At 44.5% G+C, this 128,320-nt stretch overlaps 1 protein-coding gene and 1 long non-coding RNA gene across 3 annotated transcripts; both read right to left on the bottom strand.

Annotated features, from left to right (window-relative positions):
* Positions 1-24,764: 24,764 nt before the first annotated feature.
* LOC144277922 (cyclic AMP-dependent transcription factor ATF-7) lies at positions 24,765-118,212 on the bottom strand. Of its 2 annotated transcripts, none has more exons than XM_077838942.1 (12): positions 118,083-118,212; positions 88,769-88,837; positions 51,884-51,980; positions 48,094-48,212; positions 44,693-44,827; positions 43,252-43,409; positions 39,965-40,064; positions 38,596-38,709; positions 37,105-37,257; positions 35,142-35,339; positions 31,964-32,072; positions 24,765-25,847 (listed from the first exon to the last, which is right to left on the bottom strand). In XM_077838942.1, the coding sequence occupies exons 2-12, from the start codon at positions 88,814-88,816 to the stop codon at positions 25,630-25,632; spliced, it is 1,449 nt and encodes a 482-aa protein (XP_077695068.1). In that variant the 5' UTR covers positions 88,817-88,837; positions 118,083-118,212; the 3' UTR covers positions 24,765-25,629. The 2 variants fall into 2 exon arrangements, with proteins under 2 accessions (XP_077695068.1, XP_077695069.1); XM_077838943.1 differs by lacking the exon at positions 118,083-118,212 and adding an exon at positions 91,087-91,403.
* Positions 83,561-88,285, bottom strand: LOC144277923 (uncharacterized). The gene is made up of 2 exons (XR_013348493.1): positions 88,167-88,285; positions 83,561-84,502 (listed from the first exon to the last, which is right to left on the bottom strand). It is a non-coding gene; the product is annotated as an uncharacterized LOC144277923 (long non-coding RNA).
* Positions 118,213-128,320: the final 10,108 nt, after the last annotated feature.

The raw sequence follows: 128,320 nt of genomic DNA, 5'->3' as shown, positions 1-128,320 counted from the left end.
GATAAACACGGAACGGAGGGGGGGTCTAGCGCACCCAGGGGGCTTGGCCACAGGGCTGGGCCTAGCTCTGTCAAAGCCAACCCTTGGATCCAGATCCCCTTAAACGGGAGAATGTCAGAGCCTGGCCCAGGACAGCTCTGACACCCCCTCAATCCCAGACAGGGAGCCAGGATCCCACTGGGCCCTATCGCTCCTGGGCCCTGCCCCATCTGCAGCTCACACCCCTCGCCAGAGGAGCCAAGTGCTGGTGTGGGGGGAAGCTCCCACCAGGGTGGAGCCTGTCAGAGCCGGGGAAGGGAGGGGGGCACCAGGGAGATGGGACGCTGGGTCTGATCCTGCCTAGACCCAGCAGCTAGGGGCAGTCGTGGCCGTGATGGGCGAGCCGGCTGCAGCGTGGAAGCGGCTGGGACAGGCCCCCAGTGCCAAGATCTCAGAGCAGCCTGGGCGTGTTGCCCGCTGGGGCCGGCCCAGAGCAGTGACACGGACACCCAGCTACATGCCCATAGGTAAACGTGTGTGCACGTTGGCTTGCACACGCCCACCTGTGTGCCCAAGCTGATACCGACATGTGCTGTAAGCCAGACCCGGCACTTGTACATGGGCCATGCCCAGGCCAGCCCAGCCTCGCTTGCTGGCACAAACCTTTACACGGTCACAGGGGACGACACCAACAACCTCGGCTGGGGGTGGGTTCAGGCAAGGAGAGCCCCGGACAAATCCTCATGTGCGCCCCCTGGCACCCCACCCCTGTGCCCTGACCTTGCCCTGCCTTGGGGTGGCACCAGCCGGGCTCACCTCTCCAAGCGCTGTCCGCAGGGTGCCCCCCCAGCAGGCAGGCTGGGGTCTGTCCCAGAGGAGCCATGCTCCAGCCTCTATCCTCTTCCCGCAGCTCGGCCCCTGCCCCACCCCTTGAGCGCCCGACGGCACTAGCGAAGGCCACGCAGCCCCGTGATGGGTCTCGCTGCCACTCAGCTGCGCTGCCCGGAGGCTGAGGGGGTGGCAGGGCCTCGCTGGGACAGTCATGTTCAGCACCTGATTGATGCTCCCAATAATCGGCCTGTGCTCGGCCAGCCACGGCGCCAGGCTGCTGTTCCCAGCACCATCGGGAGACAGGTGCCGGCCATCTGCCCCGGTGCAATGCCCTGCCCGTCCCCCGACAGCCTGGCTGGGGGAGGTGGCGCCAGTGAATTAGCCTGGAGCTCTGTGACTCGACGGGCCCCTAACCGTGGGCCTCAGGATCCTCACGTAGCCCCTGTGTCGGGGTGGCCCCGGGCTTCTGAGCTGAGGGGACAGGGACAAGCCCACCTCAGAGCGGAGCGTGGCCAGCTGGGGAAGGCAGCCGGCAGGCTGAGGCTGGAGCTGCCAGTGCTGAGCTCAAAGAGTTTGGCGAGGGCAGTTTCAGTGGAGCGCGAGGGGCAGCACATGCAGGGAGGCAGCGTGGCCTAGTGGCGTTGAGCACAGGGTGGGTGCTCAGGACCCCTGGGTGCTAGTCCCAGCTGTGCCCTGGAGCTGCTGGGGGACCTTGGGAAAGTCACTTCCATTCAGAGGTGCCTAACTCTCACTGAAAATAAAGGGTCTGGGCCTTCCCTGTGCCTCAGTTTCCTCCTCTGTAAAATGGGGGTGTCACGGACTCACAGGTCGTGCCCACTCTTGGCCCCATACGGTCCCTGAGGGGAACCCCCTTCAGTGAGACAGCCCTTCACGGGGGTCCACTCGCTCGTGGGGGTTAAGCCCCTCCGCTTCCTGGCACCACACCTCTCTGAGCCTCAGCACACCTGTCTCTGCCGTGAGCCCCCTCAGGGAGTCCCCTCGCTCTGGACCTCAGGGGCCTCCACTCCCAGAGGGAATAATGCCCCCCCGATCTCTAGACCGGAGCGACTCTCAGCCGGGGTAAAAGAGGAGGGTTTATTGAGCGTTTGAACCCAGCACAGGAAACTCTCAGGGCCGCAGGCCTGGCCTCCCTCAGCACAGCACATCCAAGTCTCCCCTGCCTCCAGGTGGGCTCCGCCTGCTCCCTCCCTCCAGCCCCGAGCCCCCCTGCTTCCCAGCTGGGCATCTGATATCACCGTTCCCAAACCCCCCCTCTGTCCATTGTCTTCTCTCCAGGTAAACAGGGTCGCCTGGGCCTCCTCTCCCGTCTTCTGTCCTCTGGCCCCTCTGGCTGGAACCGGCTGGTTAGGCCACAGGGGTCCTCTCTTCGCAGCCCATTGTCCTCCCACTGGCCAGAACCCGCTGAGACTCCCGAGCTGGGCCTCCCAGTCACCAATCGCTGGGGTATCCGTTCTCCAGGCCATTGGCTGGGGTCCCAAGTTCCCTCACCGGTCCCCTGCAACAACAAACTCCCTCTCCAATCACCTTGTTAAACTAGCAACACCCAGGGAAACTGAGTCCCACCCCCTCTGCATGCAACCCATTGGAAAAACAAGGAAAAAACACGAAAATCCCTCACTTCGTCACAGGGGGCAGGAGGGAGTCACGGGGGTGACGGGAATAGCAGCACTGCTCAGCTGAGTATCTCAAAGCACTTTACAGGAATTGAGGGACGAACCCTGCTCTTCCCCCAAGTTGAGTATCCGTAATCCCATTACACTAACTGGGAAACTGAGGCACAGCACCGCAGCCTGGGCAGCTAAACCACCTTGGCTTCAGGCCAGCTCCTAACCAGGATGGGCTAGTGGAGTTTTGGGCCCTTGGGATCCAACAGGGCCAGAGGGGGGCATCCAGCAGCTCTGTGAACCCTTTGTTTGGTGTTAGCCTTTGGGAAAGTTCATTGCCCAGAGTCCTAGCCGGAAATGGAGCTGACAAAATAGCCCAAGAAAAGCTCTTTGCAGCTTCCTCTTAAGCCATCTGCAGTTAGCAGATGCATCCAAGATGGGACAAGAACCCAGGAGTCCTGACTCCCCATCTCCTGCTCTAACCACTAGGCCCCAATCCCTTCCCAGACCTGGGGTAGAACCCAGGAGTCCTGACTCCATGTCCCCTGCTCTAGCCCCTAGACACCACTCCCCTGCCAGAGGCAGAAATGGAACCCACGGGACAGAGTCCGTTCCCTCATCCAGTGGCCTACCCGAGCCACAAGTGGCCCAGAGCGGCCCAGAACTACCCTGCCTGCTGGGCGCGCCCAGGCTGAGGGTGCGGCTATGACTGGAAGGGAGCGGATCAGGACTGGCTCCGTAGCACATGGGGCCAGGGGAGCCTGGGGTGACTCAGAGCCCTCAAGAAGCCGCTGGAAGTTAGAGGAGCTGGGGGCTGCTCTCATTTATATGGGTTGGGGGGGATTTGGCTCCTGGGCCGCCCATTATAAAGCCACCCTTGTCCTACCCCTCTGGAGTCTCAGGACTGCCGAGGCTCCAGCCATCCGCCCAGCCCAGAGCCCTCCAGGCACTGCCATCGCCCACCTCACACCAAAGAGGGCAGCCAGCCCCACAGCCCCCTCGTTAAGCTTGAGCTGAGCTTCCAGACAAGGGTGGAGGAGGGCTAGTGAGGCAAATGTGGGGTCAAGGGGTTCCGGAGAGAGAGCCCCTCCCCTCCCAAACGACCTCATTTTAAAATCCGTCGCTCCTTCTACCCTCTGGGACTCCGCCCATGACGTGTGACCTACGACTAAATCCCCTGGAGAGATGCAGTGAAAGGTAGGTGGTCTTGCAACTTCTGCCAAGCAAGTAGGGCCTATTACCAATGAATCAAAGGCGACGGCACGTTGGCTGTCAAACCCAGAACAGGGAACCAAGGGCTTTATTCCAAATGCTCAGTCCAGTACGGCAGTCCCACGGGACCAGTAAAAACCCCACACTTCAGATCTCTAGAAGCAACGTTGTAAGGGCTGGTCTCCACTAGGTCGACCCAGCTACGTCGCTCAGGGGTGTGGAAAATCCACTCCCCTGAGCGACATGGTTAAGCCGACCTAAGTTGCCACGTGGGCCGCGCTGGGCTTTTTCCGCTGGCCTAACCATCGCCTCTCAGGGAGGGGGATTGCCTGCATCGATGGGAGAACCCCTCAGGCTCCAGAGTGAGGCACTGAGCCGCGGTAGCCTTTCATGTGTAGAGAACAAGCCCCCAGCGGAGCAGTTCATCCATCGCCAGCTGAGCAGCTTTCAGGGCACACGCCCGCATGGAATATTCATAAGAACATAAGAACAGCCAGACTGGGTCAGACCAAAGGTCCATCCAGCCCAGTATCCTGTCTGCTGACAGTGGGCAGTGCCAGGTGCCCCAGAGAGAATGAACAGAATAGGTCATCATCAAGTGATCCATCCTGTCACTCGTTCCCAGCTTCTGGCAAAAAGAGGCTAGGGACGCCATTCCTGCCCATCCTAGCTAATAGCCATTGATGGACCTATCCTCCATGAATTTATCTAGTGCTTTTTTGAACCCTGTTATGGTCTTGGCCTTCACAACATCCTCTGGCAAGGAGTTCCACAGGTTGGCTGTGCATTGTGTGAAGAAGAACTATGTAAGTTGCACTGATAGGAGGAATAATAAAGAGGTGCTAGAATAGATGGATAGAAGGGACAGAATAGAAAGAATGTGGACAAATTGGAGAGAGTCCAGCAGAGGGCAATGAAAATGATTAACGGTTCGGGGCACATGACTAACGAGGAGAGGCTGAGGGAACTGGGGTTATTTAGTCTGCAGAAGAGAAGAGTGAGGGGGGATTTAATAGCAGCCTTCAACTACCTGAAGGGGGGTTCCAAAGAGGACGGAGCTCGGCTGTTCTCAGTGGTGGCAGATGGCAGAACAAGGAGCAATGGTCTCAAGTTGCAGTGGGGGAGGTCTAGGTTGGATATGAGGAAACACTATTTCACTAAGAGGGTGGTGAAGCACTGGAATGGGTTACCTAGGGAGATGGTGGAATCTCCTTCCTTAGAGGTTTTTAAGGCCTGGCTTGACAAAGCCCTGGCTGGGATGATTTAGTTGGGATTGGTCCTGCTTTGAGCAGGGGGTTGGACTTGATGACCTCCTGAGGTCTCTTCCAACCCTAATCTTCTATGAATAGACACGCTACCAGGATCGGGAGGAAGAGATGGATCTTTTAAGACTGCCTGACAGAACCTTGCCTAAGCAAGCAGTTCTGTGTTGGCCCCAGGACAAGGGACAGAGAAGCCAGAGAGTCACGCACCCTAGCACAATAATGGCTGAAGTGGCATTATTACAGCTGAATATTAGAAGGCCCAGAAAAACAAGCCCAGGCTAGGGACGACTGCCACCTTTGAACTCCTGCCTCATGCAGCTGATGGTGTGGGACAGATGATGGTAAGAGTTGGGCATTGATTATTGTGTCATTGGAAGTGTCACAATGGCAGAGGCAAATCCTGGCCATGCTGGGGGCAGAGGTCGGTCAGCAGGAGCACAGGGTTGCTGAAGGCTCCCGTCCTGCAGACTCTTACTGTTCAAAGTTCAGCGCAAGGCCTCGGATCCTGAAAATGCTTCTGCTCTTGTGTGTGAGAAGCGACTCCTAGCAATGCGGGGCTGGACAGGAACTCGAGGCATCACCCCATCCAACCCCTGCACCGTAGCGGTGCCAAGCAAACCTAGACCAACCTGTTCTTAAAACCCTCCAGTGACGGGGATTCCACAACCTCCCTCGGAAGCCAGTTCCCGAGCTGAACTCCCCGCTTTTCCCAATAGCTAACCTCAATCGCCCTTGCTGCAGATTAAGCCCATCACTGCTTGTCCAACCTCCAGCGGACATGGAGCACAATCGAACACGGCCCTCTCTAGAACAGCCTGTAACATCCAGTGTAGGGACACCTGCCGACAGAATTTACTGCTGCAGCAGCCGTACTTGTGTATGAGGAAACATCTGATAAGCCACTCTTACTAACCTCTGTTTGCTGCCCTAAAAATCAACGGCCTGTCTCAGTTCTATCATAGCTTTCAGCAATTTCTCTTTCTGTGGTGGGTGGGCGAGGTTCTGTGGCCTGCGACGTGCAGGAGGTCGGACTGATGACCGTGACGGTTCCTACTGGCTTTAAAGTCTATAAAGACTTTTAGCGGCTTCCCCCATCTTCTCTTTTCAAGACTAAAAGCCCATTTTTTAAACCTTTCCTCATGGATCAGGTTTTCTAAACCTCTGGTCATTTTTGTTGCTCTCCTCTGGACTCTCTCCAGTTTGTCCACTGGACACCGGGCTCCAGCTGGGCCTCGCCAGTGCCCAAGAGAGCAGGACAATTCCAACACTCCTGTTAACACAGCCCGTGAGTGGTTTCAGTGAAGTCTGGGTTACGTTACATGCGTGCATGCAGTGGTTTGCCGAGATCAGGGGTTTAGGGTCTTAAATGAATTGCCCAGGTGCATTGTGGGTTGTGTTTCCTCTCCTCCCTCTGGCCCCCTTGAAAAATTAAAAAACAGGTTAAAGAAAATGCAGCCACTCTGGGTGGTGGTGGAACACAGCTGCCATCTAGTGGACACTGTGCTCAATCGCAAGCTCAGGTCTTAAAGTGATCGCGTCTGCCTTGAAATTCAGAGCACGCTGGGTTTGCACAATGGGAGTTGTTGTGCCCAAGCCCAAATACGGATGCTGGGTGCAGCTGATTTCCAAATGCTTAACAGCTCAGGGCCCAGACTTTAGAACTTAATTCCTCAACCCCTGGATCCTGGGACTTTTTAGGACAACCTACAAAGCCTGTTTCCCCATGCATTCCTGTAGGGCAGTGTTTCTCAGGGGTGGGATGGGTGCTGACAGGGGTGAGTGTGGGCCAAGGACTAGCCCGAGAGAGCAGACCAACTTCCCAATTGTCCCCCCTGCATCTCGGCTTTTATCTTTTTTTTTTTTAATCATTCTCTAGCTGTTGGAGTTGTAAAGAAATCTTTGAGGACATGATCCCAGTGTGACTGAGGCCAAGATGTTGGTCTGAGTTTGCAGAGAGCCTGAGACAATGGCTCTGAGATGGGGGAATTGTCCTGAGCAGTGTAACTAACACCCCACCCCCTGCCAGAGTTTGCAGAGAGTCTCAGAGGACAGCTCCATGTAGGTCACACCTTGGCTCATTTGAGTGGGTGTCGCCATTCACATCCCAGTTAGCTTTTTAAATGCAACATTGTGAAGTATTTCGCTGCTCATCAGAACATGGCACAAAGGAGAGGAAGGATCATGTTGAAGACTTCTGCTGGCACCTTCCAAAGTATGTGGGGTATGAAGGCTGAGGTTGGGGGAAGGGGTGGAAGAGGGCTCAGCTAAGATGTGTCAGCCCTGAGCAGCACATGGCCAGATTGCAGAAAGGTGAATACATGAGAGGTGCCCTCTGGGCCAGTGCCCCGGAGGTTAAACCAGACCCCTCCAGAACTAAGAGCTGGAGCTGAAGAGCAGAGCTGGGGGCTGTAACACCTGCTATGCTGTGCACATTGGTACCGCGGGGGACCTGTAACACACACACGGGACGGTTACCTTGGGCTTATTTTCCTGAAGCGGGGACTTGGGTTTTGGCCGTTTGAGGAAGATGGCTGTAAGGTGGGGGTGGAGTGGAAATAATTTTAGCACCTGTTCATTATTATTAGCCTAGGTGGCCCTAGCCCAGGGGTGGGCAAACTTTTTGGTCCAAGGGCCACATCGGGCTTGTGAAACTGTATGGAGGGCCTGGGGGGGGGGGAGGCTGTGCCTCCCCAAACTGCCTGGCCCCCGGTCCCATCTGCCCCCCCCCCCACTTCCCACACGTCTCAGAACATCCAACCCATCCAACGCCCCCTACTCCTTGTCCCCTGACTGCCACCTCCTGGGACCCCCAACCCCTATCCAAACCCCACCCCCCCCCGCTCCCTGTCCCCTGACTATCCCCTGGGACCCTCTGCCCCTTATCCAACTGCCCTGCTCCCCGCCCCCTTACCGTGCTGCTTAGAGCGGCAGGAGCTCACAGCTGCACGGCCCAGTTGGAGCAAGCCCTGCCGTCCAGATTGCAGGCAGCTTGCCGAGCTGAGGCTGCGGGGAAGGGGAGACAGCAGGGGAGGGGCCGGGGGCTAGCCTCCCTGGCTGGGGGCTCAAAGGCCAGGCAGGATGGTCCCGCGGGCCGTGGTTTGCCCACCTGTGCCCTAGTCTCTGTTTGCCAGAATCTGGGAATGGGCGACAGCGGATGGATCACTTGATGAGGATCTGCTCTGCTCATTCCCTCTGAAGCGCCGGGCATTGGGCACTGTCGGAAGACAGGACACAGGGCTGGATGGACCTTTGGGCTGACCCAGTCTGGCCATTCTGATGTTAATGGTGTTTATTACAGTGGCGGGCTAGAGCCCACCTGAAATCAGGGCCCCACTGTATTGGCACCGATTCCTTGTCCCCACGCAATTGCCAAGACAGGACCAGGTAGAGGAGCGGGACAAAGGACACACACAGGCTTCCTCGGGGTGTAGCTCCAATGGGAGTGTGGGTGGGAACTGAAACCTTGAACCTTCTCCAAACCCTCAACTGACTGGAGAGGGGCTGAGGCCGGCGCGCCCGGGGATCACACCGAGGAGACAGGGGCGTGTTGTCACTGCTCTGCAGCGGTACAGCCTCAGAGGCTGCTGCCTTTGCACCAACCCATCTCCCTTAGACCTCAGCTGGGTCTCTCCCCCGGCCTCCCCTCCCCCAGGCCCAGCAGGGCACCATCTGAACCCACAGCCCCCCTCCAGGAAGGCAGCGGGTGGGCTTGGTCTGCCCCTTGCCAGCATCCTTCGGGCTCCAAGGCCAAAGGCAGGAGCTGGTTGAGGGGTGAGATCAGGGGCCTGGAAGCCACGAGAGCTGGGGTACGACTGAATCAAACAGAAGACAGAGTGGCCTGTCCAGCACCCGCCACCTCTGGAGCAGAACAATCACTGCCCCAGCTGGGGCTCTCCCTCCGAGTCTGGGCGAGAGAACCCCGCTTACCGCAAGCCTCTGCCCCATGTGTCCAGGCACCCTGTCCCACAGGAGAAGGGAAACGGGAGTTAAGCCCTTGCATGCCAGGGGCCAGGCCGTGCCCATGCAGCTTGAGTAATCACTGCCAGCTCTTGCCTTCACCCCTGTCACATCGCTCCTTCCCAGCAGGTACCTTCATCTAGGGTAGCCCCAGGGGAGGGCTGCAGGGCTCAGAACGCTCCACCCCTTGAGATCTATGGGTCCAGGTGCAGAGAGAGCCTGAAGCCAGCTGCTGAGGAAGTGCGTGGGAGTTGTGTATGTGACTCACCCGCGAGGCCCACTGAGGCACAGCTCCTTAGGAATGGCAGAATTGCCAGACTGAAGTCCCCCCCATCCAGTGTCCTGTCTCTGACAGGAACCAGCAGGAAGGCGCTAAAGCTGCAATAGGCTGCTGCTGGGGGATAATCTACCTCCAGGGCAGTCTCTTCAACCCTCCTGACAGAGATCAGCTATATCAGCCTTCCACTATCAGCATTAGCTAGTCTAGCTCTGGCTACGTGCGGTTGGCCAGAGAAATGTCCAGTGCCTTTCTGGGTGATGCACAGCTCTTGGGCTCAGCAGTGTCCTGGGGCAGGGAGTTTCAGAGTCTACATCCCATTCTATAAGGAAATATTTCCTTTGATCAGTGTTTGTCATCTTTCCCTAAATGTCCCCTTGCTCTTGTCTCTTGAAACAAGGAGAACAGAAGCTCCCAACGCCCCTTCTCCCTCCCATTCACTGCATTGTGCACATCGATCCGGTCTGCTCTTATTCGCCTCCTCTCGATGGTAAACAATCCCACCGTCCCTACAAGAACTTTTCCAGGCCCCTGGTCATTCTCATCACCCTTCTTGGAACCCGCCTGGGCCTGCACTCTCCTTCCTTTTCATGGGCTGGCCAGTGCTGCACACCATAGCCAGATGAGGCTGCACCACTGATTCCTCTAATGCAACATCTTCTCAGGATTATTCACCATCCGTTCCTTCTGTGTTCTAACCCGGTTAGTTTTTCTCAACTGCAACAGCACATTGAGCAGAGGACTTCATGGAGCTAGCTCCCATGTCACCCCAGCCCCTTTCCGGATTCAAAACTCAGTAAGATTCAGGAAGTGTTCCAATTTTTTCTCCCTCGGACGTGCATTACTTTAACCATTAAATTCAATCTGCGCCTGTGTTCTCCACTCACTTACCTTGGTCAGGTCTGTCTCAAGTTCCTCACCATCTTCTCTGGACCTTCCTTCTCCCCTGCCACGCCCCCTCCCGAGAACCTCACAGCTCACCTGTCCTAGCACAGAACCGCAAAGTAGTGACAACCTTTGGCCGGGATGAAAACTGACCATTTATTCCTATTCTTAGTTTCCGGTCTCTTAGCCAGTTTCTGCGCCACTTTGCCTTACCACTGAACTTCTTTAGTAGCCTCTTATGAGGGAACTTTTTCAAAGTCTAAATTCAGAGATCCATAGATTTTACCACCACAAGGGACCATCAGATCATCTGGTCTGACCTCCTGAATGACACCAGCCAGAGAATTTCATCCAGTTATTCCTATACTGAGCCTCAGAACTGGTGTGTGATTAAAGCGTCTCTTCCGGTCTGGGTCTGAAGACCTCAAGAGATGGAGAATGCACCTCTTCCAGTGGTAGTTTGTTCCAGTGGTCAATCACCCTGTTACAAATTTGTGCCTTATTTCCAGTAGCAGCCCACTGGAGGACAGCGGTGTGCTGCTAATGTTGCAGAGATTCTGGGGTGTCAGGACGATTGGGTACAGGACAAGTTCCTGTTCGAAGGGGCCTGTTATTCCCATAGTGCTCTGCTTTCTACAGGAACGAGGAGATCTTGCTGAGCAACACACTTGGAGTATGGCTACACTGCCATTAGACAAGCAGCGGTCCAGCTGAGGTAAAGGGGCTGTTTAATTGTGGTGTAGATGTTGGGGCTCGGGCTGGAGCCTGGGCTCAAGCACCCTGCAAGGTGGGAGGATTCCAGATCTCGGGCTGCGGCCAGAGCCCGAATGTCTGCACTGCAACTGAACAGCCACTTAGCCCAAGCCAGCTGGCATGGACCAGGCCTGGGTGTCTAATGGCAGTGTAGACGTACCCTTATGGTGGTCTTCAGAGAGCCACAATTGCAGAGGAAATGGAGCCGCATCAGCAATCTAACCTAGGGCTTGCCCGGAGATGTACAGGTTGCCCAGAATCTGTAACAATCACATAGTATTGCACCTTGTATTACAACACAGCTGTGAACTTGGTCAGCCCGGCCCCTCTGCCGTTAAGAAGTCAGGGCTAAATCTGACCACTCAGCAATAAATCAACCAACCAAGCTTCTTCCCTTAGGGCATTAGCCCTCAGAGCACCAAAACTGAGTTCAGTCTGGTTCCTCTTATTTCTCCGTTAACCTCTTCCAGCTGCTGAGCACAGAATCATAGAAGATTAGGGTTGGAAGAGACCTCAGGATGTCATCTAGACCAACCCCAACTAAATCATTCCAGCCAAGCATGCCATGGGATACTCGGTGAGTGTCAATTCCCAGGAAGGAATGCCCCCTGTAGGGGCAGCAACACCACTCTGGGCAGCACTTGGGTGCGTTCAGATGGCCTCCCATCCAAGCACTGACCAGGCTGATACTGCCGAGCTAGTGGAATGTGTAAGGATCACAGCCCTCTCCGGGTCAGACACTCCTGGACAAGGCAGGGTGGAATAGATGCTGTGACCCTACACCAGGTGGCCTGCTATTCTGGGAGCAGCTGCCTCTGGTGTGGAAAGGGGTCATCTATGCAACCTTCTGCCTGTTCACAAACATCAGGCCTGTGATGACAACACACGGAAAAAAAGCAACGGATAGAAAACTAGAAGAGAGAGAAATGTCTGTACAGTGAAGATCCCTGCGGCGTATGCCTGTTGGGGTCTTCTTGTAATGGAATCACACAGCAGAGAGTTTATCCTTGTTAATATTTTAATGTTATATTTGCAGCATAAATAAAAGGCACATTATATGTTTGGTAAGAACAGTGGCTGAAGGAACAAATTGATAAGTGCCAGGATTTTGTTTTTAAACAGCAAAATACAACACAGGGCTGTGCCACGACTCTCCTCTGCCCCTGCGGACACAAAGGTCAACAGGAATCCATGGCACAGGCTAATGCGAAATTGTGAGGACCTGCTCACAGGAGCACTTAGGTGAAGAACATTTTTTATTTGCTAGTGTGACCTGCCTGCACCTCCTCTCGTTTTGTTGCGAAAGGCAGAGCAAGTCAAGAATTGTACAACAAACCTGTAGCAGGGAGGGAGGGTCAGGGAGTCCAGGTTTGGATACATCTAAAAACAATTTCATTGCATAAGGAATTGTGCATCCATTCAGGAAAGTTGATATATGTCGATATATTTCTATATATATTCATACATAGGTATTTTCTTTTATAGAGATACTACACTCTTGTGGTTAAGCTTTTCAGGGATTTATTTTTGTGGGTTTTTTTATTTTCTTCCATTATTGATCGTAAAAGCTCTCCATATAAAACAGCCAGCTATTGGTTGAAGGAAAGGTGTCAGGTGGATTCTTGCACTACTGCAGTCCCATGCAAACGAAGACTGTTGGGGTTTTGTTTTGTTTTTTGCTGTGGGAAGGCAAATCCCGGGACCTGGTTCCTTGGGCTGCTGCTGTGAGGTGTGGGACAGAGAGCAAGACCTTGTTCGACCTGGAGAGCCGTGTGTCAAAGAGCCGCCGTCCTGCTCCCAGAGAGCACCAGGGACAACTGGCAGGAGCCCGTGGACAAAGGTCACTCCTTTCATTATGCCTCTAGCCCAGTGACGGAAGGGAGAGGTCACCTGTCTTGCAGGCCCTGCATGCGACACCCGTCCTCCTGAATCCCCAGGGGTTGCTAATGAGAATCAAGGCTACTGGATGGGCTGCCCTTGCTTTGGAGGAGCCAAGAATAATCTGTTCTCTCTTCCAAGGCAAGGGAGCAGCTTTGGCTTCCATCTGCATTAGAAGAGAGAGGGGAGCAGAGGTCAGGGTGGCCTCATTTATGTGAAACTTTTTAAGACTGACTGAATTTTAGAGCAAAGCTAGTGGAGCAGATTTAAAGGTGAAATCGCTACCATGTTATTTCAGAGGCTGTAGGTCCCTCAGTTCGTTAAGCTCCAATGAAAACTCTGGCTCTGGGCAGTCTAGAACGCAGAGGGATCTGGGTTACCCTGATCTCCAGTGGGCCAAACCCACACCCCTCCAGGTTTCCATATCCATAAAACCTTGAGGCTGGGCCCCCATCTCTCAACAAGTTAAAAATTAACACCCCATTTTAACCCACAAGTGGATTTTCTCCACTCCGGCCAACCTCTGTCAACCGACTTAGCCCCTTAAAAACCAAACAACCAAACAGCAAAGGCTTCTTGTGACTGCCAAGTATCATGGAGTTGCTTCAGCAGCTCAGTACTGTGTGGCAAATGGCAAAAGCAGCAAGTGGTGGTCTCGTAATGTCCCACAGGAAGGGAGAGATTAACAGGTCCGGGAGCTTGAGGGGCAGGTGGACCTTTACTTCCCATTACTCATTAAGTGATTCCTTCCCCAATCCATTAGGACTGAAAGTTGCCAAGGGCAAGTCTACACTACAAAATTAAATCATCCTAAGGTACTTCAACTTACAGCAACCGCAGTAATTAAACTGCTTTTGCACATCCACACTACGCTGCTTGTGTCAGCAGTGTGCATCCTCACCAGGAGCGCTTGCACCGATTTAACAGTCAGCGTGGGGCGTCGTGGGAGGGCTTGTGCAAGGCAGCAACAGCCGATGGAAGCAACACAATGTCTACACTGACTCTGCATCGATCTAAGCGCTACGCTGCTCACAGAAGTGGAGTTATTAAGTCGTCATCAGGTCGATGTAAGCTGCCTTACATCAGCCGAACTCTGTAGTGTAGACCAGGGCTGAGTTTGGGGTCAGAGTGCGGCTCCCTGCCTGGCTGCATAAGAAACCTCAGTGCAACGAAAACCAGATCCACTATTGGCATCAGCCTGGAGTTCCAGAGAAAAGCTAACAAGCATCCAGCCCTTATCTTGGTCAGGTACCACTTGTAATAGACCATGCCAGGTGTGAGATAAATTCCCCTCCCCATGCCTTAGGTGGAAAATGGCTAAGACAACCTATGGCTACCTACAACATACCCTTCCCTTAACTCCTTTCTGCTATTGTAACAGTCTCCCTCAAGACAGAAGGTGCTGGCTTTGTGCAGCTGCGGCCGCTAATGGATCCAGGGTGTGCTGGGAAACTGCCCCATGCCGAAAGCATCCACAGCGCCTTCTCCCATGTCCCCTACCCCCTCCCCAAATAAAAGCAATACAGCACAACAAATGCAGAACGTATGGTGTTACAGAACTCTACAGCACTCCCGGTATGGGACTTTTTAACACGATGATAATGATTCAGTCCTTCAGTATACAGCACACAATGCTAAATAAGAGAAAAGGGCTAACGGGGGACAAACCCAGCTGAACAAAGGCAGCTTCTCATTACAGCACCATGGTTGAGTTTGTGCTAGATTCCATGGGGCACAGACAACAACATCTCTGGACCCTTCCAAGTCATTAGCACCTTTAAAAATCAGTGGAGAAGTATCTCAAAGATCAGATAAAAAAAGGGTGATGAGCATGGTATAAAATGCCCAGATGGAGACTGGCTTTAGGAGGAAGAGCGGATTTCATTCAAATAGGGCAATGACCTCTCTCTCCTTGTTGCTCTACAACATCCCACCTGGGTGCTTGAGGCAAGGGGGTGGGGGGAGAGAAATCAAGGTTTCTCGTATGCAAAGCCCTCCTATGTTTCAGAAATAGCACCAAAACTGGAAATCAAGACACCTGAACGAAGGTGCCTAAGCTCTGCTCCAAACCAGAAGTGCCCAGGGCATAGCCTTGACTAAGGAGACTAAAATCAAAGTGAAATTCATGTAACCAGCTGTCACTTGAAACTATATGGGGTCAGCTTTCCAAGGCCTCAGCCTGTACCGTGTGACAGCTTCCAGTAGAGGGCACCAAAGCAGCAGCCAGAAACAGTCTGGCAGCTACCACCAGGGCATCAAGGTCCCAACTGGAAATGTGGATTTAGAGCCACCAGAGCTCCAAACCTCAATGAAACTTCAGACTGACACCGCTGAATTGTGTATTCAGTCTGTCTCTGAAACAGAAGCACCGTATACCTCTACAGCTGGGGCTAGAAATTAACCAATCAGACACAATGCAAAATCAAGGACCTCTTCATTTGTGTTGCACATAACTGCGGCTGCAACCAAGGTGCACTAGGTAATGCTATAGGATTACGTTTCAAGGGGATTGTTGTCCAGCCTGCAGCCCAGTAAGCAAATCTCTCAGGTAAGTCCAATGCCAGGCCTGCTTAATCAAACCTTTGTATACAGTGTTGTTGTAGCTGGGTCGGTCCTAGGACATTAGAGAGGTAAGGTGGGTGAGGTAATGTCTTTTATTGGACCAACTTCTGTTGGTGAGAGATACCCCAGACCTGAAGAAGAGTTCTGTGTCACCTGAAAGCTTGTCTTTCTCACCAACAGATGTTGGTCCAATAAAAAAAATATTACCTCACTCCTGCTTTGTCAATATGGGCTGTAAAAGGAACACCCCCACCCCCACCTCTCAGGCTATCCTTTTATCCAGATGCCTGGGAATTGAGGGGATATAGATTCACGGGCTGTATGAATGGACAATGGTTTGAGCGGAGCAAAGGAGAACTTGTTCTGACAAATGCAGAACCTGCTCTAAAGCCACAGAATTCTAGATTCAGAACAGAGCCCAGAACGTTTGATGTTGAAGTTCCAGGTGGCTCTCGTTAATGTTTCTTATCTGAAGCTAGGCCAGACTGTCAGAAGGAGTCTGAGCCTTGTGTCTAATGTGTAAGAAACACACATGTGGGGTGGGGTGGGTTGGCTTAGAGAGTTCCTTACATTTCATTTGGGTAAACAATGGATTATGGGTGGAAAAAGGAAACGCTTCACATAACTACCCATGCTGCCTCAGGACTCTCCTATCCTGAGGTCTCCTGGTGCCGCTTCTCGTAAGTAGAAAATGTATGTTTAGTGCAGAAACGTTAATCCTAGGTCTCCTGCTGGAGAAAAGCTTAAAAGAAAAAAAGTATGTCGTGGTTCAGGTCATGGAGTGGGGGTGGCAGGGTGATTTAAGAACTCTGGATTGGGGGTGGATGACAGTAATTAGCTCAGAGCAGGAATCAAGCACCTGCTTAACGGGGTGGTTAACAGTACCCCCAGCAAAGTGGAAAGTCACACTGACTAGTGGTTACAGCATGGGACTAGAGGATTCAGGAGCATCCTGGGCTCACTGTGTCCTCTAACCAAGTCACAGGACTCCTGTGTACTTTATCTACCCCGTCTATTAAACTGGGTAAGAGGCCCACCTGGTTTTATAACACAAAAGCGAACTCCATTCTCCCCTCCTCTCCCAAGGAGACGGCGAATCTTTGAGAAAAATCAGTTACAAAATAGGCTCCTCCATGCGGACGGAGTTCCACAATCACAGAGATTAACCCACAAAACCCACAGCTCTCTCGCCATGCAGTTCTCTAGTCCGAGGATCTACACTAAATTGCCTCTTGGAATGAGACCGGCAAAGTGCTCCTGCTCCCAGGGAACTGTAGCACAATCTGGATGATATATTTCAATCAAAAGTACTAGGAAATTAGCTCTTTCACTAGCTTACTGTTGATAACTCGAGACCTCCCAGTTGTTGCCCTGAATTTGCTAATACAGGAGCAAAAGGAACTGAGCTGAAAAGTGGGGATTTTTGTTTGTACTTGGCTGCAGACCCACAGAGCATGGGACTTACTAAGTTTCATAACCCAGCCCTGCCTGGTCCTCCAACCCACCCCTCCTTCCAACAAACTTGCATCTGTTTTGGCCGGCAACCAAAAGAAATCTTAAAGCAAAGGCACCACAATTCTGTCAGATGATCTCTTAAAAGTGCTAGTCATTTCATGACCATTAATACTCAACCCTAATAGTAACAAGAGCTTTTGAGTACAAGACTACGACCCCTGGTATGTGTAGTGTAAAAATATAGCACGCCATGACAAAGATGAGAAAAAAGCTACAATGAGGGCAAGGAATTAGTGACAGCTGCTCTCACATCAAAGAGCTCCCTATCAGGAGCCCTGTTTTGTTGTTCACTTTTGATTTTTAATTTTTTAAATTTTTGTAACAATCAGGATGTTCTCAAGCCACAGTGACAAGGAAGAGACAACACTAATTCTTTGGTTGAGGTCCTACCCCACACCTAATTGTATCAAAAAGCAACAGTAGAATTTAAGAATATACAGAGGAATCTGATCTTTTTAGTCTTAATTGGATGGGCTTGGGAGAACAAAAGGAGAAAATTAGTTTCTCTCTGCTATGAGCCCCTGAGGGCCAGGCTAGATTCTTGCTGAGAATGTCATGGGGTTCGATATTCTGATGTTGTAGGGAAAGAAATGCAAGTCTATCCTAATTGCCTCTAATTTATTATTTAATTATTTGTTTTTATTATAACGAAGGTAAACACTAACTGATTAAAAAATACTGCTCTGAAAGAGTATGATCCTACAGCTAGTGCTTAGCCCTTGTTCAATAAGAACTTACACGTACCTTTTAAACACTGCAATATTTTTCCTGGCCTCGTGAAATAAGCCAGAAGAGGATCATTTTCCCACTGTGAAGTAGGCCACACATAAGGGCCAAAGATCACATGCAATCCAAAACATTCTGTGTCGTTCCCAGGAGGAGAAATTTTCATGAAGAGTAGGTGTGGGCAGTCAATTAACTGAAAATTGAAATTAGTCAGGGCCCCCTTTGGCCTAAGACAACTAATTGCTGACGCTCTTCTAAAGCCACAGGGATGGCCAGTGAAACTTGCTTTAGCTAACTCCAAGCCCTAAGATGATATTGGGAAGGCTGCCTGAAAAGCCCTGGGACTAGGAGGACAAAATAACTCCTATGTGCAGCAAGTCTGCGGACTACGTGGAGTTTGAGCCGTCTGTGGATATTTCCATCTATTCAGGAATCTAAGGTTTTGCTTTCTAAAAAAAGTTCTTCACTTTAGGCTGAAAAAGCAGCGGTCACCGAACAAGTCCATGAGATTGCGCAGCACTGATGTGGGTAGCTGAACCAGCACAGGAAAATGGGATAAAAAAGGGCACCCCCATCTATAGATCTGGAAGGAAATTCCCAACATGTACAACCCTCATTAGCGGCAAGGATGATCACAGAAAGCCATAAGCCACCATGTGCCAGCAATGCCCCTCTGCCATGTATATTGGCCAAACTGGACAGTCTCTACGCAAAAGAATAAATGGACACAAATCTGACATCAGGAATCATAACATTCAAAAACTGGTAAGAGAACACTTCAACCTCTCTGGCTACTCAGTAAAAGACTTAAGGGTAACAATTCTGCAACAGAAAAGCTTCAAAAACAGACTCCAACAAGAAACTGCTGAGCTTGAATTAATATGCAAACTAGATACCATTAACTTGGGTTTGAATAGAGACTGGGAGTGGCTGGGTCATTACACATATTGAATCTATTTCCACATGTTAAGTATCCTCGCACTTTCTTGTCAACTGTCTAAATGGGCCATCTTGATTATCACTACAAAAGTTTTTTTCTCCTGCTGATAATAGCTCATCTTAATTAATTAGCCTCTTACAGTTTGTATGGAAAATTCCACCTTCTCTGTATGTGTGTATTATATATAATCTTCTTACTATATGTTCCATTCAATGCATCCGATGAAGCGAGCTGTAGCCCACGAAAGCTCATGCTCTAATAAATTTGTTAATCTCTAAGGTGCCACAAGTACTCCTGGTTTTTTTTGCAGATACAGACTAACACGGCTGCTACTCTGAAACAAGAAGGTGGGATTTCCTTGACACTGATCAGTAATTTTACACACAGATTAATAGGAAATCATCTCTAGGAAAAGATGCAATTATGGAGAAGCTGGTGATTTAAAGGAATAACCTAGCAACTGGTTGCATAATTGTTCTAAACACACACTCAAGAGTCAGTGACTTATATTCCTCATGATATAAAGGCTCCTCAGGGGCTGTAAACGCTGCTTGGCTAAAGGACAGAACTTCACATGGGCCACATCTTTTCAGCAGGCCTCCTCTAATGATGTCGGCAGTATTTATTTGCTCAAGCACAGCCAGTCTATTTGCATGAGCAAATCCATGCAGTTGCGAATAAATGAGACCCTAGTGGAAAAACTGAGCCCCTAAAATTAAAATCTTAGCACCGAAGTAGTTGTCCATTGAAACCAACAAATCTGAAATCCCATAATGTCATCTGTTTTTTTTTTGTTTTTTTTTTTTTTTGGCATCTGTTGCAACTCTCCAGAGCCCATCCTCTCCCTAGGTTACTGCCCTGATAACTCCCATACAGGTGACTAATCTAGTTAAGAGCACAATTAATCCTTTGCTTGACAGACAACTCACAGATGGACATCCTTCCTATGCGGTAAGAGCGGATCAGGAAGTGCTATCTGCATGCAATGCACTGCAGCACTTCATCTTGGTAAGAAAACAGCAAAGGATTTTGCCACAGGTTACTGGAGCTAGCAGGGCTCTTTGGTAGCATCTCTCCCTTATGGGCCTCAATCCAGTGATGCTTCCTACAAGATATTTAGCAACCTTAGCTCTTCCTGGTTTCGATAGGAGAGGAGTGCTCTTGGCATCTCCAAGGATCAGGCCTTCTAGGTGAAGTGGAATAGATTCATAGATAGATTCAGGATGAGAACATTCTATATAGATGTATCTGCTTCAAAATGGATGGGAAGCAGCTCGCAGCCTATTTACATTTCAAGCTAGCTACCAGCAAGGGACTTGGGAAGGAAGGGAAGGGCTGATATTGAAATCAGGATTGGGGGCATAAAATGAAATACTTTCAAAAAAATCTTTAACCTGTTTAAAACATTTTGCACAGTCATGATTGCTTTTCACAAGGTAGCACCAGGCAGGTGTGTCCCCCATAATGAAGGGGACCTCCAACATTTACACGTCTGAAACTCCTGTTTACTTCTAGATTTGTCCTTTTTAATAAGGCCAGGCAAAGATCAGCTTGTCAGTGAAAGCTAAGCTGTCTTGTATGCTATTAAGCTAGCTACGTAGTTGTGGGGAGCCACCAAATCTGGAGCTGCTCTGTGATACTTTCATTCAGTGGCAAACCTTAGTTGAAATGGACACTGAGTAGGAACAGAGTATGTTTTATTCTGATCACTGATCCAGGAACCATGCTGAGGGAGACGGGGGGTGGAGTTTCTGGTCCTGACAGCATTTGTTCTGCTCCTGCCCATATTTCCAGAAGTAGCAGGTTATAAGATATTGGACCTAGAAATACAGGTATCATCAAAGCACTGAAGTTATTTGCAATATGTTTGCTATCCTGAGTTGGTTCTGCAGAACATCTCAAAAGGTGACACATTTAGAATTTTGTCTCCTCGCTGCAGTTCCTTCTCCCAGGAAGTCAGAGAGGACATCTGAGTGCTAAGCTCATTACCAAGGACCTCCCTAGGCCCCATGAAGGTAGTTGTCTATTTTAAACACAGAAAGAGAAACAGTTTGTCTTCAGCAGCCTGGGACTCAGACATGCTCAGACTCTGCTGGGAGACAGAAAACCAGCTGGAGATTAAACTCACTTCCACCTCTTCTGTGAAACTACTGAGTTTTCTTTTTAAATACATAAAAATATTTTAAACACTGAACATGGTTTTAGTATGTTCAGTGAAACACACTTCAAGGGGAAACAGCTTGAAATCTAGTTAATTACCATTAAAAGCAGTTTCTGGTCTACATGTCTCCTGAGCACTCCTGCCAACTTTTGCAGTTTTACAGGCACATTTTCCTATTTTTCCAAGACATTTCTCCCTTTAACACACTGACGACTCAAACGTACACGGGAACTGACTAAGTGACAGAGAAGAAATATTGAAACCTGACTAAGATATTGCTCAATATGCAGAGTAAATAAACAGGGGGAAAAAAGTTTAAGAATAATTATTTATCTCCAAGTGCTAGCAATCTTAGGCATCACCTATAACAAGAGGAGGTAAAAACTGTCAGACTGAAGTGTGATTTAACTTGACAGCGTACATTTAAAATCATGACATACAAATTATCATCTTGCTTTCCCCTCCTCTAAACTTCAATTCTGGCTGGATGTTTAGTAGCTGCTCATGAACCCCCATAAAGATTAATGCTTTACACGCCATCTGAAAGATGGAATTGCCTGCTGCTTCCAGATAGTAGAAAACATTACTTTATAGCTCTGTAAGTTCAGGAGAGCATATACACAAACCAGGTCAGAACTGAAGTGGGTGGGCCACAAGATGGTAATCAGAAGGACAAGATTTTAAGGTCTGTTTTCTGGTGATTTGTCAGGGCAGGAAATATGCCATGGATGCACTGTATGTTTCTAGCCCCCAGCAGGGCATGAGGTCTCAGCCCCCAACAGACATTGCTCTGTCTGACCAGCCGTAGTTTTCTGGCAGGACCTGGTAGCAACTCCCAGATCACAGACTTGTGTAGTTTTTGATCTCCAGTGGTTAAGTAAGGAGAGCAAAAGGCAGACAGATTTTACAATAATGCTGTACTGTCCCAGGGAGCAAGTTCACACACCTCTCAATCAGTTCCACATCATTTTGGTAACGAATATGATGGCTGCTGTACTTACAGCTGTAGTGACTAAAGACTATAGTACCTATAATCCTTCTGCTTTCTCCCGCTCATTCAAACCCCTTGAGTCAGGATGTACAGCAAAATCACCCATTACCATAGCTCCTTGAATGTGGCCAAATCCCTTGGTCTGCCTCCAGACCCCAGGGAGAAACAACCCCACAGTTCAGACTGTCAGAGACCGAGGAGTGTGAGAAACACCCTTGATTGGATTGTTCTGTGTCTGGATGACTGGCCGTTTTAAGAAGGAGCAAGAATGGGACCAGGGGCCTGACGGGTTTTTCCTTATTGGGGGATTTTCTATTGAAAAAAGGGCTGTTTTGCCATACAAAGCCTGTTTTGAACGTACAGGAAGCCCTAGGAAGGAGGAATTAAGATGGAGGATCTTACACCACCACCACTGACCACGAGAGGCCAGTAGTGAGCAGGGACCAGAGTCCATTACACTGACACTTGGTGAGTTTTTCCACTTCAAGTGTCTCCCTGCTTTCTGAACCTCGTAAGCCCCTCCCATTACAAAGACAGGTGCTGGGAAGAAAAGGATCAGTGATTTAGGGTCTGTCTACACAGCAAAAGCCGTGCATGGGCTAGTCTACCTGAGCTAGCTTTAAGCCAGCTAGCACAGGTAACTGCAGCGGTGAACACAGCATGGTACAAGCTGCAGCTCAGGGGAGCGCAAGCCCAGTATGGACCCTGGGTACATAACTGGTTTGCTAGCCAGCACTGAACCCCGCACAGTGCTGTCTTGAGTAGTTGGATTCAGCTAGCCCATGTGCAACTTCTACTGGGCAGACAGACCCTTAGTTGTGACTGTAGCAGAGTGAGCTATTTAGAACAGAATCTGTTTAAAAAAAAAACATTGTCCATTTTTGCTCAATGGACGGATTTTTACAAGTCCGTTTGCAATCTGAAGCTTTCAAACTCATTACACAAATCCACTCCAGTTACGGTGACCAGACAGCAAGTGTGAAAAATCAGGACAGGGGATGGGGGGTAATAGGAGCCTATATAAGAAAAAGACCCCAAAATCAGGACTGTCCCTATAAAAATCAGGACATCTGGTCACCCTAACTCCAGTTTATGCGGTGCTGGGAAGCTATTCTATTCTACTATGCCTTTGATTATTCCCTATCTGAAATGTGACTGGTCACCTAAGTCACATGGTATTGTTTCAATCCTGACTAAGAGTTCAAGGAGCAGGAAGAAGGAAATAAACGAGTCCAAGATAGCTGTGCAAACACATACGTGCACATGCGTGTTGCTTTCCTCGGACCAAAAAAATGGTCCCTTGTACAAGTATCCATGGAAATTAATAAGGTTTGCGAGCGCCAAAGCAAATTTACTTTCGGTTAAAGCCTTTTCACACTTGTCCAACTTGCACTGTATTTACCACCCCATCCCCTTCTGTACAGTCTATTGTGCAGCTGTATCCTTGAGCTGCCAGTCTCTTAACAATGGAAGGTATTTGAAGGCTGCTTTATGCATGTGTTAAGGCTATCAATAGGCAGTATTTACCCAGCGGTGCTGTCTCAACATGCACTGGTGCTGGTGTTAAAATGGGCTTCCCCTACCTCTTGCTAAACATCCACTAGCTTTCAGACACTAATGTTAGCCTGCAGGCTGGAAGTGGAGTATGATCAGTTATCATGTAGAAGCTGTTTGGGCCTCTAGAGCCACACATATGAATCCAGCTACTCTAATGAATCCGTCAGAGCTATGCAAGCTATTCCTTTACAAGACAGTGCGGTGTCTGCAAGAGACTAAACTAGTTATACTTACAAACAGATTCCCTGCTGTCGTATTAGACCTCTGACAACATGGCCACGATCCCTTTCTGTCTTGGATTCTTAGCCAAATAAAGGCCCTGTGTCTTGTCCAATCAGGCCATTAGACTTTATAAACCATTTCCGCGGTTGTTGCATTATCCTCACACGATCCTGAAAACCCTGCTGATGGTATAGCTCTTTGTCATCAAGGAAACAGACACCCTGTTGGGATAGTTATACTCAAAGCACTTTCCTATATGCAAATTCTCTATAGAAACAGCTTTAAGAAAAAACAAACAAACAAAAAAAATGAAGTGCCTGATCTGGAATGCCTCTTGCAGTAACTACACACAGGTTCTGAACAGAGATGCAAGAGCTACTAGCTCCAGTGTCTTTGAATATTAAGAGGGCAAAGAAACAGAGGGCAAAGGGACACAAAATCTCAGGAATAATTGTGTGTGAGACAGTGTGAGACAAACATACAATGGCAGTGTATTAAGAGACAACTAGAACCATGAAATACATTAGAGAATATGGCAGGGAGGCCTGAAGAAACATGAGGGAGAAAAGGGGGAGAAGAGACCCCCTAATTAGAAAAGCAATAAATGGAACTTCCCTGTATCTGGGGGGGTCAAATTCTACATGCTCAGATTTTGCTTTGGGTATTGCTGTCCCTGGCAAATATTCCAAGTCTAGATAAACCAAACTACTGACTCAGCCAAACTAACTTGGGTCAAAAGTGGCAAGTGCAATTTGAGGTGGTCTGGCAGCTCAGGGTGAAGATGTCAAAGAGCTCAACGGAAGGAAAAGTGTCTTTAAAGAAGGAAAGAAAGATGAAGTGCTGAGAGTTTCACAGACTGGTGGGTTTGCTGTAGCACAAATTCACACAGCATCCCTTTCCGGCTCCCAAAATACAAATTCAAAACCACAACTATTACCCAGCAAGCAAAAGGTCAATGACAACCTAAAGAAAGTACACACGCACACACACACGCACGCACACTCACTTTGGCAATAAGCAGACAATTCCAAGTGCCTTTAAAATGTCAAGGCTGGTTTTAAATCTACCCCGTGAACCTGGAAGCTCTAAAAGTACTACATTTACTCTTGAGGAAAAGCAATAGATATACCACTACTAGGAGCAGAAGAAAACCATTAAAGGAGGTAAAAGGCCGGGCGAGTGGGATATGCTTCCACCTCCCTTTGTTCAAGGCCACCACTTTATAAGATCATCAGGTTAAATGTATGGGAAACAATCCTTTGACATGTGTGGGGTTCGTTTGTCTAAATTCATGACTTATTGAGATGGGTAGTGGATTTCATAGCCGGTTAATTCTAGGACTTGCATTATATCCAATCTGCCCCAGCTCATCCTTTCATGCATCACACAGAACAGCTTTGCACGCAGTCCTGGCAGACAGCAGCTTGGTTCTGCTTTACTGTTGTACGGAAGATTTATAAGCAGGCCCTTTTCTGAAGAAGGTACCTGCATCATTAGCAGCTATGGTGTCAATTAAGAGAGAAGCACATGAAACGTCCACAGTTCCTACGGCTGCACCAGTGACTGCGAACACATACTTAAAAACCCCACAAGTTACAGCAGTTAATGATGGTTAATTGCAGGTGAATCAGAGGTGCCAGGCTTGCTTCGGAACCAAAAAGCTTTGGTATCAGGGAAGTTAAACCCATGGAGTTAGGAAGCCCATTATCCTAAGCCTTTTTAACCTCAATAGCCCAAGTGGAAAACTCGGACAATATTCTTGTGCCAAGGTGCAACGTTGCAGGTCAGCTAGAGAAGTGGTGGGGAAACAGATGATTGGAAGCAGCATGCTGTTAAAAATAAAGTGACAGCACCAGTAAATGTCACAGCCTCCCAACAGCTACTTTCCTTTGCTAACAGGTGAAACTTAAAATAGCGATAATGCCAAGAGAAACCACAAGCCAGGGGAGGTTTAGTGTTAACGTAACTGATACCTGAAAATGAACCTTTCAAGATGCATTCAAAATGAGGCTCTTTGTGATCTGATGATTCTGTAAGTTGACTGACCATCACTAAGGGATCAAGAAATCCCTCAATCGGAAGCCATCCTGTACGGACAGGTGATCACGTGACAAAGGTTTTGGGCCAGGCTCTGTATAGGATATGCAGTATAAAGAAGCTTCCATAGCTGCCCTTAACTCACTTTAAAAAAAAAAAATCTGTATCTGCCCCCATTAAGCAGGGACTTAGTTATGATCAGTCTCTCGGTCTGCAAGTTCTTATGGGTTAGTTCTCTGTCACGTGGTTTGTGACATCATCTGCCAGCAGACTGAGACTGTGGAGCCATAATGACGTGCCACTGTACGGGCATGCTCAGTTCTGTCCTTTGGCTTGCCATCTGAGTGAGGACTGAAGTGGCAACAGCTTCAGCTGCAGAGCGCACGTTGAGCTCGTTGGGGGATGCTGTCACGGAGCTGTGCTGGATGACAGGAGCAGGGGAACCGGTGGGCTCAGAGCTCTCCTTTGGGCTTTCTGTTTTCAAAAAGAAAAAAAGAAAAAATAATAATTGGAACGGAACCCATCATGATGTTACTGACATTAAGACTGGGCTGGGGAAAGTGAGACTAACTCTACCAAGCATCCCCGGATGATGAGAGAGTTAATCAGATACTATGCTTTACTTTTACATGGAGGCCTTTCAACCTGCCTGATCCCAAAGCACTTTTGAGAATGGATGCACAGATCCATATGCAGGAACCATTTAACCCAACATTGATATGCATCCACCTCTAAGAGGGGGTGCAGCAGCTGTTAACAGCATGCGCCAATTCTATATAATAATAATATACCTAGGACAGGAAGTAAAAAAGAATAAGAGCCACGTGAAAAGAGCAGGGACAATCTAAGGATTCAGAAAACAATGAACGAAACTAGGATCTGGCTAGACCACCCCATTTAAATACAAAAAGTGGGGGGAATTTTAAAGAACCTCGAGTTAGAAAGAGATCTTTAGCAAAAAGGTGCTAACATCAAAGCACGGACCATAGATCTAGCTTAACTTTTCTATAATACAGCTATGTCCTCATTATAATAAATGTACTTTCCTACATGTTGTTTCCTGGTATAGTACTTGATTCGAGGCCATTTAGCCCAGAGACTGAACAGTTCCTTCGGAGTCCTTACCATCTGTTGGGTGAACACACAGAGAGGTATGTAACAGAAACCCTTCCACAAGCTGATAGCATCCCGTTACAGCAGTGTTTCTGAATTTTATATAAATTATCTGGTTTACTCTTTATTGTTCTCTAGAACATTAAAATCAGTTAGACCTCATGAAAAACCACTTGCTCACTAAACTTTTCTGTAACTTGAAGCTGTGGACAATGAAGCAAGGACAAGACAAACAAAGCCAGCAAGCTTCTTCTGCAGTCATATAATGACCAACACAGATTGGTTTTCCAAACTTTGGATTCTCTCCCACTGTGTTTGGGCAGGGGAGCTAGACAAAAAGGATGATTTGTGACTGATCTCATGCTACAGTGAGGGTGATCAAACTTCATGCTTTGGGAGGGTATAAGCTCATTCATTATCTGCCTAAATCAAGAGGAAATTCCCTCCTGCACAGCTGGTTAGATGAATTATGGAGAGGATACGGTTATCATCCTCTGAAGCAGCCAGTACTGACCTCTGGCTGGATACACGGGATTCCTCTTACATACCAAAAGTGTAAATCCCACGTCACCAGAAACCAGAGAAGAAATTACAGCCTCATTGTGCACAGCTGGGTGTGTTTTAAGATTCAGATTGCCACTAGGTCCTTTCACATTGCTCTGTATCCCTTCCCCAAACTGGTTTCACCTCACCCTCGTAAGTGAGGTGCTGGCTAGGACACAGCTAACATATCGAAAGATACAGCTAGCACAGTAGATTTCAAAAGTTTGATTTGGGGGTGAGGAGGGAGGGTCGAGCAGAGAAACAGAAGAGTTTGGCATCCCAAAAAGGAGATTTACAAGGTATTACAAATAAAACAACCCAACTGTACATAAGGCAGCTGTAATTCCATCAAGGGAATCTGGCATTTTTGTTTAAGGACATGCTTAGTCATAAATCTTTATAATAAAAAAGGCAGCCAGGGAGAAGTGCGATAGGGAAGGGAGAGGTGTGAATTTCATTTTTATTATTCAGATGTGTGATGAATTCCTATTATTGGAGTAGACAGACTGAGGAATAAAAATAGGAACTGTAAACTCTGGAAGTTAACAGGAAAAATCATGTTGCATTATACACAAAGAACACCTGTCTGCAAAGGCTGGGGGATAGGGATGAATTTCACGACCACATTACTCAAGCTGTGAGTCACTGTAATGACTGAAAATAAACTGGCGATGCCAGAGACCTGCAAGGCAAATATATGTGTTCCATTTCATCAGAGGGGAATGCTTTGGAGATTCAGAATGGGGTGGGAGTCAGAAGTGAGACTACGGAGGCATGGCACCTTCTTACTTCTCCTATTTTCTCTGTGCACCCTCCATCTTATTTTACTGACCCAAACAAGTTTCCAACTCTCATAAGGCTGACACAAGCAGATGTAGCTAGGGGATAGCCAGGCAGAGCCCTTCTGTCTTCAGCATCATCAATAAGCCTTCAGACAAATTCCAAGAGTACAAAATCTTTGTTAGTGGGGAAAATGTAACAGGCAGAAAATCCAGTTAGCTTTTTAGATCCCAGGCTGATTACTGTGAAGCAAGCCGTGTTGTTGTAGCCATGTCGGTCCCAGAATATTAGAGAGACAAGATGGGTAAAGTAATATTTTTTATTGGACCAACTTCTGTTGGTGAGAGAGAGCAGCTTTCAAGCTTACGCAGAGCTCTTCTTCAGGTCTGGGAAACTTACTCAGGCCTGGTCTACTCCCAGAGACAACTGGGACTAGCTGATGCTGGGGGGTAGGGACGGGGGGGGGGGGACGGGGGACGACACTGGGAAGGTGGGACAGCCGCCCCACGTGTTGCCTCTGGGAGAAATCTTCCAGCCCCATCTCCGTGGGCCACAGCAGCCAATCTGCTGGCTCCTGAGGGGTTGGGGCCACAGAAGCGGGGAGCACATGCCTCTGGGCTGGGCAGGCCCTGGCCTAGGGAGAGTAACGGCACCACAGGGTCTCCCCAGAGCTCCCACGCCCTCATGGACACATCAGCAGGGGAGACATGGGATGCGGGAAATTATCCTAACTCAGGTTGAGCAGAGGGAGCCTACTCCTAGTGCCTTTCCCATCGCCCCCCACCTGCACCCGGCCTGGGGACGCTGCACTATCCTCACCAGAGATACCTGGAGGAGGGTGCGTTGTTCTTCTCCTCCTGTGCTTCCCCGTCAGCTTGCTCGGCCCCTCTCCCTGGCAGGCAGGCCCTTGGAAAGCGGAAGGGGTGGGATGGAGCTGCTTTTCATGCTGGCTGTGGGAAGCTTACATCAACCTGTAAGCGTCTACACTAAAATGTTGCTCCTGACGACGTAACTTGTCCACTACGTTGACCTAATAACTGCATCTCCGTGAGAGGCGTAGTACTTAGGTTGATGCAGTGAAAGCTTAGACGCTGCGTTACTTACCTCAACTTTAGTGGCATCCAGGAGGTGTCCCACAACGCCCCATTGTGACCGCTTTGGTCACTATTTTGAACTCCACCGTGAGACGGCCAGGTACGTAGGTACACGCTCCTCCTCTTTTAAAACCTCACAAATTTTAAATTCCATTTCCTCAGCATGGAGAGCTCACCTAGTAACTGCCAGCTGACCATGCCAGCTCCATGCAGTAAATGCACTCCTGCCTGGAGTACAGAGGAAGTGATGGAACTCCTGAGTCTGTGGAAACACAGTGCCAATCCAGCCATAGAAACACGGCTATCTACGAGCAGGTCACTCAGGGCATGGGGGAGAAGGGCTACAACAGGGACATGCAGCAACGCTGCGTGAAAATCAAGGAGCTGCAGCAGGCGTACCAGAGGGCAAGGGAGGCTAACAGTTGCTCTGGAGTTGAGCTGCAGACACACCGCTTCTACAAGGAGTTGCGTGCCATCCTTGGGGGAGACCCCACCACCACTGCCAAGAGCCCAGCGGATACTTTGGGGAAACTGGAATCAAAGGCCCCTGCAGTGCACAGTGAGGTTTTGGACAAGGAGGAGGAACATGGGGAACAGACGACTGGGGATCCAGTGGCGCGGCGAGCCAGGACCTCTTTCTGACCCCAGAGCAGTCGAGCGGGTCTCTACGGTCCAGCCCTGGAGAGCCTGATGCAGGGAAAGAACCTCTGGTAAGTATGCCGTTTGCTTTGATATTGCGGAGACACATCTATTCATTTACTATTTTTCAGTCAGGCTAGAAGAGGTAGTGAACCAACCAGTAGAGGCAGAGTTCCTATCTGCTTCTCATTCCCCTGTACAGCTAGGCAGAGGGGGCCCTGTGAACAGTTTGTTTACATGCACTGGGATGTCCTGTGAATCCTCCACAGAGAACTCGAGGAAACTTTCCTGGAGGGAGTCTGCAATCCTCAGCTGAAGGCTTCTGGGGAGGGCTGCCTTATTTCTTCTACCCCGGCAGGATGCTTTCCCATACCAGTAAGCAAATACTTCAGCAGGCACCATTGCAGCACATAGGCTAGCAGCAGACGCATGCAGGACCTCTTCCCTGACAGCCTCCGTTACGCTCAGGAGTGAGACAGCTAAAATTTCCCAACTCCAAATGATTCCCGACTGATCGGTAGCGATCTGGTGTGGCCAGCTTCCATACAGCGATCGCCACTTTCTTCTTCTCCAAGAGCATGGCTCTTATTTTAGTGGTGCTGTGCTGGAGGGCTGGGGACACAATTCCATGAATGTGGCCTTGAGCATCTGAAAGCTTTGCAGTCACTGCTTGTCATCCCAAATCAGTGCTTGTTTCTTGGGCCCAGAACCAGCGCTTCACCATCTGGCAACTGCTCGGTGAATGCCAACAACCTTGAATTGTTTCTTTCTTTGTCCATCAGCAAGGCAGCCTGCAAGGGACTGTCATATCCCTCGCAGCTCCTTTGGTGGCTCTGAAAATACTGAAGGACCAGGCGCATTGTGTTTATAATGGTCAGCACGATACTGAAGAGCAGTGAAGGATCCATGCCTCTCACAGAGATGGCAGATGTGCAGGTTTGTGAGGCTTTTGAAAAGAGGCGTGAAACATTGGGGGATGCAGATATCATGGGACGGAGAATATCATGTTACCAGTATCACAGGATGCAGATATCATGGGATGGTGAAACCATGTTACCAGTCATCCCTGCGCAAGTCGATTGCCCCATGAGGCTTTGCAAATCCTTTCCAAAACACCCTGCACCACATGGTGGTGAGCTGCACAGTGGGATAGCGACCCATGGTACACTGCTCTCAGCATCGATGCAAGTGCTGCTAGTGAGGACACACACACCCCAACACAAGGAGCATAGTGTGGACATGCAAAAGCGATTTAATTACTGCGGTGGCTGTACGTCAACGTAATTTTGGTCAATTTAATTTTGTAGTGTAGACAAGCCCTCAAGTTGGAACAGATGGTCCATTCAAGGTGAAGTGGTCCACTAACACCCTTCCAGTCATAGCGAGAATTAAGACTCCCTATGACTGGAGAGGTGGTAATGGGCCACTTCGCCTTGAATGGTCCCCTTGAAATGTGTATTAACTCCTTATGCTAAACTATCTGTTCCACCTTGTATTTAGCTGTGACACTGAGTATGTTTTTCAGATGTGAAGAAGAGCTCTGAGTAAGCTTGAAAGCTTGTCTTTCACATCAACAGAAGCTGGTCCAAGACAAGATGCTACCTCACCCATCATGTCTCTCTACTGGCAAGCAGTTTAAAATAAAGATGTCTTCTCACTTGTAAACTGAACCAGTTTGATGTGAATTGCAGAGAACATGAATATGGAACTCCATGATATCATTTATAGAGTCTGGACTTTTCGACTGCAACTGCACTTAAACAGCAGCATTAGTTTCCAACACTGAGCAGTATAATACAGTGGAGAAGGACACCTAGTGTTCGGGGCAACTCTGGACCAGATTCATGGGAGAAATGGGAGTTTGAGTGATGGATGCATGTAGAATATTTCATGCTTCAGGGAAACATACTGACAAAAGGACAAATACGTTATATTATCAAAGCTTTTACACTGTAGTCATCACCATGATATCTGATCGCCTGCTATACAAGGTCTTGGAGCAAAATTGGTAGTGACAGACTGTTACCACTGTTATTGTTCCTACACAAAGTGAGTTGTCTGTTCGAAGTTCAGTTTCTAATGGACAGGGGACCACATCACAAGAACCGCCACAACAACTGACACTAATTGGAGCTCTTGTTGGGAGCATCAGAGAAACCCAGGGCAGAACTCCCGTCACCACCTTGAGGTGGCTTGCTCCAGTGCAGGGATAAGGCACATTGGCCAGGTACAGCATGCGAGAAGCCTGCGCTGCCACTGCTTGTGCTTTACCTGGTCCTGTGGAGAGAGGACACCAGCCCACCGGGCTGTCAATCTAGCATCCTTCAGGAACACTAAGTTCACGTAAGTCTTGTATTCGGGTTTAATTCTACTCAGATGTACCCTAAGGTACAGTGCCGGCAAGGGCAAGTCACAACTCACCAAGATACCCCTGTGTTTTTTTCTGTAGTGCAGTGACTGGGCAGTCCTTGTGAGCCAACAGTAGCTGTTTAAGTTGAGCAACTTCATTCCTCAGTAGTGTAACTTCATTCTGAGGTAAAGAAAACAACATTTACAGGGATCATGAGTGTTCAGAATAATATCCCTTAGCTGTGGCAGAATACTAACATGTAGACTCTTCAAAGTTTACCTCCAAACTCTTGCGTCATTTGAGGTCTACAGACTCTGGTCATCACAAATTAACCCTTAATAAAAAGTTGTGTTTGTGAGTGAGTGTGTATTCAAAAGAAGCTTTGCAAGGTTGTCCTCTTACAGACCCGTACCTTACCAGGAAATCCCACGTTCCAGATGTAAAATTAGTCTGTATGCGCTTGCCACCACCACCAATGGAAGAAATGCTAACAATAAGAGTCAATGCAATATTTTGTTGACCTTGATGGAAAGCTAAAAATTCAAGTGGCATCTCTCTGAAGGCCAAAAAGTCTTTCTAAGAGGACCATTAATGAGGACTGACCATGAACAGCTATACAGAGTAAAACCGTATCAGGGACATCTGTTCTTTGATATATCAAGGGCCACACCCGCAACAAAATAGGACCCCAAGTCCCACCTCAGGTTGTTCAGAACATGACAGCCACTCTTACCTTTAATATGGAGAAGGAGTCTGTAGGTGTCAGCCTGTTATATACTTGAGTGGAGGCTGCTCAGACCTACATCTATCCATCTAAAGTACTTACTATGGCTCCCATTTAATAGGTGGTGAACTGAGACACAGAGAGCCTAAGTGACATGCCCAAGGTCACAAATTGACATGCCCAAGGTCACAAATTTGTTAGTCTCTAAGGTGCCACAAGTACTCCTTTTCTTTTAACAGAAAGTCTGCAGCAGAGAAGGAAATTGAATCCAGGTCCCAGGTTTGCACAGTAACCAATAGGCCATCCTTTCTTTCTGTCACCTCCCCACAAATAAGGTTGCAAGCAGCGATCCATTCTGAAGCCAGTTCCATACCTTTCTCATTCCTTTCAACACCAAACCAAAAAATGTTCATGCTTTCAAAAACTTTAGGTTAACTCTCAGCTATTAGTGGAAAATTTTCCCCCTGAGAATTTCAGAGAGCATGTTTGTAATTGAAATTTGAGATGTGCTTAACATCTGTCCCCTCTGTATCTGGAAAACCCAGTCAACTGCACTTTGAAATTGGCTAGGAAAACAATTTCTACAATTACCTTGTGACAAGTATGACGCTGGCAGACCAGGTCATGTCAGAGTGTATTCAGGCCAATTCACTTGTGCATTAGTATAGATCAAAGCAATTGTTAAATGTATATGTGCTTTGGGTGTTTAAACTTCATAAAACTAATGGGATGTTAAGTGCATTGTTTTCTCTCATCTGTATCCTGTTATGATGCGACATCAAACATTTACATTGTAAATACCGCTGTAACTAAATAACTCATCAGACATCAAAGAAGCCTTGTGGAATGCTAATGAAGGACTTTATCAGAAAAAGTGCTAATTACAAAGCAAATAGCCATTGTGTCTGATGACTGGAGGTCTGAGACTCAAAGTGCATTCCTCACTCACTGTCAAAGGAAAAGCCCAGGTGGGTAGAGAGACTGACAGCTTGCTTTCTGTGAGAAGAAGCTATAAGAAGGGATTGAAAAAAAGATCCTGCATCTTTGGACTCTGACAGGGAAGTGTACCAGATATAAAGCAGAAATCCCCAGAGACAATCTAGGTACCCTGGAAAGACTTTTGGGAAACTGGCAGTTTACTATGTTGCTGCCACCATTCGGAGTTACAAACTGTGATTCACCTGGACAGATATTTTAGCTGCTTTAATCTCTCAATAACTCTCGTTCTTTTTTCTTAGCTAATAAACCTTTAGTTAATTTACTATTGGTTGCCAGTGCCAGGGTTGTCTTTGGTGTAAGATTCAGAGTACCAGTTGATCTGGGGTAAGTGGCTGGTCTCTTGGGACTGGGAGCAACCTGATGTGGTGTGATTTTTGGTTCAAGTGACCATTATCACAAAGTTCTGTTTGGGTGGGTGGCCAAATAGTCTGGAGAGTCTAAGTTGGTCTGTGACTCCATGGTAAGACTGGTACAGTGATCCAGGAGTTCACGTTTGTTACTGGGTTGGTGAAATCTAATGATAGAACATACCACCAGCTTGGGGGATCTGCCCTGTTTCTGACAGTCTGCTTTGTGGCAGGCATTCACAGTTGTGAGCCACTCCAGACAGTGTGACAAAGAGGATGAAAATATCGTAATTAGTGCTATTGAAGCACACTGCATGAGTCACTGAAAGCCAGTGGGGGAAACAGCCCACACTGGACGTGAGTTCAGTCTTCAGAATCCTTTCTGTCCTTGGTCTGTCTGCTGAGAAGGGACTAATTGCAATGGGAAGGGAATTACGCATCGTTATGCTTGGCACAGCAGGAGAGAGGCTGCCAGGGAGCTAGTTATAGCTCCCCAATTTTCAAGGAGAATCTGAACTGCCCTGGGCTTCAGCTGCAGTTCCCTCTTTGCTGGCCTGTGGTTCCAGTCCCAAGCAGTGGAAAATAGAGCAGAAACCAGTTACACTGACTTTGTGCCAGTTGACAGCTCTTCCCAAGTTAGGGGAGTCTTCATTTAGGATACACCAGCTTCCTGGTGCCTTTGCACTGTTCCAGCACCTATCTTACGTTGCTGGAGCAGCTGAATGTTCCAGGGTGCAGTCTTGAGAGGATGAGTGGCAGGGCACAATGCTAAATTCTCCCTTACCCGCTTCATCCTTTTCAGGGCAAGACTGGGTGCGCAGTTCTTATTTATTGTGTGCGGCGGAGGGGGTTGGAAATGCTGATACAAAATTCCACTTGCTCCTTTTCTTTCACCTTTGGCTTATCCAGGACTTGATGATCCTTTATAAATACTGGTTTCCATTGCCAGAGGCACATACACAAGCTTTTGCGAATCACGCACAGAAAATATAAACATCTTACAAAAAAACCCTGCAACATTTCTAGCCACTTGTCCCTAGGGATTCTGGTTTCTCACAAACTAAAGACCACCACCAGAGCACACAGTGCCTCTGGCACCATGGTAAAAACGTCCTCCTTGGAGTGGAGGACGCAATGCAGCCAAGCAGATGGACTCTGACTCCATGGTTACATACTCACACTCAGCTGGATGTTCTGTGTCGTGAGCTCCTCTGCTTTCTTTTCCAGGGAAGATACCCACAGCTTGCGTTTCTGACGGCAACGAGAGGCTGCAGCGCGGTTCCGCTCCAGGAAACGTTGCCTGCGCTCATCCGGGTCTTCATCCATCGTGCGTCTCCGCCGGCCACCGGTGCTGGGCGTGGGCTGAGCAGGGGAAACCTGGAGTTAGGACAGAAGGAAGAGAATTACTGAAACAAACACACACTTGATTAAACCAGACAGTTATCCACGCTGATTGTACTGAGTCCAGAGCAAATTCCAATTGGCTTGGAGAGTCAGGATGTAGGATCCGTCAGATGCTGATTCTGAAACTAAAAAACACTCCATTTTTCCACAGCAGCTTCCAGTGTTCTCAAGGTACTTTACCGACATTAATGAATTAGGTCCAAACAGATTTGTTGAGACTTATTCTACAGACAGGGAAAGTGAGGGAGAGAGATTAAGTGACTCCCTTAGGGTCACGCTGGGAGTCTCTGATGGAGACCCAGGTTCCCTGATTCTCAGTCCTGCACCTTATCCAAAAGCCCATCCTTCCTCCCAAGCACTGAATCTTGTGACACGTGTTGATGGATGGGCAATATGTCCTAGATGCACAATGAAGTTTCAGTTCTGAGCGACTATCTCGGTGTCAGGATGATTTGAATATTTTAACATACAGTGGAGATCTCTAGACAAGTGGTGGATATTAGATTATTATGGGTTTAGGAGAGGAACCAGACAGTATTTCTTGTAGTGGATTAAATACGCTCACTTTTCTAGCGAGACTACAGTTTAAATCCCACCTCAGCTCATTAAGTGAAAAGAAGTTGATTTGCCTCAGACTGATCTTCAGTAGATATTTGTCCATATCACAAAGCCACCACCCCAATTTACAAGGACAAATGCCTCAAGAGTAGAACAGCAGGGAAGCTGGGAGGGTGAGGAGCGGAGTTAGTATCATGGATGGGCAGGAGGCAATGCTGCTGGTTGGAACCGTGGCCAGGGAGGAGTTGTGAGGGAGCAGCCTGCAGAACACGTCTGTTTTAATCCTTATTTCCACCAGCACTAGAATTCAGCCCCTAGCATCTGTCTCAGCCAAAAAAAAAGTTAAAGAAAAAAATAAGGACTATTCAGCTTCATATTGTTGGAACTTACCACAGGTTACAATGTGAGAGGGAAACAACTCAACAGAGCCATCTTTACAGATATACATGACACTATTGCAAGGGAATATGGGCTTTTGTGTAACACAGCCAATCTTCAGCTGTGCCCTAACATCATTGTACAAAGTCTGACAGGCATTTAAGAGTGGATTCTGTAACACTGCAATCTCCTGCTGTATTCTGAGGGAACAAAGGAAAAAACAACAAGGACAAATCACCCCAGACTCAGTCCTCCCAGCACTACTGCATAGGCTCTATAATTACACAGCCACAATGTGAGAGCACAGTTACACTTCACTACTCACTGTCAGACAGCATATGGATATTAAACTTTTGGAAGCCTTTCTAACTGATGGAGCAGGTGGCAGTTCTGATGGAAGGCTGGCATTTGGTTAGCTGGCAGGAGCAAGTGGGGTTGATTGCCTAAGAGGGGAGTGTTTAACCCTAGTAATTAAAAAGGAAAGAAGACAGCAAAACACTCTTTCTAAACTCTAGAACACATCAAGTAACTGTGCCTGTTGCCTAAGTCTAACTTGCACTGTTTGACAGTGATGGTAACAGAAACTACAAAAAGGAGTGTTTCACACACATTAAACCCCAACCCCCAACAACCCCACCCGCAAACCCCACAGCTCTGGATAGCATATAGGTCTGAGCAGAGAGTGACAGATTCATGAGGTTATTCCCCACTCCTTTCCTAGCAGACTAGAACTCCCAGTATCTTTGCTTCCTCCATCATCATCTTAAGCCATCATATCTTCAAAGATTAAGAAGGAGCAGACCTGTGGCTGAGCGGGAGAAGGTGCATCTGGGTGCTGGAGAAGTATCTGACCCTGCTCTGGACGTGAGGTCACCATCGTGCTTGCTGACCCCACAACCATGCTGCTGCCATTCAGTGAGGAAGAAACCTGGTGCGTCAGGCTGGCCTTCAGTCTCTGTAAAATGAGAGAACAAAACTATCAATGGGATTCAGTGCTTTTAACCAGCCTTCTCCATTCGCCTCGGAGACACAGGCCCTAACATAACTTATTCTTCACGCTTTTCAAAGGAGGATTCAAATCCAGCCAAGAGCTGTTATGTGGCAGGTGTTGGGTGGCCCACGTGAAGATAGATGGTGGTTCTCAATCCAGTTCAGAACAGACAGGTGTCTGCATCACAAAATCACTACAGCAATTAGCACTCAGCAGCTCCCCAGCTGGCAGTCTCTGCAGAAGGACAATGGACCAAATGGACTGTGGAGACTGAACAGCCTTCAGATGCTAAGAGGTGGGTCTGACACATGGGGAGGGACACAGAAGGGAGGTCTTCACTAACACAATCACTGACCCAGATGAAAGGAGACTGAAGCATGGGCATATTGTTACACACACATAACAGAGTTTAAGAATTCTTACCCTCCTATCCCCCACAATGGTTCTAGTTTCAGCTCAGTACATGAATGCAGAATGAATCTTTGCAAATGCCTAGCTAGTGTGGAATTGTAGTAGCTGTTACTGGAAGCACCAAGGTCACTGCAGCAATGGAGCACATAATAACGTGGAAGCCCTCACTGCAAACAAGTCCACTCTAATATTATTTCAGCAAGACAAACGTGGTTTCACCATCTTTGTATCCAAACTTACTTTTCCCTCCGCCTCATCCCTACTTTCCTTCTTCCTCCTGTGTGCACCGAGCACTTGTGCTCTAAGAGCCGGGGAGGCGGAGAAAGAAATTCCTTCATAAATCTACAGTTGGAAGAGCATCCCACTGAAAACCATTACTAGAGTACTCTGCCAGATCACTACACCACAGCCACTCCCCTCTTGGCTCTCTCCTCCCTGCCCCCATCTGTCATACTGGAACAGGAATCCACTGCTTTACAACGTGTCCCATATTTAAGATGGGATCAGGAATCTTTGCCTTCACAATAATATGTAAGGTCCATATGGCAGACGGGCGGTGCTGGGTGATTTAATGAAGAACAACTTAATACTCTTATATATTTATAACACCTGCTCTCAGTGTTCCTACAATGGTTTAAGATACTCTTACTGCTGCAAAGGATTTCAGTGGGAGCAGTCTAAGCTCACTAATTTGGGCTTATCTATTCAAGAGCTTTTGGTGTCTCTTTAGAAGGATGAGCGGGTCATGAGTATAGAGATTCTAAACACACTCTTTTCTGGAGGGTCTAACGGAGATAAGTGAAGAATTTTACGACAATTCTATGAATATATCCCCCAAAGCAATCTCCCCAGCACAGGTCAATAGGCTTCTCTCTATGTTCTGGAACTCACCATTTTAGCCTCAGAGTGCACTGGAAGGCCTGATGGTGAAATGGAACCACTGCTGTTGATGGGTGGACCAGGAATACCAGGAATGTTGGGCACCATGGACACTGGCCTAGCCAGCTACATGTAGAAAGAAGAGCACACACATTTTGAGAAGTTATGTCATTGCTACTGGAAGCGTCCCGCATGAAATGGCATCATAATAATCACTTGACAAAGCATCTTTAATGCAGAGAGCCTAGAACGTTTGACAAACTTTATAAACTACGGCCACGGGGATTGTTTCGTCAGTCACTCAAAGGTGGGCAGTCACCTCTGTGGTGGCCACAGCTGCTATTTAAGAGAACACAGCAATGGCAACCAATAGCTGAGGACAGAAAGCGAAAATACTTGGTGGCAAAATATCGTGAAAGGTCTCTCGTTTCCCTCACACCCAGAAAACCTGTATCCCAAAGGGTGCAATGCTGCCAGGTGGCCATTAGAGGAATGGGAAAACTGGGGCATCTGGGTTCTATGCCCAGTTCTAACATGGACTTGCAGCAACACCCTGGTTAAGTTTTAGCTTCCCCAACTGTAAAGCAGGCATATTTGCCTGGCTTACCTAAACAGGGGAAATGGAGCTTTAGTTCTGTTTTATAAGACACACTGAAATACTTTGATGAAAGGTGCTAGGAGCATGAGTTATACTTCAAGAAAATACGGAGATGTCCTACATGCCAAATTCTTAGCACACTGGCCATTCAGACGTGCATTCCCCTATCCCCACCAGTGGATTGCAACTTCAGCAGTCCTACTACCTGAGGAACTAGTATATTGGAATTACCCACTCAGTACACAAAATACCCGCCAAGCAGGAGACACGGGATTTGCACAGGCTGACTCACTCAACACACACAAGCCCACCAGAAGGTATATTTATTTGTGAATTTCATACCCTGAAAAATTCTCCTTAGGCTGAAGTAAAACCTGCAGTGTTAAATATAAATTACCGTTTCGCGCACTGCCCAGGCTGGGGCGGCTTTCCTGGCCTGCAAAGATTAACATGTTCTCTGTAAGCTCGAATGGTTTCAACTGAGGCATTCCGTTCCAAATGCAACCAACTAATCAGGAATCCTGCAGTTCCCTGTCCTCGATCAATGGTGTGAGCCATCTGCCCAGACCAGGCTTTATTTTTCAGCCTTATTGGCCTCTAGTGTGACTGGCATGTTATTATTACCTTGCTAGCATCAGCCCTTGCCCACTTCCACTTCAGGCTTATCTCACACAGAGGGGTAGATGTATTTTAATTTTGCAAATGAAAGCATCTGCATATGTTGGGCAGGAGAAAAACTGCCCCCTCCTTTACCACAGAGAATGTGCTAGAAGTTTTTCTTACCGATATAACAGAAGGCATCTGTACAGGAGGGCCAGGGAGGACAGGCATGGTCTGTCCATTCGCAAGGTGCATGACAAGTGGGAGGGAGCCTGTAGGAGACCTGGAGAAACACAATTCAAGCTCACCTATGTCAATTCAAGTTTATACTGTACAGACAAGACTAACTAGCCCCCACCCAACCCCACCAAGATACAGGCGATTTCTAGCCTTGTCTAGACTAGGATTTAAGGCATTATGTTAGCTAACACAGGCTACCTTACACGTTTTAAAAGTCTAGCATAGACAAAGTGCAGCGCCTTTAGCATGTGCTAAATTGATCAAATTAAAGCCTAGTTTAGCACGTGTTAAAGTATACATTGCCTTGTCTACCTGAGATTCTTAACATGTATTAACTGACGTGTGCTAACATCATATTTTGGGTATCCAGGCAAAGTTGTCTGACAACCATTTGTTGCTTGGTGCTGGCAGGACATGCTGATGGAAGAATTATGACTCTCCTTATTTAACTCCTCTATGTAAGCTTGCGGGCCTGCTTGCCAAAAAGCATAAGGCTGTTAAAGCACAAAGACCAGATGCCCCTAAGAAGGGATGTTGGACTTTAATAAGCTGGACACATTTGAACAGAGGGCGAGGATAACCAAATATTACACACTGAGCTCTCTGTTTTAGGAGGAGGAGGAATTAGTCCACCGTGAGTTCTCCCTGTGCCAGTGCAAACAGAAGCTCTGCTCCAAAACACACAGCAAAGCAAACAGAACCAATGCTGGGTTTCAGTCACAATTTTCAGGGGAGCGATGTAACACTCCGTGCTGGCACATGGGCTTACTCACCAGGACACGTAAAAGTGCCCTTGATGCTCTGCTGTAGCTGCTGGGCTATTCAGTGGAGTCCTGCTGCTGCTCTGGTGCCCTCTACTGGCATATCCACAGAAGCACGAGGCAGGCTGGGGTACTAGATCAACTGTTCCTACATACTGATAAATTTCTGGCTAGACAGATGCATTAATACAGCCCTCATGGCAGAATGAAGTTGTGCACTAATTTAACTTTCATTTAAAAACACTGCTAACCCTCAGAGAAAACATCCTAAACAGACAGCTCTGTTTGCAGAACGCCTGAGATAGTAGGTCTGAGAAACATGAAGAGCTCCATTCACTGCCAAGGGGTGTTTACGCTGAAGCCTAATAACGACAGGTAAAAATGCCAACCACCTTTCCCCCTGCTGATCATTTTGCAGAAACACCCGGCTAATGTGCTCACCCAGCTTCTGAATGCAGTGACAAATAAGGGATGGGGGCAGCCTGCCTCAATCGTAGAGTGCACTACTATTTAAGAAAAAAGAAAAGGAGTACTTGCGGCACTCGTGGCACCTTAGAGACTAAAGAATTTATTTGAGCATAAGCTTTCGTGAGCTACAGCTCACTTCATCGGGCAATGAAGTGAGCTGTAGCTCACGAAAGCTTATGCTCAAATAAATGTGTTAGTCTCTAAGGTGCCACAAGTCCTCCTTTTCTTTTTGCGGATACAGATTAACATGGCTGCTACTCTGAAACCTACTATTTAAAATGATGACTTGCAGTAATGTCCTCTCTCCCTCTGACTCCACCATGACTGGGCCCACCATTTGAAAAGTCCCTGTCCAAAGAGTGTGGGAGAGGGAAGAAAGAGTGGCTTCTGAACTGACATGGTCAGGACAGAGCGGAGACAAAAAAAACTGTTCTCCTTGCATTTTCCCCTATTTTTTATTATGGGAGATTTTCCTATTCCTCCCCTGCTCATGACAGCATAAGATAGAGGCAGAGAGAACAGCTAGGAGAGGAAGAGCAGGGCTGGTGCTAAGCAGGCATCTGGGGAATGGCGAGAAAATCCACTGCTACCATCCCTTCTTCCTAGCCCTGATGAGAGGGATGATGAGCCGCTGCTGGCTAAGCTAAGAACATTTACACTGTAGGTTCTGTGCTGAGGTAATGGCGAGATGGGATGGGAGTGAAAGTCACAGGGGTAAATTGGGCCAGATTCAAGTTCATACCTTTACCGACTAGGGGTGGGACTTTCAAAGCCATGTAGGGAATCTGGACATTCAATTCTCATAGAATCTGGTAATCCAGATCCTTCAGGCCACTTTGAAAATCCCAGTGTAAAAGTTTAGCTACAGAAAGTTCATACCCTGCCCTCATTCTCTGTCCCACTGACATCCCTGCGAGTTGCACTACAGGCCTAACTTTGTAGCTTCAATACATGGACTGTTCTCATTTTATTTCTCCAAGCAGGGCAATGCTCTGGTGCTTCAATTCCAGAAGACAGCATTACACCTGAGCTTGAGTCTAGTTTATGGAAAACAAACACAATACTCTTTCAAAACACAAAGACAATCATTTAACCCTTAGGGTGCCTGGAGACAGGATTTAGAACTTTCCGTCAGGAAGTCTGGACTGATGGTGCCAAGGGGTCAAAACAAACACACAAAAATATGAATTGGCAGCCAAAAAAATGGCCTTGTTAATGCAAAGACCCAGATCCAAAGAGGGTAATTAGAAAGAAGTAACAACCATGGCACAACAGAAGCATCCTGACACCAAAGAACAGAGCAAGGGCTAAATATACCTCTCCTGAAGGCCCATTGTAATGTATTTCCTGGATCATTTAGGCGCCTTCCTTTTATATATAAAGTTGAAACTACCCCACAATGCAATGCGCTCATAACCGCTTCACTGCATGCCCTTAAGCCTCGAGTCTAGATTATTCCAGCGGCAAGAAGAGCAGATCATTGGGTTATCTGAAAACAAATAGCTACAGAAGCAAAACCCGACTTTGAAGGAGGCCAAAAGGTTGTAGAGGTTTCACTTCAGAAGCAACAGCTGTATTGGAAAATCCCCAAAGCTATTAAAGATTCAACAACTTTGCAGTTTTATCTAAGTCTTATCCTTTTAATCAGGTAGCAAAGGCAACTCATGATCCTCTGGCAAAATGAATCTGTGAAAGTACGTTCTGAAGTCCTTAGCTGGGCAAACCTCCTATATTACAGGCAGTGAAGGCATTGCCAGTGGAAGGATATCAGGACTGGACTGTTTTTCTTTCCCTGGGGTTGCCGCATAAATGTTTAATTTATGTTATAACTAGTTCTCATGACAGCGTTTACAGTTATACATGGAACTGCAGTGGAAGTTGCACATAGCTCAGCGTTTTTGACAATCAGGTCACATTTCGGCACTTAAATACAGAATTAAAAGCCTGACTTTAGACACCAAATTTTTAAAATCTTGGTCCAAGTCTTAGCATCTTTCTTACCCAAGCTGTCTGTTGGAAGGTGGAGCCTGGGTGATGACAGAGGTAGGGGAGGGAAGAGTGGGTTGTAGCGGGTCATATCCCAAATGTAGTGGCAGTGACCCTGGACGCATGATGGTTGGAGTAGGAGTAGAAATTATAACAGGCTTTGAAGTGATCTCCTAAAGAGAATCAACAAACAAAAGTAAGGACAGATACTTTATCAGCCTCATCGTAATAACGTGCCCTTCTCTCACATCTTTCTTCTGAGAATCTGAGCGATTCAGAAACATTAAACCAACTTTCACAACACCCCAATAGGGAAACAGACACAGAGTGGGGAAGGGACTTACCCAAAGCCACAGTGATTCAGTGGCAGAGCCAGGAATAGAACCCCAAAGTCCCGACCCCTAGAATCCTGCAGAAATTGTTAGACACTCCTCCTCCTCCTCCTCTAAAAACTAGTGGCTCCAGCCCAAGCTGGAATACGTACAAAGCGTAATTATGCAACCAGCAGTTTTGCCACCTATATTATTCTACAAGTGCACGTTCTAGGCCACTACAACAATCACCAGGGCACAGTGGATCCATCCCTATAAAAATTACTTAACTTATTCAGTGATTCTTCTCATCTGAAGAAACCTGTGAGGGATCCCAGTCCTCAAACCTGGGCCCACAGGTAGCATTCAGGCCACAACTGCAACCCAGCAGCTCACCTGAGTAACTAGCGAAAGATCCAGAGAAGGACTAGCCTGCCCCCAAAGCTCCCCTCTATTGGCTAAGGAGTACAATATGAACCAGGACGTAAAAACAGGAAGTTGTCCGAGCAACTAGAGGAATCCTTAGCTAGCTGCCACCGCGGACCCCTTCTGCTTACCTGACTCCTGAGCCCTGCATTTCTGCCTACTCCCAGTTCCTGCTTCCCTGCCTGCTCCTGGTTCCTATCTTCCCATCCCAGACCTGTGTGCTCCCAGTTCCTGCTCCTCTGCCTTATCCCAACGCTGTTTCCGGCTCAGACCCTTGGCCTGGCACCTGACTGTCTCCGGCTCTGACCTTCGGCTTGGTAGCTGACGCGGTCTTTGGTTTTGACCCTCAGCTCTGACCATTAGGCATAGCTCCTGCTCCAACCACAAGGCTTGATCACCCATGCCCCAGTGACTGCAAAAACCCCACAGATTTACCCCCGTTAGTACGATGCCAGCCTCCCCAGGAACGTGACTTCTCAGGTTTTTTTTTTTTAAAAAAGGTAGCAGTTCATTTTTGGAATTTATGTGGAAACTTAAGGACGACAATCTGTCTTAATGTAAAATCAGTTCTTCACTCTCCTGCTTAAGGAGGGGAACAGAACCTTCAACTCAAGCCTTGACAGTTAAGTGAAGAAAGAGCTTATTCTATCGTAGTTAGAATCAGTTCTCCTGGTGAAAGAGGTAAATTACAGCCAGTGGGAATGGCCCAGGAAACCTACCTTCTCTGTGATCTGTGGGGATTGAGGACTGGATACAGGACTGTCTGGAGGGGAAGAATCCACCTCAACTGGCTCCTCCTCTTTTATTTTGATGTCTGGGGTTGAGGGCAGAGACATGTCCAGAGGTCCAGCATTCTAATGGGAAAAGATTAAATCATTAAATGAAGGTTACTTCATACCACTAGTGAAACACACAACTAGTTTCCAGGGCCACTGCTTAGCTGCACCTAGCAGCACTTACCAAAGGCTTTTTTAATTATTTGCATTACCATAGCACCCAGAAACCATAGTTCTGGACGAGGGCCCCATGGTGGTAGGTGCTGTACAAACAAAGAACAAAAACCAGACATCCCCTGGGCCAGAAGGCCAGTGCTTTGTGGTTCCTCAGTAACACATACACATGGAATTCTTATTACTAGTAAAAAGGCTCCACTAAGTAGAACAGGTAACAAAATCAAATGCCTGCAAGTTACAGAAGGCACTTTCATTCACAGAAGAGCTGTAAAGCATTGTATAAATCAGCCTCAATTATTTTATTGACCAATCATCAAAAGTAAACAAAGAGCCATGCAAGTTATTAAATACCTATGAGCACCCCATTAAAATAAAACCTAACCATATGCTTGAATTTGGCAACCCACCAGCACACCAGTTTACAAGGGTACTATATGCCCCATTTTAACTAGTTAGCAATGACTTCTTAGCTCCCCCAGACTCTGCCCAGAAGAAGGGTGAGGCAAACGCACTCATGACAGCATGAGGGAACTGCCTAGTTGGTGGCACATGCAGGCAAACAACAAAAACAGACCTGTCAAGGGACAGGGGCCTTTTTGTGTACAGTGCAGACTTCTAAATCAGGGGTGGTCAAACTATGGCCCAGGGGCCGCATCCAGCCCTTCAGACGTTTTAATCCAGCCCTCGAGCTCCTTCCGGGGAGCAGGGTCTCGGGCTTGTCCTGCTCCGACACTGCAACCAGGGAGCGGGGTTGGGGGCTTGCCCCACTCCGCGCATGCCGTGGCTCTGCTTGGCTCCCAGAAGCAGTGGCATGTCCCCACTCCAGCTCCTATGCAAAGGGGCAGCCAGGGGGCTCCACACCCTGTCGCCACCCCAGCAGCTCCTATTGGCCAGGAATTATGGCCAATGGGAGCTGCAGGGGCGGCACCTGTGGATGGGGCAGCGTGTAGGAGCCAGAGGGGGAACATGCCACTGCTTCTGGGAGCTGCTTGAGGTAAGTGCTGCCTGGAGCCTGAACCCCTTCCGCCCTCGAAACCCCTCGGTCCCAGCCCAGAGCACCCTCCTGCACCCCAACCCCCTCATCCCCAGCCCCACCGCAGAGCCCTCACCCCCTCCCACCCCCAATTTCATGAGTATTCATGGCCCGCCATACAATTTCCATACCCAGATGTGGCCCTTGGGCCAAAAAGTTTGCCCACCCCGTTCTAAAGGCAAGAGACACTTAGCCTGTGGCTCTAGAGTTGGATGTGGCTCCTTCAGTACCCTAGCTCTTATGGAGTTCATGGATCCCATAAAGGCCAGGGACATCAGAAGCAGCTCTTATGTGAGTCTGCAGGGGAGAGCTAAGTAGCCAAGCCTCTGCAGCAGGCATCAAGGCATAGGAGAAGAGAGAGAAGATGTGTCTGAGTGGCAAAAAGCCAAGTCACAGGGGGGACACTAACATGGTGGGACACTATATCATCGTGGGATGGGGAATTGAAATAGAGTCAAAATAGGCATCTATGGCTCTTCTCCCTGATGAGCCATCTCTCTAGTTGAATGGCATTGCCCTAGAGGGCCCCTGTTATAGCCGAGTTATGCAGCAGCCTTGCCTTCAATACATGAAGTAACCATTTACTTGCCCTCTTAAGCAGGGACGTTTCACTGTTAAATCACAGAAGAGAAGGGATTAAAATTCAGGAACGTTTCAAACCACTTAAAACGCCTCCACGGGAGCCCCCACTATGCCAATGTTTTTAATTAACATGCACATGCTGGTGTCCAGGCCACCCTTGGAACAGCAGGACAAAACAAAACAGCAGTAACTGGGCTCAACTTAGCAAAGTGTTCAAAGCATCTCACAAATGCATCTCTAGCCAGGCTCACTGAGCGACAAACCATCTGGGTCTGAGCTCTAGTGTGTGCAGGGCCCTTCTAGGAGGGATAATTCTTTCCCTACGCCTGAAGCCAGCCAAAGCTTTGAGTTGCTGCATTCTCCTGGCTGTTGCTGGAAATATCTTGACTGCAGTTTAAAAAAAAAAAAAAAAAAGGCAAAAAGCAAAACACCCAGAAGTCTCAGAATCCTAACTATAGCTATTAGGCAGCATAGGAGATGGGTGGTCTTACACATAAAATGACTGGCTAGACTGTGGGTTGCTCAACCATTTATACACAAAACCACAAAATCTAGCTACCCTCAAAGAATATTAAAGTTCTGGGCTGTAGCTAATGAAAGGCAGGGAACTCAGAGTTAAGCATGACACGCCACCGCACTGTGCCTCGGCCTGCAGCACATGCAGGATGCAAGATCAACAAATGTTTGAAAGACACCTGGTACTCAATGAGTGAGTGAATGACAAAATTTTCTACTTTAACTCTGAACTTGCTATATTTGAACAGATTTATGCAGCCGTGTTTCTGAACACAGCTGCCAATTGCGCGTGTATGTACAAATGTACATACATATACCAATTTCATAAACTTAAAAGCCAGTCTAAAAAATACCAATGCAGTTGTACAATATGCATCAGCTGCTATTCAGTAATGGAAGGGGTTGGAAAGAATCTCTTAAGTTGCTTGAGATCTTGCTGTCTTCTAGATCTATAAACTCTTACTCTGTCATGGAACCTCCACTCTATTTGTATGCAGCATGCAACTGTTCAGAACTCAATTAGTACACAACAAAAGCTTGGCCTCTTTCCTATCCTTTGGAGACAGGAGAGGCAGAACATGGTCAAAAAGGTTATTTCCACAACCATGCCTTTAAGACATAGCTTTGGGAACTGCTCTTCAATGATTCTGAAATCAATGAAGAGATGCCCAGTGGGCTTTGGATCAGAGCCTAAGTGGTTAACAAGGTACTTGTACTTCTCAGGCATTCCTTTGCCAGGACATGTGAGATCAGATATTGTGGGTACTGCTTTAAAAAAAAAAGGCGGGGGTTGGGGGGAAGCTGTAGTAACAAAAGGTTATTAAAATCAGATCTAACTGGGACTCAGACTGTAGCACAGCCAGAGTCACACAAGTTACTAAATAAATTATGTGATTGAGCGTATTAAATCTATGAGACAACAACACTTCGTTACCCTACAACATATGCCTTTCATCAGAACAGCATAATTCCCCCTTCAGCCCCTACAATCTGTGAATGTTTCAGTTTTATTGGAATGGTAGTTTCTGCCTCTTGCCTTTTTCTCATCATCCTCTGTGGCTTTCTTAAATTCGTGCTCAAAGGAACTGGCCAATTCATTGAAGAGCCCCACCTCCTCACAGTTCTTCAAAAAACGGGTTGGAGTTGGAGTCTGATCTGTTCAGATTGCAACAAAAAAAAAAACCAAAAGAATCAAAGTGAGGTCACAGGATTAATTTTAACCACTCTATTCATCTCACAGGACAAGACAGACCAGGAATATACACCTAACATTTAGATTCAGTTGTGTTATTTTAGGAAGCTTGGATTTTTTCATCTAGGATTTTTGTTTGTGTTCACAAAGCAAGCGACAATACTTTTCTGTTAATTTTGTCCTTTCAGCAAATATTGTGGCATTAACAAAAATAACGTATTTCAAATTGCACTGAGATCACTACAACTGAAAACAATGTATTGTTGCACCTTCCTTATTTAAAAACAGGGCTTACCCTGGCATCAGTGCAGGGTACTTGTTGCTGAATTGGTGCTGCAGGGAAGCAGAATGTTTTGTGCATGACCCTCAAGATGATAGATATAAAAAAAAAAAAATAATAATAATAATAGTCTGAAGAAGCAGAAATTCCTCATGGTACTGTGATTTTTAAAGTAACTGCCCTGGCACTGACTTGCTGTGTGAACTTGGGCAAGTCACTAACCCTCTCTGTGCGTTAGTGTCTCCATCTCTAAAATAGGGATGTTACTCAGCTCACAGGAATTGCTGAGGATTAATTAGCGTGCACAAAGTTACTCTGAAATCCTTGGAATGGAGGGCCATATAGAAGTGCAAATTACCTCCACCAGCACCTTAGTTCACTATAATCATCTCTCTGCAAGACTGAAATGGCCAGTTTGCTACAATATTAATATAGCTGGCCATGGAGCCACAATTCAGCTTGTAATTGAAGCTCAGTCTACACAGCAGAAAGTCTCCTGATTATCCAGAACACATCACCCAGTCAGTTTCATTTTTGCTTGTGATGTTAGTCAGTAGTCCAGTTATTAACAGGAGCCCATCACTAGCATATTATTCTGTTTGAATCGATCAAGCAGAAAGTTGTTTGCTTGTTGATGATGGAAGCTTAAGGAAAACAGCCCTTTTCTGCTTTACTTCAGAGTTGCTGAAACAGAAATAACTTGTACCTCCTGTCTTTCAGTGGAGGCCACCTTGTATCAACTACCCAGCACAAAAACAGGGGCTATCAATAAGAAAAGGAAGGGTCAACATTTCTGTAAATGGTGTTTGTCCTACGAAGGATTTATGAACACAGGAAATTATGCTTTGTCCTAGATCCAGCTGCTTATAACTAATGTGCTCTTCGGTATTCATAAAGACCTCCAATAGTTAGGGCCCTACCAAATTCATGGTCCATTTTGGTAAATTTCACAGTCATAGGATTTTTAAAATGGTAAATGTCATGATTTCAGATATTTAAATCTGAAATTTCACGGTGCTGTAACTGTAGGGGTCCTGACCCAAATGGGGCTGTGAGGGGGTTGCAAGGTTATTGTTCGAGGGTCACAATACTGCCACCCTTACTTTTGTGCTGCTGCCTTCAGAGCTGGGCCCTTGGCTAGCGGTTGCCGTTCTTTGGCCACCCAGCTCTGAAGGCAGTGCAGAAGTAAGGGTGGCAATACCACGACCCCCCTACAATGACCTTGTGACCCCCCCCACAGCCCCCTTTTGGGTCAGGACCCCCAGTTTGAGAAACGCTGGTCTACCCCGTGTAATCTGTTTTGTATAGAGTAAAAGTATACAAAAGACTAGAGTTCACGGTCTGTGATGTGTTTTTCAGGGCCATGAATTTGGGAGGGCCCTACCAACAGTCCTTTACTTACCACATAAATATCAAACAGAAAAGGTTTTTGGACCTGGTTGCAATGCAGTGGTATCCACACAGTGTTAAGACATGACTCAGTCTTTTCTGCATGTTTTAGGCCCAGTTTTCACGGCTAAAAAAAAGTGTGTGTGTGTGTTTTTTTTAAACCTTGGGGTAACTAATGAGTACAGGGCTGCGGTAAACACAGTGAAGACCAGCACTTCATTTTTACGGCAAAGTAAACAAGGTCAATCCCAAGGATGGGTATACTGCTTTTCTCACCTATTTTACCTCAAAGTAAAAATGAAAGTGCCCTGCCCTCACTGTGGTTTTATGTTGGGATATCTCAAACATTAGCTACTCCGAGGTTTACAAAAAAACCAACAGATACATCCTATTTAGAAGTGAAGAGAAGACTTACTTGTGTAGACAAGCAGTTCTACAGCCTAATCTTTTCAGACTGCAAGACAGAAAGAACCATGTGCCAATATGAATCTCAGTTAGAGTCAGGTGTGATGTAGCTGTGTAATGCTATTTTTCTTGTATTCTTGAATGGACAGAAAACCCTATTATTATTGCATTAGAAAAATGAGTCAAGACCTATGGTACAACATGGATGATTATAATAGACTTTCTGCTCACCCAGGAAACAAGATACATGCTAAATCATGACACCGCTAACAGAAACAGAATCCTGTATTTATACTTTTCTTTCTATAGTGTAGATAGGACCTTAGTCAGAGCTGAGAAAATCTAAAACGTAATTGATCATTATTAATTTGCAACCCCCAAATCACTGGTTGGCCAGTTTATACTTCAGAGTTATCAAATGAAAACTACAACCTGTCCTCCATATCCCTTTTGGGGAGGTAGGGCAATGGAGAAAGAACATTCTTTGCGCACCATGCAGTCTCCCTTAGCCTCCAACTTCACAGAATGAAAGGAATACTATCCAAGTATCTTCAATATTCATCCCAGCATTTCCTGGCCAGGGTTCTATACAATCTGATTTACAACTATTCCAACACTTCTCTATGGATACTACAATATGTCCCCCACTAGGAAGCATTTTCTGCCTTTACCACAAATTTCCCCAAAGTAGATAAACTCAATAAAGATCCACCCTATGTAGTGATTAATCGCATAGCCGTAAGAAGTGGATTGAGTTACAACTGCTTTCCTCAGCCCCAAATCTAGTGACAGTGTTTGTCCATTTAGTGAGCTCCCCTCTGCCCCCAGGAGAAATCAAACTGGGCTCTCACATGAAGTCTTTGAAATAAAATTAAAAAAGAAAAGAAAAAAGATTTCCTCCTCCCTTCACATTTTCAATATAAAAGCAGTTTCATTCAATGGGTGACACAATCCCTGCCCCCTTTTAAGAAACCAAAATGCAGGAGGATTGACAGGGTGGGAGAATATCCATAACTGGCAATGATCCGCTGCCAGACAGCCATGTACATTTTTTCTCAAATCTTACAGAGGCTGCATGGACTACGTAGAGTAATTCCAGAGCAACTCATTTGGGCTTCACAAATGCACTCTCGGCAGTAGCCAATGCACTAGATGGAGTTTTAATTTATTAACTGCCAGCCTAAAAGCTCAAGAAAATTGACACCTGGGCTGAGGAGAGGAAACTGAGTTTGTCGGCTTTTGTTCATCATCCTCAAAGTGCATGAAGAAATGTGAAAGACCTTTTGTCTGTAAATCTTCCAGAGTCTTGATAAAAAGGGTGAGTATAAAAAAAAAAAAAAAAATCCTACAAAACCTGATACCACCATAAAAAATGAAAAAAGTAGAAACTTGGAAGCAGCCTCTGGCTTTCCTTTCCCCCTGATTAAATGCAGATCACAAGAGCTTTTTATGGGCGGTAGAGACGTTTTTCAGTACATCTGGTCCCTGGTATTAATCTTACAGTCAGGCTATATTAATGTGCACCATTTTCAGAGCTGACCAGGATTGAGCAGCACATACCTGCTATGATGACTGAATCGGTTCTAGAAGGACCAAATTTCAATGTCATCTCATGCTTGTGTTTATGAACCGCCAGGTGGTCCTCGTTTGTAAACCTCTGAAATGAAACAATTTAAAAGAGTGAATAAATGCATTTTATGGTACTTCCTGCAGTGGAGGTGGGGTGGAGAAAGGGAGGGAAGAAAGCCACCTGAGAGAGGCTGTAACATAATCGCTACATAGCATTAAGCAAAAACAGAACAGGACAGATTGTTTGAGAAGCGGCATGTGAGCACATCGCTCTAAATGAAAAAGCCATTATGTTGGCTTCTGGTGAACAGGGAAAAATATTTTGAACGATCAAATTTTAAATATAAAAAAAAATGGTGGGGGCCATGCAGTCGCTTGTAACCAAAAGAGGAAATGCAAATTATTCTCACCGCAGTGCTCTGTGAAGTGTACCACTTTATTACTGCCTAACGGAGAGATAAATTATTCACTATTAGGGGGATCAGTTAACTTCTTGGATCATGTGTAATGGAACTGGCATCCGCAAGGCAATTCGGGCCCAGGTTTTATGGAGCAGGACAGAGCGAGACTGCCTGAGATCGATGCCCAATGGCTATTTCTAACGGCATGGAGGAGCACAGTTGCACAAATGCTGCTCCCACAGAACCAGGAGGACACATTTCAAGTGCAATAAAGATGCCATCTAAATTCCACCTGCAGCATAATTACAGAATAAAAGTGCATGCAAGGGCTTTTGGGTGCTGCTGCTGAACTTGGCTTTGCTTCAATAGCTCAAGAGGATAAGAGGAGTATTGGGGATACGGCAGTCTCATTTAAAACCAAACAAAGGGATTCACCCCCTTCTTGTTCCTGGAGGAGCGTTACGTGCAGACTCGTTTTTTAAATCATTGTCTCAATTTCTGCCTTTTTGAAATAAAAGGTACAAAAGGAGAGAAAGAGTTAAGCTAAATAATAATAAAGACCAGAGAATGGATTGCGCCTCTCCTAATAGACTGCGACAAACTGTTAGCTTCAGAGCATTTCATGGGGCCATACTGCAGGATTTTTATTCATCCAGTAGTTGTGCAGTATTGTTCTAACATTCTCTTGCTTTTAGACATAGCTGCTGCATCGCAGAGAATTTTATAAGGAAAGGGAAAAGGAAAAAAAAAGAAAAAGAACACCTGTTTCTGTGAACTAGCTAAAGCGCAAACCGGTAGTTTGATCTCTATATGCTCATTTGGGTCTAGATTCTTTTTCAAGTAGATGCATGTCCCTGAAAGCTACATGTTGACCCTGTAGCTTACCTTAATAAGCATTGCTGAGAGGAGGTTTATAATAGTGGGGGGAAAGAGAAACATAGGTATTAATGTTTACACAAAACAAAAAAGTTTATTTTTCCTTTATTATAATAGAAGATATTTTGTAGAACATCCCTCAAACAAACGGTGTCTCAAAAGTGTCTGTGAACGGTGGTCCATGGTCACAGCTTTAAAAAATTTGTTGGTCCTGAAAGCATTTTAGTAGTTCTATCAAAAGGGTTTCTACCTCTAGAAGTTTGTAAAATACCGGATTTAAGTATGAATGCCATCTTATTTACTCTCCACATTCCCCCTGTAATATTTCTCAATAGTTTAACAAATATATTTGTCCTCTTCCTGGGGTACCCTCTCTTCAAAGTTTGAGAAGCCACCTGAAACCTAATGATGTCCAAGCAGATCCTGTTTCAATGTTCAATTGAAGCTACATCTGCCGAATTAATTTACTGGACGGAGGAGAAAAATTAAAAGACTGAAAAAGGTTTTTACTGTTTACGATTTTCAGCCTGTGGAGGTGGGTTTGTTTTTTCAAGAGGGAAAGGGTTTTTTCCAGCATTTTTTTAAATCATGCCATAAAGCAGGGGTGGTCTTTTTGGCAGGCTGCTTTTGACCATTTACTGGTATGCTTCTAACATACTCAGCTGCCAGTCCTGCTCTTCCCCAGAGAGACAATGACAAGCAGTTGTATGAGGAAAATAAGTAGGTTAAGACAAGGAGAGAAAGAAAGAATACATGTGGGCAGGGGGAAAGGAGTTTCAAATCTGTATCTAGAAGCAAGACTGCCACTATTTCAGCAGTGGCTTTACGTGGTAAAAATGCAGTTACACCAAAAATGAAACCCCACAGGTCCAAGTCCTGTTTCTTTGACACTACAATCTGGTGCTAGGTAAAAAAGTGGAAAGATTTTTTTTTTTTTTTTTTTTTTTTTTTTTTTAAGTCTGACGAGACTGCAAGCAGCAGCAAGAAGACTAGAAGCCATTGGGAGTGGGAATCAAGGGTATTTATTTTCCATAAAGGATGGTTATGTGGCAATGAGTTTTAAAGAAAGTGTGGTAACATCACATTATAGCTCAGTGTGCTTCAGTAATGAGCTCTAAAAACTATGCCACACTCTGGAAGAGCCAGGCCTTTTAGTCAACTGTGATTTGGGTTCTGCAGCTTTGGTACTCTAGAATTTATTTTAATTGCCAGTTATCGTGTCTTGTTCCATCTTGGGAATTTTTAGGGCACTTTTCATGTTTTTGTTCTGCATTACAGCTCTATGTAACATCTTTATGTGGTCTTACAGGCTTTGGAGTGCTCTCGTCCTCTACACATAAATGCTCAGAGACACAATATATCTCTCTACGTATATTTCCAAACACCAAAACCTAGAGGCTGAAAGCTGGCACTTCAGTCCTAAATCATGTCATTTAACACAGAGGGAAAAGTAAGTGGAGGATAACAAAAAACAAACAATGAGTTACAGCCATAGCATCAGCTTTAATATTTAATTTGCTTCCATCAGCATCTGTCACATCCTCAGTGCTATTTCAGCCTGAAGTTGGCTGTTTCCCTCCTGTCCCCAAATTAAGATGATGTAGATTGGCAGCTCTTTGCGGCAAGGATCACGTGTTTAAATGTGTTTGTACAGAGGCTACGACATCAAGATCAAGGCCTTGTTAGGAGTTTCTGGGTTATTAGTGCGATATAAACATTAAATAGGCAGCAAGCAGAGGATAAAAAAAAACAGCTTATGACAGAAAACCCAAGAGACTAGGGGTACCCCACTATTTCAAATGTGGCCCTTGCAGGCCAAGCTGCAGTGCCATTACCTGATTGGTGTATAAATTTACATTTTAAAAATAAATGCACTCAGACATAAGTATTTGCATTTCTCTCTTCCTTGAAAGATGGCGGTTGAATTCACTAGATTACACAACTTCAGTGGAGAAGCTTCATCCTCCTGCAGTTCCAGGCTCATTTTTAGGAGTCTCCAGGCTGCATTTGGCCCCGCATGCTCTTACAAGAGACCCATAGTTCCCCTGGTACAATGTATTTAGTGTGTGCATGGTTATTTAGAGTTTGGGTAAACAAGTATCTGCATTTATTTACCCAAGAGACAGTAAAAGTTTTCCAGAGAAGACAGATTTGGGGCATATTAGGTTGGAAAGTTTGCATTCTTTATCCAACAGGCCGTGACAGCCCCACGGAATAAACATTTTGGTAATTTTAAATGCACTAATTTTAAAATGTTTATTTAAAAAGCTACAATAACTCCAGATGGGCTGAACATTTTAGTAATGTAATAAGGAGATAGAGAATAAGTACTCTGGGCCAAACCATAGGTCTTTACACAGGCAAAACTCCTGTCAACTCAATAAGAATGAGTAAGAAAAGAAAAGCAAGGACTTTGCCCTTAGCCTGCACTTACAAAGCCCACAAAAAACTGATACAGGCAATGGGAGACCTACACTGGCTGCTTGTTAGGACAACCTGCAAATCCCAGGATATAATGCAGCCAGGGCACAAACATCAAGGTGGAGCATGCTGGGACCAATAGTTTTTGGGGGACAAGCTCTGTAATGAAGAGGAAAATGGTAGCGGACTGCATTTGGCATGGAAGTAGTTCTCAAAGCGCCTTTAAATCTGTTGTGTCAAGCCCAACAGCTTAACATACACATCCAGAAATCTGTTGGCCTTAAAGACCTATTTTTCAAGTAAATTTAAGAAGAAAGGAACTCCAACTATGAAATGCATTAGCTCCTTGGGGGAAAAAAAAAAAAAAGAAAAAAAAAACATAATGGGTCTAAATTACAAGGCTGCAAACTGTGCCACAGAATACACTTGTAAAAGGAAATTTTAAGTGAAAGTGTGAGCAGACAGCACATTTTCATTGGAATGAAAAAAGACTGGGAGCCGAGATCTTTTGCACCAAGCTGCGGCCCACAATACGTTTTTACAGCTAAATTAATAAACCCTTGTTAATAGTGGGAAAATGAAATGTTGACCCAACCTAACTAACTACAGTGTCACAAATGATTTTGCAGCACTCAGATACCATGCTAATGGCATAGCAGGGGTATAAATATCTTGATGGACACCGTTCGCAGTGAATTAAAACAAGCCCTTTATTGCAGTAGTAAATTTACGGGCACTGCTTACACTAGATGCATCAGGCAGCATAGGGTGGATACAATGAGTCAGAAGTAGTTAACGTTCAAAGAAAGCCAAGCTCTATTCAGGAAGCTCACCTGCCCCTCCTCCCACCCTCGCTTTAATTCTTATAACGGAATGGCCTTTTAGTTGCTAATAATAAGAATGAGCTTGTGATTAAGGTTCTGGAGATTTGGGTTCCCGGATCTGCCATAGACTCCCTATGTGACCTTGGGCAAGTAACTTCATCTATTTCTTTTCTGTAAAATGATTAGAATAATTCTCTGTCTGACTGACGGGTTATGAGAATAAATTCACTAATGTTTGTAAGGTGTTCAGACGCTAGAGTGATTCATATATTCTAAGGCCAGACTGGACCATTGCAATTATCTAATGGGGACTCTAGTAGCACCCAGACAGACCTGTTTTCATTGTAGAGCAGGTGTTGGGGCAAACATAGCTGGTGTTGGAATGACTTGTTGAGTTCCATTATACCAATAGTATAGTGATTTGTATATTTTTACACTTATTTGTGGAGGTGCACAAAGTTGTGAGTTCAAGGAGAATCTTCTCAGAGATTGCCTGTGCCCCTGCACGCTGGCTCGTTCCCACTGTTACAACATAAAGGTTCACAGGCAGACAGACTATCACATGAAGAGTGATCTTCAGAAGTGGCCATCAGCTCTCATCGTGACACTTATGGGCACATTTTCAAAAGCACCCAATGTACCGCGCTATTTTGAAAACATGGCAAGTTGGTTTGGTGGCTAAACAGGAGCAGAGCTCTTTTGAGCAACTGGCCAGGCTGGTGTGAGTGTTGAGAGTGTGGTTCTACTTGTATGGGTCTTTCTGATGGAGTAGGTGACACCAAGTGTGTGAATTAAGTCAGAGAAAGCAGGGTGAAAAAAGGAAAGAATGGATGCTCACAAGTTATTGGGCTAGTTACTGAAGAGTTCCTAATGACAGATTTTCCTCTTTAAAGTACATGACACATACACCTTAATGTTCCTACCATGGGGATAAACAGACTGTTCTGAAGAGAGCTGAGAGCGACCTAATCCTAACCAAAAAGCAAAACAAAACCAGTGTGCAGAGTATGTGTTAGAGCACGGAAGGGGAATTTGGGCGTTTGGGTTCTATTCTCAGCATTTCCACTGACCTGCTGTGTGACCCGGAGCCAAGTTCATTTCACTGAGGGTATGTCTATGCTACCCACCGGATCGGGTCTAGACGTGATAAATCAACCCCCGAGCATTCTCCCGTCGACTCCTGTACTCCACCACTGCGAGAGGCGCAGGTGGAGTCGACGGGGGGAGCGACAGCAGTCCACTCACTGCGGTGAAGACACCACAGTAAGTCAATCTAAGTAAGTTGACTTCAGCTACATTATTCACGTAGCTGAAGTTGCGTAACTTAGATCGATTTCCCCCTCCTACCCCCCCCCCCCCGGTGTAGACCAGGGCAGCGTGACTTAGTTTCCCCTTCTACGTAATGGGGACAATTATGACTTACGCAGTAGTACTGAGAGCCGTAATTAATGCCTGTAAAGCCCTTCAATATACTTATGTGACAAAGGATTAAATCAGTAAATAATGAGAATGAGGGTAAGAAGCTGAAAGGACATTTTCTCATGATGTATCACTTAGGTGGTGATCATGCTACAATATTTTTCTAGCAGAATTATACGTTGACAGTCTAAACTGATCTAGTCAGAGTATACGTTTTAAGCCATTTTCTTTGTTGGTCTTTGAGCATGGACATTTCTGTCTTTAGTGTCCGCACCACCAAATGGTTGGGCATAAAGTGCCTTTCCCATTTTAAAGTCAGTAGCACAGCACAAGGCATTTTCCTCCCTGTTTATTAGCGTCCCATGAAAATCAGAAAATCCCTGGCTAGTATAGTCCTACCTGAAAACAGCATGTCTGATGCATTTCTGGGCACAACACACACACACACTCACTCACTCAGACTGCATCCAGATTAAGTCTTCAAATGTTATTTTTGGCTCAGGCAGCTCCAGAGACCCATGTGGCTATGTCTTTTACTTTAAAAATGTGCTTACATCCTGGACTATGATTAATTCACATTTCTTTCCTTGTTTAAAAAAAAATAATCAGAAACTTCAGGCTCTGTTCACAGGCAACATTTTATTTCTGTTATTAGGACACCAAGACTGCTAGCTGGCTCTTTTGATGTTCAATCGCTTTAGTTGGGGTTAACATGCAAAAAATTGGGACGTTTGCCACTCCTGGTATGACCAACCTACAAAATCTGCCATTTTCTTAAGCAGCTGTGCATCTCACTATGCCCATAAACTGTCAGAGATTTACATCAGACAACATGGCAGCTACAATCTGCACTCAAATGATTCTACGCAGTAAAACTTAGACATGAAAGGAGAGATAATCAGTGTAGTGGCTACTGCCACTTAGTAGACCCAGGTTTGTTCCCAGAAGCAGTTTCTTCTTCTGCCAGCTGGCACCGGTTGGAAGCACTGCAGAGGTGGCACACTTAGTCCCCAGGGGGACAGAGCATCTTAGATTACTCAAGGGCTGACTTTCCTGACTGTTACGCAACAGAGATAACAAGTTCTGGAGAAAGTCGCATCTAGCCCCTCCTTAGCCAGAAGGGTAGTGCCTTTGAATGTGAGCGGGTAAATAATTTACATTTCTATAGCTTCTTATCCCAAAGGGCTTCAGGTACACATGCAACTCCACTGAAATGTGGGTGGTAACCATCCGTGCACAGTTCACCAGAGGTTCTCAAACTGAGGGGCATGACCAGAGAGCAGGCACCGCTCTCCGCTCTGCCTTCAGACCTGGGTGGTCATATATGTACGGGGGGGGGGGGGGGGGGGCGCGGAGAAAGAGGGCAGGCCATAAACTACTACAGACACAAATAAAGGGAGGGGCACAATCAAATAAGTTAGAACCACTCAAGTACACTACGTAACAGTAGTGAGGACAGAACATTGTTGTCCAAGGCCGTAAGATACAAACCTCAAATCTTATTTAAAGTGCTACACAGTAAGAAGGTATCTACCTTGTCTGAAAGGCACCTACCACCTTGAATGTCCATCACAGCAGAGAGGATTGCAGCTTCTACAGGCTTGTATATATGAAGTTAGCACAGAATAGCTGTTGCAATTTAAATTCACACATTAGCTTATTCTGCGCTAACTCTACCTAGGAACAAGCATATATTGCCCTAAAAGTGGCTTTAAAGAGGATTAAGCTAAACTGTACAATGGCGCTGTTAGTGCAGAATAAGAACGTCCCACAGAGGGGACAGAACAGAATAGCTATTGTGCTTTCAATTTACACCTGAACTTATTCTGCACTAACTTCCTGCGTAGACAAGCCCATGTATCTTAAAGTGCCCGGAACTCAAGTTTGTCTAACTGGAAGGAGTTCCACTCCGTCACGATTTGAACCAGTGATTAATATGTGAAGCTTAGGTCACTAAGCCAACCCTTCAGCTAAAAAGGAATTTCCTGGAGTGCTGAGGATCTATCTGCTACCCTAGGTGAGGGTGGACAGAAAGATGAAATTTGAGATGCTGTATGGATGGTATAGAAGGAAAGCATCCAGTGACTTGCATCCTAGAATGGAATGGGTATTCTGACAGACCTTGGGCACCAAGGCTGCCCAATTTAAACAAAAAATAGGCAAAAGTTTTCAAGCATGGTTGACTGAATTTGGGCTCCTAAATCCACGGTTAGGCTACTAAATAAAAGCAGCCAGATTTTCAACGATAAACATCTGTTTCTCTCATGGATTCAAACCCAATTTGTGGGTGATGAGCACTAAGTCAGGCTACTTTTGTTCAGATGCCTAATTATGCATGTGGGTATTTAACTTTAGGCAACCATTTAAAATAAACCTTGGCCAATAATACTTCATACTTTTGATCTGTAGAATACAAAGCATCTACAAAAGGTGAGTCTGATTATTAACCCCCTTTCACAGTTGGGAAGACTGAAGTATGGGAAAGTTATGGTAACTTGGCCAGGTCAAAGAGCATTCATTGGAACAGCTGAAAGCAGAATCAGGTGTCCTGACTCCTAGTCTAGTGTCCCATCCATAGCACCATGCCGCTGCTTCTTTGTGCAATAGAACAGCTTTACATTATGTGACACTGGTAGCTAATTAAAAATTTATTCAATAACCTTCAATTTTATTGAAATAAATCTAAAAATGCACTACAATGAGGAAGTAAATAAGGATTATTACATTCTGCATTCTAATCCCAGCAGTACCAAGGTCTTCCTGTGTAACCTTGGGTAAATTATTGACTCTTTACATCCCTAGTACACAACATAAAATGAAGATAATGCTCCCAGCATCACTAAGGTGCTGTGAGGATAAATCCAATGGCATGACAGTGTGCTAAGATACTGGTCAGGAACACTATAGAAATTAAAAATGAAATGGAAATATACATTTGCCCCATTAAGGGGCCATTTAGAGAGTTAGTTTAAGATCTTAGCAGTTCCTGCACCGCTTGAAAGCTAGGGAGTGGGGACTAAATAAATGGGGCAGAATCAATGTCTTGGGTGGGGAACAGGGAGACACTGTCAGAGTGGACTCCCTAAGAGTTCAATCTTTGAGGGGGGCTATTTAGGGATCTGCAGCAAAAATTGGGGATTGGTCCTATTTTGAGCAGGGGGTTGGACTAGATGACCTCCTGAGGTCCCGTCCAACGCTGATCTTCTATGAGCTGCTCTACAGCAGCATTTCTCTCTAGTGCAGTTTAGGAAGTTGTGGCATCTAGGAGGAAAGGGGTGAATTATGCAGCCATCTCACAGCCATACAATCATGTTATGTATGGGGCCTTGCCCACATCCAATCAGGGGAAAAGAAAAAAAAAAAAAAATCAATCAGACCCGGTGGTGGTGGTGGTGAACAACCAAAAACAGACGGCAGATCTACCACAGAAATCTAATACTGGGTTTCTGCCTTCCACTGCAAGACTCTGCTGTTTACTAAGTGAGTCACACTTCCTGCTTTGAACTCGACAGCTCCTGAATGAATAATCTGGAACTGAAGAATCTTTCTCAGCAAACAAACAGCATCAGCAGCAAGCCCTGCACTATGAGAGAGAATTTATAGAGTGAAAAGAACAGGAAACTCCTTCCCAAAATACCCAAAGAAACAAGAATGTGTGTGTGTAAAAGTAATTAAATCAGAACTGGAGCTGATTAATTTGTCTACAGGGTTGAGGATTTGTGCTTTGGGAGGTTGTACTGGGATCTTAAAAAGTCTCTGGCATATGGCCCAGTCCATCAATAATGTACAGGCAAGAAAGGATTTTGGCAGCAGGTGCAGTTACAACTGCTCACTGGTGCAAGTCAGAATGACTTTCAAATTCCCTGCCAAACAGTACATTTAAGTTAAGTGCTCACACTTGTTCAATATGCAAACCTTAAATCGCTGGTAACAATGGAGGGTTTGTACCAAGCATGCTTCCACACCTGGTGGAGATGCTGCAACGCTTAGCAGAAAGTGAGCTCTGCAGTAAATAGCCAGAAGTCCTTCCTCAACGCCAGGAAGGCGATGAACTGAGTTCTTGAAGCAGGGTGGAGTAAAAAAATAGATGTTACTAAAGCAAAAATACTGTTTTGATTCAGGGAGTTGAGCAAGAACTTGGGCTTTAAGATCTTTTCCTTAGTGCCTAGAGATATCAACTGCACACATTTGGCATGCCTGGGCAAAAGACAATCATAAGATCCTTGATGAGTGGATGAAACAACTAACAGCAGTGTAAAGTCTTCATCTTCTCTCATTGCTAATAGTTAAGGGCTACTATACCCTGGATTCTGTCACATTAATTACCACCTGAAACAGTTTTCTATATCTCCCAGATTACTGGTGTACAGGCTAATTATGACTTGGCTTTCTTCACCCAGAATGGCTTTAGTTTTCTTCCTATCCAAACATACCGTGCACCACTTTACTAAGGTTTAGATGGATGGGCTACTGTTTCAAAACTTTGCCCCAAAGTTAATTTTAGAAGTTAGCTCTCCTTGACAAAACTCTAATGGGGCAATGGCAAAATGAGTATTTTTCCAGTTTGTTTCTTGTGTCACAACTTCACACATTGCTCAGCAGTATCCTTTTCACACCCTTGATTAGAAGTGGATGCAGTATTCCAAACAAAATTGTTATGCCCTGGAAGGCTGCATCCGATGAAGAGAGCTGTAGCTCACGAAAGCTTATGCTCAAATAAATTTGTTAGTCTCTAAGGTGCCACAAGTCCTCCTTTTCTTTTTTCTTGGATACATTCACGACATCTTGTACCTATATTCTACGTATCTGTCAGTCTATCCTTAGAGCCAAATATTATATAGATGCTTTTAATGCACTGGCCATGATCCCCCCGGCGCTCTGAGCAGGTCTACACTTGTTGCGTCGCTGTAGCGCTTCAGTGAAGACGATAATCCACCTCTACAAGAGGCAGTAGCTATGTTGACGAGAAAAGCCCTCCCATCGATTTTGCGCTGTCTACACTAGGGGTTAGGTCGGTATTACTTTGTTGCTCAAAGGTGTGGATTTTTCACACCCCCGAGTGATGAAGTTATACTGAAAATAAATTTATAGTGTAGACCTGCCCTTTCTAATGGTCTGTTGCTATTTCATGAAGTATCTTGTTACCAATAAGGCATTATTAAAGTGGAGAGAGTTTGTTGTTTTACTTCTCCAATTAGAGGGCAGAAGAGAATTAGTTGCATGGAAATACAGAACTATGGAAATAACTGGTAGCGGGCCAGGGATATGTGGACAGAATATGAGAGCGCATAATTATTGAAGGGTCTAAATGTCAAGGAGGGAGAGCAATTATTAAAGGCAGTATGGTACACAGGGATACAACTTGGAGCTATAGGGTGAGATAAAGGGAAAATTTAGGTTAGTAGCACTCTACCAAGAGACATAATAGATGCCCCATTGTTTGGGACGTTTAAAACTACAATGGACAAAACAGTACATAACATATTGTAGAGAACAGTCCTGCACTAGCTCCAGGAGGGAGCAGGAAGGGCTTGATGGCTTAATAATCATAGAAATTAAGAAATGGAAGAGATCTTTGGCTTAGGAAAAAGCTATTAGGCTCTCTTGAATTTCCACAGTTGTCCTAGTCTAAAATGAAATTAGAGACCAAAGACAACACAAGTGATTTATCAGCCCATATAATTAATCCATTCATACCACAGGACAATTTCCGCCCTTGGATTCCCCACCTGGCCACCCTTTCCATCCATCCAAGGGATGAAACTAGTTCTCAGGTTTTCACTGATTTAATAGACTATGGCCAAAAGAAACCAATATGATCAGCAAGTCTGACCTCTTACATAGTTAACTGGTAAAGAATCTCCCTCTGTAATCCCAGCAGTGGAAGGAATTCTTTTCTACTATAAACACAAGCCAAATAAATTATGGCTGAAATAGAGCATATCTATTAGAAAGGCATCCAACGTCATTTAAAGAGTGAAACTGATGATGAATTTACCACATCCCACGGCAAACAGTTCCAATGGTTAATTACTCACACGGTTAAGGAGTTACAACTGCACTCCAATTTAAACTTTTCTAATTTTACCTTCCCAGCTTGGATCCTGTTATGTCTATCAAATTGAAGGCACCACTCAAAATGTCAGATTTTTTTCTCCCTATGCAGGTGCTTTTAGACCATGATCAAATCACCTGTTTACATTCTTTCTGATAAACTAAATAGTGAGCTCCCAAGTCTCATAGTAACCATGTTTTTCAGACCTTTAATCATTTCTGTAGCTCTTCTCTGAACCCTCTCCAAGTTGTGCATCCTTTTTAAAACAGGGACAGCAGAACTAGACAACATTCCAGCAGTGGTCTCACCAACGCCATATACAGGAGTATTACCACCTCCCTACTCTTACTCAATATTCCTGTTTACATATCCTGAGATACAATGGGAGCTCAGGGTCAATTTATTATCCACAATGGTCCTTAATTCCTTTTCAGAGAGTCACTGATTTCCAGGATACAGACACCAGATTGGGGATTGTGGGGTTGTAAGTATAGCCTATATCAGGGATGCCCAAACTGTGGCTTGCGAGCCACATGTGGCTCTTTTACAGTTAAAGTGAAGCTCGGGGAGCCTTCCATGTCCCTCCCATTCCCCACCTACCAGACTGGGGTAGGGATGGAGCTCAGGACTCTGCCTTGCAGCACGGTGGTGGGGTAGAGGCTTCTGCCCAGCAGGGGTGGGGGTGAGAGGTGTCTCTCAGGGCTTCTGCCCTTAAACAGGAGCAGGGCTGAAGCCCCAAACCCCAGCAAGTGCCTCCCATGCGACTGAAGCCCCGAGCCCTGACAGGTACAGCCAGCTCTTGAACTTGTGAAGATTGTCGTACGCGGCTTGGAAGATCAGTAAGTTTGGCCACCCTTTGCCTATATCCTATGCTCCTAAATGAATTAACTTGCATCTGGCTGTACTAAAACGTTGGCGTTGGCTCGGTCGGTGCACCTTGGTTGCTGTGACCATCTCTCCTACTAAAGGTGTGTTAGAGTGGGGATTCTTCAGGATATCTTTCTTTTCTGTCCCCTCTCTCTCTGTTACCAGCAGGGTGTGCTACTGTTCACGTAGCAACATATACAAGATAAATGAGAGGCCCTAATGCTGTCCCTTTTGTCTCATCGTCCCATTCACTAATCATTTCCCATCTTCATAGATTCCAAGGCCAGAAGGGAACACTGACCTCCTAAATTACACAGATCACAGAACTTCCCCAAAAGAATTCCTAGAACAGACCTTTCAGAAAAACCAGCTACTCGATTTAAAAATGGTCAGTGTTGGAGAATCCAACACAACCCTTGATAAGTTATTCCAATGGCTAGTTACTCTTAAAAATGTATGCCTTATTTACACTCTGAATTTGTCTAGCTTCAACTTTCAGCCATTGGATTGTGTTATACCTTTCTCTGCCAGACTGAAGAGACCATTACATATTTCTTCCCCATGTAGGTACTTAAAGACTAATCAAGTCACCCCTCAAACTTCCTCACTGTTAAACTAAATAGATTAATGTCCCTGAGTCTATCACTATAAGGCCTGATTTTTAATCCTTTTATCATTCTTGTGGCTCTTCTCCTAACTCTCTCCAATTTATCAACATTCCTCTTGAATTATGGACACCAGCACTGGGACACAGTATTCACACCAGTGCCAAATACAAAGAAAAAATATCCTCTTTACTCCTACTTGAGATTCCCCTGTTTATGAATCCAAGAGAATTTCAAGTAGAGCTTGAGATACTTCCATTCACTGACTCCAAGTGAATTCTTAATCTTGATCAACAGTGATCTGTGAACCACTGATAGTGTATAAAGAACTGACTTGGTAAAATGGTGCTAGTTAATTTCCAGCTACTAAATTATACTGAGGGCCAGCTACAAATCTTAGACACTTTCCTAATATTTTCCCATGTAAGGAATTACTATAGTTGCTACAGGGGCATTATGTGATCACACATGGAAGGGGAAGTTGTTCTGGAGATCATGAATGACTGGACATTGGACAATCTTTCCATTAAAGGTTCACTAAAGAAAAATTCTCAGACCCTGAAGAGGTCTGAGAATCCCTGATCTCTCAACAGTTTCCATTCTGCATCTTAAGCTTTATGACTGTGCAAATCATTCTGCATAGTACTCTGGTCCCCCTCAAAGCCTCACCCGCTCCACCTTATAAATGAATTCAGTGAAATACCCAAAATTAGAATGTGCGAGTCAGTTTTCCATATCTTGATCCAGTCTGGCTGTCCCTTGCATTAGTCATCTATAATTGTTATGCAATCTGCTCTTTCAAAAGCTGCCAATTTCTTCACTACAAGTCAAGTCAGGTTTACATGTGTAAACTAGTGTTTCTTTGCTCCTCTCGTGTTCTTTTCTTAACTCCTTAGAATGTTTTCAGTTTTCATAAGTTCACAACTGGGAGATTTCAACTGCCTGCACAAAAGGATTAAGTTTGGGAAGTATATTAGCGAGCTCCCAATCCTCTGTATTATCTGTGTACTTAGAAGGCCGGTGAAATCCCACAAAAAGCCTCTTTCTGTTGTTCCAAAATCCCCAGATGCCATTCATCTGGGTCTGGTGCTTTACTAATGTGCAGTTCTAATTGCCTTCTTAGCTACTCCTGACTAATGGTAAAGCCTTTTAACATTTTACTTTCCAGCTGCAACCCCTGAATAAAAATTAAGTGGATAAACTGTAAGTGCTAGAGAAATTAGAATTGATAGAGCCCAGCACAATGCAAGAAGGCTTTGTATAAGCTTTTCTCCACATAGCTTTGCCAATTGCACTTTGGTTTTGATCTACAGCTTTCCTTCCCTTCCACGCTTATAATTCTAAACCCCACTTGAGCAGAGATTACACATCTGAGGTGCCACCTATGTACTGTTTTTGTGATGTAGAAAAATACAGGTCACCAGTTATTTTGCTGGTGTTCTCAGAAAACCTTGAACAGCTGTTTTTCTATTTTATCAGATGCAAGTTATGATAAAAATTCACTTGCTGTAAAAGGGGAGTGCCTCAATTTTATTGTAGGTTGTACAAATGTTTAAGATTTATAATAAAGATAATGCAACTCTCTTAAAAGATGGAGCCAATATAACACAGCACTCAATTTATTTTTAACTAATACCAAAACATGCAGTAAAATGTTTTCTCCTGACTGCCAAACTGAAAGATCATATTAATCCCCAATGTAAAAATTGCTAACAAATAAATGCAGAAGCAAAGAGTTAAGGTGTCAACAGAAGAGATTTCATAATGAAGAGACTGCACCTGTATCTTTGGGACTCAGAGTATCCAGTCACAGTATGTCTACACTGCAATGTAAACAAAGGATTCAAATGCAGACTCAAACCTAAGCCCCCTCCCCCTTTCTGTCTACACACAAATCACACTAACCCAGGGCTCAGACCCAGGTTCAGCAAACGCCACACACAATGAACAAAAACAAGACACCAAGACTTTAGCCTCCCTATTGCAATATGTGGTACCATGTTTTTAGATTACAATCAAGTTTGGACTGCTAAATCTCGGTCCCTTGCTGTTCCTTTATTACTATGAACCTGTTTGTTCCATACAGAGTCCTGCCTCTGTTGTACTGCGTCAAAAGCATGCTCTTTGACTGCCCAGAAAGTCTGAACTAAATCCTCTCAGCAAGTAAGTGGATAAAAGGCAACAGGTGATGTTCTGAATCCTAGTCAATTATACTAGCAACCATAAAACCTTCACCTGTCTACTCCCAAAAATAAACTTTGCTTATATGACCAAGATGAGTAAGTAGCACAACTACACAAGACAGATTTACCATTTATAAATAACTTGAAGAAGTTCAAAAGGCAGAAACTTTAACCATTTGAAAGACAGACTATTACATCTTGCACTAGCTTCACTTTATGAACTGTTCTAATTTAGCAAGCTTTACCACTGAGATTAATTTACAGCTTGTTTTGATCTGCTGCAGGATTCTTCCACTGTCATTCCTTATACACATACACACACACAAAATTCTTTATTGTCTAGATGTTTACTCAGGGGGAATTTTAGGACTTTATATGCTGGATTAAAACAGTAAAAACATTAAACAAACACTAAAAAGAAACAGCTGGTACAAGTGCTTGCAAAGTGGTGGTACAGTTTCTCAGCTTGCATCATTAAGCAGCTGTTAAATAAAGACAATGCCATGCTCCTCACAAAATTCACCCTCACTAGAGGTTCTCGGGGAATCTTTTCAGAACAGCATAAATGAGCCAACTGCATGGGCCCTTTGTATCCCTGTTGAAACTCCAATACCTCATTTATCCTATATTTTCATATCCCACCCTGTATGCCACCAAATTCTAGCAGAAAAAGAGTTTTCAAAGGTGACTTCTGGAGAATACTAAAATCTGGCTTTGTGCTCTTGTCTGCTTCTTTATGATGAAGAGGGCCTGAATGTTTTGTTTTTTTAAACTCCTGGGTGTGTCTACAACAGTACTTTCTGCATCCTTGTAGCTAGATACCAATGCAAACTCCCCTACATAGACGTACTGCAAGGGTATAACGCTGGGCTAGCCCAGGTGTGACACACCCTGATGTACATAAGCATTTAGGTTTGGGCTACACTACCAATTTATGTTGGTATAACTACATCGCTCAGGTGTGGGGAAAAGCGACAGAGTTATACCAACCTAACCCCCAGTGTAGACAGCGCTATGCCAACCAGAGGGCTTCTCCCTTCAACATAGCTATTGCATGTTCGGAATGTGGAGTCCCTACTCCTATAGGAGAAACTCTCCTGTGGACGTAAGCAGCATGTTCACCTGCCCCAGCGCAGCTGCAGCATTTTAAGTGTAGACAATCCCTTAGAAATCTCAGGACTGTTTTTAAGGAGACCCCTAGGAAGTAAGGGATGTTTATTGTGAGCTCTTAACACTTCAGTCGAAGGGATGAAGCTGCTGAACCTTTTACAAAGGTTTTCTTTAGCCATTGGTTAGATAGGTGCTACCAAAAGCACTCCAAAGTTTAAAGCAGTCCCTATAAATTCCTTCTCAGAATTGCTCTTTCATTTTTACGTTTTGTGATCTTATCAGATACATGAGCTCTCCCACCATCTAGACACTTCCAGCCTTGCCAGAACCTGAAATACTATTTAATAAATAAAAAAAAAAATGGGGAAAAAAAGGTGGAAAAAATACTTACATAAACACACTGAAAGTCTTTCAGGCCTTTTTTTAATTAAGCATAAAAGGACAAAAGACTTGTTTTTTCCTCCTCACTTGGAAGGTCACATTTGACAGTACTAAACAATCTGCAAACATGGATCAATCAATTGTTAAACATGCTACTTTAGAGATACCTAGTAATTGCTGGGCTGAAGAGAAAGTCAAACATGGAATCAAAACTTGAGTCTCCAACCTTGCACACTGCAAATCATCAGTCCAGAAAGATCAATTTAAATACTTCCCCAATACTTGTCAGGGATTTCCAGGATCAGTGTCTAGGAGGAACCCTTTCAGTGTGCCAGACCTGCTACGGGTCTCAGTCTTCCTTCGGGGTAAATCACACAGCTTCACCACCTCCTTAGACTGAGCCTCAGGGCCTTCAGCACTCCTGCTTCACACTGTGAGCTCCGTTCAGCAAGTCCAACGGAGACAGACTCTGATGGAGATTTCAGAGTAGCAGCTCTGTTAATCTGTATTCGCAAAAAGAAAAAGGAGTACTTGTGGAACCTTAGAGACTAACAAATATGTACAATCTTCAGGGATTAATGCACCTCACCAAGCATTTGCAGTGACACTCAAACAGCATTGTGAAAACAGCAGGGTTTATTCGTTAACTGGAACGCAGCACAGGAAATCTTTAGGTTAGCACAGAGAACTGACGGTTAAAGCATAGTCCATTCTGATAGCTCAGAGCCCAGCCAAGCTGTAGTGAACCCCTTGGTTCTAGCTCTGTCTCTATCAGACACCCTTTGTCAGACTCCAGGTGAGAGCCACGATTCCTTCCAGGGGCCAACTCCTGTCCCCCACCTCATCTCTCTTCAGTTCTTTGATCATGAGCAGGTGGGTTGTTGTTCAGCCTCCTTAAGTAGAGGCTGAGACGTACATATCCCTCTGTGTTGTTGGTTGCTAGGTGCCAATATCCTGGTGACTGGATTCACCATTGTCTTCTCAAATGCTCCACTGACATAGAGACTAAGGCCCAGAGAGTTAGGCAACATCCACACTTGTCTCTTTCCCTGCCTTGAGAGCAAACAGACCCCTTCCAGTCACTGGGTAACAATGCAGCACATAGGGGAAACTGAGGCACAAATAGGACTCAAAAATATTACAAAATATTCCCACTTCATCACATTATCCACCTCCCCTTGGGAGAGAGTCAATCTGGGAACAGAGATGGATTCAAACTGCATTTCTGTTTGCTAGGAACAGTTCTAAAGGGTCCTTCTCTGACCTTTACAATGTATTATGGGGCTAAGCAGCCAACTTAAAAGGGAAGCACGCAGACAGACATCCTCCTAAAAATACAGGCAGGGGCAGAACACCACTGTTAAAAAACCATTAACAGTCTTCTGGTAGACAGTGACAATTAGCATGGAGTCACTGGAGAGACCAACAGAAAAGATAAGATCAAAACTCTGAATCAGAAGAGAATGGAAGTTTTCGGGGCAGTAATGCGGGTCTCTTTGGTACTGTCTCTTTGGTAGAGAAAAAAGCAGTGTTAGGAGAAGCCTAGGGCCATCTCAATCAGCTACACTGAGATAAAATGACAATTTGTCCTGTCTACATATCCTAGCTATCACATAAAAATATACTTTTTCTCCCCAGGTAGGGATACCTTTTATGGGCTGAGAAGGCACTGACCAAACTGAGGGTGTATCCACACTAGGGGCTTGTCTACACTTACATTTTATAGAGCTCTAACTTGCTGGCTCAGGGGTGTGAAAATTCACCCCCCCCGAGCGCAGCAAGTCTGAGCGTTTTAAAGCGCTAGTGTAGACAGGCTTCCAGTGCTCAGAGCTAATCCCCTCATGGAGGTGGATTACCAAGAGCGCTGGGAGACCTCTCTCCTAGCGCTCGCGCGTGACCACACTCGTGCTTCAAAGCGCTACTGTGGGAGCGTTCCTGTGGCAGTGCTTTGAGGTAGACATACCCTAGGAAAAAAGGTGTCGGCTAACACAGTAAAACTGCATGAAAACAAGGGAGTTTGAAAACAATGTTAGCAGGTTGAGACTTCCTCACCTAACCTGTGCAAACTACGAACAGCCCTATCTTCACTAGCTAATGTGAGGAAGATTCCTAATGTGAAGATAAGGCCCAAGCTTCCTCAACTGTATATTAGCAGTAATTAAAGGCTGACAGACTGCCAAAATCTCAATATAGAAAGCAATTAGACCCCACTACAAACCTTCTCCCTTCTAAACCTCAGGAACTAGTGACATATTTTAGGACTGGCTCATAGTTTTTGGCTATCCCTCTATGCAAGAATGATGTCTGCCAAAGGGGTTCACTGGTGGGTTTTTAAGTGGCTGAGGAGCCCAATTCGTGCCCTGCAGATTTTCCCAAAGAAGTGACAGGTGTAATCTTGGAGGAGACAGTTGTTGGCTGGACTGTTGTACGCTTTCTTTCCTCCTTTGTTGCTTCTCTGTCTCATGAGCATGTCTGTTCTCCTCAAAGTGAGCTGTGGCTTGGTGTATGGGGTGGTGCCGCTATGTTCTATTTCGTGCTGAGTCCTCTCACTCTGTTGGGTGGATGCCTCCCTTTTTAAGGTGTACTTTCAGTATGTCTTTGAAGCACTTCCGCTGCCCTCCGCGAGCCCTTCTTCCCTGACTTAACTGAGAGAAAAGAGTACTTGCTTTGGGAGGCAAGTGTCAGGCACACATACACAGCGGGCAGCCCAGCAGAGTTGGTGTTTCACAACCTGCACTTCCATACTGCTGATGTTGGCTGCAGAGAGAACGCTGATGTTACTGCGTTGGTCTTCCCAGCTGATCCTGAGAATCCTCCTCAGGCAGCGTTGCTGGAACGACTCCAGGCATTTGAGATGTCTTCTGTAGGTCATAGTACAGGGGTCGGCAACCTTCGGCACGTGGCCCATCAAGGTAATCCACTGGCAGGCCATGAGACATTTTGTTTACGTTGACCGTCTGCAGGCACGGCCCCCCCACAGCTCCCAGTAGCCATGGTTCGCTGTTCCCAGGCAACAGGAGCTGCGGGAAGCCGCAGGGACTTGCTGGCGGCTACTTCGAGCTGCAGGGGGCTGTGCCTGCTGATGGCCAACATAAACAAAATGTCTCACGACCCACCAGCAGATTACTCTGATGGGCTGTGTGCTGAAAGTTGCCGACCCCTGTCGTAGTAGATCAAAATAGCAATGGTAGATCCATATAGGAAAGATCAAAAACAGGGGGGGATCACATGAGGTTAATGAACTTGCGAGCAGTGATCAATACTGATGTGTTAGCCACATGCAGTATTTTGAGTAGAGCTGTGAGAATGTGTACAAAAACCAGAAATCATGTGAAAACTGTCTGGTTTTGTCACAAACAAGAATCAGAGCATGTTTTTAGAGCAATTCAGTCAAGTTGTTAAGACAGACTTTGGCTCAATTTGTGGCTTCACAACGACAGCATATAAAGTTTGCAGGTCTGATACAGAACCAGAGGAAACTCTGTAGGGTTTTCACTGAGTTTGTTCACAGCAACCCACTCAAATCAGAACTGACAAAACATTACAAAGGCTTAGAAAGTGAAACTACTATGTTTTCCCTACAGCACTGATTCTGGTTCCGAAGAGAAAGGATGCTCAACTGTTGTGGATCAGGAATAACCAGAAACAGTAATCAGAACAAGGCAGGCGCTCATGATTATCTTGGTACACTCAGCAAAAACAAAAAATTTAAAATCATTAGAAATCTGGCACCACATGAGATATTCCTGACCTGGTTCTATTAGCTGTGCTGGCCTGCAAAACTCTGCTTGCAGCACAACCAACTGGCATTGCAGGTGTGAAATGCGTGCAGTGGGACCGCTCACAGTCAGTACCCCGTAAGAGGGAAGAATGTTAATACCCGCTTTTAAATATTAAGCCCTGAGTAAAGCACATATCAACTAATACTCCTGCTAAATCTGCATCCCAATGCATTGTGGAAAGCCCAGTTTCCAAGCAGGGGTACAATCTACTTGACCAGTATCCAAACTAATTACATTACTGCAGCAGGTTTTCATTCCCCACTCCCCTCTGAGATAGATATGGCATCAGAAACCGCAGAGAAAGCACAATTCTTAATGAGAACCTACTCTATAGCAGTTAACAGATAAAACAAACTCCAAAGCATTACTGTATATACAAAACCTACAACTTTCTCCTTCACAGCTGCCCAATGAGAAGTGAATGGCTTAACAGTCTACATGAACGCTTCCCTGGAAGCAGAGGTTCAAACTCCAGCAGCATTAGATTCTGTATACTTCTTTTGGACAGACAAAGGAATAAGTTCTAAGATGATCTTCTTTTGCAGATCTCTCTGTGCTCTGTAAAAACAAAGAGGTCAATAAAAAGCGCAATGGTGGGGTGTTGCCTTGGTGTAGATAGCCAAAAATATACCTCCCAACTACGCTGTCACGGAAAACGCTGCGGGGTCCCCTGGGTCTTTTAAAGTGCCCCCCGAGCCCTGCTGCCGGAGCCCCGGGGTAGCAGCAGCAGGGCTCCAGCAGTGATTTAAAGGGCCCGAAGCTCCGCTGCACTAGCAGCGGCCGGAGCCTGGGGCCCTTTAAATCGCCCCTGAGCCCTGGGGCTCCCAGCCGCCTCTGCAGCGGGTAGCTCTGGGGGTGTTTTAAAGGGCCCGGCCCGCCTCTTCCAGTCAAGACTCCGGGGTACTAGTAAGTCCTTTAAGTTACTTTCACCCCTGGTGTGGCCTTGTACTTGACGCCAGGTATCCGGGAGTTTGATTGCAGGACACATACCCGATGTGGCTTTAGAAAATGTCCCAACATATACATCATCTTTCTACATCAGTTCTGTTGGCAGGACTTAAATTTAAAGATGATCTCTCGATTTTAAAGCCTCAAGAGGTGGTCTACAACCTCAGCATAACATTTCCAATATTGCTGGTGCGTGTGAAGAAAATCCAAGCAATGGTTTGTTTGGAGCCAAAGTCAGTATTTTACTGATTTTAATTGCTAAGGCATCTTAAGCAACTAGTATGGCTGGAAAAACCTGATAAAGGATTACTTTGGAATAACAGTTTACCAGAATGGATAGCCATGTTATAAAGAGAATCATCATCATCATCATCAAAGGCTTTTAGTTCCCTCCTCACTCATCTCTGCAGTTACCTCCTCACTCATTGAAATTTGGTAGTAAGATCACATCCCAATACAACAGCACTGCAAACATATATCCCACTTATCCATTTCTAAGAATATTCCTTGAATTAATAGCTAGACAGGAATGCAATGTGATTTCTTTTAAACTACTTAACTCCTTGTGCGTCTATAAATATTTACTTCATGCCACCAGGAGGAGGAGGCTACAGAACTGACTTCTAGTTCAAAATGTAGCTGTTCTGATAGTGTTATAAAGTTAACACTCTCTACAGCTACATCAGTGATGTGTCTGCAGCAGTCTCCATGAGCCCCTTTGTTTGGGGCACCAAGATTTATGGTGCCATGTGTGTGACCACACAGACTGGGCAGACATGATGTCTTCAGTAACACAGTAGCTAAAGATATAAATAAAATTACATTTCTGAAGCACCTTTCAGGGAAAATCAACATGCTTTACGCGCACACACAGCGCAGATATGCTCAGAAAAGAAGACTCCATTCTTATAAAATCACAGCTCTCGACCTTCAAACCTGCCAATGTGACAAGCCATCAAAATGGGTGAGAAATGACTGAAGAGTAGAACACCTGGGATTTGTGTACATCATGCCTTAGTTGACAGACTAGAATGTTTCTTCACTATAAAACTTCTTTACAAGGATGTTTTTTGACTGTGTTAAAAAAGCCAGTTTTGCTGGACTGTGGTGTGCTTGGCACACCCATCAGCCTATTCCTATACTTTCAAAAGTGGCCTCTGGTCACTGGTGCTGCAGCCGCCCCTATAGTAGGCCTCTTCACTCAGCCCTTCATAAGTGGGTTGAGGAGGAAGTGATCCCTGCCCTGGGTCTCTGTAGGAAGGGGGGGGCGGGGCGGAGAGGCCCTTTCAGTGTCATCGAGTTCCATATATTTTACTATATTGTTATATTTAAGTTTCCATAGCAAATTAGCTCACAGACAAGTTCTCTTACTGCTAGAGCTGCAAATGCACTCTGAAATGTAGGGCAAAGGTCAAACGGCATTCTCTCTACCTCCATCATCATCAGTAACAAAAAGCTTCTCTCACAGTACATATTTGGCAGCAGTGGACCATGCCAAAGGCAGAATGGAATCCAGCTCAATCTTAACTTGTTTTTGTCAACAGGACAGCAGATAAGGGCTCAAGGACTCAAAAGTAGATCCAGTATGGTGTGTAAGAAGGTGATACAGAGATTCACTTTCCCATCTGTAACTGTACAGTAAGATCAGTACTACATTACAGAAATCTCAGGGTTCCACCTACTTTAATGCATCATTATTGCAATGGTGCAAAAATCCTTACAGAAAACACCGCAAAGTTGGGGAAGCCAATATCCTTTGTATACGGAACGGGGGAGTAATTTTACACAGTCAATCAGAGCTGGCTTTTGCCAACTTTAGGCAGGAATGTAGAAGGGGAAGAGATAGCAAATACTAGGGGTGTCAAAGTCACAGACCTTTTTAGGGATTTTGCAATATACAACCCGACCACCACCATCTTGCAAACAGTCTGGAGCACTTAACTCCCACTAATATCAATGAGAGTTCTGCATGTTATGAGCAGCAGGCTGGAGACCCATGATTTAAAAAAAATATTTTTTTTAAATACTGGTAGGCTTGCTATCTAATAAACAAATTATTCTGAAGTGCAGTTACTGCCCAAAATTCCTAGTAGCATGTCCTGATGAGAAGATGGCAGCCACCATATTAAAGTGCAGTCCCTGATTAAAACCTCAATAAGGAGAAGGGAAAGAGACTTGTTCTCCTAGCAAGAACATCCTATTTCTGGTTATTTTTTATAGTTTGTTTTTGTTATTAAAAGCTGACTTTTTCAGGCGGTGATTGACATTGAAGTTTCTTGACATGCCCACGGTAGAGTCCCATTAAGCACATTGGTATCTATATTCTCATTTAGAAAAGGGGAATTCAGGCAGCTTTTCAGACCCACTTCTATTTGACAGACAAGCATCTCTGCCAGTACAGCAGGCATGCTTTAAATGTAAAGCCAGAATAGTATTCTTAAAATTTGCAATGAATACTAACCATAGGAATGATTAAGTTTCACAAAATACAGGAAATGTTGCTATTAAATATTATTTAAGTCTTTAATTATACTTTAAAACAGGCATTTTATAAAAAGTAGTTCTATTATAGTGCTTTGTAGTTAAAGGTCTGTCAACATTTCCATTTTAAACCTTCATTTCTAGGGGGTTTATAATGTGGTCATAAAAATTCATTCTAGGTTGGAACTTGGCATACAGGGACTCAGCCTAGAAGCAATTTTTTTTTTTTTTATTATTATCCAATTTGGTTTAAATTGGTTTGGCTGTTAAGTTATAGGTGTGTAAAAATAAGTTTACTGGTTTCAGATGCCTTTTTCAGCTTATTATTCAAAATTTTAGCTTCCACCTGCCCACTTCCAAAAATAAATTTTCAGTGAAAGGTGTGACATGTTATTTCACTGCATTGACAATACAAGAGTTCCAATTCTAAAAAAAAAAAAAATCAATGCAATACTGAAAAACTAAAAGAACTACTGTAAGCAAGAACTACGCTTACTATGAGCTCTCAAGTCTCCAAGCGTTAACAGTATACAAATGTACCATCGACCACTTTGTGCTTGGTATGTAGGAACTGGAAGTAGTAGGGGTCTTAATCTGAAAGAAAATACTTCTGTAAACCTGCATTCCAGTAACATACTAGGAGGATTTTAACCAAGATGTTTCTCTGTAGAATTGTATTTCTTTAGTTTTATTCAGCTATGGCAGTTTCAAACAAGGATAAGTGAGGTGGGAGGAAGACTGAATTTATCCTGCTAGGAATCTCTCAAGGTATCCTCGGATGCTTCCTTGAAGAATTTGTTTTTTTAAATGCTAGCAATGAAATTACAATTTATGGTTCAGATCTTTGAGTCATTTAGGTGCAGCAGCAATACAAGAAGAGCTCATGATCAACTATACTATACATGCACTGGGCAACAAAACCCATGCAAAAGAACGAAAGCTTGAAAATGGAATGAAGTTTTGCCTCTAAACTGTCATATGTTTTATTCAATTTTGACCATTAATATCCAGAATTCTGACGAGGGGACTGTCAGCCAAATAAAGATTTTAGTTAGCGAACATCACTCCAACAGGCTTATTGACACTTAGGCCTTGTCTACATCACACAGTTTTGTCAACAAAAGTCAGCTTTTGTTGAAAAAACAGGGGAAGTCTGCACACTGCAATGCTTCTTCTGCGGACAAAACTCTCCTGCTTTGCTGACAAAATAAAACCACCTCCATGAGAGGCTTAGAGCTTTTTGCGGCAAAGTAATATTGACAAAGCGTCAGTGTAGACGCCGCACTTGGTTACGTCTCTATAATTGGCCTCCAGGAGGCATCCCACAACGCCCATCTTGACCACTCTGGTCAGCAGTTCGACCAGCACTCTGGTCAGCCCTGCACCCAAGTACACAGGCATCCATCCCTCCCCCTTTAAAGGCCTGAGGACCAAGTCATGGATAAATAGGTCGAGTTAGAGGACGATGTAATGCACACAGCAGGGTCGTCCAGTAGCATGGCAAATTGAGACCTCTTTTCCACTCGAGAAGGGTCTAGCCCAGGGATGTGCAAAATATGGCCCGTGGGCTGGATCCAGGCCATCTAACATTTGTGTCGGCCTGCCAGGCTCTTTGGCTGCCCCCTGGTGATCCCTGGCCCACTAAAAGTCCCACGGCACAGCAGGGCACTCAAGCAGGCTGCTTGCCTGCCATAGCCCCACACCGCTCCCGGCATGTCTCTGCGCGCCCCTGGCGGGGGGTGGCTCCATACACTGCCTCTACTCCCAGCACCATCTTCACAGTTTCCATTGGCCGGAAACTGGCCAATGGAAACTGCGGGGGCAATGCTTGCAGGTGTGTGTAGCGCACAGAGACCCACTGCCCCCCTCCTCCAAAGGGGCACGCAGAGATGTGCTGGCTGCAGCTGCTTCCGGAAGCGGCGTGGGGCTATGGCATACAGGCAGCCTGCCTGAGCCCTGCTACGCCACTGGCCGGGAACCGCCTGTGGTAATCACCTCCCGGCCAGAACCTGCACTTCACACCCCCTCCCGCGCCACAACCCCCTGCCCCAGGTCAGAACCCCCTCCTGCACCCAAACTCCCTCCCAGACCCACACCCTCTCCATTAATATAATAGAAATGTGCGGCCCGTGACAACATACCAAAATTCATAGAGTAGCCTCCCTGCAAAAATTATTGCTCACCCCTGGTCTAGCCAGTCCAAGCAGTCAGTTTCTGGTGTGCATGATATGGAAGATGAGAGCTCTGATAAGGGATCTTTTTTGAGCTGATGCTGTTCAGTTATATGAGGTAGAGCTGACCTTTGCTTTGTATATTCTAGAAGAGGGTGAAGGGGTAGAAATGTACAAGACTAGCTGTTTTCGCATGTCCTTCACATTCCTCTGTACAGCTAAACAGTGTTAATGCACACAGATTTCATGGGAATCCTCCAGAGAGTTCTCTAGGAAAAACTTTCCTGGAGGTACTTACCAATCCTCTGCCGAAGATTCCTTGGCAGTGCTGCTTTGTTCCTTTCCCCATTCTAGGAAATTTTCCCGTGCCAATCGGCAATCACTTGTGCAGGGTGTGTTGTTAACTGGTATTTAATAAAAACAAACTAACTGTCTGAAAGATAAGCAATCTTTATTTGTGTCTCCTACATGTGGTTGTTGCTGCTGGTAGTAATACACAGTGTCAATTTGATCATTTGCTGCCTGCAAATCCTGGTCAGGAATCACCACAATTTTCATGCAAGGCAGCAAGTTAACAAAGCATGGCAGAGTGCTGTATAGCAGTGGCTCCCAAACTTGTTCCGCCGCTTGTGCGGGGAAAGCCCCTGGCGGGCCAGGCCAGTTTGTTTACCTGCCGCATCCGCAGGTTCGGCTGATTGCGGCTCCCACTGGCTGCGGTTCGCTGCTCCAGGCCAATGGGAGCTGCTGGAAGCGGTGCGGGCCGAGGGACGTACTGGCTGCAGCTTCCAGCGGCTCCCACTGGCCTGGAGCAGCAATCGGCCGAACCTGCGGATGCAGCAGGTAAACAAACTGGCCCGGCCCGCCAGGGACTTTCCCTGCACAAGCGGCGGAACAAGTTTGGGAACCACTGCTGTATAGAAAAAACACATTACTGGGGCTCATTGTCAAAATGGTGCCTCAAGGCCTCCCTGATTCGAATAGCCCCCCATTGTGCCTCTTTAATAGCCCTGGTATCTGGCTGGTCAAATTCAGCAGCCAGACGATCCGCCTCCATGCTCCACCTGGGGGAAACTTTTCACCCTAAGCCTCACAAGTATGATGGAGTGTGCAGCAGGCTGCTATGACCACGGGAATATTTTCCTCTTTTAGGGCTAACCTACCATAAAAGCAACACCAGCGCGCTTTTAATCTGCCAAAGGCACATTTTACGGTGATTCTGCACCTGCTCAGCCTATGAAGCGCTCCTTGCTGCTGTCCAGATTTCTTGTGTCAGGCTTCCATGAGCCACTGGAGCAAGTGGTATGCTGGGTCTCCCAGGATCACTATGGGCATTTCAACATCCCCCCCACTGGAATCTTCTGGTCAGGTAAGAAAGTCCCTGGTAGGTACATTCTGTATAGGCCATGGTTTCTGAGGAGGCATGCATCATGCATCTTCCTGGACCACCCTGAATTGATGTCAATTAAATGCCGCTGGTGATCCACAAGCGCCTGCAATACCAGAGAGAAGTACCCCTTTCTCTTGATGTACTATGTCGCAAGATGGTCTGAGGCCAAAATTGGAATATGCATGCCATCTATCGCCAGTTAGGGAATCCCATTGCTACAAAGCCATCCAATATTTCACACACATTGCCAAGAGTCACAGTCCTTTGTAGCAGGATGCAATTAATGGCCCTGCACATTTGCATTACTGCAGCCCCCATGCTAGACTTCCTGACTCCAAACTGATTCACGACCGACTGGTAGCAGTCTGGAGTCGCCAGCTTCCAAACAGTGATCGCCACATGCTTCTCCACCGAGATGGCAGCTTTCATGTTGGTGTCCCTGCTCCGCAATGCTGGGGAGAGCTCCACACACCGTTCCAGGATCATGGCTTTCCACATCCTAAAGTTCTGCAGCCACTGCTCATCATCCCAGACCTGCATAATGATGTGATCCTACCACTCAGTGCTTGTTTCCCAAGCCCAAAAATGATGGTCCACTGTGTTCAGCTGCTCCGTGAATGCTAAAAGTAATCTGGTGGTGTTTCTTTCCATGGCACATAGCAGGTCAAGCAACTCTGATTCCTGTTCAGATTGGGTGCTCATGATATACTACATGACCACAACAGTAGAGAGCAGTGTGGAATCTATCCTTTCAGACAGAGATGGCAGGCACACAATAAAAACAGTGGCCATTGAAAAATGCCACAAAATGCAGTCAGAAATCCATGGAATGCTGGGATGGAAAGAACTTCACCGTGGAACATTGAGCCTGCAACCACGATGCACTGAGATCCACTCTGCCTTCCCACAACTCCTAGAGGCAGAAGGTGGCGAGTAGCACAGTGGGATAGCTACCCACAGTGCACTGCTCTCTGTCGATGCTAGAGCACTAATTGTGGACGCACTCTGCTGACAGAAGGAGCGTTGTGTGAACATGCACATGTAATTATACCAGTTTTTGACTGTCGGGTAAATTTATATCAACAAAACTCTGTAGTGCAGACAAAGCCTCAGTCTCCTCTCCACAAAAGCCACTCTCCTTGATCAGTGTATCTTTATTTTAACTCCAGTCCTGCTCTGTTATAGAGATGCATGGTAATGACTCCACAGTTAGGGCTGGGTTACAAATGGGAGTAAATTCCTGTTTTCAATAAAAGTAGGTGGACAACTGGAGTGAAGAGTCAGAGAGTTAGTTTTTATGTCCTTAGAATTTTCTTTGTAATTTCTGTTTGCCTTATCTTCATAAATTTTTATTGTTGATAGAGACCTCTTAAAATTGCCAATCTACACAAAATCTGGTAGAGAGGTGGACCCTGAGGAGAACCGGTATAATGGGAAGCTGTTTTTTAAAAAAATCTGGATTCTGGGATATTTTTAGTTATTAAAGTTACACAGATTGAACCTCTCTAGTCCGGCACTCTGGTCTGGCAACATCCGTGGCCCGGCATGATTTTAGTTAGCTGAATGTCCGCTTATCTTGGGTGGGGCCAAGTTTCCCACGGTCCGGCAAAGTTTGTTTACAGCTGCCAGTCCTGGCTCTCAGTGTTCTGTGCTGTTATTTAGCTCTAATTTACCCCTAAATATGTCTTCTAAGACACCAGTAAGCAGTGGAAGTGCTGGTAATGCTGCTAAGCATAAGCATGTGTCAATATCGATACAGCAAAAGGTAGAATTGTTGCAGAAATTGGAAAAGGGCACATCGGTACGTTGTTCTGTTTATTCACCTCAGCAAAATAAAAATAAAATGAAACCTGCTCGCTATAATACTTTATTGACCTCCCGTGGTTCGGCAAATTCTCAGGTTCAGCACCGGTCAGGTCCCGAGGGTGCCAGACAAGAGAAGTTCAGCCTGTAATTGAATGCTGCTATGTGCTGTGCACACATGCCTGATTAGTTGATTGGGGCCAGTTGCACAGAGGCCTTATTGATGAGCCCAGGCACATACAACCTTCACCATGAGGAGCATGTGTCTCATGTTTTATTCTATCCACAGTTGCTGATGGGTAAGGTATTCTCCTATTGTACTCTACTACCACAGGTCTGCCCCCCGCCTTCTCCAGTTAAACACTTCAAAAAACCCAAGGAAATTAATCTACAAAACACTTCATTGTTCAGGCTTGTCACTCACACACTCTATGCCTAACACAAACCCACACAAACACAGAACTGAAAAATTAAGACAAGTAGTAGTATTTACCCTCTCTTCCTCCACGTTGTTGTGTACAACTGCTTCACAATGGAGTTTCTTCTGTATAGTTAGTCTTAAGATTTCCCTACACTGGAGATTTCCAGCCATTGATGTATCTGCACCTGTACAAATCCTACTGTAGGCAGGCAAAGCCGTTCTTTGCATTGGTGCAGTTCGCCCCCTACTCAGAATTGGGATAAAATGTGCTGGTGCAGACCGTAGTTTACACTGTCTACAGTGATGGTTTACACCAGTGGCTGTCATGGTGGCTGGAAACAGCACATCTCCAGTGCAGGCAAGGTTTTAGCAAACTACATATTCTATGCCACTGGAAATGCTGAAGCATGGAGAGGACAGCCTGCCACTAGAAAGCCTCACAGAGAGAGAAGAGAACCTTTTTTCTCTTTAATATCAGAGCTCGTATAACAGGAATAATCTATATTCATTTGTATTATACAGGCGATAAAACACACCTTAGCTTCAGTTCCACATTTAGCCAATCACAGAAGCCATTTGTTGCCTCGTATATTACAAAGCAATAGAGATTTAAGGGATAATGGTCATAGTGGCAGAGTATACAAAGCAATAAACTGCTTTTGAGGTTGGTTAAATGCCAAGTGATGCTGTGGCTTCAATGCCATAAACATTATTTCTATTATATGACAAGATAAGAGGATACAACAAGCCACAAAGAAGAAAAATCATTTTTCTGCCCTCATGAAAGTTCTGGGCTTCTAGTTTCTTGGACTTTCCAGGGACATCACCCCAATGGCATGGGCTTAGAGGGGAATAAACCCACCCTTAATTTAAGAATTTAAGACCCAAACGATGGTTTGAGGAAATGGCTTGTATAAATGTGATGTGATGAGATTCTGTAAGCGGTGTGTCACTTAAAAATGAAACATTCTGTTTTTCGGGGTGGTAACAGACCAAAGTCCTCCTTCTTGTAGAATATATTCAACATTATCACACCTCCGCTAAAACAGCTCTCTAGTTTAGGCAACTGTTATGGATGAAGCATATTAATAATGATCTTCTTTCCGTTATAACCCTTCCTAAAAATCCAAAAACTGTGCAACCTTCACAGATATCATTATAAAGCAGGTGGAAGTAGAGGGAGGTACATTCCATTATCAAAACACACACACACCCTCCCCCCAACCATTCCAACACACACCATTTTGCACCATCAATGATTCAATTCCACTTTTAATCCTGAATCTTGGAAGTGCTTTTAATAGGTAGCTAAGTATTTTTACATATTTTTATAGAAGGTGAAAACAGGCACAGAAATTAAGTGACTTGTCTCAGGTCACACTAAATCAGTGGCAGAATTGTGAGCAGAATCCATGCCTTCCTCTCAGACCTTTGCCCTAGATGTCTAAGATGCTTAAACCTGCTAAAATCTTCCCTTTTATTAATGAGTCAGTGCTGTATCATTATACATTTTTAGTCAATACCTTTCCACTGTAACGACAACATTAAAGTTTATTGCTAACATTTAGTTCCAAAGGGTGTAGTTAATCACAGAGAGTGTATTTTAAATGGGGTTAGAAGACTATTTTAATAATCATTAGCTAGTGCATGACACCTTCCCCAACAGGACCTTCTGGATCCGTTTCACATTACACACAACAAAAGCCTTACTCAAGGCACAGCTTTGCATCTACTATAATCAATACAGAGACTAACATGCTGCTTTATTTTCTTCATTTCCTTCAGAGAATGTTGCAGCCAAGGGACACATTCTTGTTTGTTCAAGAGCTCCTCTTTCTGGCAATGAGGGAGAGGGTAACGGGGTGCGGGGGGGAGTGTCACCTGTCCTCTTAAACAAGAGAAACAAAAACAAAAAACAAACCAACCAGATAAACGACCTTGAGCAGAATCTTTTTTTTTAAAAGTATATGCAGCACATTTAGCACTCAGCTGGGTCACATCAAACTCACTGTTGGGAAGTAATCATGTACAGAATCCAAAAATAACAGCCATTAAAGACCTAGCAACCAAAACATGTTTACATACCCACTGCAAGCTCACAAGTTTTGATGATATGGTGAGTATAGTAAGATCTTCTAATCTATTTTAGGTATCCACTCCCTTCACCTGCCCTTACCACAGCATTTTTCGAATTTCTATACAGAAGCAGTGGAGGGGAAGGGAAAAGGAGCAAGAAAGGAAGTAAAGTGAGAGGCTAGTCACAACCACATAGGAAAAGAAGAGCCAACTGACAACTCATAAGGAAGTGATGGACTTCTCCCTTTAGCAAAAAAAATTTTGTGACTGGCTTCATAACAGTTGTTCCAAGTCTGCTTTTCAGAGCTATTTGTGTTGTTCTGCTTTCTCCTGCTCATATGCTCTTTAATGCAGTGTTTCCAAATGGTGGGTCACTGAAGATCATAAATGAGTTCTGAACTGCAAATAAGAACACGAGACATAGCTTGTGGCTGTCTGCCCAGGGTCATATTTGTGCACATGCATGGATAATGAAAGTTTTAACCTGTTTGGTCAGTATAGGTTGGCACCTTTCACCACCATTATATTTATGTTTGGTCTTTAAAATAGTATGTATATACTATTTTAAAGACCAAACATATAAATACAATGGTGGTGAAAGGTGCCAGCCTATTTGCTATTCATGAATGGTGAGCAGAGCCCACCTGCACCTAAGGGCCCATCCTAGGTTGACCAGATGTCCCAATATTAAGGGCTGTGTCTTATATATGTAACTATACCACCACTCCAGGGGCAAGGGGGGAATGTTCCAATTTTTCACACTTGCTATCTTGTCACCCTAACTCACCCCCTCAGTTGAGAAATGGGTCACAGGACGAAAGATCAACTGATTCCATGGGACAAAACAAAAACAAAAAAACAAACCACAGGAATGGGAGCATGATTCAAAGATTTAAAACAAGGGAAAAGACTGGGGCATGTGAACAGAGAACTCCAGGCAGCACCTACCGCTCTGCAAAGGAGTCAGAGGACGCTATCCAAAGGAACGACGACCAGCTATGCAAGATAGTCACATATAGGGACCCCACAGTCACAGAGGCTCCCTGTCAAGCTTCCCCCTTCTGGTATGACAGAGGGACAGTTTTGGACACTGTCCAGAGGGCGCTAATGAGGCAAACTCATGGCTTTTGGAGATCACAGACTGGGTGTGTGCATAAGAAAAGATGTGGGGGTAAAGTGCAGCTGGGGGCTCTGGAGGAGCCAGAAAGAGAGGCTGTAACCTGGCACACTGCAGGTAAGTGTACCAGGGTCTCTGACAGGTGCCTGATGTTTAGAAAGTATGAACTGCAGCAAGAAAAGCCTCATCTTCCAATGTCCCTCACCCCTGACCTGAAGGGACAGTCCTCCATAGTGGAGAGAAGAGCCCTCCCTCACATCCATCCATCCAATCGTTGGCCTCTGCTGCAACTGGCAATAAAGGGAGGATCGCTGTCATGCTGTGATGGTGACTTCTATAACCTTTCTGTTGGGAGCTGGACTGAGACTTATTTCATATAGGATATTGAATGTAGTTATTAGCTTCAATATTTTGAGTTGCAAGTTCTTTGGGGGCAGGAATTGTCTCTATTTCCTTGGAAAAGGACTAGTTAGTACAACACTGTAAGCAATATAATCATGTTATTAACAGAATCTTGGACCCATGTTTTCAAACTTAAAGTTGGGCATCGAAATAAAAAGAAGCCTGATTTTCAAAAGGTGCTTTCCCCCCCCCACAGCTCCCACTGATTATATCAGGAGTTGTAGGTGCTCAGGACCTTTGAAAGGTCATGCCACTTACCTAGCTGCCTACACAAAGATTTAGGTGTCTATCTTTAGCCAACCACATTTGGAAACAGTGGTCCCGATTCTTAGGCAACTTGGGGACAAATTCACCCATGGAATAAGTGAGTGCAATTATAATGGAAGCCACAGTTGAACTGACCCTCCATATTTGATTATATGTTTACCATATTTGATTATATGTTTACCTGTTTCCAAACCCTTTTGATAGAAGGAATCTAGGTAGCTGGTCAAAGGTCAGGGTCTGGTGCCAGAAATGGCAGCACATGCCCTCAGAATTTGACCACTGAAAACAGTCTGCCTAAAAGGATGGTCCCCCAATTTCTACTATAAAAATCAAGTTATTAAAAGCTACCAACCAATCTTATATACAGCCGGGGAAGCGGAAGACTGCTGGCCCTGTATTTCCTTGTTTGCATTGATTAAAAGGTTGTCTATGGAGAAGTGAACTTCAGCTGACATTATGGCCTCCCTAAATACATTCAAAGTTGGATATTCACCTCCACATCCAGTCCCAGACTGTTGAATAGCACAGAGAAACAGCAGACAACAGCTGCATTTCACTGCAGAGGTGGTTGCATTTTAGCGGTGAATGCCATGCTTATGGCTTGAAAACCTTCAGCGTGAAGTGCTCAACCGAAAAATGATTAAAGGATCGGAAAACATGCCTTACAGCAAAAGATTCATGAACTCGATCTATTTAGCTGAACACAAAGATGACTTGATCAGAGTCTATATCTATCTACATTGGGAACAGCAAGAATAATAAAGGGCTCTTTAATCTAGCTGAGAAATAGATCAACAAGATCCAATTGCCAGAAGTTGAAGTGGACAAGTTTAAACTAGACATAAGGTGCACATTTTTAATAATGAGGGTAATTAACCATTGGAACAATTTACTAAAGGCTATGGTGGATTTTTTATTACTGGAAAATTTTCAATCAAGACTGGATGTTTTTTTAAAAGATATGCTCTACTTCAAACAGAATTAAATTCAGGGAAGTCCTATGACTTGTGTTATACACATGGTCAGACTACATGACCACAGTGGTCCCTTCTAGCCTTATAGAGTATGCATCATTCTGTTGGGCACAGGCTGTCTACTACTGTGTTTGTACAGCAGCCAGCACAATGGGGCTGCATTCTTGATTGGCCCTTACGCACTGCCATAACAAAAATAATAATAATTGGTGTAAAGTTAACATTTCAACATTAAAAATCAAGAATTGACAGAATTACACACAAGGAGGAGGAGGAGGAGGATTCTCCTTGAGCAATGAAAGAGAAAAGCAGCCACCCTTATATCTCATTTGGGTAGGTTTTTTTAAATTATTTAAATAAGTTTTGGGTTGCCTCATTTGCTTATGAATCTGATTTTAGAGTTAAATAACTGAAGTCTTCATGTCAGTGCTCAGATACAGCAAGTACAGTTTATGATGACTTGCACAATTTCAGGAACAAAGGAGAGAGAAAACAGGCTACAAAATCAAGTCCACATAAGGGCAGAATAAAAAATGCATCAGATTAGACTGATACTAGAAATGTTCTTAAGCAAAAAAAGACTAAAACACAGCAACTGCATTTGTTTTTAGAAAAGGCAAAGTACTTTGTGTAGCGGAAGAATCTAATCCACTAACCAAGTAGCTGTATCAAAATATTATCATGTCTTAAAGCACATGCCTCAAGGGTACAGAATTATCCCTTTCAATGTTCATCATGAAAGACCCGAAGAGGCATTAAATTTTTTTTTTTTTTTAAAAAAAACCCTAAATTATGCTGTGGGGGTTCATCCAGGGAATTAGTTATGGCTCCCAAGTGTGTCAATCATAATAGTTTGGCAACCCATTTCCCTGACTGTGACCATTATGTAACAAAGTGGATATGAATCACTGAAGATCTGGTTAAAAGCCACAAACCATTTAGGGGCATGCCTGTTCACCCCTTCTGAAATTTTTGAACCATAACACATAGGCTTTTAATTCATTAGCCAACAGTAACTACGGTAAGGAATTTATGTAGGATTTTACCAAGTCCCCACTTGAATGGCTCAATAGTTCATATGTTTTGTTTTTTAAAGGAAAAGTGAGAGTTGCCCAGATGGTATGGGCAATGGGCGCTATAAAGGATCAGAAGGCACTAGTGTTTTAATGAAGGGAAAGTGACACTGTCTGTTCTTAGAGGTTTGTTTTGCATTAAGTCAGACTTCAAGGAAACACTAAGGGGTGGGGGAAGGAGACAGACTTGTCATGGACATTTACCAGCCCAGGCACAAAAGTCTACTCACCTGACCTTTATCACATGAAAAGAGGTATTTTACTCATTCATGAAAAACGAACAAACAAAAACACTCAACCCAGGTGAGTGAGCAAAAAGAGTTTTGCAAGGCTGCAACTAACACTAGCAGGTAACCTATGGAGGAAAAAAAAATTTTTTTTTTTAAAAGCTCAAAATAGAATCTAGCAGTTTGGGGTTCACATAGCAGCAGACCATCAACTGTCACATTCTCAGCTGCCTTACGGAATATGCTATCACAGCTAACTCATCCTGACAGAGAAGGAATATCTGTCCTTTGGCTAAATAGCCTTGAATGAATGTGTGTAACGCTATCAGAAAACGTTAACTGGAGATCAGCGTGTTGTTTCTGGGCTGCGTGGGTCTTATGAAAGACACCAGCAGAATAACAATATGGCACAAAGCAAGGCAGATTTCATTACTTTGTAGTGCCTGCACTTGCTCATAACTTGGATTTACACACTGCAAATCCTCCGATCTGATTACCTTCAGTGATCATGTAAAATGCTGGCTCTAAACTCTTTGCCTCAGTGATAAAAACAGACACTTTGATTCACAACAACACATTCACAATAAAGTATACTGTAAAAGTACCTGTCCACAGCCGGGGGCATTGCACACAAACGGCCTGTCGTCTCCCATATTTCATATAGCTGGGCAAAGCTGAGGAGAAAGGAAAGAGGGATGGAAATTGTTAAATAAGCTAAAAAAATTCAAAATATCAGGAGCAGAAGCTCTTTAAAGGAATATAATTAAGTAAGACTGCTGATATGGGGAAGAAGGGGCTTTCTATGCCCCCTAGATTACATGTACAGAAGAAGGAATTAATCCAGTCTCAGTTAAAGTCTTAATTAATGTGACCCAGTAATTTTTGCATTTGCAAAGAGGAAATTTTGTCTAATAGTTAAAGGAGGAGCCATGACAGCCTAGTCTACTGGTCAGAATAAGGGACATGTAGTCAGCACTCCGGGGTTCCATTCCTGGTTCTTTCATGGCCTGGCCTCAGCAAGAGACTTCCTGCTCTCTCCATTTCAGGGTATGTCTACACTGCAGCTGGGAGCATGCTTCCCAGCATGGGCAGGCAGACATGGTAGCTCTGCTCAGATAAGTACACTGAAGGTAGCAGAGTAGCCAGGGGCAGCACAGGCTGCCACTCGGGCTAGCCACCTGAGTACAAACCTACCTGGACCCCTGGCTATCTCAAGCTGCCTCCCTGTGCTAGTGCGTGTTTGTCTACCCGCACTGGGAAGAAACCTTCCCAACTGCAGTGTAAACATACCCTCAGTATTCACCCCAAACCCCCACCTGGAAATGGAGACAGTACCGACATGTCTCACAGTAGGACTGTAAGAAATAATAAACATTTGCAAAACACTCCTGTATCCTCAGATGGAAGGTACTAGAGAAAGCAAAGTATTAATCCAATTCTTTATTTTCTTCATTGATTTTTAATACAGTATACAAAGCACGCACGCGCACAACACACACACACAGTAACATTCTACAGAAAAATGTGTAACCCAGAAGCAGTCAGATAAATCGAGTCTGTTCTACATACAAGTTATATTTTCAATGGGAGAGAACTAAAATTTGTCATTTAATTAATTAAGGGATTATAGGAGTGGTGCCTCCATTTTACAAGGCAATAATCTGGCTCCCTAGTGGGTAAACTACATGGCTGATGGCAAGGGTAGTTTATCACAGATTATAGCCAAGGATAACAAAGCACTCTGTCCTATTACGCTACAAGTGAAGCTATTCTTATTAATAAAAAATAAGAGTAAATAAAGTAACCCCCACCACCTCAAATTCTAGAAATAATGGTTCCATCCACCCACTGATATTTTTATAGCTAGATTTTAAAAAGCTATAATAAAGAAAATGTTATCTCTTCAGGGGGTTTACTGTGTGAACGTGTCCTGACTGTTCATGTTGCTTCTAGCCTCTCTCTCTCAGTTACGCTCTTGGCTGTAGAAAGCCGACATGCATCACTGGAGCCAAGAACAGAAATGGAACCAGGATGCAGCCAAAATTAGTTCATAAAAAACAACACACACTTTTTTGTTTAGATTTTAAAATTTCTAACCATGTAAAAACACCTCAGTAGCACTGAGAGGGTGGAGAGAGTTATTTTTCGGAACTATATGGAAAGTACTCTAGTGGTGCAACAAAACAAGACGGGGTGGGGGGAGAGAGATGTGGTGGGTTGGGGGAGAAGTTTGCATTTTAATTGGAGCTAAAGATGGCTTAGGGGTGTAAAGTAATAGCATATCTGAAAGGACTGATGAGATGTGGTGCTTTTCTCTCCCTAGAGTGCTTGATCAAATCTGGCCCAAGTTGGTCCTGGCTAAAAACTGTTCCCATCAATAGCTGTTTAGCAGCCCGTGTGAAATGAGTGGATTGCAATTCTGATCTTTCTAAAGGGTATCTACAAAGTCTTCTATCACAATTTGGACCATGTTTAGATTTATTAAGCAAATGAACTCTAGGCCCTATATAAACATGAAAAAACAATGGGTAAATAGCCTCCAAACAAAAATATAATGGACTGACAACAAGGGTGCTTCATAATTTGCACATAAATAAGGCTAACCACAAATATTAGCCCCCACACACCTCCCAGAAAACTCAGAGAAAGTTAAATGGGCCTTGCAGAGTGCACTGAAGGTTAACAAGCTCCAAAGATCCTAGAAGAAGCAAACTGGCTTGGGATTTCGTTTGTGGTTGGGGAAGGAGAACAGTTCCAATGCAATGGCCCCTCACAGAAAATGCCCTGCTAGCAATCCCTCCCTCAGAAACCACAGGACTATCAGCTCAGAGGCATCTACTGATCAGAAAACCCCCACAAGAGACGCAGCTGGAACACAAACGCTTAGGACTTTATAAATCAACAGTAACATCTTAAATTGTACCTGTAAATTAATATAGATCCTGGAGCCCCATCACAGCATGAAGCAGGAGTTTTCTCATGGATCTGAAGATTATGGCCTAGAGAGCTCCTGACAGTGATCTAATCTCGACATGGCAAAGGCATGGTAGATAACAGCAAGAGGAGTATCTAAAATATGTCAAAAGCCTCAACAAGCGCAGACTGGGGGGGGAGAGAAGACGACAAACCAGTCTCGGCCACATCTGTCTAAGCTTCCAACTCAGACCTCAAATTGTTAACTTGAGAAACCAAAAGGCAAGTGAACTCCCTCAAATCAAGGGGGCTGATCTCCACCACTTCTTTGAGTTGCTAACCAAAGCGTAGAAACATCACCACAATCTTCTCCAGACTGATCTTCAACCATCTAGCCCTCGTTCTACGCCTAATCTCATTCAGGCATTGGGTAAAATCACTCATATGCATCAGATGACCCCACAAAACAGAGATATAGATATGGGTGTTATCAACAGCATATTGAAAGCAGGGTAAGTCCATGCTTCTTTAAGAACTAACGTGTATACGAAGTCTTCAAACAGGAGGAATGTCAAGGTCAGATGCTGCAGTAACATGCGTGTCTGCCCCATGCTCATTCACTCAAAACAATTCTCTGAAATCTAGAAAGAAAGGAGCAAAGTGACCAGACAAACTCCATCAGCCCCAGCTAAGGACCAGAACCATCACCCCAGAACCTTGCAGTCAGCTGTATCAAAGGAAGTAGATGGATCTAAAAGAGCCAACATTGTAAATTTATCTTTGATTTCTTCCTTTAGATGGGTAATGCAACGGATGCTGTTTCTGTACCATAACCAGATTGGAAATCTAACTGGAGTGAAGGAAAAGTTAAGACTCCCTCCAAATCTTGCTAGAATTGCTTTGTCACCACCTTTCCCAGAAGAGGGTAAAGTTTGGAACAGGATGGTAATTTGGCAGGACTATCAGTATCAAAAGATGGTATACTAAGACAAGACCTAACAATTGTCTATTCAAAGGAAGCGGATACCCTGTTCTCCCAAAAGGATGTAATGGTATCCACCAAGCATAGTCCCAGTATATCCAGCTGGTTTTTACAAACAGAAAGGACATTGGACTGCATGTTGGTCCTAAGACCCCTCAGTACCTCCAGACATTAGGTCAGTAACCATTTTAGTGTGGTCTATAAGACTCAACCCAAAACTGCATGTCAGGTATTCCAGATTTCTAATCCCTGGTTAGACAATGACTTGTGTGGTCTTTGACAAGTTGATTCCCATCTTCATGCCTCAATTTCTCCATTTGTAAAAGGAGATACACTCTGTGAAGAAAGGGTGGTTAACAATTAATGTTTAAAACAGCACTTTGAAGATGTAAACTGCTATGATTGCCAAATCTTCAAGCTGTCAATCTCAGTACCAAGGATTGTATGCCTATGGAGACTATGCTCCCCTCACATAGAGGGCTAGGGGTTAGGTACACTGGTGAGGCAGTGTACGAGGGGAGATTGCATTGTCAAGACAGCCACGGGGAATGAAGTCCTCTGTCAGTCCAGTGGTGAATTTCATCAGCAATTTTAAACAGCAGGTTTTGGAGCTATTAAACCATTGAAGAAAGAACAATCATGTTGTGATAACAGGTGAATGGCAGACAAGGAATGGATGAAAGGTGGCATTAGTTATCCTTTCAAGTTTTGCAAAAATCCGCCTTAAAAAATGGTGAAGCTACTGACTGGTGAAAGGGTGAAGATGGTTATAAAGTCAAAACTTTAACACAGTTTGGGGTTTTAAATGGAGCGGCATGGTGTACTTAGCTAGGAGGAGAAGTGATTTTATTTTTTCTAATAAATTCTATTATATTTGCAGGATAATAGGAAGGGCTGCTCTAATTTACAAGGCAAAAATCCTTACTTTTAATTAATGTAATGTCAAACATCTGTCACAAACAGCTTGTTTCCTCCACCAATACTTAAGATTTTGGTTCTCTCTTCATTTGGTATTTATGCTTCCAGTTCACGTAAAAGCTGTTTAAGACATTTTAAAAAATGGATCAGCAGACACTCTTGGGGCTTGATAAAACTAATCAAAACTGGGGGGGGAGGGGGGGCAAAAAATAACAAAACAAAAAAACAACATTTCAGGTTTCCCCCCCAGACACTTCTGACAGTGTAACAAGCAGCTCTGTTTAAAAATTTGAGACTTGTGCGCTATGAGAATTGCAGTTAACTGATCTTGCAAGATATTAGGAGGATTCATTTTGTCCCTCAAAAACTATTAACTGCTCACTCACTAAGAACAATAACCGGCATGTAAATACATGTACAGAGATTTATATCACACTTAGTCAGGATAAATTGCTTCAATAAACTCTATTCTTAAGAAAAAAGGCAGAACAATCAAATGATTGGATACTGGGAGAACAGCATTTTTATTTCTTTTCCCACAGCCCCAGGACCATATTTTGCTGTTTTGATTATTTTTAGCATGTTTGAAAATGCAACGTAAAGCAAAGAATTAGATTATTGAATCATTCTTTAAAATTCTGTCAGTGCACTTCTGAAGAGCATCTGCTACCTCATGGAAAGTTTGGGGGGGACCCCAACATTCTACTGAGAAAAAGCTTCTGCTTCCAGAGCCTGTATATTTTCCTATTCCCACCCCTCAGATCCTTAAGTAGTATATGAAAACAATGGCTTTGTTTCTGAGTTTTTCCTGTTCCTTAAAGGTGCTTATTCCCCCACTGACAGTCAACAACTTAAATATCATCATTTCTAGAGCAAGACCATTACAGTGTCACAAAAGGATTTATGAATCTTCACAAGAGGAGTTTCAGAGTAACAGCCGTGTTAGTCTGTATTCGCAAAAAGAAAAGGAGTACTTGTGGCACCTTAGAGACTAACCAATTTATTTGAGCATGAGCTTTCGTGAGCTACAGCTCACTTCATCGGATGCATCCGATGAAATAAATTGGTTAGTCTCTAAGGTGCCACAAGTACTCCTTTTCTTTTCACAAGAGGAGTGTAGACAACAGTATAATACCTCACCCTTCTCTAGAATGGTTCATCCAAAAAATTCAAAGTTTGCAAAAATCAATGCTGAATTGTGGGCATTTTTTCTGTGAAATATATGGCTCTCCATTCTTAGAGACTGTTTGTTATTTTTGATACAGAGATGAATGAGAAAAATAATTTAAAATGGTTTCTGAACATGCCAGAAGGCCATGTCATCCATTCAATATCAGGCTTACACAGAAGATGTGTGTTCCTGATAATATTGACGATGAGCCAGACACTTTCCAAACAGAAATAAGGCACAACCCTGACTCCAAGGAGCTTACAACTGGGGCCCAATTCCAAGCTCTGCCACTGACTTGCTCTGTGACCTTGGGCAAGTCACTTCCCCACCATGTTTCTCAGTTTCTCCAGCTGAGAAGTGGAATTGATGCTTACCCACCTTTGTAAACACTTTGAGAATTGTGCATGAGGAGTATTACCACTACATTAACTACTTTTTTACACTAGATAATAAAGTTATAAATTTGGCTACACAAGGAAATTTAACAAAGCAAAACCTTCCTAAATCAAAATAATGATTGAGAGACTCCTTGCACATTAACACAATACAGCAAAGATAACAAACACACAACTGCATCACAAAGTGCACTCCGCTCATGTATTTGATATGTGTAATATAAAAATACTTTACTGCTTGCCATATTGAAATATATTTTGTGAATAATGAAGGGTTATTAAATGAAGACCTCCCAAACATTCATATTATATTTTCAGGAATTTCAAGGTAGACCATTGGGATTTTTGGAAGAATTATTAGATTTGTGGATTAGTAGAGTGAGAATTAGAAAGATTCAACTATATTTAGATTTTCCAAAAATTCAGAGTCAGGAGTGTAAATGTTTTGGTACAGGTGTACCTATTTTGTCTGTCTGCCATACCGTGATTACTTAATACACTATAATTCAGTCACGAGGCCCAACCAAAATGTGCTTGAATAACTCATCTTGCCAAAAGTTTTTTAAAAATGTTAGGAACTAGAAAAAGTCAACCAAATCGAAGTATCAGATCGTGAATCACAATAGGACATACCTATACCACCACACAGACTTGCTTTGGAACTGGATCACTTCTGAAGCATTTGACATCCCACCCCTGAAAATCTACAGTAGGACAGACAGACACAGCAAATGCAGCACAAGAACCTGCGAGACAGCCTTGGAGGGAGGAAATTCCCTCACATAAGTGACATTAACAGTCCTAAAGGCTTTGATATAGCTTGACAGGAGCTAAACAAACTCTCATGCTTAGCACTTTTGTAGTACTGTAGGTTATATCTTCAAAGCACTTTAAAGAAATGTGTTAATCCTAGCAACACCCACGTGAGGAATGTGTTCTCCCATTTTAAGGAACATGTCTAAACTAGGATGCAAAGGTATATTTGTAAAAAAATGTTAGCTAAAACATTTTAACTAATGTGTTTGAAAACTTGTGTAGACAGGGCAAGCTGCATGTTAACATGTTACCTGGCTGTGACGAATCCTAGTGTAGACAAGCCTTTATTGGGGGAGGGGGAAAGGCGGAGAGGTTAAGAGTTTTGCCCAAGGAATTAGAATTCTACTCCGGGTCCCGTGCTCAGGTCCCCACTTTATCTCCCAATACTCATGAACAAGGGAAGAGGTAGGTCTTTTTAAAACACAGCTGCAGCTAGCCTTGGTTGGCTCTGGACAACTCTTCTCATTGTTCACCTTGTCTATATTTCAGGGCTGGTATACACTAATACTGTAAGTCGATCTAAGTTACGCTAGTTCAGTTACATAAATTACGTAACTGAAGTAGACATAACTTAGGTCGACTTACAGTGGTCGCTACAACATGCTATGTTGATGGGAGACACTCTTCCATCAACATAGCTTCTGCCTCTTTAGGAGGTGAAGTACAGAAGTCAACAGCAGAGCACTCTCCCATCGACTCAGTGTGTCCTCACCAGACCCACTAAATCAACATTACAGCAGTGCTCATTTAGCCAGTAGTGTAGACATGGCCACTGATTGCTACATCAATACAATTTTTAGGTGGGGGTTGAGTAAAGTTATATAGTTCTGAGAACATAGACTACACAGGTTTTTCAGATGTCTGCTTTGCTTCCTACTTTGCTTCAGAGGTTGTTGTGTTAATTGTTTTTGCCCCAAAGAAAAGAAATGTCTGTATGCCTCACAATGAAGGCAGACAGAAATGGGAAAGTGGGGAAATGGTAGGTTCTGTGAAGAGGGAATGGGGTTGAGTCACGATGCAAGGGAGTCAGAGGAATAAGGATTGGGTGCTCCCTATTCAAGGCCATAGCCTGTCTCCCCACACAGGATCCCCTGCACATAACTTGCCCCCGTCCCATGTACATCCCTGGCCTCCCACAATGCGATCAGTGAATTCCCCTGCCACCCTGCACATCCCTCTCACTTCCAAGTAGTTGAAAGCTGTTTCAGATAAAACCCCAGGTGCTGAGTTCCCTTAGTAGTTGTTTCAGTGGTTTTACAACCATGATTTTATCTAAAAAAATAATTCTTTACCATTTTGCTGTGAAACACTCACACAAAAATTTAGGAAACAGTGAAGCTAACTATATACAAACCATCATATGTGAAGTTAAAGAAAAAAGTACTTTTGTCCTTGTCTACATTGGTCAAAAAAGGTGTGTGTTTTTCAATTAAGTTAGCTTTAATGGATTAAGCACTCCTCCAATACCTGTGCAGACAGAATTTAACACCTTTAAAACTGAATAAGTCAATTTACATTGTTGCTAGACTCTGCTTAAGCTAGAGCACAATTAACCGAAACAATCTTGTCGAACATTGTTTACACCAGTAGTTCGTGTACCCCTGGGGGTACACAGGTCTTCCGGGGGTACATCAACTCATATAGATATTTGCCTAGTTTTACAACAGGCTACGTAAAAAGCACTAGCGAAGTCAGTACAAACTTAAATTTCATACAATTACTTGTTTATACTGCTCTCTATATATTATATACTGAAAAAAGTAAGTATAATACTTCCAATTGATTTATTTTATAATTACATGGTAAAAATGATACAGTAAGCAGTTTTTCAGTAATAGTGTGCTGTGACACTTTGATTTTGTAAGCAAGCAATTTAAGTGAGATACGCATGACAAAAGTCAGGCTTCTGAAAGGTTTCAGAGTAACAGCCGTGTTAGTCTGTATTCGCAAAAAGAAAAGGAGTACTTGTGGCACCTTAGAGACTAACCAATTTATTTGAGTATGAGCTTTCGTGAGCTACAGCTCACTTCATCGGATCCGATGAAGTGAGCTGTAGCTCACGAAAGCTCATGCTCAAATAAATTGGTTAGTCTCTAAGGTGCCACAAGTACTCCTTTTCTTTTTGCGAATACAGACTAACACGGCTGTTACTCTGAAACAGTTTTCAAGTACATTAAAAGGCTGTTACAAGGAGTAGGGAGAAAAATTATTCTCCTTAAGCTCAGAGGATAGGACAAGAAGCAATGGGCTTAAATTGCAGTAAGGACAGTTCAGGTTGGATTAGGAAAAACTTCCCGTCAGAGTGGTTAAGCACTGGAATAAATTGCCTAGGGAGGTTGTGAAATCTCCATCATTGGAGATTTCTAAGAGCAGGTTAGACAAACACCTGTCAGGGATAGTCTAGAGATAATACTTAGTTCTGCCACGAGTGCAGGAGACTGGACTAGATGACCTCTTGAGTTCCATTCCAGTCCTACAACTGTATGATTCTAGGTCTACAGGAAGTGCTGCTAATCAGTCATGAATTTGGACATTAGCACAACCAAGTGCTAAATTTCCCACTTTATTTCAGACCACAGACTGAAGTAGTCGCAAAATGTGTTCGCTAACTCATTAAAACACAAAAACAAAACATTTTATCCTATTCTAGACAGTCCCTTACGGGAAAAATTTAAACAGGGCTTCACAGGAAATTAGATGTATAGAACTTATTGACAACAGGAATGAAAGGCCAGTCTGCCACAAGGAAAATTCACCCCCTAAAAACATGCTGGCATCTCATGGAAACCATTTAAGAAGCTGTTCTATGTGGGAACAGTTTCTCATATATCATGGTTTCTGTATTTTTTTTATTTTTCTTGTAAGTGTGAAATAACTAAGCCTCTCCGAATATGGGATCTATAAAGTGCTTTCAATATATATCCAGGTTTTACAGATGGGAAAACCAAGGCAGGGAGTTTAAGTCATTTGCCCACAGTCACAGAGCGAGTCAGTGGTTTTTGCTGGCAACATCATAGTTGTTGTGAGGGGGACTACAATCTAATGCTTGGTGGATAGTTGTACAGAAGACAACTTTCTTTTCATATGTACAAATGCCACATACCCCCAACCCTGAAGCACTCCTCTGACTCCCCAATCTATAGGATTCTCAGCCCAGGGCTTGTGCATCTGACCCATGCCCTTCCTGGCTTGTGAAGGAGAATCATGAGCAACCGGAGCCACTCATGATCAAAATACCTAATGCGCCATTCAAGGAAGGAATCTTCCCTTTCTCCTTTAAGCACACAATAGCATGACCAACAATGAAGAAACCAATCTGGATACATTGATTCTGGCCAACGACCGCCCAGTATCAAATTCCATTCCTGAGCAAGCTCAGAGAAGCTACCCAAAGGCCAACTTCAAGCTCATTTAATTGAAGTTAAAATCCTAGACCAGAAAATCTGGATTCAGTCCAGGACCTGGAACTGGTGGCTTAACAGATGGTCTCCTGTTAACGGACAGAGGGCAGATGGTCATTCTCATCCTCCTGGACCTCTCTGCAGCTCTCAACACTGTCAACCATGAGAGGTGTGGCAGGGGTCCAGGATAATACGCTAAAATGGTTTGAATTCTTCCTGGAGGGAAGCACCCAACAAGTGATGATGGGAAACAGCAGTTCCACTACTAGACCCCTCACTTGTGGAGTCCCATAAGAATTAATTCTTTCTCTGGTCTTATTCAACATCTACATGCAGCCACTAGATGAACTGGTCAGAGGACTTGGACTACCTGTCATACCAAGAATAGGCAGATGACAGAACTCTACCTGTCATCACATATGACCACTCCATTACCGAGACCAGATAGCCCAGAGTTTGAACAAGATCAGCTCATGGATGAAGAACAGCTGGTTGAAACTGAACCTGAGGAAGACAGAGGTAATGCTGGTGGGCAGATGAAAACTTTTTGAAGAGTTTGCAGACACAATATTGTCTCCTTTCTGCTCTCTCTCGTTGTCTAGAAGACTCCATCTGGCTTCATTTAGTCACACCTTCATCACCTCTTGGCTGGACTACAGCTATACAATAGATCTGGGCATGAAGTCTTCAGTGCTACAGAACTCCAATGGTACAGAACGCTGAAGCACTCTCAGCAACACGGGATACTGCAAACACATCAACCCTGTCCTCCGCTGGCTTCCCAGTGAGTATCAAATCAAGTTCTCAGAGTATCACCTCAAATCAACAAAATAAGGTAATGTCTACGCTGTGTCCTTATTTTCAGTGGTCTGGGGTCAGGGTAGCGAAACGATAGCTGACAGCTCCATGTAGCTTTTTTATTGTATTTAAATTGAATTTAGTAATTTGTTAACTACCACCATGGGTTCAGCTTTTCTTGCTACAGTTTCAAGCTCAGAGAGATCACCACCTCTGGTGCTTTTTTCAAATTTGGAGACTCTAGGAACACACGAAGTCCAAGTATGTGTGGGGTCGCTATCCATGTACAATGACTTATCTGTACTACAAATTTTATTAAAAGCAATAAGTAAAGTTACAATTACCCATGCATGCATAAATCATAAAAATGCATGCAATGACTAAGGCCATGTCTATAACGTACAGTGCTATAGCTGTACAGATACAGCTGCACCACATCTGGTGAAGACGCTGTATGCGGAAGGGAGAGAACTCTCCCGTTGGCATAAAAACCCACCTCTGCGAGTGGCAGAAGCTATGTCGGCAGGAGAAGCTCTCCTGACAACACAGGAGCTGTGCACACGAGTGCTTATGTCGGTGTAACTTATGACACTCAGGGGGGTGGTTTATTCACATCCAAGTGACATAAATTATGCTGACATAGGCTATGTCTACACTACAGCCTAAGTCTGTTGACACAATGATAAATGGATGATAAAATGAACTAATTGGTTATATCTGTAATGAAGACTAGTCAACAACTTTGTTCTCTGGCACAATGGAACTTTCAACATTAAAGATAAAGCCTGAATTTGCAGGAGACAGAGCTTTCTTGGGAACCAGCTCTAGACTGTGGAATGAATTCTCACAGGAACTACCATCACAAACCTCACCACCTTCCACTCTAAATACCAGGCAGATCTTTGACCTTGCCTTCTCTAAGGAGGGTGGGTGGGTGTTTAAAACTTTCCAGAACAGAACACTCAACTGCACATACTTCTCCCGCCTGGGGAAAGGATAAGAGAACAAACATTTTAGTCACATTACTTAATCTACTACTGGAAGGCCCTCAGATACTATGGTGATGAGTACAATACAAGAACCTACACAGCTCCTGCCACTTAGAAAAGCTTCCTTGTATCTCTCCATCTCATCAAATCTTCGCTAAGAACATCCTTCTCCCTCTCATGCCTCAGTACCAGGATGGAAATGCTCTGGTCATGATTTAACGCTGTAGAATGTTGGGCAACACTGTTTGCATGAAAAATGAAATATCGCTATATTGTTGCACTGTACACTGCCAGTGACTACTGTTATTACAAGAATGCCTGGGGCCCACTAGTCTTAACAGCCTAGATCTCAACAAGTGCTTTTCTACACACAAAAATTTTGGGGTTTTAACTAGATCAGTACAATCCTTCCCAAGTGTGGACACAGTTATAGACACTGGTATAACTTATTCCTGTACATTTAGAGGATACATAAGGCACCTTTTACACCAGTACAAACATGTCTGTGCTGAACCAATTTAACTATGTCAGTAAAGCAACCATCACACACCCTTAACTGAAATTGTTATATCAATATAAAACTGCAGACCAGGCCTTAGAGACCTGCTTGCTGGAAGCTTTATCACCAGTTTAATGCCAGAAGGGATCACCAGATTATCTAGTCTGACTGCCTGTATGTCACAGGCTGCTAACCGCCACACAGCCACCCCCACACCAACTCCAACAATCAGAATTAGACCAAAGTAGTACAGCTCTCCGGAGATTCAACTATTGTGTGCCACGGGCAAAGAACAGGAAAGACCAAGCTGTACCAACGCCAGAGGCCCGCACAATGGCAGGGAACTGATTAGGTGAGATATATGCAGGTGATCCTACCATGTGATCTGCACCCCATGCTCTAGAGCAGGGGTGGCTAATGTGTGACTCCAGAGACACATGGGGCTCTTCAGAAGTTAATATGAGGCTCCTTGTATAGGCACCGACTCCGGGGCTGGAGCTATAGGCGCCAACTTTCCAGTGTGCTGGGGGGTGCTCACTGCTCAACCCCTGGCTCTGTCACAGGCCCTGCCCCCACTCCACCCCTTCCCCTGAGCCTGCCACGCCCTTGCTCCTCCCCCACCCCCGAGCCTCCTACACACCAGGAAGCAGCTGATCAGGAGGTGCGGGGAGGGAGGGGTAGGCGTTGATCAGCAGAGTTGCTGGTGTGTGGGAGGCGCTGGGAGCTGATGGGGGGCTGCTGACGTGTTACTGTGGCTTTTTGGCAAGGCACATTGATAAGTTCTGGCTCCTTCTCAGGCTCAGGTTGGCCACCCCTGCTCCAGAGGAAGGTGAAAAATTCCAAAGGGTCATGCCAGTCTGACCTGGGGGAAATCCAATCCCGAGTATGGAAATCACTTAAACCCTAAATGTGTGAGCAAGACCCAGTGGGATTTAATCAGTGGGGAAAAGCTGAAAGAAACAGAAGAATGAACTGTAAGATATACTTCTAACAACTTTCTTTTTCCTATGTGAATGTGGGAAGGAAGAATGTGCTAAGAGTGAAATCTGGCCATAAATTAAACTAAGCCCTTCAAATTAGGGCACGCTGCAGGTATGACTGGGTTGAGAGTTTGTTTTGAATGAATACAGGTACAATTATAAACTTCATTCCCTGTATATCATATTTATATGAGGCAGTTTTAGCAATGGTTTTTTTCTCAATAAAAAGTTGGTTTCATTTTTGTGAATCAATGATGCAAAACAGGTATTTTAATGTGAATTTATTATTCTAATTGCAGCATACAATTCTAGAAAGTTGGAGAACTGAGGGGAGTCAAGAACAAATGTAACTGCTTAAACACTGTATTTATGGAAGGGACAGTTTAGAAGGTTTAAGCACTGGCTTTGAGACACCTAACGAGGGACATTCAGGCCATGTCTACATTACAAGCGCTACAGTGGAACCGCTCAAGTGCTGCAGCTATGCTGCGGTAACACTGTACTATAGACACTGCCTACATTGATGGAAAAAACACTTCTGTCACTGTAGTTAATCCACCTCTCCAAGGGGCGGTAGCTAGGTCAATGAAAGAATTCCTCTATCAACCTACCTGCATCTACACCACGGGTTAGGTTGACCTAACCACAGTGTGAAATTTTTCACAGTCCTGAGTGACACAGCTAGGTTGATCTAATTTTTAGATTTAGACCAGGCCTAAGACTACAATTTTATATCTTAGGAGGGCTGGCTTAGCCCTTCACCCTTCCAAAGAACTGTATTTGAGGAGGAGACTAGAAACTCCAGTTGTGTGTCCTCAACAGGGACTTTAGAGATCCTTAGGCACTTTTTCTAGAAGTAGGGAGTTGCCCAGATGTCCTTGGTCAAAATTTCCCCTCCTCATACTCTTATCCAGGGGTGCTATGAACCAACTGGCTACTGGCCTCCCTCCCACAGAGGCTGTATATATCTATCACTTGTGTTGTGCATAAACAGCATCTGGGGAACCTTCATAAATGAAAGGCACTATGTGCAGACAAGATATTAAACATTTAATTAAATTTTAAGAAACAGGGATTAGGGAATGGCTGGGGAGGTGGAGGCAGAAAGAGACACACAGATACATACTGGGAGAACAACCAGAGGATTAGCGCTAGCAGCAAGCAAATACAGAGGAGACTTTAGCCTGAGGAAGCCCAAACTGTACAATGGGATTACTCTTTCCTGAATTACTGCAGGACATGTACTAGTATGAACAAAGGATTATGTTAAATAAAAAGTACTCTATAGAACGGAGCAGTTGCAGTCAAGGCTGAAATCCATTGTGGACATCAGACTTAGACAGGCAGGAACAGGCTCAGAGAAAAGGAGTACGCTTAGATCAAACAAAGAGCTTCATAGCAAGCAAATGAGAAAGTTACAGGTAAAAAAAAAAATCCTTACATTGATATGCAGTTCAGCAGAGAACCTGTTTGCAGCTGTCCCAAGCACTTTAAATAGGCAACTCTTTTCAAAGGGGTTTAAGGGTTTTCTTAAAAACCGCTTTTATAAAATATAGGAGCCTGACTTGAACTATTGCAAGAGCAGAGGCACAACAAAACTTGACTGTCAGGAAAGCTGAGCTAGAAATAGTGTTCTTACAATACTACCTACATAAAAGGGACAAGGTGGGTGAGGTAATTTTTTTTTTTATTGACCCAACTTCCCCCACCGTGTCTCTCTAAAATCCTGGGACTGACATGGCTACAACGCTGCCTACCTATATAAAAAACAGCCCACCCAAGGTACATTCATGTGATTTTTATAAGATGTAACATGGATACTATAACAAGTCTAAATTTCTATTTTATCTTTCTGATAAATCATGTTCTCAGAATATGGTGCTTTGGGCCTATGGCTCACTACTGTATTACTGCATGCCAGAAGCCTAAAAATGGAGATAGGAGTTAGTTAAATCTCATAAAAAGTTATATGGGATTGATTCTCACACTGAGTAGCAAGGCCATCCCAGTTATTTTGCTGGGACCTGGGAGTCATGCCAACAACATTAAAACCCATGATAAAAACAAGCCTATAGAAATGCTAATGATGTTTTTCTTAGGCCAATCCCTAAGAAAAGACAATACACTGGTACTGTGAAAAACAGATAAAACCACAAACAAACTGGATTGTTATAGATGGCTACACAGAATCTTTACTTCGGCACATATCTTACAATGGAATATACAAAAATGTAGGTAGACTGGTAGCAAATGCAGAACCCACGATCACCAACAGGAGCTAGAATGTGGAAAGTGTAGTACTTACTATAATTAAGGAGGAATTACTCTGTGATAAGTGAGACAAAAAAATAAAACAGACATTTCTACGTCGCTATCCAAAAAAGGAGGAAGTGTAAGATTGAAAGCTAGGGGAAGTGTCGAAAATAGTAAAAGATTTCCCACTACAACGCAAGGAAGGAAACCTGTTGCTTTGAGAGAGTTCCAGAAGTACTTTTTGTTTTTGTTTATTTAAATATACTGATTAGCAGATCTCTGCCTGAAGCTTTCTGACCAAAATGAACATTCAGTGCATAATGCACTGAATATGTTGGTGGCAGTTTGGGAGATTAGAATAGCAACATGCAAGGATCCACAAACAAAATATAGGATAAATAACCCTTCCTCGGGATTTGCCCATAGTTCAGTTCTCAGCCCTGTCTACATCACCACATTGCCGTGGGTTAATATTGTATTATTCTACAATAATACTCAAAAGCACTGTAGCTCATCACGATATAGGGTAAAATTTTCAAAGACACCTAAGTCTCATTTTCAAAAGTGATTTTGGCACTTAGGAGCCTAACTCTCACTGAAAGTTAATAGGACTTCGGCTCCTAAGTACTGAAGTCACTTTTTAAAATGAGACTTAGTTTTGAAGATTTCACCCATGATCTCTTCAGGCCAGATTTACCAAAAGGTATTTTAGGCACCTAAACATGCAGATTAGGTACTTTGTGGAATTAGGTGCCTGTGACAAACACAGGAATTTCCTGAAGTATTTTTATGACTCTGTACCTACCACCTTGGCATAGCTACACATTAGGGGGTTGGGGAGGGGGGGGGGCGGGGGGAGACAGAGAGACAGAGTTTCTTCTCTCCCTAGGACATGGGAGATCAGGCTAAGTATTTGAGACTAGAGACACTAGGCTTCGGGCCTGGAACAGAACACAACAAATGAAAGACAGACAATGGCCCAGCATACTAACAGGGTCCCACCCAAAGGACTGGTTACATGCTGGGCATGGACCAGACCCTCTGGATTGGAGACAGTGCCTAACCTGCTTAGGCGCTTTTGAAAATCTCATGAAGTATCTTTGGAAGTCTGACCATTCATCATTAAATGTTACACACCAAGAGACATCCTCATACAGTTTTTAAGTTTTTCTGGGAAAGAGTCTACTTCAGAACCTAAGGTAAATATGCATAGACTATTGCTAGCAGTATGCTTTGAATTTAAAGTTATTTTGGGGTGTGGGGGAAGGAGTGGGAATGTTTGCTTTGTAACAGAAAAGCTGCAAGAAAGCTTTAAATTGTCATCTGGGAAAGAAAACCAAAAGCTAATGCTATAAAATCTGCTTTAGAGGCACAACACTCTGACACTTTATAAACTTGATAAAGCAAACCCAACTGTATAAACTGGAATATTGGCAAGAAACTTACTTGAGGTAAATCTCCAACAGCCACATGGTATTTAACAAATTATTCCAAGTTACCCTATAATGCAGGGTGAAAGCAAAGTCCAACTACTTCCCATTAAATTATGCCTTTCTGTATGCATGCACAGAAATTGGTGCCCAGAAGCTCTGGCGTACAGTGCTAATGCCATCTCCTCCCCAGCATGGGCCTGAGGACCTTGAAAACCTTGCCCTTCTAAAATTTAGAAGAGGGGCTGGTGTTCACTCATGCTATACTAAAATCACTGCCATCGGGAGAAAGACCTTCCACGTCAGCAAAATAATTCACAGTTATAAAGTGGCTTAAAGGAAGCTTATAATGTAACAAATTAAATATCCAGAGCACAAACTGGGTCCTATTTAATGAGGGTTGAGGGGAAGTGAAATGTTAAAGTTTATCAACCCTCACATACACCTTTGTTAACTATGAGCTGCAAAGACATTCAACATATTTATGACAGGTTTCAGAGTAGCAGCCGTGTTAGTCTGTATTCGCAAAAAAAAAAAAAAAAAAAAAAGGAGTACTTGTGGCACCTTAGAGACTAACCAATTTATTTGAGCATAAGCTTTCGTGAGCTACAGCTCACTTCATCGGATACGATGTAGCTCACAAAAGCTTATGCTCAAATAAATTGGTTAGTCTCTAAGGTGCCACAAGTACTCCTTTTTCTTTTAACATATTTATGGCAGGATGATGAGAGAGAAGCATCAATAGCATATTTCAGCCAAGAACAAAACAAGCTCCAGTGAAAGGAATAATATGGCCTCCAGACCCAATGCACCAGTCACACGAGGCCTAGTTTACACTAGAAAAGCTTTGCCAGTAGCTCTACCAGCAAATCTTCCTAGCATAGACACAATTTAAACAGGCAAGAGTGCTTTTGCCTGTAGAACTTCTAACCAGTTCCCTGAATGAAATAAGTTATGCTGGCAAAAGCACTTCTTTGCCACTAAAGCTGCCTCTATCCTAGGACTTACCAAGATAAAAATGTCATAAGAAGAAATTACACCCCAACCACAAAAAGATTATAATGTGGACCTGAGTTGAAACTTCAATGCTAGAGACAGAGCAAGGCATTTGAAGCATTAGTGGAAGCCTTATGGGTGCACCTGGGCATCAACGTAAGATAAGGGATGATGAATCAGGTATATAATCAGCACAGAGTAAGGACACTGAAAGACATAGGATCTAAGTTTCTCTTTTTAAAAAGATTTAGTAATGAAAAAAATTGACAAAAAGATACAAAAGGAACAAGTGTCTGTAAAGCCATTGAGCATATGTGCAAGCTAGAATGATCTGGAACAACCACAGTCTCCAGGGGACATAAGTGCTAATCATATAGTCAATAAGGAACTCACCTGCAATGCAGGTACATGGCTAAACAGTTTGCAAGGTGTCCTACATGTACCTCATAAGTTCAATGTTTTAAAGCCAAAGGCATTCCAACCTGGTTTTATGTTGAAAGCATGGATCCCAACTGCAAAAATCCAGTAAGTTATAACAGTTACTGCTCTCCAAATGCCTACCAACCTAACTTGGGTTAGGTAAGGATTATTAATTGCCTAGTGTCATTTATTTATATTTCTGATAAACCAAAAAAATAAATAAAATAAAATAAAAAAAATCTAACCTAACCACAACAGCAAGTCATCAATTTCCCAAACCAGAAGAATTAGAAAGACCACCTCTAGTGCACTTATCAGTGGGGGACAATACTCAACTCCAAAATTCCTGCCTCCCTCCCCAAAAGCCTGGAAAAAGAGAAGGACTTTGCAGCATGCCTGGAGATCAACTGATTTGTGGTATTTCAGAGCAAGAGGCAAGACACGTGGGGGAAAAGTGTAAACTCCAAGTCTCCAAACAGTTCACAGAGAATGCCCTGCCAGCAGCATCTCTCTCTTCATTAAACTGAGGTGGGCTCCAGCTGTTTGCAGATATGCCAGGATGGCAGAAGTCAAGAGGGAGTCTTGCACATAGGTAGGCTCCAAGCTTTTTAGAACTTTATAGGTCAAACCAAGACTTTAGTAAACTCTACCCAGAAACCTACAGAAAGTACAATTCACAGAACACTGGTGTCAAGCACTCATAGAAGAAACCTCTATTGAAGAAGCAACCCACTAGCTCGTTTCCACATTGATTTAAGGAGTACCACTATGTAGCATGCCTTGCAGTAGTACAATCTCTATGTTACAGTGAACTCAAGTAACAGGTGAAGGACACAGGTCTGAAAAGTAGTTGCCCAAATGAACTCTGATTGAAGTCACAGCCAAGTCAAAACCACCTCATAATCAATGGTATCAAACAAGCTGATTAGATCTAACATTATGAGCATGGACCCCAGATCTTTATTATAACCAGACTGTGCTGAACTCTGGTCTGAATCCAGGCTGACAAAAGTCAAGGAGATCCAAGGCATCTAGCCATCCAACATCAAACCAAAATGACACTGCACAAGGCTTCACTAAAAATCTAAAGTTAGTGGCTTACCTGCTTCTCATATTACTGATTTTGATGTATTAAGACTAGACTGCAACTGTTCAGCATGCTGACCCACTGACTCCTTGTAACCCTTTGCAGAAGGTGCTCTATATAGAGGTCACAGAGTTAGAAACTTTGGCACTGCTTCCTGCAGACTAGACAAATACATTTTAAAAAAGGGTATTTCAAAATGAACTCATAACCACCTAAGCAACACCCTGGTCTTGAACAAATACAGGGGAAGGCTGAGATTATGTCATTAGCTGCGGCATGTCCTTATGTACACCAAAGTTCATCTATTGAAAGACATCTAGAATATTTGGGGCAGAAATGATTCACATGCAGTTATATTACAACTGCAAGAACAATGGAGAAAAATAACGTAAGAGACCCAGTGCTGCCTACTGATTATTACAGAGATAACTATGAGAAGTGCCTGAACGACTTAGGAGCCTGCATCCCACTTTCAAAAGTCATTTAGGCCATGTCTACACTTACAAGCTTACAGCTGTGCCGATACAGCAGTATCGCTGGAAGAGCGCTCATGTAGGCACGTTATGCCGATGGAAGAGAGCTCTCCCATCAACGTAATACCACCAGCTCAATGAGTGACGGTAACTACATCGGCGGGCAAGCATCTCCTGCAGACATAGTGCTGTGCACACAAGCGCTTATGCAGGCAAAACTTGAGTCACTTGTTGGGAGGGGCTGTGTCACAGACCCGAGCGACAAAAAAGTTTTGCTGACATAAGTGGTAGTGTAGACGTGGCCTCAGTCCTGTTGACTTACATTGAGACTTAGGTTCCTAAGTGCCTATATGTCTACACTACCACTTATGTCAGCAAAACTTATGTCGCTCAGAGGTGTGAAGAAAAACAAAAAACAACAAACCCACATCCCTGCACGACATAAGTTACGCCAGCACAAATGGTAGTGTGTACAGCACTATGTCAGCAGGAGAGCTTCTCCCGCCAACATAGCGATCGCTGCTCGTTGGGGGGGAGGAGGTGTTAATTATGTCGATGGGAGAGCTCTCTCCCTTTGGCATAGAGCAGCTACAGGAGTTCTTGCTGCATTGGTCCAAGCTCTCTAGTGTAAGCTTAGAGTGAGTCTCCTAAGCAACCTTTGAAAACAGGACTTTGATTCCTAAGTCACTTAAGGTATGTCTAGACAGTAACTAGACACCCTCAGTTAACCTATGCCAGTTGACTCAGGCTTGTAGGGTTCAGGCTGAGGGGCTGTTTCATTGCTATGTAGACTTCCATGGTTGGGCTGGAGAACCAGGCTCTAGGCCCCTCCCACTTCACATGGTCCTAAAGCCCAGGCTCCAGCCCAAGCCTAAAAGTCTACACAGCAATGAAACAGCCCCGCATCCCAAGCCACGCAAGACCAAGTTGGCTGGCATGGGCCAGTCACAGGCATCTAGTTGCTGTGCAGACATATCCTTAAAAGCTTTTGAAAGTGTTACCCCTGGACTCTGGCCTTTAGATTTAAATCACTATCTGTGCCTTAGACAACTGCTAAGAAGGGTAAAGGCAGGGTCTTGCTAAATAGTTGAGGCTCTCCCAAGTTGAAAATAGCATATTACCATAAGAACCAGTTTTAAGTGACCTGTGGACAAAACTACTGTTAAACGTTAGACCTGACTGCACAGTGTGAGAGTTGGAGTTAAGTGAAGCCATAAGGCAGTTGTATGCGTGTGAACATTAAGTGAAAATATGTCCCCACACCCACCTAAAACATTGCCTGTTTTTATTTATAACATATGTGGGCATTTATATGTATTCAGCTTCAAATTCTACAGTGTGGATTATTTGATGCATGGGGAGCTAAAGTGATGCTATAGTGCTCACAGAGGAGTGCAAGAGATGCTCCATTTATAAATAAGACAATGTCTAGAGACCAGGTTTGTTGCTGCATGTGTTAAACAACTGCTGCAGTTTACCTAAGAAGGAGCTACCTTTTAGCAGGGAGCAAAGTGATTACCTATAGAGGGGATCTGGAATCCTTACGGATGAAAGGCACTATGTAAGTTAGATAACAGCATCCTATGGATTATCAAAGTTTACATATTCCACAATTGTGTTATAAATGCAGAGATTCAAAACAAAGAAATAAAACAAAGATTATATGCATTTCTTCACCAAAGTACATTGTGCAGTGAACTTCTGGTTGAAGAGGACTGAATAAAGTTATCAACTGTCATGCTATTATTATGAAAAATATCCACACCTGTACTAAATAGCATATTGGGTTATTAGAACTACCTCAGATTATTAAAACTGATGGAATTTAAGTTTTAGTTTATGCTTCACTGTTTACTTTTTGAACATTGTTTAGTTTAAAACTAGACTGGTGAATCTAGTTCTGTTTAGATTTGCAATAGTGCATGGGAAAAACTTTACTGAAGCTTATGGAAGTGTAAAATACTTTTATTTTTATTTGGTTTGTGACACTCACCATGCCTGGATTTAAATACTAAATCCTGGACCTAAACTATCTGTGCACCCCCTATAAAGGAGTCAGATTTCACAAGTCAAGAATTTAAATTAGAATTTAAATTAGAATTTAAATTAAAGAGTTTAAATTAGTGAAACTTACATCTACCTAGATACTACCAGTGACGTACTTAGTACTATATTTGGACTTCACCTGCCTCTCTTCTCCTTCTAATTAAATTTATCACAATGTTGACAATTTTAAAACCACCATCTTTCTATATCTGATCTAGACTATAGATCCCAAATAGGAGATGTTGAGTAGACTTGACCTTCAGATTCCAGTGCAATAAGTAATGCAGCAAGGACAAACTTTTAAATTTATTAGAAGCAGATTAGTTACTCAAGTTTTTCCTGCCCAAATGTGTTATATTTCAACTTGAGGGCAGGGAAGGTGACAGTGAAACATTACCCCTGAAGAGAATCCCCAAAACAGTACCATTAAGTACTTCTACAGTGTAACCCTGATTATCTGACCCTCAAATACCCAAAACAGAATTATGTCTCATCAACTATAGTGGAAATTCTCCCAAATATTCAATGCCTCAGTTATCTGAAATTATTCAATATCCCCCAGTATAGTAAGATAATTAAGGTTGTACTGTGGTAGGTTTTTATTTTTTGCCACCATAAGTGAAAGCTTTTGCTATCAGACAAAAAGCTTATGTTCCACCTTAAATTATGTCTACACTACAGAGTCTATTCCACCATACTCTCTAGTACAGATGCTGCGTACACCAACAGGAGGAGTTTTTCTGCCAGTGTAGGAACACCATCACCCTAAATGATATTAGCTATGCCAACAGAAGTCCTCTTCTGTCAGCATAGCTGCGCCTACACTGGGGGTTTTGTCGGCTTAGCTCTGTCACCAGGGGTTGTGTTTTTATTCACATCCCTGATCAACATAGCCATGCCATTATAAGTTTGTTTATATAGTCTACACTGTGGCCATGCCATTATAAGTTTTAAGTGCAGACTAGGCCTTAAGCAGCTTTTAAAAAAAAAAGTAACAGTGGTATTCAGAACAGAATCATTTCCTCTCCTTACCCTTGCCAACACAGAGCTGAAAAATATTCTTTGTGAGCAATGGCAGGCTAGCAAAATCCGAGGAACTAACTTTCAATGACATAGCAAATCCTGGTTCTGTGGGAGCACACCCTCACAATGCACTGAAAGTGGGAGCCTCACAACAACACTCCTTGACGCTCCATTCATAACTGGCATTTCAGATAAAAGGAACCTAAAAACTTTTCTTCAGCACAGTTCAATACTATAATACCACTCTTGCCTCACAAAAAGTACACAGAAAATATCTGGAAGAGATGCACTGTAAGTTTATCATGAATAAGAAGGTAATACCAGTGGCTAATGTGGCCTGTAACTGGTAGAGAGACTTTGTTTACTCTCATGAATCAGCTTGTAATGGCTGGCAGCAGTACTTTGCCACCAGTTTATTCTTTCACATAAGGGTGGGACAGCAGAGAGTTACATTCCAGACTACTGCAGCGCTTTCCTAACAGAGCTGCATCTCCCTTTATGAAACATGAGATGAAGCACTACTTGCTATCTGCAATCCGTAATCATACCACGTTGCCTTCTTTAGGGAACTTCACTACATACTGGGGGTTCAATTCCGTGTTGCTCCTTCTCTAGCTTATGACAGCCCATTTGGGACTGCAGTGCAGACCAGTGTTCTGTCCAACAATGGACAGAATACATGCTTCAGAGAACAATGCAAGAAACTCCATGATGAACAGTTACGGAACAGGGAAAAATATGAACTTGTAGAAAGAATTAAGCTAAATTTCTCTCTCAAAAGAGCTAAAAACTAACTACAGCAAAAGCAAATTGTAACCTATTAACATTTAAGAACCATCCCATCTCCGTGCATTTAAAAATGAGGAGTCACCCTAGGGCATGAACTTTAATCCACTACTTTAGAGATGAGACTTTGATGCCAGAAGCTCTAATAGTTGTGAAGCTAGCACCTGTAAAACACATTGTCTTCTAGAGTGAATTATTTCCCCTCTGCAAAAATGCTGCTGCTAAGGGGTTGGCCCCACACACGTTTGCACCTCTTTTGTTAAACTGGCACAATCCTCTACATAGACATTTAGGCCTGGTCTATACCTAAAACTTTAATCCACCTAGCTACGTTGCTCAGGGGTGTGAAAACCTGTCTCTCATGTGCAGTCAACCTAATCCCCACTGCAGGCGCAGCTAGGTCAAAGGAATCATTCTTGCGTCGACTTAGCTAATACCTCTTGGAGAGGTGGGTTAACTACATCAGTGGGGAAAAAAAAAAACAAAAAAAACCAACCTCTTCCATGAATATAAGAAGCACCTATATTGCGGTGCTGCAGCAACACAGCAGCAGTTGTGCTGCCACAGTGTAGACTTAACCTTATTTCTGTTTAGTTCAACCTGTTCTGAAGCAATTTATGCTGTCCACACAGCCTTTGTACTGGTTTAACTAAATCTGTTAAAAAAAATAAAATAAATAAATAAAGAACGCCTTTATTAAACCAGAGCAATTCTGTGCATAGACTAGCCTTAATTATTTCAGACCTAGTTTGCTATATCAAGGGAAATGGGGAAGAGCAGAACAAAGGGGCCACTGATTCACTAGCAATTGTTTAACTGACATATCATGGGAAATATGTCAGCAAGACAAAAGTTCAACACAGATGTTATGATCTAACATTTCAGCAACAAACATAAAATGCTGGAAGTTGAGGTTAGCAATTAATTCAAAAGGAAATGAGACTATTAATTGAAGTTTAAAATGTTGAAAAATTAGTCGACTCACCGTATTAGGAGTTTCTTCAAAGCAAAAAAACAAGAAAAGGAATTGCTCTACGTTTAAAAAGTCAGTGAGAGCAGAAGGGACGCAACATCTTTGAAAAATTAGGTTCATGAGGCCAGACTGTCAAAAGAACTCACCACCCAGCAGCTCCCACTGGGAGTCACACTTGAAAATATGTCCATTTCATTTAAGTGCCTAAATGGGATAGGAGCAGTTCTGAAAATATGGCCTTAAGTGTCTTGCCCTGGAAAAGTTCAAGTGCTAAGTAGCACATAAAGCAAAATATCACATAGAAATACGATTCTACACATCATTCCAATATGGAATCCAAATACTGCAGTCCTCAGATGAACATGCTGCACATACCTGCCACACCAGGAGACCTGTAGAATGATACTCTCTAAGAAGTTTTATTGAGGAATTTTAAAACTTTTTACCATGAAGAGCCAACTACTGAATGTGAACAAGGAAATGTCCCAAATGGTAGCAAACTCCAATCACTGGAGAGTTCCATAAGAACTCTACTGTTGATTGCTCGTATCCCCTACCCCCATCACCCACAACAGGTAAGATTCATAACCTACCTTCTACATCCCAAAGGAGGTTGGGAACAGAGATCTAGTTTCCTTCACACAACTGTTCCCTGATATCCGTTAGCACTTCATCTCTTAAGTTGAGCAACAAGTAGGGGGAGAGTTAATAACTTCCCTATACATCAGTCTGAGAACCTCAGACTCTAGTCAACTCACTTTGCCCATTCTGGGGTTATCCTCCTCAGCCTTCCCAACCACCACTATGACCCTTATTAAGAAGAGATCTGAAAATAAAGAAATCCAATCAAAAAAGTTTGATTTTTAAATGAGATTGTTTTATTTTTCCTTTTAAAAACTTTTAAAAGCAACATTTCCAATGTCAAATCTGCACTTATTGCACCTTTCACCCGACAAAAGGCTCACAAGGCACTTTACAAAGATGAGTATTAGAACTAATTTACCTATGGAAAACTGAGGCACAGGGAGCTTAAGTGAATTGCCCAGTATCACATGGCTAGAGTGACAAAGCCAGTAAAGAGAACCCAGGAATCCCAACTGCTAAACACTCCCTCACATATCATGCTTACATTTTTGAATTTATAACCATGTGTCACAAGAACTAAGTTCACTGTAAACCACTATAATTAAATTGACAATACAAATCAGTTCAATATGTTGCTATCCAATACTTTGTGCACTGCATACCTTTGCAATCCCCATCACAGTAGGAGTCACGCCACATGGATTTTACAGCACTTCCAAATTAGCTTCATAAGAACATTGTCACACAGACTAACTGCAGTCCTTCAACCAGATTTTAAAAAGGTTAATGATAATTGCAATTTACCAAGCTGGATGCAGCACCAGGAAGAGCACTGCTGAGTCAAGATGAAGTTCATTTTCATTTGACATCTTTGTACACTATGTAGAATGTGGATGATGGGGCAAGAAGAGAAAAATCAGAGCATTAGAGAAATTCAGAGATACCTAAACTGGGAGGTGTTGCAAACACCAGGGAGAACTAAGAAACAGTAAGAAATCTAGAAACATTAGAAATAAGGGCATGCACAAAAAGAAATTCAACTTGAAATAAATGCATTTAATACTCTGGGAAATGTAAGCTAGATCATAGGTGGAGGGAAGAAGATACTTGAGGTGATAGTGGACAGTAAATTAGACAGGAGTTTGTAATGTGATAAGGAAGGGGGAAAAATGTGACCCAGAGCAAAAAGGTTATGTCCTCATCTCTAAAACTCTGATGTGAACTTTATTCAGCTCTAAGCAACCCAATATCAGCACTTACTACTGACAAACTGGAGGACATTGGGGGGAGGGGGGAGCAATAAAGTCACTTAAGGGACTGATTTATGAAGAAACATTAAAGTAGCTACATGTGTAATTTGGCTAATGACAACTAAGATGGACACAAACTGTCTACAATTATTTGAAGAGTGAATGCCAGTGAGGGAGAAGAAGCATTGTACAAGTATAACCAAGAATAATGGCATAAATTTAACGCAAAACTTGGCTAAGTACAAATAAAGTTGTCAAAAGTTAAATCTGTTAGATGCAGGAATAGTCTCCACAAAGAAACCCTCTTGCTTGAGACATTTACAACTGGATTGTCTCAAGAAAATATAGAATGGATTAATCCTGCACTGGCCAGTGAGATGGACCAGATATCCTGAAAGGTACTTTCCTGCTCTAACGCTATGATTAAACAACATACATTTTCTCGCTCTAAATTTATCACCTGAAATATAGAGAAAATTTGACATTTCCCAAATGTCTTTGCTTGAGTACAACTGTGAAAATGGAACAAATTTGTATAATTCAATGGCCCTTCAGGTTTTGTAAACTAGGATTCTGTGAACAAGATAGCTTCATCCAATACCTGTTTGTTCACAGTTCTGAAACAGAAAGACTGGTTTTCCACCTCTCTACTCCCAATCAGATTCTGGGATTAGAAATAATTGGTCCAAATGAAGAACCCTCCCTCTAAAGAGGCTACTGCAGATACAAGTACAGTTAACCATACTTCAACAAACTTTACATCTACATTTATGGCCTGTAACTTCCATCAGTTCAACCTTCTTTTTAGACACTAACAGTAAACAGGCTCTTCAGTGATGGTTAAACTACAGCCATGAAACTGATTATGGTTGGCCAGAATGATAAATGGTTAATATGTATTCATATGAAAGCAGCCAAATACAATTTTTTTTTTTTTAAAGAAGGGATGTTAACCCTGCTAATAACAAGATTCCAACTCGGGCAATTATATTCTACCCCCATAAAATCCCCTTTGTTCCAGTGAAGTTATTCTTAATTTGTGTCAAATAACTGTTTTATAGAATTTGTGATTCAGAATAGCTGCTGCATTCCACACCACAAGTGACTATATAAATATAATTATTGCCCGTTCACTGAAATATAGTTTGTAAAGCACCATACAATCCCTTTGCATAGTGCTATTGGTTATGGTTAACAATGTGCTTGATGCTGTACCAGACAAACTGAAAAAAGTCCCTACCCCACAAAACACAATGATGAAACAAGACATGCTGAAGAGCGAAGAGAAAGTATGCATATAATTTTATTAATTCATTCATAGAAAAATTTAGTATTTAGAAGGGACCTGAATATGGAGACAGTAACTACCTGCAGAACTGGGATAGAGATGGCATTCCATGCATAGAAAGCAGCATAGAAAAAGGTACAGATAGGAGAATGGAAAGAGGTTATGAAGGATTGCAGTGGAAGTGTGTAAATTACAGCAGAGTCTGGTCTTAAAAAATCAAGTTTATTTGATTAATCTATCCTGATTTTCTATGCATCAACAAGTATTTTTATTTTCATGTAATATTTCATGTAAGAAAAGTCTAACCTGTTGGTCTTTTTCTTTTAGGGTAAGGAAAGAAAATGGGGCCCAATTAATTTTAGCAATAAAGATGAAACGCTTTTGACAAATGAGCCAGTTTGTTTAATAGTTCTAATTTACTAGAAACTGTCCCCTAGTCTACCACAGTATGTAAGTGAAAGAGAAGCAATTGTGCAGTAATGGATTAAACACTCATTGCTTCAACAAGTTCTCATAGACTTTGGAAGCCCAAACTTTAACAGTGAGATACATACATACACACACACACACTCCCCCCCTCCTGGGAAGTGTACTGGAAGGGGTTGACTCCTTAAATTGCACAATATATATATTTTCTTAAATAACTGTAGTTATATACATACACACACACAAAGATTGTGCAATTTAAACATTAAGTTTTTACCCTACTGATATTTAGAGTAACTGATGTAACTTGCCTGGGGATGGGGGAAATCAACCCCTTCCAATACACTTCCCAGGAGGGGGGCTGTTAAAGGGTTGCTCCCCACTATATCTAGTCTCAGCATTATCCTAGGACCCCATCAAGTTGCTTTTCTGACACCCCCAATCTACCAATCCCATGAGCCCCCTCTACCCCCAAGCCTGCCATCTCCCTAACTCACTCATTTTCACTAGAGAGCCCCAACCCCTTACGCAGGCCAGGATCTCCCTACTGCACGAGGACCCGCCCCATAGCCACCTGCTGACCCAGAACAGCCCTGCTGCATAGGGACCCCCATAACCCCCAACGGCACAGCCCAGAACCCCTTCTCATCACGGGTCCCCTCATAACCCCCCAAACCAAAGCACTCAGAGCCCCGCACTAAGGAGCCCAGGACCCCTCACGAGCAGACATTTGCACGCCCCCAACCAGCTGTCCGTGGCCGGGCCCCCCCCCCGAACCAGCCACCGCCCGGGCCCCTCGGAGCCTCCAGCAACCCTGAGCCCCGCCCATCCCTAAAGGGGTGTGACCACACCATTCCCGGACGCTGTTGGTTGCGGCGCCCATCACTCCAAGATGCCCGGTGTACCGATTGGCCGACGAGGCTTGTCACTCACGGAAGGGGCCGGTACTCTCACGAAAACTCGGGGAGGTGAGGGGGGGCCCAGAGCCTACTCTGGTGGGACAGCGGGGGGCCTCGCTCACCTCGAGACCGGGGGGAACACTTGGGTTGCCTCAGGTCCGCACCTCTGCCTCGCGCTGGCCACGGAATCTCGCGCTGACTCCGTCCCTCTCGAGCTGTCCCTGGGTCTCGCGCTGGGTGCCCCCTCCCTCCCTACGCGCGAGATTCTCGCGAGACGTCCAGAAGGGCGGGGCATGGATCAGGGAGAACCAATCATCAGCCCGGGATGGGTGCCAAAGCGGAGGGGTGGGCGTTGCCCGCAAGAGGCAGTGGGTGGAGGGTGCACGCCCTGTCTGCCTTCCTCAGATGAGGGGGCGTTACTGGTCGGGGCCCTCTAGGTGGGATCCCCCACAGAAAAGGCAGCGACAGTCTCCCACTCCCATCACTGAGGGGACATTGACAGAGCCCCCCCGACACCTGCCCTCCAGAGGGGACATTGAGAGAGACCCCCACCACCCCCCACCACTGAGGGGACATTGACAGAGCCCCCACGACACCTGCCCTCCAGAGGGGACATTGACAGAGACCCCCACCACCCCCCACCACTGAGGGGACATTGACAGAGCCGCCCCGACACCTGCCCTCCAGAGGGGACATTGACAGAGACCCCCCACCCCCCCCCACCACTGAGGGGACATTGACAGAGCCGCCCCGACACCTGCCCTCCAGAGGGGACATTGACAGAGACCCCCACCACCGCCCACCACTGAGGGGACATTGACAGAGGCCCCCACCACTGAGGGGACAGTGACAGAGCCCCCGTGACACCTGCCCTCCAGAGGGGACATTGACAGAGATCCCCATCACCCCCCGCCACTGAGGGGACAGTGACAGAGCCCCCGTGACACCTGCCCTCCAGAGGGGACATTGACAGAGACCCCCATCACCCCCCGCCACTGAGGGGACAGTGACAGAGCCCCCGTGACACCTGCCCTCCAGAGGGGACATTGACAGAGACCCCCATCACCCCCCGCCACTGAGGGGACAGTGACAGAGCCCCCTGACACCTGCCCTCCAGAGGGGACATTGACAGAGACCCCCATCACCCCCCGCCACTGAGGGGACAGTGACAGAGCCCCCGTGACACCTGCCCTCCAGAGGGGACATTGACAGAGACCCCCATCACCCCCCGCCACTGAGGGGACAGTGACAGAGCCCCCCGACACCTGCCCTCCAGAGGGGACATTGACAGAGGATGACAGTGCTGTCACCCCCCACCACTGAGGGACAGTAAGAGACCCCCATCAACAACCCCCCACAAAGGGACAATGACATAGCCCCCCTCACTGCCACCCCATGGTGGGTGGGCGGCATGCACCTCTCTGTGGGATGGGAAAAGCCACTGACACCCCCCTTCCATACCCCATAGAGGGCAGATGATCATCCTGCCTCCCACAAAGGGGAACAACCAGTTCTCAAACCCTCCAAGGCCACATTCTTCTCATGGAGGCGACCTACCGACCCCCAACTCCCACAGCGGGATGGCAGGTGACCCCACTGCTCTCTCTCCCCCAGATTTCAAAGAGAGGACAGCAAACTCCCAGTACATGCACAGTGTGTGTCTTCACATCAGCACCCTTCACACACCCCACTTTGTAGATACTTTTAGAGATAATGACTACGTTTCCTTTGTCCAACTATAAAGAGCTAGCTAGCGTACATGTTTTTTTGAACTACCTCCACTCTCTACTAGCTGGAAATCAACCTGTTTAGCTGTGTGTCATCAGCCCTATACTGCTACTATTGATTCCCTCTTGGCAGAAGTGGTAGAGGCTTGTGTTTTTGGAGTATGAAGATCTGGATTCTGTTCCCCTTGCTACAGTGTCCATGGTGAGCACCAAACCTGATATCCATGAAGTCTTAGGTTTGTTACAATGCTTGCTTTGAGAAGATTTGTTCTTTGCCAATTACTGTAATTCCTCTTGGATACCAATAATAACAATACAGCACCATGTAACTTGCTGGTTATTCAAAGCAACCCCTCCTTGCAAAAGAGATATTTGAAAACTAAGCCACCCAAGATGCATAAATGTATGTTTGCCCCTGAGTAGTTACCACCATTTGGGATTTTGCCAGGTTGCTCCCATTAGGAGGACAAATGAATAAAGTGAGTCAGGTCTATTCTCTGTGTATATTCTTTGTAACTAAACAGGTTTGAACTAAGTCCTTCTTTGCTGAACAGAGTAGCAATAAATAACAGCAGGCAGTTTCCAAACTTGACTCTCCAGACAGTCCTGTGCCCCAAGGCTTTTTGCCTCACACACAGCTTGCCAGTTGCTCCTGGATATGTAACCAGGGAACTCCGGGCCCCCCACCAACCAGTAACTCAACTCTGTGACCCAGTGTCTTGGGCAGTAGCCTGGTATTGTTTCTAGATAGATATCACTACATAAAGGGACTTAATTGCTCCTTCCATTTAAACTGAATGAAGAGTGCTTTGCATACCCACTGGCTTTGACCAGGTCTGTGATTGTCTGTATATGAAGGACCCTCTTGATGGCAGCCATTAACACCTTCCACCATAAAACATGGAAAAGGCAATGATGTAGCAGATATGCATTTTGGGCCAGGGACAGTTTTATTGGTCTGTGTTTGTACAGTGCCGAGCACAATGGGATCCTGGTCCCTGACTGGGGCTCCTAGGCACTACTGCTATACAAATAAATAATAATCTCAGCATTTTAGGAACTTGCAGTGTGAAAGCTGAGCACTGGGACCTCTTGAGAAGCAGCATGATCCAGTGGATCAGGTATTAGACTGCGAATCAGGAGACATGGGTTCTTTTCTTGGTTCTGTCTCTGACCTGCTGGGTGACTTTGGTCAAATAACTTCCCCTCCATGTCTCTGTTTCCCCTCCCACCCTTTGTTTTGTCTAATTAGATTATGAACTCCCCTGAGCATCTGATAGTTAAACCAACGTAAGCACCAACGTAGGCCCAGCTAGGTCAGTGAAAGAATTGTTCTGTCAACCTAGCTGCTGCCACTCAGGGAGAGTATTACCTACATCGATGGAAAACCCCCTTCCATCAATGTTGGAAGCATTTACACTACAGAAACTTAGCTACACTTCTGTAGCTATGCCACTGTAATCCTCGTAGTGTAGACATGGCCCCAGTATCAGTTGCCAGTACAAGCTGCTTTAGAAGATTTACATGCAAGAAATCCCATGATGGACACTTGGGGAATAACCAGCACACAGGATGCACTTTCTTCTGAATTCCTCAGTTACAAATCTGTCCCATGCAGTGTATATGGCGGGGGTCCTGTGGAAAAAGATAGGTGATCGTGTAAAGAAAGACTGTCCTAATGCATATACCCAAGGGAGCAACATTATGCTGTGTGGGCAACTTCTCAATGTTTGATGTTGCAACTTTAACTAGGTTCTTTTAGTGTAGGTTTTGTTGTAAAGAACTAATATATTATTATTTGTATTGTAGAAGTGCCTGGGAGCCCCACTCATGGACTCAGACCCCATAGTGCTAGGTGCTGTACAAACACAGAAACAAGAAGACAGTCTCTACCCCCAAGAGCTGGCTGTCTCAGTGTAAGACGAGACAAACAGGCAGATACAGACCAATGCTAGTACAGAACCTTGTGGCACCCAGCTTTTAACTTTTTGCCACCTTGAAAGCTGTTTATTCCTTCTCTGTTTTCTGTCTCTTAGGCTATGTCTACACTAGCACTTTTGTTGGTAAAACTTTTGTCAGTCAGGGTGTGAAAAAAATACCCCCCTGACTGACATAAGTGCCGGTGTAGACAGTGCTATGTCAGAAGACACTCTCCTGCCAATATAGCTACTTCTGCTTGTTGGGGGTGGTTTCTTTATGTCAATGGGAGAGCTCTCTCCCACTGGCATAGAGCATCTGCATGGCAGACTTCTGTAGTGTAGACACAGCCTTAGACAGTTTCTGATCCATGATTGTAGTTTGCATCTCAAGATTCCTTAAAATAGCCTCTTGCGAGGGACTTTGTCAAAGGCCAAACAAAGATTGAGCAACCAGTTGCCTTTTATCTAATACGGTACTGACATGCTCAAACAATTCTAACAGATTACAGAGCCATGATTTTCCTTTGCAGAAGCCACACACTAGTTCCCAACATATCACATTGTCCTAGAGGTTTTATTATTCTACTTGTAATCCTTGGTTCAGCCAATTTTAACCTAGTACTGAAATTCCCAGGATCACCCCACTGCCTTTTAAAATTAAAAATATTAAAGATAGGTACAACAAAAGAGAAGACCACAAGTTTACCTTGACAAGAGCTAAATTCTGACCCAGGTAGGCCTAATTTGGACTGATCAATTAAACCACACATTTCTCAAACACACCAGTGAAACTCAGAGAGAGAAGATGGGTGAGGTAATATCTTTTATTGGAGCAACTTCTGTTGGTGAGAGAGACAAGCTTTCAAGCTTACACTGAGCTCTTCTTTAATATTGTGGTACCTATACGGCTACAACACTGCATACTGTGAAACTCAGTCATTTAATCAGGTGGTGCCTAACTTTATTATATTGGAGGGCCACATAAACCTAAGCACAACCTTGTGTGGGCCAAACAGATTCTATATTTTAATAAGATTTAAAGTCACCTGTATTGATTTATATTTTAAGTTCAGCTTGTTTTGTATGTATTTAGATAGGTTGTTTCTATGTACAGTATTGTCTATTTACACACTTGTGTAAACTAAAATGATGTAAACATGACGACAAAACGCTAATGAATTGCCTGTTAGTATATTGTGTTGAAGCAGGCTGTGGGCCTTATGAAATGCTTTGGTGGGCCACGCATGACCCGCAGGCCGTAGGTTGGGCACCCCTGAATGTAGATGGGATATCTTACTGCATGTCAGGAGCTACCAGAAATTGCTTATCTGAGACAAGGGAAAATCTTGTTCTAAGCAGAACCAGAAAATTAGGCCTGTCTTTGGGGCAGAATAAATCTGGGAATCCTAAGTAACCTCAGACAAGTCTACTTTAAAACTCCATTTATACAGGGAAGCATCAGAGGTGGAGCTAACAGTTTTGTCCCACCTAGAACACACCCACACCAGGAGAAAAGAGATAAATGGTTAGCTCCCAAGAGTGGGTTAATATTCTATTAGGGTCTGATTCACTGTTCTCCTGACTTAATACAAAATGGGGGTAAAATGCTAGCAGATCAGAGTGGTGATGTTTTCCACTGTTGTAAACAAGTGTACAAAATATAGAGCAATAAGGGATTATCAAGGTAATTGTGTGGCCCTCTCACTGTAACATCTGGGCAGCCATTAATGGCTTTGATCCTCACAGGAGCCCTGTCAGGGTAAGGAAGTATTATTCCCATTCTACAGCCAGGAAAACTGAAGCTTACAGTGGTTAAATGACTTACCTAAGGCCATGCAGGACATCTGTGACTAAATTGGGAATTTAACCCAGATCCAGTGTCTTTTTTACCAGAGCACCCTTCCTACCCTGTGTGCATTAGAGAAATATGCATCAATGTAACTACCGCAGTGCAAATTGCCAATGGAGAATTATGCAGAGTTTCTCTCACAGGGCTGGAAAATAGAAGGTTTGTAACCGTCAGAGGAGTGATGTTCTGGAACAGTTTCCCAGGAGGAGCAGGGGGAGCAAACCAGTTGACTAGTTTTAAGATGGAGCTTGATGAATGTCTGAATAGGATGATATGAAGGGGTTGCTTGCAATAGCAAGGGACTGCACTCTGTGATCCAGGAGGTCCCTTCCAGACTAGTCCTATGTTTTACACTGATTTGACTTAACCGAGCAGTTACTGGAGTAAACTAACAACCGAGGGAATATTTTGTTCAGATGAAAGGCAGGAGAGAATCCAGCAGGAAGGAACAATCCATGCTGACTATAAAACCCCTTATGAGTTAAACAAATTCCTCTGCAATCCCTGACCAATTGTCCTCAGTTGGCTTTGTCTGAGCGCTGTGTGCTTGTAAACACAAGAGAAATTGTATGCCCTGACCTTAGAGTGCAGAAGAGCACTGCGGTGCCTTTGCCACATCCATGTTTGCAGCTGCGAGTTGGAAAATGGTACACACGAGTGGCTAATTATGGGATGGACCAGAGGGAATTGTGGGCATTTGGTACCGGATCCCCACAATTCTCTGAGAGGCGCCTGGGTATCCTCCAATGCAGAGGGACAGTTTCCACAAGGGGTGTGTCTGAAGGCCTCACAGAGGACAGTGGGATGCCTACCCACAGTGCACTGCGCCTTTCACCATTACAGCTTGGTGCCCTATGGACAGAAAATGCTGTCACAAGCAGCCAAATACAAATGGTCTTCACTGAAATAGTTTTGTGGGGTCACTGTAATCCAGAGCAACTCAGTGTGCCACTCTGTCCCCCCTTTAGCGGTGCCTGAGCCACATGCAGAGGTTGATTAGCCTGCTACCGTCTTGGCTAACAGAGCTGGATCTTTTAGCTCAAACAGGCGAGGGCCCAGGTTCAATCTCCATTGTCCAAAACCCCCTCAGAGGCATGGCTTAATACCACTATGCCAGCCAAACTTTTACCACTACAGCTTTCTAAGAAAGAAAATTTCTGAGGGGAAATGTTACCATATGATTTAGCACCAGCCATTCAGCACAACAGTTTAGGGCAGGAAGGTACAGTCTGATTTACTCAGCTGATACCTTGGGGGAGCCAGAATGGAATAACCTGGCCTGGAATTTATCCAGGATGCCCTGATGTTTGCGTAAGTGCCATGGGTTCTTTAATGATTGCAAGCCTCTGGGAGGGTGGTTTTGAAATAACACTGGGTATTTCATATCCTGATGTGGTCAAGCAGATGCTAAAATGAAGGAGAGAAGGGGGAAGCGAAACAAAAAAAAGCAAAGCAAAAGTGCCTCAGAGAGATACAGGAGAAGAGGGGAGTCCTTTAAAGTGGGGAGGACTTGCCAAACCAAACAACTCTACATGCTCTGTGTCCAGCCCAGAAAAAACAAAGGGCCTTTCTTTGCTTCCCAAACATCAGATCTTTTGCCAAAGCAGCCTGTTTACCCAATTGGAAACGTGAAAGATTTGCTCCTCTTTTCTCTCACAGTCCCCTGCTTCAAGCTGCAATTGATCATAGCCCAGAGCTGCCTGAGGGCACGGGGATTTGGTGTCAGGTAATTACAAGAGGGGGGGAAGCAAAGGGATACCTAACCTGAGCAGGAGCCCTGGGTATGAGCTGCACTGACTATAAAGCAGTAATTGCCTTGTTAACAATAGAAAGTGTCATCAGGAATAATAGGCTCCAAATTGAGGAAGATTAAGCAAATGATAGGTAAGTGGGCTAAATGCTACTTGCTATCCTTTCCATTAATTAAATTAATGAGCCATGCCGCTATTTAAATTATGTGCCTGCTTTCTGTGTGCTCCAAGGGAAAGCAGCAGCACGCCCTTTGGGCTCAATACAGCCTTCCCCAGGCTCTAGTAACAAGGGAGGGAACAGATGGATTGGGAAATTGTCTTTGGATGCTTAAGGTTAACTAGGGTGATATTAGGGCCTTGTCTTATATACGCAACTTATACCCCTCCCCCCCAAAAAAAAAGTGTCCCGATTTTTCACACTTGCTATCTGAGCACCCTAAGGTTAAGTATGGACATGTTCTTGGCTGACAGCCCCCATCTTATTGGAAAGTGGTGCCATTCCTATGGCCAGGGGTACATTTAGATTGTAAGGTCTTTGGGGCAGGAACTGTCTTTTTGTCCTGTGTTTGTACAGCGCCTAGAGCAATGGCATCCTGATCCATGATTGGGGCTCCCAGGTGCTACTGCAATACAAATAAATTATAATTAATTATCTGAGTCCATTATTTAATTATTGGGGCCCCAATGTGCTGGGCACTGCACAGGCACAGAGTGAGGGACAATCCCTATCTCAAAGAGTTCACAGTCTAAAGAAATAAAGGGTGGGAAGGGAAACTGAGGCACAGAGAAGGGACGTGACTTGTCCAGAGTCACACAGCAGAGCCAAGATTAGAACCCAGTGTACTGACTGCCAGTGACATGCCCCATGTGCTAGATCATACTGCCTCCCCTGAATCTAACCTGCTTTAATAATCAGAGCAAGAACTCTCCGGATTAAATATGAAGCTATACACGTGGATGGGTCCAGTGAAAGGGAATCGGGTTCTAATCTGGACTCTGACGTCAATTTGCCACAAGGTGTGGGCCAGTCATTTCAATCTCTCTGTGCCTGAGTTTCCCCATCTGTAAAGTAGGGGCAGTAATGCAGACCTGTCTCACAGTGGGGATTAACCCATTGGCAAGGTGCTTAGAAAAAGCTAAGGTGCAAGTATTAGAACAGCAGTCAGCGGTTGTGGTGTTTGTGTGTTGTGACCACCGGTCCACTAGGCTGAAAATCGTGAACTTGCTTCATACAGGCTGGTACATGTCTGAGCATGGCCACTATTGACCACTACAGAGCGGAGGTCGGGTAGTTAGTGAGGTGACCTGCAATGGTACTTCTGTTTCTTTGTTGGATCAAGCTAGAGTGCTCCAAATCTTCCAGGTCAAAGCCCTAAGACCATGCACAAGATTCTTTCTATTGTCGTAGAATCCCAGCCTCGAAGGTCAGAAGGGACCACAGCGGATCACCTAGTCTAGACTGCTGCACATCACAGGCATCAAAACCCCACCCAGTTACCGCTGTGTAGAGCCCAAATAACCTGGATTAGACTGTATTACAGCCCTCTGCAGACTGAACTGGTGTGTGACAGGCAGAGAATAGGAGGGAGCAAGGTGTACCAATGTCCTAGACCCCTGAAAAGGTATGGAATTGATTTGGTGAGATATACCCAGATGACTCTAGCGAGAGCTCCATGCTCCAGGCCAAAAACCTCAACATCTTTGCCTCTCACATTAATTTAAGTTTTTGAGCAGATAAACTCGGATTAATGGAGTTACTCAAGACCTTTCCTTTGTGCCAGGCAGCTCTTCTTAAGGGTTATACAAATGAATGGATAACTGAGATCTGAGTGGAACTCTGTTTAGGACATGTCATTCCTCTGAGCAAATGCTTAAGGAGGATTTGTTCTAATTTATGGGAGGTCAGGAACTTTCCATCTATTTTTTCAACAAATATCAAAATTTTCTGTGGGAAAATTGTGTTTTTTCCTCAAATGTTTTGATATTCTGCCTGGAAAATCTAATCAAAATATTTCATTTTGGGTCAAGACAAATCAAAATATTTCAGTTCGTCAAACCAAATCAAAATGTTGTATTTTGAGTCTGTTCAACCATAATCTGTGTATGCCTGAGCTGCCTTGGTACCTCCTGGCTGTAGTTCGGATGCTTCATGCCACTATTTTTATGGCTGGACTACATCTCCCATGAAGCACTGTGATCACGTGACTCCCATAATGTACTGTGGCTGGTTAACCAGAGGGGAAACCAGGGTTAACCAGAGGGGAAACCAGGGTGCATCATGAGAGATGTAGTCCAGCCAGGGAGCCCAGGCCATAGAGGGGGACCTGAACTACAGCTCCCAGGAGGCATTGCGGCAGTTGAGACAGACACAGATTAATATCAGACTGACTGCCTTTCCCCCCTCCCCCAAACCCCCCCGACCACTTTGACATTTCCAAATCAAAAGTTTTCAGAACTTTCTGTTCTGCAAAAAGGCCAATATTTTGTCATTTTGTCCTGATTGGAGACAAAAACACGTTTCAAAATACTAAGAATTTCCTACAATAGTTTTGCCCAGCTCCTCTCTAATTGCAGCTGGAGATGGCCTGGAGGCTTAGGGTAGAGCCAAAGAAGTTTGCTGTGTAAAGAAAGCCCCTTGTTACTCAGCAGGGAGGCTCCCTGTGTGTCAGATCTGCTTAAATTACAGTGTTTGTTTATACAGCCTTTAATTCCATAGCACTCATTTTACTGACAAAACCAAGTGTTTAGCCCTGCAGAGCCAGCTCAGCTATGGGGCAGCACACTGGAGCCTTGTGGATCTATCAAATCTGGAGATTGTGTCCTGCTGCCCATCACTACAATATCTGGGCACTTTCCACATAAAATCCTTAGCGATAGCAAAATCTGTAGTAGAACTAGTTAAAAATGTTGTAGATGGAACAGTTTTCAGTTGTTGTTCAGTTATACAAAATTATTTGTATAGTGATAGTGCTTAGGAGTCTCTGGCCTGGACCAGGACCCCATTGTGTTAGGTGCAGTACAAACACAGAACACAAGATGGTTCCTGCCCCAGAGAGCTTCCAAATTTGAGTTTAAGTCAAGAGACAACAGATGGATATGTAGTTTCATCAAATT

Source organism: Eretmochelys imbricata, chromosome 20, assembly GCF_965152235.1.
Source record: "Eretmochelys imbricata isolate rEreImb1 chromosome 20, rEreImb1.hap1, whole genome shotgun sequence".
In the NCBI taxonomy this organism is placed as follows: domain Eukaryota; kingdom Metazoa; phylum Chordata; order Testudines; family Cheloniidae; genus Eretmochelys; species Eretmochelys imbricata.
This window is presented reverse-complemented; position numbering and strand designations above follow the sequence as displayed.

Bases quoted from the DNA above. Each gene is read 5' to 3' on its own strand.
- LOC144277922 (XM_077838942.1), bottom strand. From the start codon at position 88,816: ATGGGAGACGACAGGCCGTTTGTGTGCAATGCCCCCGGCTGTGGACAG. The intron at 40,065-43,251 runs GTAAGAAAGATG...GTGTTTCTCCAG, and splicing joins CCTTCCAACAGACAGCTTGG to GTCTCCTACAGGCTCCCTCC. The intron at 32,073-35,141 runs GTGAGTATGTAA...TCTTTACCTCAG, and splicing joins CACAGAACATCCAGCTGAGT to AATGAAGTTACACTACTGAG.